Genomic DNA, 144,179 nt, shown 5'->3' on the forward strand with positions numbered 1-144,179 from the left:
ACACTTTGGCATTTGGAGGTCTAGGGGGTTGAATGCTTTACCTCTGTTTATGACAATCTTATTTTCGTTTTAATTTTCATTTTATTATTCACTTTAGTATTCTTTTGTCTGCAGATCCATTTATTCATCAATAGCAGTATCTTTTATCTTTATGTTTGATATGATCATTCGTTTTGATTTCAATCCCTTTTTAGTTTAATTTTAATTGGTAGTAATTTCTATTAAGTATTTGATTACTATTTGATTTTACTTCGGCTAGTGTTAGGCTTTAATATGACTTTATTTTTCTATGCAAACTTTCTTTTTGGAAAAAATTTCTTTTTTTATTAGTTGTAGTTCGATTTCGTATGACGTAGCTATTGTATTCGTTAATATTAGGAGTTTTTTTTTAAAGTAGATTTCAGTTTTTTTACTTAAGAATTAAGTTGTTGTATTATAACTGAAATGTTGGACAAAATTTGAATATTTATATTTTTCGAACAGGAATAGTTTTTTTTTACAATAAATGTTTAAAAAAAAATTTGCTATATAATTTTAGGTGAATGGGCAAATGGATTGTTATTAATGGGGATAACATAACCCCTTACAACTCTTGGAGAGAGGACTGTAAGTCATAAAGTTTGCCCATTGCTTACGTATAGCATTTGCTATTGAGAAGTATACAGACACTTTTCAAGGGGGCGGGTGAATTTTCCCCTGTGGGAATTTCCCACGGGGAGAATTTTCCGTGGGGAGGGAATTTTCCGGGAGCTGAACTTTCCAGGAGAAATTTTACACTCAGGGAATTTGCTAGAATTCCTATACAAAACTACTTTTATTTGTCTTACCGACTCAATTTTAGATGTGGAGATGTTAAGGTGACTCATACAGGGGAAGTTTTGGTACTAAAGCATTATGCGGGCCCACCGCAATATATTGTATAAGGAACTACTAATGGATACCCATCAAACAGGTATTTGCAATAGAGAAATGGAATGCAAAGCGTGGTTTTCATTGCGTTTATAATATTTAAACTGTTGTTTTTTGGGGTTTAGGGGGGGAAGGTACCTAGGTAGGGTTAGGTTACGTATTTAATATATGCTATGCTTTAACGAGTCAAACTCGGTTATTTAGAACATAATTTGCACTTAATTCAGAACATAAATTCCACTTAACTGAAAACAAAATACATTTTAAATGTTTTCACTTTTTTGACTTATAATAAATAAAGAAGTATTAAGACTTTAAGGAATAACTATAAGAATTTGTATATTAAACTAACAATCCACTTTTTTTTAAATTGCAAATTATGTTCTAGTCTTAAGAAGACGTGGACAAGGCCGTACCCAGGATTTTTTTTCGGAGGGGATTTTACTAAAAAAAAATATCGGGGGGGGGTACACAAAAAAACCTAAAAAAAACGCATACAAAATTGGTTTATATCCATTTTTGTTACGTTTTTATGAGTCAAACAAACATTTCAGGGGGTGGGGTTCAAATCCCCCCCCCCTCTGGGTACGGTCTTGGACATGGGGGTTGTTAGCCCAATATTTTTTAATTTTTGCACGTTCTGAGTTTGAATTGCATATCTATTGTAATTTCTGTTCGTTTTGGGTTTCATTTATTTATTAACGATGATTTGTGGTAGTTTTACACTTGGAATGTAAGAAAAACTAACTCGTAGAATTTGACAGCGCTTTCGTCTGTAAAAATTTAAACAATAAGAATGTGTTGGTTCCCAAAGCCAACTATGCTTTCAAAGAAAAACTAAACCTTCTTAAACTTATGGTGCCATGTATTTTTAGCTCGATTTTGATGACTTTTCACCTACATTTTTTTTTCTTCTTTTTTTTGAATTTGGCGTTTGCTACTGCCAAATATCACATAAGTTCATATGGAAGTCCTTTCAACAAAAATGGATTTACGATTTTTTTTTTTTAATATACTTATGGTGTGTAAATTACACTTTTTCCGCGGGGGAGGGGGGGGGGTAAAGCCTAGAATCCAACTGGTTTTCATATCAATTTTTATTCTTCCCGTAGACACCCTTTAATATACACGTTCCTTAGTTCACCGTTTTATTAAAGGAATTTTTTCGTGTTACATTTCATTACAACCAAAATAATAAAATTTCGATAACTACGCAATAGGATGTTATGAACCAATACAACCACATTAGTTTCTCAGCTTGTTATGGCATTAAATCAATGAACAATGTTGAAACTCTCCAGATCTCTTCAGCCTTCACGGACTGGGAGCTTAGTTTAAGAAAACTTCTACCGGATTTTGACAGCATACTCCGAACCACAGTATATATAATAGCGCTCCGAGTGCTCCTAATTATATAAACTGTGCTCCGAACTCTGCAATCACTCCAGATACTGTGTTGATTTGCGCAACAAATCTTTGTTTCCCTTTAAAAACATGAGTCCGAAATAGGGGCCCGAGTGACACTAACTGAATTCTTCATTACTCTCTTGTTCGATAATTTTCGTCTCGTGTTACTTTGCATATAAACCAGACATATATAATTGCAATATACACGGTTCTTCAAAATATATGTTGACAAAAGTATCGTCTTTATGAAATTAAATAAAAAAAAACAAGTTTTTTTTAACTAAAAGTAAGGAGCGACATTAAAACTTAAAACGAACAGCAATTATTCCGTATATGAAAGGGGCTGTCCCCTCCTCAACGCCTCGCTCTTTACGCTAAACAAACTTTAGCGTAAAGAGCGAGGCCTTGAGGAGGGAACAGCCCCTTTCATATACGGAATAATTTCTGTTCGTTTTAAGTTTTAATGTCGTTCCTTACTTTCAGTTACAAAAACTTGTTTTTTATTTAATTTCTGAACGTTTTTCCACTAATGCAGGTTCGATTTTGGCTCACCCTGCATGAAAAATTAAAACACAATTTGGGTATTAATTTTGGCAGATTTATTCCGGATATGAAAGGTTTTTAATAAACAGTCAAACTTAAGCGTAAATATAAGGTATTGAGGAGGGGACAACTCTTCATATATGGCATAATTTCTGTTCGTTTCTCAAATAATGCCGGTAAATCTGACTCACCCTCTATGAAATATACCCCTCACCCTCACGTAAAACTTCTCCGTGGAAATGTTATCCCACGTAAAGTGCCCTCCCCCACCGTCAAATTCCCTCCAGAAAGTTCCTTCTTCGCTGAGATTCCACCCCCCCTTCTCTGTAAAATTACTTGTGGACGATTCACCCTGAAAAATTTTCCTTAGCTTTTTCATATATAATCGGTTTCTTGATCACTCCAGAAATGCCCCATTCTGTGAAAATTACTTTCCGGAAATCAAACCACGCGGAAAGAAGCCCCTGGATAATTCCCCAGAACATCTCCATATGAAAAATTTGGCAAAGAAAATGTAGGACAATTAAAAAGAATTTTGTATAGTAATTCTGTCAAAACCCTCAAGTGTAACATTTCCCCTAGAATATTCACTAATCAGAAATTTCACTCCCAAAGGAAGATTCTCCCCTTAGAAATCTACCCCAATAACAACCCCCCCCCCCCAAAAAAATGGCTGTACGCTTCCCAACAACAAATACTATATATAAACAATGGGCAAAGTTCACAGCTTGCAGCCCTTCCCCCAGGGACTGTGACGGGTCATTTTATACCTAATTCATGGTTATTATATTTTTCAACTATGCTGAACAAAATGGCTATATAAAAAATTCGATCCGGTGACTTTGAGGAAAAAATAGCGTGGGAGGGGATCTAGTTGCCCTCCATTTTTTGGTAACTCAAAAAGGGCACTAGAACTTTTGATTTTCGTTTGAATGAGCCCTCTCGCAATATTTTAGGACCACTGGGTCTATACGATCAACCCTGGTAATAAAAAAAAAAGAACACACACATCCAGGATCTTTCTTCTGGCAGAAAAAAAATACGAAAAAAAATATACATTTTTGCATATGGCAGCTTTAATCTCTACAATAGTTTTATCTGATACACTGAATCTGATGGTGTGACTTGCATTAAGATTCTATAACTTTAGGGGGTGTTTTCTCACTTTTTCCAAAATAAGACAAATATTCTCAGACTCGTAACTTTTGAAGGGTAACACTAAACTTATATATCTGAAAACTTATATATATAAAATTTATATATCTGAAATCTGCATAAAAATCCAATTCTTTTGATGCAACTATTGGTATCAAAATTGGTATCTGTTTTTAAGAGTTTTGGTTACTATTGAGCCGGGTCACTCCTTACTTACAGTTTGTTACCACTAACTGTTTGATGAGATTAAATCATTTCGAATGCAGTTTCCCAATTGCTATAAGATTCTTACATCAATCGTAGTCAAGAATTTTATTTTAAGTTGAAGGGAACGCATACACTACACAGGTTCTGTTGGATTTTGAAACTGATAGTCAACAGATTATTGCGAGAACTGAATAGTAAGTTTGTAGAATTTAGTTTTTTTGCTATTTTTAGATACATTTTCTTAACGTTTAATATACAATTATTGAACGCCTGATAGATTAAAGATAATACAATCTTTTCTTTTTGAACAATTTGTACCCCCCCCCCCACCCCCAAAAAAACAACCTTCTATTGAGACAAAATAGCTATAGTCTATGTACAAGGTTGGGGAATTGAAGATTGAAACGGAAGTGACCCCAAAAATATGATCTATAAGAAAATTGTATGTTATTGCCTATAGAGGGAAGGGGGATAGGGGACTATCATTTCTAAATTATAGTACCTCATTTTTTTATTATTATTGAAAGCAGCGATGCCAAAAAGCTAATTATTTTTTTATTTAAAGCGGAGACGGAAAAAAATGATATCAAATTCCCTAGGAAACCATACAAATATTTTGATAGAACCAGGGCCCCCCATTGGGACTTTTTGATTGTCTTGGGTATTTTTGATTTCTCATAGGCTACTGGCCTAATTTGGCTTTTGTGTGTGGTCCCTTTTAATAAGATTCCTTAGATCTTATTGAATGCCACGGCGAATCTATCATTTCAACTATTATGCAAGGGTTCTGACACGCCACAGCCATTTTGTTTCTGCCAGATTTCTACTTCTCTTGATCAATAACGAAGAAGACCAGCGTCCAGCCAGGGAATTGCGAAGTTTGTAACTCGTGAATAGGCCCGAATCTTTTGTAAATTCAAGCTGGGATTTGCGAAAGACTGATGAAAACATTAATGTTTGTCGTTAACATTGATCGCACCGCCTACTACTCTCACGGGCGGCGGCGCGAAAAAATCACTGGCGTTGCGCCGATGGCGCGCCGCCGCTGCTTTTTTTTGCCCCGCCGCCACTGGTCTTCCCTTATCGGCGCGGCAACGAGGTCTAGTAAATATTATAATAATAGATTAGGTGGACTAAAGATACACAGTGGAGCCTCCCTGCGTCACAACAACCTAGATCTACTCTAGGTACTAGCACTTAAACACCCACATTCTCCTAATTTGCTAAAATGCAATGCCCACACGGCAAATTACACCGATAAAGACAGCTTTATCTCACCTTTCAAACCAAATAATGGACAAATTTTGTCCAAGATAATCGTTTAATCTCCGATATTCAAATATTATATTCCATAATCCGCTAAATCCACTTGAAAAATAATCTTAACTTTTATTTTCTTAAATGCTTTATTAAAGCCCTATAGCGCTCACTTTAACATGGGGAGATTCTATTTCTGTAACACCGATTCAGCCGTGAACTAGATTCTGGATCGTTTCTATTATATTACCTTTTTAGCTTGGGTAATTTCTTCTGTGAAATATCTCCGCTACTCAACAATTAATATTTTCACCGCTCCTCAATAATTAATATTGCGTAATCTCACGAACTTTGTTGTGTACATATGTACATATTGTAACTGCTGGTTATTTACACGAAGCTCCTATGGGTACAAACACCCTGAAACATTGTTTTAATTAATAGTGGTTATGCCACTAATGTCAAAAACAAAACAAGTTTTAAATTCACGTGTAATTTAGGTTTCGAAAGAGAGCTTTAGGTGAATTCAGTTAGGGTGCCTAATAATATTAATGTTAGGGGATCTTCCTTCCCTTAAATCGCCCCTCAACCACATAACACTTAATCTCATTTTAAATGTCTTAATAGGTAGTAACACCTTGATGAAAATGAAAGAGAATTGGCTTAATATTAGATCGGAGTACAAAGGGAATCAAAACTCAGGAGTATAGGAAACAAAATAATTCCTTTTTCTCTCAAGTCAATTTCAAAGGTAATTTTCAGACAAACGTTATTAAGCTTTAAAGATTATTTAAAACTAAATAATTACAGATTGCGATAAAAAATAACTGAAATGCACATACCTGAATTAGTTTTAGAATCCTCACGACCCAAGATTACAAGATTCAGGTATGATTTGATATATACCATCAATAGCTGCGTTCGTTTTCGCCGTTCGTCGTTCTTAGTTCTAAGAAGATGTTCTCGGTTTTACTCTTAAATTGCGTTTTATTTCGCCGTTCTAAGAACGTTGTTTTAACTGAAAAAACGGCTTATAAGAGCTTTCCTTAGCTAGATAAAATTTCAAAGCCACAGATAAAATTTTAATCAACCAGTACAATAAAAATGGAAAATATAATTGTGAATGTAGCAAAACAAGCTATAGAGTTACTAGAGGAAAGTGACTCTGACAATGAGCTCCTACTGGTAGCTGTGGCAGAAGATATTTTTATATCAGGAAGCTCACAGATATGTTTTGCACTTGCTAATGGTGACTTAGAGAAAGGAAAAGTAAGTCTGGACGCATTTTATTCCCTTGTCCATTGATTTTTTTTTTTTTTTTAAGAAGGCAGTTATTCAGTGTTTTTTTATTACACAAGGTCTATTGGACACAAGGAAAATGGAAATTTTTGGTAAAAGTCTAGTTCACCAACTTTTTTCCTATTTCGTAAAGGGGTTAGGTTAGGAAAAAAAAACTTTACGGGATGGGTCTATATGCTAAAGTAGGCTCCGGTAAAGTGTTTTCAAGTATCTATCTCCACTCTTTTTCCTCTATAGGGCAGTGACTTTTGCTGACCTTTAAAGATTTTTGTGTTATAAAAGTGGAACCGTGCAAAACAAGTCTTTTGCTTAAATAAAGTACAAAAATCCTGTTTTCAGCTTCATAACTTTGCTCAATCCTAATTTATTAGGTTTTAAAGATCTGCAAATACATTTCCTGAGTTTTGAAAAGAAAATATTGATATGGCTTGAAATTTTAATCAAATAATAGGAGCTGCATCTTAAGAACTAAAACCAGAGAAAAAGAAAATGAAAAACTGAAAATTCCTATAAAATTTTCCTTTGTCAAAATTTCAATAGGTTAGGAAAGAGACTTGTCAAGTAAGCAAACTTTTAACACTTAGAAATCAGAAGAGGGTCAACTTAACGAAAAACATATACGAAAAACAAATCACTACCATTTTTTAAATGAAAGACCCCGTCAACGAAATCTACAAAATTAAATAAATCAATAAACTTGTTTTCTGTCATGTTTTTTTTATTTTAAAACTTGGCGCCCAAAAGTAAAACTAAAGTATGAGGCTCAGTTCGTCGTTCAAAGAACGACGGTACTAAGAACGAAGAACGGCATTTCAAAGAACGGCTTATAAGCAAAATATTTCATAGAACGGCGAAAACGAACGGTTTAATTGTAAAACCGAGGATTTGATTTCCATAGAACGACGAAAACGAACGCAGCTAATATATGTAAAAACCATTCTATAAGCTCTACCTGAATGTAAGCTAGATGTTCGCTACGCAGCTACAGTAAGCATAGCCGTTGCGTGGTCACAATCACGCAGCGTCTACTTTCGCTTAAAATCTAAATTGTCCAAAAATATACAATAAAGAAAGAGAATACACAAAATAATGAAAGAAGAAGAAGGCAATCGGGAATTCCTGTATAGCCAAATAAATTTCTTATACATGCTACTATTCACATTTCATTATGTGTTTTGTTTTTCTGATGCCAGCAGAATTTGATAAGATTTATAATTTAATACAAAACGAAAATTTTTTCAAATGTTTAACAATTTTCCGCAAAGCCATTTTTTTCATTCTTCGAAGTTAAAAAAAAAATATGGGAGAGCGTAGAAAAACTTCTGATGAACCAGAGAGCTGAAAGTTTTACTTATCATGTCTGAAACCCAGTGTCACCTTCACGAACGATATAAAACAAGGCCTTAGAAAACTAAGACCAAGAGACATCCCCCTTACATCAGAACAAAGGGGTATATACCAATGAATATAATCGTTAACCGTATAAATGCTCAATTTAATCAGTTAAAATTTTGCATTTTACATGCATTTGATACAAATGGTTTTAGAGAATAAAATTGCTAACTACTTAAAAACGAAAATAAGCACAAGGCTCAATCAGATCCACATGCTCTAAGCCTAGAGCTGCACCTCTGTGGGCTGCACCTGTCTCCCTAGGGCTGCACCCAGAGTTTCTTCTTCTTACGGTCGTGATATATAGCAGCATAATATTCATTCCTAACTATCAGTATTTCTGTATAGTTCCTCATAGACACCAGGTCGCAGATACTCTGCAACTGCAAGCACTATCAAAAAGTCAGAATGAGTAAGCCCTACTTTCACCATAAGCAGGTCGCGCAATCCTTCTCGCTTGATCACTGCATCTTGGACGTTTAATTCATTTTTTTCGAGGCTATCTTTGGCACTTAGGAGATGAGACGCTTTCAAAAAGAGTGACCTCTTAAAACGCTTGATTACATCTTCCCACTGCGAAGAGCTATTAGATGCCAATTTTTCCAAGAGCGCAGATACAAGACGGCTGGGCTGATTCTGAACTCGTTTATTTTTTCCTGTTTTCATTGTTAAGGTTTGTACCAAATTCTTTGATTGGTTTTTTGTTGACTTCATACGTCTTTGATTATGGTCTACGTATGAACTCGATTGTAGGGTGACTACAGGGGAAACAGAAAGATCAATTTGTGTAATGGGGTAGACATTCATAAGAATTTCTCGAACAGAGGGCTTCTTTTTCAGTCTTGAGAAGACATATCCCTGAAAAATTATAAATATAATTACACTTAACTCATGCTTATTATGAATCATCAGCAAAACTGCAAATTCTTCAACAAAATTTTGCAGGATAATGTACCTCTTTTTGGTCAACAGTATTTCACATGGTTTTGCATACACCACACAGGTATAGGCTATATCCGGGTTGCAGCGGTAGATAGCAACCTAGTAAGAGACGATCACGTCCAATGTTAAGAAATATAAAAACCCCTAACTCCTAAAAAAAAGAGTCAGGTCAAAACAACAAGTACACCATTAGAACCGCCTTGTCCGAGACCCCTGTATAGGAAACTTTCTGTCCCTTGGCTTGAACAGCAAGGGAAATATATTGGCTTGAAAATCAAGAAAAGTGGCAGCTACTACAACATTCTGCCTAAACGAGATATTTTTTTTCTTTCTTCCTTTCCATAGATAGCTTTGCACTGGAACATCGTAGAAAGTTGTTCAATGGCTCATTTTAAAGGAAATAATTGGGTTAAAAATCTTTTGTAACTAAAATAAATTATTTCCAAGAGAGAATAAATTTTTCAGTTAAAAACTGCATTTTTGATGTCTTTTCATCCTGCAGTCTTTTCAAAGATATTTGATTTTTGTATACAGTAAAGAACGAACTTCTAGCCCATAGTAACTAAAATAAGATTATAATTTCATCCGGGTTGCAGCGGTAGCTAGCAACCTAGTAAGAGACGATCACGTCCAATGTTATAAAATATAAAAACCCATAGCTCCTAAAAAAGGAGTCAGATCAAAACAAAAAGAACACTATTAGAACCACCTTATCCGAAACCACTGTATAATAGAATTTTTGTCCCTTGGCTTGAACAGCAAGGGAAATATATTGGCTTGAAAATCAAAAAAAGTGGCAGCTACTACAACATTCTGCCTAAACGGGATATTTTTCCCTTTTTTCTTTCTTGTTTTCCACAGATAGCTTGGCACTGGAACATCGTAGAAAGTTTTTCAATGTTAAGAAATATAAAAACCCAAAGCTTCTAAAAAAGGAGTCAGATCAAAACAAAAAGTACACCATTGGAACCGTCTTATCCGAAACCCCTGTATAGTAAACTTTCTGTCCCTTAGCTTGAACAGCAAGGGAAATATATTGGCTTGAAAATCAAGAAAAGTGGCAGCTACTACAAAATTCTACCTAAACGGGATATTTTTTTTTCTTTCTTCTTTTCCACAGATAGCTCGGCACTGGAACATCGTAGAGAGTTGTTCAATGGCTCATTTTAAAGGAAATTAATTGGGTTAAAAGTCTTTTGTAACTAAAATAAATTACTTCTAAGAGAGAATAAATTTTTCAGTTAAAAACTGCATTTTTGATGTCTTTTCATACTGCAGTCTTTTCAAAGATATTTGATTTTTGTATACAGTAAAGAACGAACTTCTAGCCCATAGTAACTAAAATAAGATTATAATTTCATCCGGGTTGCAGCGGTAGCTAGCAACCTAGTAAGAGACGATCACGTCCAATGTTAAGAAATATAAAAACCCATAGCTCCTAAAAAAGGAGTCAGATCAAAACAAAAAGTACACCATTAGAACCGCCTTATCCGAAACCCCTGTATAGTAAACTTTCTGTCCCTTGCCTTGAACAGCAAGGGAAATTATATTGGCTTGAAAATCAAGAAAAGTGGCAGCTACTACAACATTCTGCCTAAACGGGATATTTTTTTTTTCTTTCTTCTTTTCCACAGATAGCTTGGCACTGGAACACCGTAGAAAGTTGTTCAATGGCTCATTTTAAAGGAAATAATTGGGTTAAAAATCTTTTGTAACTAAAATAAATTATTTCCAAGAGAGAATAAATTTTTCAATTAAAAACTGCATTTTTGATGTCTTTTCATACTGCAGTCTTTTCAAAGATATTTGATTTTTGTATACAGTAAAGAACGAACTTCTAGCCCATAGTAACTAAAATAAGATTATAATTTCATCCGGGTTGCAGCGGTAGCTAGCAACCTAGTAAGAGACGATCACGTCCAATGTTATAAAATATAAAAACCCATAGCTCCTAAAAAAGGAGTCAGATCAAAACAAAAAGTACACCATTAGAACCGCCTTATCCGAAACCCCTGTATAGTAAACTTTCTGTCCCTTGGCTTGAACAGCAAGGGAAATATATTGGCTTGAAAATCAAGAAAAGTGGCAGCTACTACAACATTCTGCCTAAACGGGATATTTTTTTTCTTCTTCTTTCTTTTCCAGAGAGAGCTTGGCACTGGAACATCGTAGAGAGTTGTTCAATAGCTCATTTTAAAGAAAATTAATTGGGTTACGAATCTATAGAAACTAAAATAAATTATTTCTAAAAGAGAATAAATTTTTCCACCAAAAACTGCATTTTTGATGTCTTTTCACACTGCAATCTTTCAAACATAATCGTATACCAGCGGTAAGATTTGAACCCACACCTCCGAAGAGACTGGTGGCTAACACCAGTGCCTTGGACCACTCGGCCAGGCTGCCTCTCATAAATATATATGTGAATTTGGGTTGCAGCAGTAGCTAGCAACCTAGTAAGAGACGATCAGTCCAATGCTAAGAAATATAAAAACCCAAAACTCCTAAAAATAGAGTCAGATCAAATATAATAAAGAACAACTTCTTGCCTATACTAAATTTTATACGCCACTTATTTATAATATTGGTTAGTAATTCCACAGATAGCTTGGCTCTGTAACATCGTAGAGAGTTGTTCAATGGCTCATTTTAAAGGAAATTAATGGGGTTAAAATTTATAATAAAGAACAACCTCTTGCCTAAACTAAATTTCATAGTTCACTTAACTATAGTGTAGGCTAGTAAAGAGTACATAAAGGACCGATATTGTTCATCATAAATGGTGTTTGTCAATACTGTTTTATTTTATATGATTATCCATTATTATGTAAAATTTAGTGATGTTTCAAGAATTAAAAAAAAAAATTATTAGTTAACTAAAACTAGAATTATTCCTGAAAATTTTACAGTAAAGATCCGGGTTGCAGCGGTAGCTAGCAACCTAGTAAGAGACGATCACGTCCAATGTTATGAAATATAAAAACCCATAGCTCCTAAAAAAGGAGTCAGATCAAAACAAAAAGTACACCATTAGAACCACCTTATCCGAAACCCCTGTATAGTAAACTTTTTGTCCCTTGGTTTGAACAGCAAGGGAAATATATTGGCTTGAAAATCAAGAAAAGTGGCAGCTACTACAACATTCTGCCTAAACGGGATATTTTTTTTTCTTTCTTCTTTTCCACAGATAGCTTGGCACTGGAACACCGTAGAAAGTTGTTCAATGGCTCATTTTAAAGGAAATAATTGGGTTAAAAATCTTTTGTAACTAAAATAAATTATTTCCAAGAGAGAATAAATTTTTCAGTTAAAAACTGCATTTTTGATGTCTTTTCATACTGCAGTCTTTTCAAAGATATTTGATTTTTGTATACAGTAAAGAACGAACTTCTAGCCCATAGTAACTAAAATAAGATTATAATTTCATCCGGGTTGCAGCGGTAGCTAGCAACCTAGTAAGAGACGATCACGTCCAATGTTAAGAAATATAAAAACCCATAGCTCCTAAAAAAGGAGTCAGATCAAAACAAAAAGTACACTATTAGAACCGCCTTATCCGAAACCCCTGTATAGTAAACTTTCTGTCCCTTGTCTTGAACAGCAAGGGAAATATATTGGCTTGAAAATCAACAAAAGTGGCAGCTACTACAACATTCTGCCTAAACGGGATATTTTTTTTCTTCTTCTTTCTTTTCCAGAGAGAGCTTGGCACTGGAACATCGTAGAGAGTTGTTCAATAGCTCATTTTAAAGAAAATTAATTGGGTTACGAATCTATAGAAACTAAAATAAATTATTTCTAAAAGAGAATAAATTTTTCCACCAAAAACTGCATTTTTGATGTCTTTTCACACTGCAATCTTTCAAACATAATCGTATACCAGCGGTAAGATTTGAACCCACACCTCCGAAGAGACTGGTGGCTAACACCAGTGCCTTGGACCACTCGGCCAGGCTGCCTCTCATAAATATATATGTGAATTTGGGTTGCAGCAGTAGCTAGCAACCTAGTAAGAGACGATCAGTCCAATGCTAAGAAATATAAAAACCCAAAACTCCTAAAAATAGAGTCAGATCAAAACATATAATAAAGAACGACCTCTTGCCTATACTAAATTTTATACGCCACTTATTTATAATATAGGTTAGTAATTCAACAGATAGCATGGCACTGGAACATCGTAGAAAGTTGTTCAATGGCTCATTTTAAAGGAAATTAATGGGGTTAAAATTTATAATAAAGAACAACCTCTTGCCTATACTAAATTTCATAGTTCACTTAACTATAGTGTAGGCTAGTAAAGAGTACATAAAGGACCGATATTGTTCATCATAAATGGTGTTTGTCAATACTGTTTTATTTTATATGATTATCCATTATTATGTAAAATTTAGTGATGTTTCAAGAATTAAAAAAAAAAATTATTAGTTAACTAAAACTAGAATTATTCCTGAAAATTTTACAGTAAAGATCCGGGTTGCAGCGGTAGCTAGCAACCTAGTAAGAGACGATCACGTCCAATGTTAAGAAATATAAAAACCCATAGCTCCTAAAAAAGGAGTCAGATCAAAACAAAAAGTACACCATTAGAACCGCCTTGTCCGAAACCCCTGTATAGGAAACTTTCTGTCCCTTGGCTTGAACAGTAAGGGAAATGTATTGGCTTGAAAATAAAGAAAATTGACTTTAACCACGTTATTCTCCACAAACGGGATGTTTTTTTCTTTTTTTCTTTTTTTTGTATCCAGAGATAGCTTGGCACTGGAACATCGTAGAGGGTTGTTCAATAGCTCATTTTAAAGGAAATTAATTGGGTTAAAAATCTATAGTAACTAAAATAAATTATTTCTAAAAGAGAATAAATTTTTCCACCAAAAACTGCATTTTTGATGTCTTTTCACACTGCAGTCTTTCAAACATAATCGTATACCAGCGGTAAGATTTGAACCCACGCCTCCGAAGAGACTGGTGGCTAACACCAGTGCCTAGGACCACTCGGCCAGGCTGCCTCTCATAAATAAATATATATGTGAATTTGGGTTGCAGCAGTAGCTAGCAACCTAGTAAGAGACGATCAGTCCAATGCTAAGAAATATAAAAACCCAAAACTCCTAAAAATAGAGTCAGATCAAAACAAAAGTACATCATTAGAATTACCTTGTCTGAAACCCTACTAGATAAATAATGAATGTCATCATAGTTTTTTATTAGAGCTATGACGTGAATAGAAAAACACGAAATTATATTGTTGTTTCTGAAGACGTTATGAAATAATACCATTGCGCCATGACATCATGAAATAAAATCATTACGCCGTGACGTCATAATTAGTATATAAGAAAAGTCAAAACTATAAATTCTCTCATTCTGGATTAGATAATGATTAGATCAAACCAAGCTATACGCAAGTTGAAAAAACAGTACTACACAGACAACAGAGATACTAACTTGAAAAGAAAAAAGCAAAGGTATTCAACCGACCAGGCCTATCGAGAAGTAATAATTGAGAGAGCAAAACAAAGGTATTCAACCGACCAGGTGTATCGAGAAGTAATTACTACTTAAGAACGACAAAGATGTAAATGGTCTCATTCGTTAATTACATAATGGTTAGATCAAAGCAAGCTGCACGCAAGTTAAAAAAACAGTACTACACAGACAACAGAGATAGTATCTTGAAAAGAGAAAAGCAAATTACATTAAAAGACGATCATTGAAATAAAAAGTTATTGCATGCATTGGACTTAGTTAGCTACTTGATCGTTTGAGTTTCGTCTCTTACTATTTCAAAGAAGAAAAAGCCGTAGGCTTTTTCCTTTTTGTAATATTTTCCTGTTTGTTATCAGGGTTACAGCGGTATCCGGGTTGTAGCGGTAGCTAGCAACCTAGTAAGAGACGTTCACGTCCAATGTTAAGAAATAAAAAAACCCATAGCTCCTAAAAAAGGAGTCAGATCAAAACAAAAAGTACACCATTAGAACCGCCTTGTCCGAAACCCCTGTATAGGAAACTCTCTGTCATTTGGTTTGAACAGCAAGGGAAATATATCCGGGTTGCAGCGGTAGCTAGCAACCTAGTAAGAGACGATCACGTCCAATGTTAAGAAATATAAAAACCCATAGTTCCTAATCCGGGTTGCAGCGGTAGCTAGCAACCTAGTAAGAGACGATCCCGTCCAATGTTAAGAAATATAAAAACCCATAGTTCCTAAAAATTTACATTAAAGAACGAACTTTAGTCCATAGTAATCAAACAGTTCGTGGTAACAAACTGTATAGTAAGAGCGACCCGTCTCAATAGTAACTGAAACTCTAAAAAAAGAAATTTTGATAAAGTATAAAGTGTCTAATTTTGAAAGTATAAAGTGTCTAAATAATTTTCAAATGGCAAAGATTCGATTTTTAATGCCTTGTTTTACGATCGTCAGATTACGGCAAGTGACTGCACTGAAGAGACCTAGAACAGAACTTGTTGACGCTCTTAAGGGTAGAATAGTATATTTACCAGTTGATGTGCAAGCAAATGCAGATATTCAGCCTGAAAAACTTTTTAACATTGATAGTTTTGTAGTCATTGTCAATGGTCAACCTACTTATCCGGGTTGCAGCGGTAGCTAGCAACCTAGTAAGAGACGATCACGTCCAATGTTAAGAAATATAAAAACCCATAGTTCCTAACAAAGGAGTCAGATCAAAACAAAAAGCACACCATTAGAACCGCCTTGTCCGAAACCGCTGTATAGGAAACTTTCTGTCCCTTGGCTTGAACAGCAAGGGAAATATATTGGCTTGAAAATAAAAAAAAATGACTTTAACCACGTTATTCTCCACAAACGGGTTATTTTTTTTATTTTTTTCTTTTTTTTTGTATCCAGAGATAGCTTGGCACTGGAACATCGTAGAGGGTTGTTCAATAGCTCATTTTAAAGGAAATTAATTGGGTTAAAAATCTATAGTAACTAAAATAAATTATTTCTAAAAGAGAATACATTTTTCCACCAAAAACTGCATTTTTGATGTTTTATTCCGGGTTGCAGCGGTAGCTAGCAACCTAGTAAGAGACGATTACAGTAAAGAACGATCTCTGGCCCATAGTAACTGATATATGGTGGTTGCAGGGGTAGCTGCAAGCTATCCGGATTGCAGCGATACCCGGGTTTAGAAAATAACTGATTGCAGCGATACAAAATTATAACAAGGAACGTATGTACCCGACGCCAGATTTAATCTGTATTTCCATACAAAACAAATTCAATTTTTCATTTTTATAGTAAAGAACGATAACTAGCCTTTGGTTACGTAAAGGAATATAAATGGGGACAGCAGTGTTATGGATAAAGAGATATTTGAAACATAGTAAAGAACAAACGAAGGGATATAGCAACTGAAAGCGAATTTAAAACAAGTCTTTTGAAAAGCTTGATAGTAAACAACAAACTCTTGCCCATGGTAATCTGGGTTGCAGAGGTATTTAGCAACCTGGTAAGAGACGATCACGTCCTGTACTAATCAGGGCTGCAGCGGTAGCTAGCAATCAGGGTAGCAGCGGTAGCTAGCAACCTAGTAAGAGACGACCACGCCCCATAGTTAATATCACAGGTATATGCTATATACATTCTAAAAGCAGATAGAAGCTAGTCAGGTCCTAGAAGAAAGCAGTCATTATGACATTGACCATCTTGAGTCAACATTCATTATAAAACACTATTTTTCCTTTTTTGGGGTTACTTCCACAAACAAGGCGATGCTTGTCATTTCTCTGTAAAGCAAGATTATTTTAATGATCTTGCTATCTTTGGATACACGGAGCCTTGAAGATCATAAGTACATCAACTTTCCTAAAAAATTTGACACAATAGTAGACAGTTACTCAGAAGTCTATTTTGAAGATTGAGGAAAAGTGACATCTTATCACCACCGTACAAAAACGGCCCAATTACATGACCTTATAGGAATATGTCAAAGTCATAACATTTCTACCTCCCCCCTTCTCCTGAGTGAGTGTAGCAGAGCATATTTTACACCTCTAAGGAGCTTATTATCCATGAACAAGATTTGAAACCCCTAATGGACCAGCTTCACACCATTCGATGAATTTATTCACCCTAGAATGAACTTCGAGAAATGTTGTCAATTCGAACAATTTTGTCTTATAGGAAACCCAAAAAATCATTTTATCCCCCCCCTGAAGCTAGCGCTGAATTTAAACCCACTAAAGAACTAAGATTATTATCCACAAATAGGAGTTCTTCATCTTCTCTACCTGCTATACTAACAATGTTACCTAGCTTTCCATTCGGGCAGTTTTATTGATGGCTAACCTCATCCCTCAATCCACATTTATGTCAAGTTGAAGTAACTTTGTATACTCAACATTAATTTCTGAAACTACTCTATCCCCCTAAACATCCAAAACCTCCAAACATTACATTTCACTAAACTTTACATAGGCGCTTAAATCTTCTGCATATTCTAAACCAAACAGTCTGTTTTTTTTCATTTAATGCCACGTTCATGTAAAGCAGTTTTTTTCTTAAGACAAAATCCACCAAATGGATCTATATATATTATACGGGGATGCTACAAAATATTGTCAACCCTGACTTCCTGCCAAGCCACTTCCTATCTTGACCAAAGTAACATTATTTGGGTGCCTAGTACCTATCCCTTTAAAATCACTAATCTGAATTATTATCCAGGCTGCAGCGGTAGCTAGCAACCTAGTAAGAGACGATCACGTCCAATGTTAAGAAATATGAAAACACATAACTCCTAAAAGAAAGAGTCAGATCAAAACAAAAATTACACCCTTAGAACCGCCTTGTCCAAAAGCCCTATATAGAAAACTTTCTGTCCCTTGGCTTGACCAGCCAGGGAAATATAATGGCTTGAAAATCAAGAAAAGGGGCAGCTACTACAGCATTCTGCCAAAACGGCATCTTTTTTTCTTTCTCTTTTCTTTTCCGCAGATAACTTGGCACTGGAACATCGTAGAGAGTTGTTCAATGGCTCATTTTAAGGAAAATTAATTGGGTTAAAACTTTTTGTAACTAAAACAAATTATTTTTAATACGGAATAAATTGTTCCACTGAAAACTGCATTTTTGATGTCTTTTTATACTGCAGTCTTTACAAAGATATTTGATTTTTGAAGCAATCAAACAGTTCTTGGTAAAGTTTTATTAAAAGATGATCATTAGATCCAGGTTGCAGCGGTAGCTAGCAACCTAGTAAGAGACGATCACTTCCAAAGTTAAGAAATATAAAAACCCATAACTCCTAAAAAAAAGAGATCAAAACAAAAAGTACACCATTATCCAGGTTGTAGCGATAGCTAGCAACCTAGTAAGAGATGATCATGTCCAATGTTAAGAAATATAAAAACCCATAGCTCCTAAAAAAAGAGTCAGATCAAAACAAAAAGTTTATAGTAAAGAACGAACTATAGCCTATAGTAATTGAACTAGAAAGCACTCCATGAGACTAATATGAAAGATGGGTCTAGTTAATTATAGTCTTACTAAAGATTGACCAATGATGTCATAATCGTAGGTTGTAGCCAGGTCGTCTCTTACTATTCCAATTAAGAAAAAGCCAAGGGCTTTTTCCTGTTTGTAATCAATACGGGATGCAGCGGTAACTAGCAACATAGTAAGAGACGATCACGTCCAATGTTAAGAAATATAAAAACTCATAACTCCTAAAAAAAAGTAAGATCGAAACAAAAAGTACACCATTAGAACCGCCTTATCCGAAACCCCTGTATAGGAAACTTTCTGTCGCTTGGCTTGAACATGGGAGAGAAAGTTTTCCATACAGGGGTTTCGGACAAGGCGGTTCTAAAGGTGTTCTTTTTGTTTTGATCTTACTTTTTTTTAGGAGTTATGGGTTTTTGTATTTTTTAACATTGGACGTGATCGTCTCTTACTAGGTTGCTAGCTACCGCTGCAACCCGGATTCTAACACTTCTATTACTATTTCTACCCAGACCAAGGGTTTTGAGGTGAAACGTCCGGTGAACGTTTATGGGCATGATGAACTGAATCAAAACGCACTTCGTACATAAAGGTTGTCAAAGGGGCGTGTCAGCAGTTTCATATCAGCAGAATCTGTCTGGGTTAGTTGAGGGGATATTACTGCTACAACTAAAAACTTACCACAGCACCAAGCCGCCTGAGGCCAACACAGCTACGCAGGCTCATCCTCCATCCTAATCTATTCAAAGTCTCCCTCTTTACATCCTCTCAGAAAGTTCCCTTTTCCCTTAAATATTTCTTTACAAATTCATTCCATCCCAACCGTGGAGGACCTGCTTTTCGTTTAGCCCTAAACGTTGGCCGAAAAGGACAATCTTTGGCAATTCAACCTCTTAAGTTCAAACTTTCAGGATATGTTGAAAAAAGGACCTATTCTCCCTATTCTTCCAAACTTTTTTTCAACTGTGAAAAAACACCCTCAGCCTTGGCAATTCTACATTTAGTATCTTAACTGCTCCCACCATCTTTACTAATAATATGATGTTCTAGTGACCGCTTTGTTAGAGACTACGATATAGAAATAACAGTAGCTGCAAGTCTAGCTTTTTCTTTAAACAGTTTTCGGGCTACATCTTTGCTAGAAAATTGAACAATGAGCAGAGCAACTCTAGAACTTTCTTCAGTCTGTGGGGTCTGATTATTCCGGCGGAGACGGTACACATTGATTAGATCAGAAGGTGAGAGTTTGGTAAGAGACAATTTGCTGTTCAGAATTTGAAGTATTGCCGTGCGACTTTCCATACAGGGTAACTGTTTGGCCTCATGAATTACAAGGCTGTCGAGTAGAGACTCCTGATCAAAAATCATCCAGCTTTGTTTCAATTCGAATGACTCTGTCCTTGAGGTTCTCAAATTGAGTTCTAATTTTACACTAAAATAGTCCTTCGAAATAAGATAATCCAATCAAATACAGTCAATAATAACCCAAAAATCCAAGATATCAGCTATCTATACAATAAACAGCTTATCCAAATGATTTATCGTGATGCACTCAATCGCAATTGCGCAATATAACAAAGCATAAAAGTTAATCCGATTGGCTTCAAAAACTAGTTCTTTCCAGTTTGGAGACTGAATTGAACTGAATTGAACAGCTGCGTGTAAAACTAAGCCAGCAGCTGTAGTTATAACTACGTCGATAACTCCTGGGACAACTAAAACTAAGCCAGCAGCTAATCAATGATTATTTGTTGGTAGATCTATTTCGTCTATATTAGGATAGGAAAGCAAATAAGACTGGTATGTGCTGTCAGACTCAGCAGACCCCGTGGTATTTGAGGCCATATGGCTTTGTGCCCATTTCCCATCTTTTTCGTAAAATTTATTCCCTCAAGGCTACCTCATGCTTCTTCTGCCTTATGGGATTGCTACAATTAAGAAGTGTTTCTAAGACTTTTCCTCGATAAGTTACAAAAACACAATTTAAAATTTGATTGTGAGTCAGGAATTCTAATTCTGAATTCCTGACTGATTTTGAGTCAGGAATTGGCAAAAAGCACATTTTTTAATCCCTTAAACTTAACTGATCCTGAAACAAGTCTTCACTTTCTTCACTCTTTTAATGAAATACTTTAAGATAAACCCGGTTACAGTGTAGAGCGACTAAATCCCAGAAGGATGGCAAAGGGGGGACTAGTAATGTATATATCTGATATTTCTTCCTATACTGTTGGTGCCAACCATTACACTATGAAACTTGGTTAGTGACCTGCTAGCTTAGAAAGAAAAACGGAAAAAGATGTCTTTGATGCAGAATATCGTAGTTCAAGCAAATTTTCTTGTTCTTCAAGCCAGTAGATTTTCCTCGTTATTCAAACCAATGGACTGTAAGTTTCCTATATAGGGATTTCGAACAAGGCGGTTCTAATAGTATATTTCTTGTTCTGATCTAACCCTTTTTGTAGGAGTTATGGGCTATTGCAGATCTTAGCATTGGACGTGATCGTCTCTTACTAGGTTGCTAGCTACCGCTGCAACCCGGATTCAATTACTATGAGTACCGTCCCCCTCCCAACCTCTTATTCCCCTAAAGATATCCCATGAAAATTGAGATAGCCATTTTGTCCAGCGTAGCTGAAATCCTTTTGCATACAGGTTGTCAAAACAGCGTATCTCAGGAACGGCCTAGGGTATTAAGTCGAAATTTTCAGGTAATGATGAGAAGGATGACCAATTGACCACAAGGTGAAATGTGCACCCTACTACTAGTACTACTATTACTACTACTGTTACTACTACTACTACTACTACTACTACTACTACTACTAGTACTACTACTACTACTACCAAAAATACAGGATATTCAGATGAAAATCTTAGGGAATATCGAGGGGACGTTGAACTAAATCAAATTTTTGCACGAAAACTTTCAAAATGACGTATTAGTGGTGTCCCAAGAGCTGCTACCCTAAGCAGGTCTTAAGTTCAAACTTTCAGGATATGTTGAAAAAAGGGCCTATTCATCCTATTCTTCCAATTTTTTTTTTTTCAATTATGAAAAAAACACCCACAGCCATGGCAATTCTACTTTTAGTATCTTCACTGCTCCCACCGTCTTTACTGATAATATGATGTTCCAGTGCCCTGCTAGCTGAGAAGGAAAAACGGAAAAAAGATTTATTTGATGCAGAATATCGTAGTTCAAGCAAATTTTATTGTTTTTCAAGCCAGTTGATTTTCCTCGTTATTCAAAATAGTGGACTGTAAGTTTCCTATATAGGGATTTCGGACAGGGCGGTTCTAATATTGTACTTTTTGTTTAGATCTAACACTTTTTTGTAGGAGTTATGGGCTATTGCAGATCTTAGTACTGGACGTGATCATCTCTTACTAGGTTGCTAGCTACCGCTGCAACCCGGATTCAGTTACTATGAGCTAGCGTTCGGGTGTTTTGGGCTATTGTATCAGCTTGTGTAGGCATGAGTTCTTTCTTTATTATTTTCAAGCCAAAATTTATGGGTTGCTGTTCAAGCCAAGAGACACAAGGTTTCTTATATAGGGGTTTCCGACAAGGCAGTTCTAAGGATGTAATTTTGTTTTGATTTGAATTTAGTTTTAGGAGTTATGGGTTATTATACTTCTTAACATTGGACGTGATCGTCTCTTACTAGATTTATTATAACCTGATTACAAACAGGAAAAAACCTACGGCTTTTTCTTCTTTGAAATAGTAAGAGACGAACCTCAAACAATCAATTAGCTAACTAAGTCCAATGTTTCCAATGGTTTGTTATTCCAATGATCTTATTTTAATGTAATAATTGACAAATAATATTTATGATGAACTATATCGGTCCTTTATGCAATCATTGATCAATCTTTAATATGAAATATGTTTAAAATGAGCCATTGAACAACAATCTACGATGTTCCAGTGCCAAGCTATGTGTGGAATTACTAACCGACACTATCATTAAGTGGCGTATAAAATTTAGTATAGGCAAGAGGCCATTCTTTATTATAAATAATAATTCAAAAATCAAATATCTTTGAAAAGACTGCAGCATGAAAAGACATAAAAAATGCAGCTTTTAGTTGAAAAATACAATCTGTTTAAAAAAAATAATTTGTTTAAGTTACAAAAGGTTTTTAACCCCATTAATTTCCTTTAAAATGAACCATTGAACAACTCTCTACGATGTTCCAGTGCCAAGCTATCTGTGGAAAAGAAAAAAAAGAAAAAAATATACCGTTTAGGCAGAATGCTGTAGTAGCTGCCACTTTTCTTGATTTTCAAGCCAATATATTTCCCTTGCTGTTCAAGCCAAGGGACAGAAAGTTTCCTATACAGGTATTTCGGACAAGGCAGTTCTAATGGTGTACTTTTTGTTCTGATCTGACTCTTTTTTTTCTAGGAGGTATGGGTTTTTATATTTCTTAACATTGGACGTGATCGTCTCTTACTAGGTTGCTAGCAACCGCTGCAACCCGGATCAAAAAAGAAACAATGTTCATTTCTATTGGGCTTGAGTTCGCTGTTTACTATAAATATGTCCCATATTGAACTGTATCGATCTTTTACGTAATTATTCTTTCCTATAATAAATTGTTTGAAAGCAGCCTGGAAAAATCACTAACAGGAAAAAGCCTAAGGCTTTTTCTTATTTGGAATAGTAAGAGACGAAATTCGTTGTCAGGCATCAAACTAAGTCTAATATTTCCCATGGTTTGTTCTTTATTAGGTTTATGATACCGATGAAAATTACATAATCCCCATTTATTTTCCAGTTAACATTGGCTAGATGTCGTTCTTTATTATAATTCTTCTAATGATCGTCTTTTAATACAACTTTACCACGAACTGTTTGATTACTTCAAAAATCAAATATCTTTGAAAAGACTGCAGTAGGAAAAGACATCAAAAATGCAGTTTTTAGTGGGAAAATTTATTATGTTTTAAAAATAATTTGTTTAAGTTACAAAATGTATTTAACTCCATTAATTTCCTTTAAAACGAGGCTTTGAACAACTCTTTACGATGTTCCAATGCCAATTTATCCGTGGAAAAGAAAAAAAAAGAGAAAAATATGCCGTTTAGGCAGAATGCTGTAGTAGCTGCCACTTTTCTTGATTTTCAAGGCAATATATTTCCCTTGCTGTTCAAGCCAAGGGACAGAACGTTTCCTATACAGGTATTTCGGACAAGGCGGTTCTAATGGTGTACTTTTTGTTTTGATCTGAGTCTTTTTTCAGGAGTTATGGGTTATTATATATCTTAACATTGGACGTGATCATATCTTACTAGGTTGCTAGCTACCGCTGCAACCCGGATCAAGGCCATCCGGGGTCGACTTCTTTTAGTTAGTAATTCGGATATCATTAAAAACATAATACCGATGATACGTACAAAACAACCATTAACAGTATCGACCCTTTATGTAACGAACCTCAAATAATCAAGTAGCTAAGTAGGTCCAATGTATGCAATGGTTTGTTATTTCAATGATCGTCTTTTGATGTAAACAGTTAAAATAAAAATCTATATAATCATTCATTTTATTATTTCAGTTACTGTGGGATACAGTTTGTTCTTTAATGAAATGTAACCCGGATAAAAATAATATAAAAATATAACTTCTTTATGTAATGACGACATAACTGGGGTTCGTTATATGTTATAGACGAACTTAAAACAATCAAGTATTAGTTATTCCAATGATCGTCTTTTAATGTACATTAATTAAAACAAACTTTTTCCACGAAATAAGTGTTCAAAGAAAAGTAAAGAAATCCATTAAACGAAAAATGAGCAAAAATAAAATCAAATAATCTACTAGGCGTGAAAATACCACAAATCAGCATTGATAAATAAATGAAACCCAAAACGAACAGAAATTACAGTAATTAACCGACTCAAACTCAAAACGAGCAGTAATTAACATAAGTTGGGCGCAATGCCTTCTTAAGGCCAGAACAAAATTTGCATTTTACTGAAAAAATAATTTTTTTTTTACTTTTATAACTTTAATAAATCAAATAACATTAACATTTTGATTACTAAATATCAGTATATGTATATTAAACTGACAAAGCACATTTATTTGTATTTTTTCAGTAAAGTGCAAATTTTGTTCTGGCCTTGGGAAGGCATACGGGTTTTGCGCCCAACTTATGTTAATTACTGCTCGTTTTGAGTTTTACTCGGTTAATTACTGTAATTTCTGTTCGTTTTTGGGTTTCATTTATTTATCGATGCTGATTTGTGGTATTTTCACGCCTGGTAGATTAGTTCATTTTATTTTTGCTCATTTTTCGTTTAATGGAGTTCTCTACTTTTCTTTGAAAGACTTATTTTGTGGAAAAAGTTTTTTTTAATTAATTTCTGTTAGTTTTATATTGACATAGTCTTTTCAGGGAAAAAGAAAATAATAATTTTAATATTTTCGTTTTTTAAGACTTTATAGTTTGGCCTGTTATTTGTATAATGGAGAAAAATTTTCAGCAATTTTTAACAACATACAGCCTTTTTAAAATCTGGACAAAAATAGAGCTGTTTAATTTAGTTTCATACCTCCTCTAGTTGACCTGAAATGGAAAAATTGATACCATTCGCAAAAAAATCTGTTTAATTTCTTTGATCGCTTGGATACACTTACGCTATTTTGATTTGGTTAAATTTTAAGAGCAGAAAAGGGAGGGTTGGCGTGGAAATTTTCAATCGAATGAGCCCTTTTCGAAGTTCCCACGACAAATCCTTCGATACGAAGTGCCCTGGTCTAAACAACAACAACAAAAAATAATACATTATACCCAATGTCAAGCCCAAATGTCAAAGCCCCAAAATGTCAAGCCTTCCAATCCCTTTCGACTATTAAAAAGGGCACTAAGCCTTTCGATTTCCAATCAAATGAGCCCCTTTGGAAACGACAACGCTTTCTATAAACACCTTATATACCCCCAGGGAATAAATTACAACCCTTACCCTAATGGTCTTTTAGGGTGGTTGTCATTCTCTCTAAAATCGAATTTCCAGAGCTTTGAACTACGTTAAACAACATGGTTATCTCAAAACTTTGATCGGATGTGTTTGGGGAAATGGTGGGCGTGAGAGGGGCGGTAGACACTCTCCAATCACTTTCAACTATTAAAAATGGCCAAAGCCCTTTCAATTTCAAATCAAATGATCCTTTTTGAAGTTTCTACGACAAAACTTTCAATAAAAATTTTATATGCCCCCAAGCCTTAGCTTACAACCCTTGCCCTGAGTACTGGGGGGGGGTGTCATTCTCAAAGACCTAATTTCCAGAACTTTCTACTACGTTGAACAAAATGGCTATCTGAAAATTTTGATTGGATGTGTTTGGAGGAATGGTGGGCGTGAGAGGGGGGTTAGTTACCCTCCAATCACTTTCGACTATTACAAAGGGCACTAGCCCTCTCAATTTCGAATTGAATGAACCCCTTTTGAAGCTTTACGACAACTCAATCTATAAAAACCTTAAAAACCTCAAAGACCTTATTTTCAGAACTTTTTACTACGTTGAACAAAATGGCCATCTGCAAATTTTGATTGGATATGTTTGGAGGAAGGGGAGTGAGAGGGGGGTTAGTTACCCTCCAGTCACTTTCAACTGTTAAAAAGGGCACTAGCCGTCTCAATTTCTAATTTAATGAGTCCCTATTGAAGTTTTACGACAACTCTATCTATAAAAACCTTATATGCCCCCGGGCAGAACTTACAACCTTCGGCCTCGGGACTCTGGGGGGTTTGTCATCCTCAAATACATAATTTCCAGAACTTTTAACAGCGTTTAATAAAATGGCTATCTCTAAACTTTAATTAAAGGTTTTTTGGGGAAATGGTGGGCGTAAGAAGGGGGTTCGTAGCTCTCCCATCACTTTCGACCATTAAATAGGGCAATTTCGTTTTTCCATCAAATAAGTCCTTGTGAGATTTCTATAGCAACTTTCTATGTAAACTTTATATTCTCCAAGGGCATAACTTACAACCCTTGCACTGACGGCTCTGAGGGGATTATCATCCTAAAAGACCTAATTTCATGAACTTTCAACTACGTTGAACCAAATGGATATCTCAAAATTTTGATTGGATATGTTTGGGAAAATGGTGGAGGTGAGAGGGGCGTTAGTTACTGTCCAACCACTTTCAACTATTAATAAAAAAGGCACTAGCCCTTTCAATTTCCAATTGAATGAGCCCTTTCTAGGCTTTCAATAAAAACCTTATACCAACCCAGGGCAAACTTACAACCCTTGTACTGAGGGCTCTGAGGGGGTTATCATCCTAAAAGACCTAATTTCCAGAACTTTCAACTACGTTGAACAAAATGGATATCTCAAAATTTTGATATAAAAAGCTTATATGCCCCCAGGGCATAAATTAAAACCCTTGCCCTGAGGGTTGTGGGGGAGTGTCGTCCTCAAAAACATATTTTCTACCTGGAAATCAACTACGCTGAACAAAATGGCTATCATATATATATATATATATATATATATATATATATATTATATATATATATATATATATATATATATATATATATATATATATATATATATATATATATATATATATATATATATATATATATATATATATATATATATATATATATATATATATATTGTAGCTCATTTGTAGCGATTGACGTACAATATTGTACGTCAAATTGAGACGGCTAGTGCCCTTTTTAACAGTTGAAAGTGACTGGAGGGTAACTAACCCCCCTCTCACTCCCCTTCCTCCAAACATATCCAATCAAAGTTTTCAGATGGCCATTTTGTTCAACATAGTAAAAAGTTCTGAAAATAAGGTCTTTGAGGTTTTTAAGGTTTTTATAGATTGAGTTGTCGTAAAGCTTCAAAAGGGGTTCATTCAATTCGAAATTTAGAGGGCTAGTGCCCTTTGTAATAGTCGAAAGTGATTAGAGGGTAACTAACCCTCCTCTCACGCCCACCATTCCTCCAAACACATCCAATCAAATTGTTCAGATAGCCATTTTTTTCAACGTAGTAGAAAGTTCTAGAAATTAGGTCTTTGAGAATGACACCCCCCCCCAGTACTCAGGGCAAGGGTTGTAAGCTAAGGCTTGGGGGCATATAAAATTTTTATTGAAAGTTTTGTCGTAGAAACTTCAAAAAGGATCATTTGATTTGAAATTGAAAGGGCTTTAGCCATTTTTAATAGTTGAAAGTGATTGGAGAGTGTCTACCGCCCCTCTCACGCCCACCATTTCCCCAAACACATCCGATCAAAGTTTTGAGATAACCATGTTGTTTAACGTAGTTCAAAGCTCTGGAAATTCGATTTTAGAGAGAATGACAACCACCCTAAAAGACCATTAGGGTAAGGGTTGTAATTTATTCCCTGGGGGTATATAAGGTGTTTATAGAAAGCATTGTCGTTTCCAAAGGGGCTCATTTGATTGGAAATCGAAAGGCTTAGTGCCCTTTTTAATAGTCGAAAGGGATTGGAAGGCTTGACATTTTCATAGTGAAGATCGAAGTGGGTATAATGTATTATTTTTTGTTGTTGTTGTTTAGACCAGGGCACTTCGTATCGAAGGAGTTGTCGTGGGAACTTCGAAAAGGGCTCATTCGATTGAAAATTTCCACGCCAACCCTCCCATTCCTGCTCTTAAAATTTAACCAAATCACAATAGCGTAAGTGTATCCAAGCTATCAAAGAAATTAAACAGATTTTTTTGCGAATGGTATCAATTTTTCCATTTCAGGTCAACTAGAGGAGGTATGAAACTAAATTAAACAGCTCTATTTTTGTCCAGATTTTAAAAAGGCTGTATGTTGTTAAAAATTGCTGAAAATTTTTCTCCATTATACAAATAGCAGGCCAAACTATAAAGTCTTAAGAAACGAAAAGGTTTAAAGTATTATTTTCCTTTTCCCTGAAAAGACTATGTCAATATAAAACGAACAGAAATTAATTAAAAAAAACTTTTTCCACAAAATAAGTCTTTCAAAGAAAAGTAAAGAATTCCATTAAACGAAAAATGAGCAAAAATAAAATCAATTAATCTACCAGGCGTGAAAATACCACAAATCAGCATCGATAAATAAATGAAACCCAAAAACGAACAGAAATTACAGTAATTAACCGAGTAAAACTCAAAACGAGCAGTAATTAACATGAGTTGTGCTCAAAACCCCTATGCCTTCCCAAGGCCAGAACAAAATTTGCACTTTACTGAAAAATTACAAATAAATGTGCATTGTCAGTTTAATATACATATACTGATATTTAGTAATCAAAATGTTAATTTTATTTGATTTATTAAAGTTATAAAAGTAAAAACATTTATATTTTTTCAGCAAAATGCAAATTTTGTTCTGGCCTTAAGAAGGCATTGCGCCCAACTTATGTTAATTACTGCTCGTTTTGAGTTTGACTCGGTTAATTACTGTAATTTCTGTTCGTTTTGGGTTTCATTTATTTATCAATGCTGATTTGTGGTATTTTCACGCCTGGTAGATTATTTGATTTTATTTTGCTCATTTTTCGTTTAATGGAGTTCTTTACTTTTCTTTGAAAAGCTTATTTTGTGGAAAAAGTTTGTTTTAATTAATGTACATTAAAAGACGATCATTGGAATAACTAATACTTGATTGTTTTAAGTTCGTCTATAACATATAACGAACCCCAGTTATGTCGTCATTACATAAAGAAGTTATATTTTTATATTATTTTTATCCGGGTTACATTTCATTAAAGAACAAACTATATCCCACAGTAACTGAAATAATAAAATGAATGATTATATAGATTTTTATTTTAACTGTTTACATCAAAAGACGATCATTGAAATAACAAACCATTGCATACATTGGACCTACTTAGCTACTTGATTATTTGAGGTTCGTTACATAAAGGGTCGATACTGTTAATGGTTGTTTTGTACGTATCATCGGTATTATGTTTTTAATGATATCCGAATTACTAACTAAAAGAAGTCGACCCCGGATGGCCTTGATCCGGGTTGCAGCGGTAGCTAGCAACCTAGTAAGAGATGATCACGTCCAATGTTAAGATATATAATAACCCATAACTCCTGAAAAAAGACTCAGATCAAAACAAAAAGTACACCATTAGAACCGCCTTGTCCGAAATACCTGTATAGGAAACGTTCTGTCCCTTGGCTTGAACAGCAAGGGAAATATATTGCCTTGAAAATCAAGAAAAGTGGCAGCTTCTACAGCATTCTGCCTAAACGGCATATTTTTTTCTTTTTTTTTCTTTTCCACGGATAACTTGGCACTGGAACATCGTAGAGAGTTTTTCAATGGCTCGTTTTAAAGGAAATTAATGGAGTTAAATACATTTTGTAACTTAAACAAATTATTTTTAAAACATAATAAATTTTCCCACTAAAAACTGCATTTTTGATGTCTTTTCCTACTGCAGTCTTTTCAAAGATATTTGATTTTTGAAGTAATCAAACAGTTCGTGGTAAAGTTGTATTAAAAGACGATCATTAGAAGAATTATACTAAAGAACGACATCTAGCCAATGTTAACTGGAAAATAAATGGGGATTATGTAATTTTCATCGGTATCATAAACCTAATAAAGAACAAACCATGGGACATATTAGACTTAGTTTGATGCCTGACAACGAATTTCGTCTCTTACTATTCCAAATAAGAAAAAGCCTTAGGCTTTTTCCTGTTAGTGATTTTTCCAGGCTGCTTTCAAACAATTTATTATAGGAAAGAATAATTACGTAAAAGATCGATACAGTTCAATATGGGACATATTTATAGTAAACAGCGAACTCAAGCCCAATAGAAATGAACATTGTTTCTTTTTTAATCCGGGTTGCAGTGGTAGCTAGCAACCTAGTAAGAGACGATCACGTCCAATGTTAAGAAATATAAAAACCCATACCTCCTAGAAAAAAAAGAGTCAGATCAGAACAAAAAGTACACCATTAGAACTGCCTTGTCCAAAATACCTGTCTAGGAAACTTTCTGTCCCTTGGCTTGAACAGCAAGGGAAATATATTGGCTTGAAAATCAAGAAAAGTGGCAGCTACTACAGCATTCTCCCTAAACGGTATATTTTTTTCTTTTTTTTCTTTTCCACAGATAGCTTGGCACTGGAACATCGTAGAGAGTTGTTCAATGGTTCATTTTAAAGGAAATTAATGGGGTTAAAAACCTTTTGTAACTTAAACAAATTATTTTTTTTAAACAGATTGTATTTTTCAACTAAAAGCTGCATTTTTATGTCTTTTCATGCTGCAGTCTTTTCAAAGATATTTGATTTTTGAATTATTATTTATAATAAAGAATGACCTCTTGCCTATACTAAATTTTATACGCCACTTAATTATAGTATCGGTTAGTAATTCCACACATAGCTTGGCACTGGAACATCGTAGAGTGTTGTTCAATGGCTCATTTTAAACATATTTCATATTAAAGATTGATCAATGATTGCATAAAGGACCGATATAGTTCATCATAAATATTATTTGTCAATTATTACATTAAAATAAGATCATTGGAATAACAAACCATTGGAAACATTGGACTTAGTTAGCTAATTGATTGTTTGAGGTTCGTCTCTTACTATTTCAAAGAAGAAAAAGCCGTAGGTTTTTTCCTGTTTGTAATCAGGTTATAATAAACCTAGTAAGAGACGATCACGTCCAATGTTAAGAAGTATAATAAACCATAACTCCTAAAACTAAATTCAAATCAAAACAAAAGTACATCCTTAGAACTGCCTTGTCGGAAACCCCTATATAAGAAACCTTGTGTCTCTTGGCTTGAACAGCAACCCATAAATTTTGGCTTGAAAATAATAAAGAAAGAACTCATGCCTACACAAGCTGATACAATAGCCCGAAACACCCGAACGCTAGCTCATAGTAACTGAATCCGGGTTGCAGCGGTAGCTAGCAACCTAGTAAGAGATGATCACGTCCAGTACTAAGATCTGCAATAGCCCATAACTCCTACAAAAAAGTGTTAGATCTAAACAAAAAGTACACTATTAGAACCGCCCTGTCCGAAATCCCTATATAGGAAACTTACAGTCCACTGGTTTGAATAACGAGGAAAATCAACTGGCTTGAAAAACAATAAAATTTGCTTGAACTACGATATTCTGCATCAAATAAATCTTTTTTCCGTTTTTCCTTCTCAGCTAGCAGGGCACTGGAACATCATATTATCAGTAAAGACGGTGGGAGCAGTGAAGATACTAAAAGTAGAATTGCCATGGCTGTGGGTGTTTTTTTCATAATTGAAAAAAAAAAATTGGAAGAATAGGAAGAATAGGCCCTTTTTTCAACATATCCTGAAAGTTTTAACTTAAGACCTGCTTAGGGTAGCAGCTCTTGGGACACCACTAATACGTCATTTTGAAAGCTTTCGTGCAAAAATTTGATTTAGTTCAACGTCCCCTCGATATTCCCTAAGATTTTCATCTGAATATCCTGTATTTTTGGTAGTAGTAGTAGTAGTACTAGTAGTAGTAGTAGTAGTAGTAGTAGCAGTAGTAGTAATAGTAGTACTAGTAGTAGGGTGCACATTTCACCTTGTGGTCAATTGGTCATCCTTCTCATCATTACCTGAAAATTTCGACTTAATACCCTAGGCCGTTCCTGAGATACGCTGTTTTGACAACCTGTATGCAAAAGGGTTTCAGCTACGCTGGACAAAATGGCTATCTCAATTTTCATGGGATATCTTTAGGGGAATAAGGATAATATCTTTATATTATAATATCTTTTTTTATATATCTTTATAATAGGGGAATATCTTTAGGAGGGGGACGGTACTCATAGTAATTGAATCCGGGTTGCAGCGGTAGCTAGCAACCTAGTAAGAGACGATCACGTCCAATGCTAAGATCTGCAATAGCCCATAACTCCTACAAAAAGGGTTAGATCAGAACAAGAAATATACTATTAGAACCGCCTTGTTCGAAATCCCTATATAGGAAACTTACAGTCCATTGGTTTGAATAACGAGGAAAATCTACTGGCTTGAAGAACAAGAAAATTTGATTGAACTACGATATTCTGCATCAAAGACATCTTTTTCCGTTTTTCCTTCTAAGCTAGCAGGTCACTAACCAAGTTTCATAGTGTAATGGTTGGCACCAACAGTATAGGAAGAAATATCAGATATATACATTACTAGTCCCCCCCCTTTGCCATCCTTCTGGGATTTAGTCGCTCTACACTGTAATCGGGTTTATCTAAAAGTATTTCATTACTAGAGTGAAGAAAGTGAAGACTTGTTTCAGGATAAGTTAAGTTTAAGGGATTAAAAAATGTGCTTTTTGCCAATTCCTGACTCAAAATCAGTCAGGAATTCAGAATTAGAATTCCTGACTCACAATCAAATTTTAAATTGTGTTTTTGTAACTTATCGAGGAAAAGTCTTAGAAACACTTCTTAATTGTAGCGATCCCAAAAGGCAGAAGAAGCATGAGGTAGCCTTGAGGGAATAAATTTTACGAAAAAGATGGGAAATGGGCACAAAGCCATATGGCCACAAATACCACGGGGTCTGCTGAGTCTGACAGCACATGCCAGTCTTATTTGCTTTCCTATCCTAATATAGACGAAATAGATCTACCAACAAATAATCATTGATTAGCTGCTGGCTTAGTTTTAGTTGTCCCAGGAGTTATCGACGTAGTTATAACTACAGCTGCTGGCTTAGTTTTACACGCAGCTGTTCAATTCAGTTCAATTCAGTCTCCAAACTGGAAAGAACTAGTTTTTGAAGCCAATTGGATTAACTTTTATGCTTTGTTATATTGCGCAATTGCGATTGAGTGCATCACGATAAATCATTTGGATAAGCTGTTTATTGTATAGATAGCTGATAACTTGGATTTTCGGATTATTATTGACTGTATTTGATTGGATTATCTTATTTCGAAGGACTATTTTAGTGTAAAATTAGAACTCAATTTGAGAACCTCAAGGACAGAGTCATTCGAATTGAAACAAAGCTGGATGATTTTGATCAGGAGTCTCTACTCGACAGCCTTGTATTTCATGACGCCAAACAGTTACCCAGTGTGGAAAGTCGCACGGCAATACTTCAAATTCTGAACAGCAAAATGTCTCTTACCGAACTCTCAGCTTCTGATCTAATCAATGTGTACCGTCTCCGCCTGAATAATCAGACCCCACAGACTGAAGAAAGTTCTACTACAGTTACTCTGCTCATTGTTAAAATTTCTAGCAAAGATGTAGCCCGAAAACTGTTTAAAGAAAAAGCTAGACTTGCAGCTACTGTTATTTCTATATCGGAGTCTAACAAAGCGTCGCTGGGACATTTTGAATGCGGGTAAAGATATTTACGGTCCACGTAATGCTTGGTCAAATCAGGGTCAGATATTGGTAAAGCCTTGTGTAGGGTCAGCAATAAAAAAATAAGGTCTATTGCTGATTGCATTTAGTATTAGAAGCTATGATTTATTTGTTTGTTTGTATTCATTTTTTTTCTTTGTTTTTTAAAATGAGCTGTTTTTTGTGCGTTTTTTTTTCAAGGTATGTTTAGTATCTTGCAGTATTGCAGTATTTGTATGATTGTTGTGATTTTATTTTTTTTTTTTTTATTTATTTATTTTTATTTCTTAGTTATTTTTTATTTATTTTATTTTGTGGGTGTAGGTCTGATACATAGTCTTCTTAAGTTATATGAATTTTTCTAACTCAAGCTCTGGGGATTATTACTCCCTTGATGGGCGTTTACTTCAATTACAAAGAAACCCCTTAGATGTTTATAGTATTAATAATTCTATTGGTCAATTTAAAAGAAATTCCCTAAATATTTCCCAATCAATTACTAATAAGTAGTTTTCTGATACTGACCAAAAAACTGTTAACTGCAAAAATATTTTTAAATGTTCTGATATAGAATTAAAACAATTCAAAGAACATAAAAAGAAAAATCCAAAGTTTGCAGATTAGTAAAATCAAGAGTCTTGCAACAAATTGCAACTGGATACGATAGCAGAATTTATATTCGTCAGAAAATTAATCAAAAAATGTTTTCTAATCATTTCGTCAAAGATCACAAAATGTACATATTATTTATTACACTAATATTTTTTCTGAAAATAATAGAGGCAGTTGAGCCTAATGAAAGCTGTATGAAGGGTGAAAAGGATGACTGCTGCACAAAGATTTGGAGAGACGGGAACATAACAGGTTTGAAGTGTGACAGTCTTGAGGCAACTCTGAGGGAAAAATGTAGCGGAGTGGATGAAGACACTAAAAAGGAGATGTATGAATCTTGTAAAAAACAGATATCCCCTCATTGTGAAGTAGCTAAAAAGAACTGTTGGAAAGAACAGTGTGAGGCTTTTCAGCCAAGTAAGCCGGATAATTTTTTCTGTAAGGCCTTAAATCTAGAAATTGCAGCAGTTTTATTAAAGGGATTGTGTTTTCTCCTTAAGAAAATGTTAGAAGGTATGGGAACCTTAGAAACTGTGGTCAGGAACTGTGGTCTTGCAGTTAGTGTTGTAATGTGCCTAATTCTATGGCATATCATACAAAGAATTTTAAGACCCATGCTAGATATTTACAACTACAAATACTAATAAAACTAATAGCAAATTGAACAAGGTGCTTGATATTGACCAAAAATTGTATACCCTGGTCCTACCTCGAACAAACTTCATAATGAGAGGTTTTGTTTATGTACTCAAAGACAAAATAGACTTGTTTCAGGATCAGTTAAGTTTAAGGGATTACAAAATGTGCTTATTGCCAATTCTTAACTCAGTATCAGACTTTATCGCAATGGCAATTTTAATTATACTTCAAATTTTAAATTGTGTTTTTGCTACTTATCGAGGAAAAGTCATAGAAGCATTTCTTAATTGTTGTGATACAAAAAGGAAGGGAGCATGAGCAAGCCTTGAGGGAAGAAGTTTTAGGAGAAAAACAAAGGAATTTGGCACAAAGGCATATGGCAACAAATACTACGGGGTCTGTTGAGTCTGACAGGATATACCAATCTTATTTGTATTCTTATAATAATACAGACGAAAAAGATCTACCAACAAATAATCATTTTCAGTAGCTGTTGGCTTGTTTTAGTTGTCATAGGAGTTATCGACGTAGTTGCACCTAAAGCTGTTGGATTAGTTTTTCACGCAGCTATTGGGTTACTTGTACTTGTAGCTGTTCGGTTAATTGTACCTGCAGCTGTTGGACCGTTTCCCTTTGTTCAAAGAAAGAGGGCAGGATCTATTGAAAGGAAGAATTGTCAACCTCTGACAATTCAGATGAAAAATGTCGTTTATCCGATGCCAGACTAGCAAGTAAATCAACTGGGCACTTATAATTAACCTTCGCAAAAATATCATCTACCCCTATGTCAAAATCCCTGTGAAGTACCCCTAATCCTAAATCCGAAACACTCAATGGATTATTCTCAATCCAATTCAAATGATCATTACGAACAATTACCATTTTTATAAACATATATATATATATATATATATATATATATATATATATATATATATATATATATATATATATATATATATATATATATATATATATATATATATATATATATATATATAAAAGAAAAGGAGGGTAGTTACAACCAAATCTAACCCACTGAATAACTTACTGTAATTCGGCGGGTCCGTGGTCCCGCATCTAACGTAAGTGAAGCTCCGGAAAAAAACAGGATATAGCCTGTGTCTGACAGCATATACCAATCTTATTTGTATTCTTATGATAATACAGACGAAAAAGATCTACCAACGAATAATCATTTTCAGTAGCTGTTGGCTTGGTTTTAGTTGTCAAGGTCTAGTAGAACACTGCCTTCAGGAGTGATTTCCCAATAGGTTTCAAATTGATTTAGCGAGATTAGTGCAATACTCTCAGGTAGCGGGTCGGCAAATGCACACTATAAACGCACACTCCCCATTCGTACTATACTCATATCCTAGGTGCCAGACAGGTCCAGTACAATAATACCATGTTTTTTAGCGAACATTTCTTCGGTTACACCATCTTCAAATGCTTGTGAATCATGATCTAGGGATTGCATTGTCAACTCATACAATGTCCTATAGGATTTATGAAAAAATAGATCGTAGAGTGGGATTCCATTTACTTTCAGACAAGAGATAAAAGCCCAAACAGCTCGAATTTATGTGGGCAGCCAGTCCACAATCCAATTACACTAGTGCTTTTTACAAATGCCAATGCTAATTTTGACGGAATTTTGCCATTGATGAAGGATGAGTCGGTGAAGGTATGCGAGCCTGTGGAAATATGACGTTGATTGATGATTGTATGAGGAACAAGTAGTTTGATATTATTTCAACTGGCTCTCAGTTTTTTTTACTGCCAAAGCAACAGAAGTCATTGCTTGTTGTTTTCGTACATGTAGTATTGCCGATTTTAGGGAGAGAGTTACATCTGGATTGGCAGGAAGTTCCTTTCGTAAAATAAAATTAGATGGATCAAGCGTCAATTTTATATCCCCTTTAATATTGGGTGGTAGCTATTGGGGTATATTAAATATTTCATGATATATTTTTCCAACTAGATTTAATTCACTAGTTGTATCATTTTTAAGTGCATCTGTACTATTAGCATCAGTAATATATTCATATCCATTGGAGGTGCCTCTCAATTCCTTGTACGACTTAGGTGTCATCAACATGAACTGCATATAGCTTGTATAATTCGAGAAATTGTTGCTTGTGCTCACCAAAGTACCATTTATGTAGACACTGATTGGACGAAATAAATTAAGTAATATACAATTTTCATAGAATATTCCATGAGCACGAACTGGCAATGTATTGTCGGATATCCGTACTTTCAATCGTAAATCTATAAATGTCAAAGACATGTTAGTAAAGTAGTCTTCATTGGAAAAATTTGAAAGTGGATATTATTGGAGAGGGGTTGTTGTGGATAAATTTACTCATATTATCCATGTTTTACACTCACATCAACATTTTCTGCATTGAATAAATTTAAAGATGAAGTGACTGTAGGTTGGGAAACTTTATGTGGTAGATATGCCATTGTTTAGTCTCTGAAAAGATATCCAGTTTCGATCTAACATTTCTCCTACTGGGGCTTCTTCTTCTGTTTACTGTGCTTGTCATCTTTTTCGTTCTTTTCTTTGACAGGGGTAATGTCTTTCGTTTCTGACTTGATTAGAGACTGACGAGTGGTGTACTGTTTCTCGACCTTTTTAAACCTTTTCTATTTTGGTGAGATTTCAATTGTTTGCAAAGAAATTGCGCACTGGACCTAAGATTTTTTGAAGCACTTGTTTAAAATCCTTGCCAGAGCTCCAATCGTATAGTGTAGAAGATGCAAAATGTGTCGCATCCAGTACAATGTATTTTCTAGCCAGAGATAGTGCAGAGCAAAACAGCATAGTAAACCAACCGCCAAGACCATAGCCAGATATTGATGTACGACCTTTGTGATAGTCCATTCCATTGCCCTGCTTTCTTGGGCCAAGAATATTGACATAGCAGTGAATTATCAGGACAAATGAATACCACTTTTTTATTAGACATTTTGTTTGTTTTGAACACCGAAAACAATGGGTCGAAAATGGCATGTAATAACAGCCAAACCTTTAGATATGGCTAGGGGATCACCTAATTCAGTTCTTAGTGTTAACTGACAGAGTTCCAAATAGGAAGTTTTTACGGTGATATACAGAATAGGCTTTATATTGTAGTGATGAATATGTTTTTGATTGGTTTTTCGTTCAAGAGCTCTTTGGAGGGGGACATTGCTATAACCAACTCTGGATGTTTCAATAAATGAAGCGTAGAGAAATATACAAGTGTCCATGGAGAAGGCAGCCGGGTAGTCAGCAAAAATAAAATTAGTGTTTCTAGCACTTTTGCCATTGATTATATTTAGCTTAAAGCCAAGAAAATCTTTTAGATTATCATTGAGAATAACCTTTTCATCGGCAATGGGTGAACTAATGTAGATCTTACACTCTTCATTTGAATATTTGAAATGAAAGGCTGTTTTTACGAGCGGAAATTCTTCTATTGATAGAACGGCATAAATCATTCATACAGGTTAGTTCTTCGTAAGGTAATTCAACATAGGGATAATCCATCTGCTTGATCGTTTGAATTTAATGTTGTTCGCTATCAGGTGGAGGTGGCCAATCATAGGGTCTAATTTTTATATCAAATTTGCAATCTTTTCTCAGGATATCATATGTATTTTTGAGAATACAGTCAACAAGAGCCACTTCATACAAACCGTCAAATTTCATCGTGGGGGAGTGTTCGGTCCCATAATCACTTGTTTTATTCAAATTATTGTAGAGAAGATCGGAAACACTAGACCAAGAGTATCACATAGAATTGTTGATGTGTTCAACTGCAACCCGAGAATCAAAATCAGAGTTATATCCTAGCCAGCGAAAAAGCAACTGTCTCTTGTCCCTGCGAGTACGACTCTTTAATATCTTTTCAATTTGATAAATTTCACTACTGTTTCTAACTTTTTATAGTTCGTATTCATAAAAATCGCCGAGGATCTCATCACCTTTGATGCCTCGCAGCCGATATGTCGTGGGTGTGGTGTCTAGGATTTTGGACACTTTAAATAGTTCAGTGCTCCATAAATAATTCCCCTTTTCAAAAATATTGGTGGTTCTATTAATCAAACAGTTCATGGTAATGAACTCTATAGTAATAATAGCCACTTGTCTCAATAGTAACCGAAACTCCTGGAACCAAATTTTTCTTTTTTGGCTTAATTGCTAAAATTATTATGTAAACTGCAAAAATATCTATGATGCCTAATCAGTAATAGTAATTTCTTAATTTAAACGACAAAAATACATGAAAATTTTATAATTAGTTTTACTTTTTGTCTCCTGGAAGAAAATTTAACCCAATTAATTTCCTTTAAAATGAGCTATTGAACAACCCTCTACGATGTTCCAGCGCCAAGCTATCTCTGGATACAAAAAAAAAGAAAAGAGAAAAAAATATCCCGTTTGGGGAGAATAACGTGGTTAAAGTCAATTTTCTTGATTTTCAAGCCAATATATTTCCCTTGCTGTTCAAGCCAAGGGACAGAAAGTTTCCTATACAGGGGTTTCGGACAAGGCGGTTCTAATGGTGTACTTTTTGTTTTGATCTGACTCCTTTGTTAGGAACTATGGGTTTTTATATTTCTTAACATTGGACGTGATCGTCTCTTACTAGGTTGCTAGCTACCGCTGCAACAGGGGACTAATGTATTTTTTCCACTGTAATTCAACAAAAGTATTGATAAAATTCAGCTAAACTAAAAAAAAATCCCAATGAAAACCTCTTTCATAATTTTTTTTAGGTCCCAATACTTTGCCCCACCCCTCCCTGTCCTCCAGTATTCTAAGTAATAAAATAACATTTGGTGGATTTTTATACTACAGTCTGAGGCATAACTCTTCCAGTGAATCTTTTGGATCTATTACTGTATGATACACTAGTGTTTTCATTGAGCGGAATACTTCGGAAATCGAGTTGGATGTACCCATCCCTCGAACTGTTAGGAGACAGAGTGACATTTCACAGCAAAATTTGTAAACAAAGACAATTTTTAATATTCCTCTTTACACCACAATCCACCCCTGCAAAAATCCCCCCTCCCGTTGCAGACCTACAGGATAATCTAACTAACTGAGAAGCTAATCTTTAGGCAAAGGAAGAAGGAGTACATTCGAATTGGGGCGCTAAAATGTCAAATTACAGTCAATGGAATGTTTGCGAAGAGATAAGTATTTTTGGGAGTTCTTTCGTTCTTTAATGTAATCAATTTTTACTTCTCGATACGCCTGGTCAGTTGAATACATTTGCTTTTCTCTTTTCAAGATGTTGTCTCTGTTTTTTATGTAGTACTGTTTTTTTAACTTGTGTGTAGCTTGCTTCGATTTAACCATTATGTAACCATGAATGAGACCATTGTTTCTTTGTGGCCTTTTATATGGTAATCATGACGTCATGGCGTAATAATTTTATTTCATGACGTCATGGCGTAATGATATTATTTCATGACGTCTTCAGAAATAACAACATAATGTCGTTTTTTTATATTCACGTCATAGCTCTAATAAAACTATGACGACATTCATTATTTATCTATTAGGGTTCCAGACAAGGTGGTTCTAATGATGTACTTTTGTTTTGATATACTCTATTTTTAGGAGTTCTGGGTTTTTATTTTTCTTAGCATTGGCCTGATCGTCTCTTACATGGTTGCTAGCTACCGCTGCAACCCGGATTTACTATGGGGCGTGATCGTCTCTTACTAGGTTGCTAGCTACCGCTGCAACCCAGATTGACAACCCAGATTATGTAAACCCTGATTACAAACAGGAAAAAGCCTACGGCTTTTTCTTCTTCGGAGTAGTAAGAGACGACTCTCAAAGAATCAGGCAGCAAACTAAGTTCAATGTATGCATTGGTTTGTTCTTCTAATGATCGTCTTTTAATATAATAGCTTGCAGCTACCCCTGGAACCACCATATATCAGTTACTATGCAAAAAGATTTGTTACTATGCAAAAAGTCTTGCAAAAAGATTTCCCTATTGTTCTTCGTGCTTTTGTTGTTTATTATGGAAAGGCAGTGTGGTCTTCATCGCTATTTTTATCGGTCCTTTATGTAAGAAAAAAGAAAAAAAAGAGAAAAAAAAAAAGAAAAAAATATACCGTTTAGGCAGAATGTTGTAGTAGCTGCCACGTTTCTTTCTTTTAAAGCCAATATATTTCCAGTGCTGTTAAAGCCAAGGGCCCGAAATTTTAATAGGCCGGGGGTTCGGACACGGCGGTTCTAATGGTGTACTTTTTGTTTTGATCTGACTCTTTTTTTAACAACTATGGGTTTTTATATTTCTTAACATTGGACGTGATCGTCTCTTACTAGGTTGCTAGCTACCGCTGCAACCCGGATTCTATTCACGTCATAGCTCTAATATAAAACTATGACGACATTCGTTATTTATCTAGTAGGGTTTCAGATAAGGTGGTTCTAATGACCTACTTTTGTTTTGATCTGACTCTATTTTTAGGAGCAAGGTGCTGATGTTAGCCACCAGTCTCTTCGGAGGCGTGGGTTCAAATCTTACCGCTGGTATACGATTATAATTTATGTACAAAAATCAAATATCTTTGAAAAGACTGCAGTATGAAAAGACATCAAAAATGCCGTTTTTAATGGAAAAATTTATTCTCTCTTACAAATAATTTATTTTAGTTGCCAAAGATTTTTAACCCAATTAATTTCATTTAAAATGAGCCATTGAACAACTCTCTACGATGTTCCAGTGCCAAGCTATCTGTGGAAAAGAAGAAAGAAAAAAGAAAAAAATATGCCGTCTAGGCAGAATGTTGTAGTAGCTGCCACTTTTCTTGATTTTCAAGCCAATATATTTCCCTTGCTGTTCAAGCCAAGGGACAGAAAGTTATCTGTACAGGGGATTCAGACAAGGCAGTTCTAATGGTGTACTTTTAGTTTACATCTGACTCCTTTTTTAGGAGCTATGGGTTTTTATATTTCTTAACATTGGACGTGATCGTCTCTTACTAGGTTGCTAGCTACCGCTGCAACCCGGAAAGCTATGGGCTACAGTTTGTTCTTTAATGCAACTACTGCTGCAACCCGTTTTCACATATATAGTTATGAGAGGCAGCGTGGCCGAGTGGTCCAAGGTGCTGGTGTTAGCCACCAGTCTCTTCGGAGGCGTGGGTTCAAATCTTACCGCTGGCATACGATTATGATTTATGTACAAAAATCAAATATCTTTGAAAAGACTGCAGTATGAAAAGATCAAAAATGCAGTTTTTAGTGGAAAAATTCATTATCTTTTAGAAATAATTTATTTTAGTTACAAAAGCTTTTTAAACCAATTAATTTCCTTTAAAATGAGCCATTGAAAAACTCTCTACGATGTTCCAGGTGCCAAGCTATCTATGGAAAACAAAAAAAGAAAAAAAATATGCCGTTTAGGCAGAAGTTTGTAGTAGCTGCCACTTTTCTTGATTTTCAAGCCAATATATTTCCCTTGCTGTTCAAGCCAAGGCACAGAAAGTTTCCTATACAGGGGTTCGGACAAGACGGTTCTATTGGTATATTTTTGTTTTGATCTGACTCTTTTTTTAGGAGTTATGGTTTTTTATATTTCTTAACATTGGACGTGATCGTCTCTTACTACGTTGCTAGCTACCGCTGCAACCCGATTCGTTTTCGCCATAATTGAAAAACATTGCTTTTCCTTTGCTGTTGATAGGTATGCTTGCATATATATTTCTATTACTGCTACATAAACTTGAATTACTCCTTCCAAAATTAATGTACGAATCTTCTAAGAAGTACGCCTCTGTATATTCACTGTGTTGTCGAATATTTTCCATTGCATCTATAAACTGTTCCGCAGTTGCCAATCCATACTTTGGAAGCTTTTCATTAAACAGACAACATTTCTTTTGAATATTACTATGAAGTTTAGCCAGAGCATTTCTAGCCGACTTTTCAACAGCATCCGCTCTTTCAAACAGAATTTTAATCTGTAATTTTGAATACTTTTCGTGATCCTGGTTAAACATACGTAAAATATTTCTCAATTTACGAAGATCAGCCTACATTTTTGCCATCTTCTTGTATATCTGAATGTAATTTTTCCCTTTGTCCTTATGCGTTCTTCGGTACAACCTCGCAGAAAATTTAATTGTTTCATTATAGCTTTTGTCACCCCAGTATCTACCCATTATTCTGGTAGCAACTTTTTTTCTTATATATTTTTCGGTAATCTTCATCATTGTGATAACGCTCCTTGATCTTTTGTCTAGCTTGCTCAATTGTTGCTTTTCTATAATCTTCATCATTGTGATAACGCTCCTTGATCTTTTGTCTAGCCTACTAAATTGTCGCATCTCTGTAATCTTCATCATTATCATACCGTTCCTTCCCTTTTTTGTTTGGCTGTCTCAATTTTTGCATGTCTATAGACTTCATCATTATAATAACGCTGTTTGTCACTATAAATTTTTACTTCTCGAAACGCCTGGTCGGTTGAATACCTTTGCTTTTCTCTTTTCAAGATACTATCTCTGTTTTTTGTGTAGTACTGTTTTTTTTAACTTGCGTGTAGCTTGCTTCGATTTAACCATTATGTAACCATGAATTGAGACCATTTACATCTTTGTCGCCTTTTATATAGTAATCATGCCGTCATGGCGTGATGATTTTATTTCATGACGTCATGGCGTAATGATATTATTTCATGATGTCTTCAGAAATAATAACATAATGTCGTGTTTTTCTATTCACATCATAGCTCTAATAAAACTATGACGACATTCATTATTTATCTAGTAGGGTTTCAGACAAGGTGGTTCTAATGATGTACTTTTGTTTCGAGCTGATTCCATTTTTAGGAGTTCTGGATTATTATATTTCTTAGCATTGGACTGATCGTCTCTTACTAGGTTGCTAGCTACTGCTGCAACCCAGATTCACATATATAGTTATGAGAGGCAGCGTGGCCGAATGGTGCAAGGCGCTGGTGTTAGCCACCAGTCTCTTCGGAGGCGTGGGTTCAAATCTTACCGCTGATGTACGATTATGATTTATGTACAAAAATCAAATATCTTTGAAAAGACTGCAGTATGAAAAGACATCAGAAATGCAGTTTTTAGTGGAAAAATTTATTCTCTACTAGAAATTTTTTTTATATTTTAGTTACAAAAGATTTTTAACCCAATTAATTTCCTTTAAAATGAGCCATGGAACAACTCTCTACGATGTTCCAGTGCCAAGCTATCTGTGGAAAAGAAGAAAGAAAGAAAAATATGCCGTTTAGGCAGAATGTTATAGTAGCCACCACTTTTCTTGATTTTCAAGCCAATATATTTCCCTTGCTATTCAAGCCAAGGGACAGAAAGTTTCCTACGCAGGGGTTTCGGACAAGGCGGTTCAAATGGTGTACTTTTTGTTTTGATCTGATTTTTTTTTTTTTAGGAGGTATGGGTTTTTATATTTCTTAACATTGGACGTGATCGTCTCTTACTAGGTTGCTAGCTACAGCTGCAACCCGGATTAGTTACCCTTTATATAAAATACCTTAGAGAAGCAACTTCCAAAAGCTATTCGTTTCAAGTTATCTTGTCAATAGATCATTTCAGTTAACATGGGCTACAGGTCATTCTTTACTATAAACTAGATTACAGTTACAGCTGCAACCATGATATTATAACCACTCCATATACCCATAGACACCTTTCAGTTAGTATAGGTTAGAATTCGCTCTTTATTGTAATTAATTAAAAAAAAAGTTTTTCCACAAAATAAGTTTTTCAAAGAAAAGTAAAGAACTCCATTAAACAAAAACGAGCAAAAATAAAATCAATTAATCTACCAAGCGTGAAGCTACCACAAATCAGCATCGATAAATAAATGAAACCAAAAACGAACAGAAATTACAATAATTAACCGATTCAAACTCAAAACGAGCAGAAATTAACATAGGTTGGGCGCAAATTCACTATGCCTTCCAAGGCCTGAGCAAAATTTGCAATTTAGTAAAAAAATATAAATGTTTTTACTTTTATGACTTTAATAAATCAAATAATATTAACATTTTGATTACTAAATATCAGTATGTGTATATTAAACTGACAATGCACATTCATTTGTATTTTTTCAGTAAAGTATAAATTTTGTTCTGGCCTTGGGAAGGCACAGGGGATTTGCGCCCAACTTCTGTTAATTTCTGCTCGTTTTGAGTTTGACTCGGTTAATTATTGTAATTCTTGTTCATTTTGGGTTTCATTTATTTATCGATGCTGATTTGTGGTAGTTTCACGCTTGGTAGATTATTCAATTTTATTTTTACTCATTTTTTATTGAATGGAGTTCTTTATTTTTCTTTGAAAAACTTATTTTGTGGAAAAAAAATTTTAATTAATTTCTGTTCGTTTTATATTGAAATAGTCTTTTCAGGGAAAAAGAAAATAATATTTTAAATCTTTTCGTTTTTTAAGACTTTATAATTTGGCTTGCTATTTGTATGCTGGAGAAAAATTTACAGCAATTTTTAACAAACACCCTTTTAAAAATCTGGACACAAATAGTACTGTTTAATCTAGTTTCATACCACTTCTAGTTGACCTGAAATACAAAACTTGATACCATTCGCAAAAAAAATCTGTTTACTTTCTTTAATAGCTTGGATACACATACACTATTTTGATTTGGTTAAATTTTAAGAGCAGAAATGGAAGGGTGGGCGTGGGAGGGTGGGAGTGGAAGGGGGATTAGATGCCCTCAAATCACTTTTGACTATTAAAAAGGGCATCAACCCTTTCTATTTTCAATCGAATGAGCCCTTTTCGAAGTTCCCACGGCAACTCCTTCGATACGAAGTGCCCTGGTCTAAACAACAACAACAACAAAAAATAACACATTATACCCACTTCGATCTTTACAACAAAAATGTCAAGCCTTCCAATCACTTTCGACTATTAAAAAGGGCACTAGGCCTTTCGAATTCGAATCGAATGAGCCCTTTGGAAACGACAACGCTTTCTATAAACACCTTATATGCCCCCAGAGCATAAATTACAACACTTACCATAAGGTCTGTTAGGTTGGTTGTCATCCTTAAAAACTGATTTTCCAGAACTTTAAATTACGTTCAACAACATGGTTATCTCAAAATTTTGATTGGATGCGTTTGGGGAAATGGTGGGCGTGAGAGGGGCGAAAGTCACTCTCCAATCACTTTCAACTATAAAAATGGCCCTAGCCCTTTCAATTTCCAATCAAATGAGTCCTGTTGAAGTTTCTACGACAAAATTTTCAAAAAAAATCTTATATGCCCTAGGACATAACTTACAACCCTCGCCCAGAGTGCTGGGAGGAGGGTGTCATTCTCAAAGACCTAATTTCCAGAACTTTCTACAATGTTGGATAAAATAGCTGTCTGACAATTTTGATTGGATATGTTGGAAGGAATGGTGAGCGTGAGAGGGAGGTTAGTTACCCTCCAATCACTTTTAACTATTAGAAAGGGCACTAGCCCTCTCAATTTCGAATTTAATGAGCCCCTTTTGAAGTTTTACGACAACTCTATCTATAAAAACCTTATATGCCCTCAGGGCAGGACTTATAAGCTTTGCCCTTGGGGCTCTGGGGGGTTTGTCACCCTTAAATACATAATTTCCAGAACTTTCAACTACGTTGAACATAATGGCTATCTCTAAACTTTGATTGAATGTTTTTGGGGAAATGGTGGGTGGAACAGGGGGCTTAATTAATCTCCACTCACTTTCGACTATTCAAAAGGGCAGTATTAGTTTCCAATCAAATGAGCCCTTTTTGAAATTTCTATTACAACTTTCTATGTAAACTTTATATGCCCCCCAAGGCATAACTTACAACCCTTGCACTGAGGGCTCTGAGGGGGTTATCATCCTAAAAGACCTAATTTCAAGAACGTTCAACTAAGTTGAACAACATGTATATCTCAAAATTTTGATTGGATGTGTTTGGGAAAAAGGTGGGCGTCACTCTACAATCACTTTCAACTATTAAAAAAGGCACTAGCCCTTTCAATTTCCAATTGAATGAGCCCTTTTTTAGTTCCTACGCTTTCAATAAAAACCTTATACGCCCCCAGGGCATAACTTACAACCCTTGCCCTGAGGGATGTGGGGGGGAGGGGTTGTCATCCTTAAAGACCTAATTTCCAAAACTTTCAACTAGGTTGAATAAAATGGCCATCTAAAATATTGATTGGATGTGTTTCGAGAAAAGATGGGCGTGAAAGGGGGGCTAGTTGCCTTCAAATCATTTTTGACTATTAAAAAGGGCACTAGCCCTTTGAATTTCCAATCGAATGAGCCCTTTTTTAAGTTTCTACGACAAATATTTCTATAAAAACCTTATATGCCCTGAAGACTGTGGGGAGAGTGTCCTGCTCAAAAGTATAATTTCCTGAACTTTGAACAACGTGGAACAAAATGGTTATTTCAAAATCTTTATTGGATGTGTTTGGGGAAATGGTAGACGGGGAAGGGGTATTAGTTGCTTTCCAATCACTTTTGACTATTAAAAAGGGCACTAGCCATTTCAATTTCCAATCGAATGAGCCCTTTTTGAAGTTTCTACGACAATGCGTTACGTGAAAACCTTATATGCCCCCCTGGGCATAATTTACAACCCTTGTCCTGAGGGCTGTGGGGGGGGGGGGTGTCATCCTCAAAGACCTAATTTACAGAACTTAAAACTACACTGAATAAAATGACTATCTCAAAGTTTCGATTAGATGAGTTTGGAGAAAAGGTGGGCGTGAGAGGCGGGATATTTGCCCTCTAATCACTTTCGACTATTAAAAAGGGCACTAGCCCTTTGAATTTCCAATCGAATGAGCCTTTTTTTAAAGTTTCTAGGACAGCGTCTTCTAAAAAAAAACTTATATGCCCTCAGGGCATAACTTACAACCCCTGCTCTGAGGGCTGTGTCCTCCTCAAAAACATAATTTCTATGTGGAAATCAACTACGCTGAACAAAATGGCTATCTCAAACTTTTGATTGGATGTGTTTCGGGAAATGCTTGGTGTGGAAGGGGTGTTAGTTGCCTTTCGATCATTGTCGACTATTAAAAAGGGCAAAAGTCACTCCAATTTCCAATCGAATGAGCGCTTTTCGAAGTTTCTACGACAACTTCTTCGATACGAAGTGCCCTGCTCAAAAAGGAAAAAATTTATAAATTGTGCCAATATCGTTCTTATATGCCCCAGGGCATAACTTACAACCTTGCACTGAGGGCTCTGAGGGGGTTATCATCCTAAAAGACCTAATTTCCAGAACGTTCAACTACGTTGAACAAAATGGATATCTCAAAATTTTGATTGGATGTGTTTTGGAAAATGATGGGCGTGAGAGGGGCGTTTGTCAATATCCAATCACTTGCAACTATTGAAAAAGGCACTAGCACTTTCAATTTCCAATTGAATGAGCCCTTTTAAGATTTATACGACAGTGCTTTAAATAAAAACTTTATATGCCCCAGGGCATAGCATATCACTCGTGAACTGAGGGCTCAAAGGGGGTTAGTAGTCTTAGACGTCTTGTGTATAACAGGAACTACTATGTTAACCACAATGCGTATCTAGACAACTAAAGTCAGAGTGTTTGGGGTAAGAGTCCGTATGGTAAAGACATTAGTCGCTATCCAATCATTTTCGGGTATTAAAAAAGGCACTAGCCCTTTCAATTTCCAATTGAATGAGACCTTTTGAAGTTTCTACGACAGCGCTTTCAATAAAAACTTTATATGCCCCCAGGGCATAACTTACAACCCTTGCCCTGAGGGCCGTGGGGTTGTCATAAAGACCTAATTTCCAAAGCTTTCAATTACGTTGAATAAAATCTAAAAACTTTGATTGGATGTGTTTGGGGAAAAGATGGGCGTGAGAGGGGGGTTAGTTGCCCTCAAATTACTTTCGAGTATTAAAAAGGGTACTAGCCCTTTGAATTTCAAATCGAATGAGCCCTTTTTCAAGTTTCTACAACAAAGATTTCAATAAAAACTTATATGCCTCCTGGGCATAACTTATAATCCTTGCCCTGAGGGTTGTGGGGGAGTGTCCTCCTCAAAAATATATTTTCCATCTGAAAATCAACTACGCTGAACAAAATGGCTATCTCAAAAATTTTATTGGATGTGTTTGGGGGAATGATGGTCGTAGGGGGAGGGGGGTCTAGTTGACCTCCAATCACTTTCGACTATTAAAAAGGGCACTAGCCCTTTGAATTTCCAATCGAATGAGCTTTTTTAAAGTTTCTACGACAACGCCTTCTTTAAAAACCTTATATGCCCCCAGGGCATAACTTAAAACCCTTGCCCTGAGGGTTGTGGGGGAGTGTCCTCCTCAGAAACATATTTTCTATCTGGAAATCAATTACGCTGAACCAAATGGTTATCTCAAAATTATGATTGGATGTGTTTGGGGGAACGATGGGCTTGGGGGGGGGGGGGGGGCTAGCTGCTCTTCAATCACTTTCGACTATTAAAAAGAGTACTAGCCCTTCGAATTTCCAATCGAATGAGCCTGTTTTGAACCTTCTATGACAACGCCTTCTATAAAAACTTTATATGCCCCCAGGGCATAACTTAAAACCCTTGCCCTGAGGGTTGTTGGAGAGTGTCCTCCTCAAAAAAATATTTTCTATCTGGAAATCAAATGCGCTGAACAATATGGCTATCTCAAAATGTTGATTGCATGTGTTTGGGGGAATGATGGACGTGGGGGGGGGCTAGTTGCCCTCCATTTACTTTCGACTATTAAAAATGGCTCTAGCCACTCCGATTTCCAATCGAATGAGCCCTTTTCGAAGTTTCTACGACAACTCCTTCGATACGAAGTGCCCGGGTATGGAGAAAAAAGAAACACGTTGTGCCCACATCGTTCTTTACTTAGGCAGCGCGCTAGCGCGCTGCCTATGAAAAATACCAAATTTAACATGTTTGCAGATAGGAACTGGAAAATTCTACAATAAGGTTCTCTGATACGCTGAAACGGATGTTGTGATTTTCATTAAGATTCTATGACTTTTGAGGGGTGTTTTCCCCTTTTTTCGAAAATAGGGCAAATTTTCTCAGGCTTTTAACTTTTCATGTGTAAAAGTAAACTTTATGAAACTTATATAATTAAAATCAGCATAAAAATCCAATTCTTTTGATGTATCTATTGATATTAAAATTCCATTTTTTAGAGTTTCGCTTACTATTGAGACGAGTCGCTCTTACTTTACAGTTCATTACCACGAACTGTTTGATCCTTAAAAAACCACGATTTGTTTGAAACGAAATAAACCTGATTACAAACAGGAAAACGCCTACGGCCTTTTCTTCTTTGAAATAGTAAGAGACGAACCTCAAACAATCAAGTAGCTAACTAAGTCCAATGCATGCAATGGTTTGCTATTTCAATGATCGTCTTGTAATGTAAATTCCTACACCAGTATAGTTTCCTGTATAAGTTTCCTACAACTTACACCTACACCTTAGTTCGATTTCCGGTATGGGAGATTTTTACCTATGATGACTTCTTAAGGAAACTAATTAATATTAATTTACGATATACTATCGTATCTAAAGACAAGTATGTGTTGCATCATCCTCGATATAATTATTCCTTTTAATACTTCAGTTACCATGGGCTACAGTCCGTTCTTTAATGTAAATATTAAAAAAAAACATAACTGACAAATACAATTTATAATGAACTATATTGGTCCTTTATGTAAAATTCTTTCTTATATGAACATTTCTTAGCATAGTGGTTAGCACTTAAAAAACTTTGAATCCTGCGATCTGAGTTAAAATCTCGGTGGACGGTTTTTACTAAATGTAGCTTACTTATACTACCATTTAGGTTTCTGCTTTAATTCTTTCTTTTCAAAATTAAATTGTTTCCTATGGCCTAGACTTAATACTTTACCATATCCTAAAAGTTTATTTCATAATAATCATTATAGTGGTCGTTTACAAAAGGCTCCTACACACAGTAGTTTCCCATAAAATGAGCCATTAGACAGCTCTTTATTATGACCACGAACTCTTTGATTTAATACGTCAGTTACTATGAGTTACAGTTCGTTCCTTATTGTAAATTTTAACAAAATTGATTCTACTTAAAAACTATTTTATTTTTAATTACAAAAGTGACTAGATGTAGCAATATCCATTAAAATGAGCTATTATACAGCTTTCTATGATTTTCCAGTGCCCAGCTAGCTGAGGAAAAAAAAGCGGAAAGAAAAAAAGATGCCGTTTGTGGAGAATATCGTGGTTAAAGTCAATTTTCTTGATTTTCAAGCCAATATATTTTCTTTGTAATTCAAGCCAAAGGACGGTAAGTTTGCTATATAGAAGTTTTGGACAAGGCGGTTCTAATAGTGTACTTCTTGTTTTGATCTGAATCTTTTTTCAGGAGTTATGGGTTACTTTAGTTTTCACTATGGGGCGTGATCGTCTCTTACTAGGTTGCTAGCTACCGCTGCTACCCGGATGATTACAAACAGGAAAAAGCCTAAGGATTTTTCGTCTTTGAAATAGAAAGAGATTAATTTCAAACAATCAAGTAGATAACTAAATCGAATGTATACAATGATTTGTTATTCCAATGATCGTCTTTTAATGTAAACTTCTCGATACGCCTGGTCGGTTGAATACCTTTGCTTTTTTCTTTTCAAGTTACTATCTCTGTTGTTTGTGTAGTACTGTTTTTTCAACTTGCGTATAGCTTGCTTTGATCTAACCATTATCTAATCCACAATGAGAGAATTTACAGCTTTGTCGTTCTTAAGTAGTAATTATGACGTCATGGCGTAATGATTTTATTGACGTCATGGCGCAATGATATTATTTCATGACGTCATCAGAAACAACAATATAATTTCGTGTTTTTCTATTCACATCATAGCTCTAATATAAAACTATGATGACATTCATTATTTATCTAGTAGGGTTTCAGACAAGGTAATTCCAATGATGTACTTTTGTTTTGATCTGACTCTATTTTTAGGAGTTTTGTTATATTTCTTAGCATTGGACTGATCGTCTCGTACTAGGTTGCTAGCTACTGCTGCAACCCAAAGTCACATATATATTTATTTATGAGAGGCAGCCTGGCCGAGTGGTCCAAGGCACTGGTGTTAGCCATCAGTCCCTTCGGAGGTGTGGGTTCAAATCTTACCGCTGGTATTATGTTTGAAAAACTGCAGTGTGAAAAGACATCGAAAATGCAGTTTTTGGTGGAAAATTTTTTTCTCTTTTAGAAATAATTTATTTTAGTTACTATAGATTTTTAACCCAATTAATTTCCTTTAAAATGAGCTATTGAACAACCCTCTACGATGTTCCAGTGCCAAGCTATCTCTGGATACAAAAAAAAAAGAAAAGAGAAAAAATATCCCGTTTGGGGAGAATAACGTGGTAAAAGTCAATTTTCTTTATTTTCAAGCCAATATATTTCCCTTGCTGTTCAAGCCAAGGGACTGAAAGTTTCCTACACAGGGGTTTCGGACAAGGCGGTTCTAATGGTGTACTTTTTGTTTTGATCTGACTCCTTTGTTAGGAACTATGGGTTTTTATATTTCTTAACATTGGACGTGATCGTCTCTTACTAGGTTGCTAGCTACCGCTGCAACCCGGATTTCTAACTACCGCTGCAATTCGGTACGTTGTAATTACAAGCAGGAAAAAGCCTACGGCTTTTTCTTAATTTGAGTAGTAAGAGACGAATCTCAGAGAATAAAGCAGCTAAGTAAGTCAAATATTGCACCACACTCTAGAAATGTTTACCGATGATAGTACTACCACTAAAGCTAAGGCTGCAACTACTAGTTGATATTTCAGTTACTATGAGCAAGTTTCAGTTCTTTTCTATAATTTCTTACTAGGTGTCTAGCTACCGCTGACACCCGGATAACTACAGTTAAGTTGCCTTTACAAGTTAGCAAAGGCAAGAGTTCGTTCTTTATTAAAAAACTTATAATTAACAAGACCAACTCCTTATAGCTTTTTTTAATGTACCTACAAACTTATTATCATGTCTTATATGTAACTTATATCTCGTAAGTTAAAGTTTAAAAAAGAAAATTTAGTAATTTAAGTTACTATAGGCAAGAGTTCGTTCTATATTATGCTTCAAAAATCAAATATCTTTGAAAAGACCGCAGTATGAAAATACATCAAAATGCAGTTTTTTTGGCAAAATTGATTATATTTTAAAAATAATGTGTTTTAGTTACAAAAGGTTATTAACCCCATTAATTTCCTTTAAAATGAGCCATTGAACAACTCTCTATGATATTCCAGTGCCAAGCTATCTGTGGAAAAGAAAAAAAAAAAAGAAAAAAAAGATGCCGTTTTCTGATACGCTGAATCTCATGGTTTGATTTTCATTAAGATTCTAAGATTCTTAGGGGGTGTTATCCCCTTTTTTTGAAAATAAGGCAAATTTCCTCAGGTTCGTAACTTTATATATTTAAAATCAGCATAAAAATCTGATTCTTTTGATGTATCTATTGGTATCAAAATTCCGCTTCTTAGAGTTTCAGTTACTATTGGGACGATACGCTCTTACTATACAGTTCGTTACCACCAACTGTTTGACTAGCTACCGCTGCCACCCTGATATTATGCGAAATAAAATAATGCTTGACGTCATAACCAGAAGTCACAACCATCATGGTTGCAGGGGTACCTGCAGCCTAGTAAAGGGTGAACCACAACCCTTAGTAAAATTTCAAGTTACTATGCCATGGTTTGTTCTTTGCTAGGTTTCAGCTATCTCTACAACCATGATACCGCTGAAACTTATATAATCCCCAGTGTTAATGAACTAGATCGAGTTTTTATGTAATGATCTGACTCCTTTTTTAGGAGCTATGGGTTTTTATATTTCTTAACATTGGACGTGATCGTCTCTTACTAGGTTGCTAGCTACCACTGCAGCCCGGATAAATACAACTCCACTAGCCTATGCTATAGTTAAGTGGCCTATAAGTTAGTATAGACAAGAGGTCGTGTTTTATAATAGCTTTTTTTGAAAACAAGGCAAATTTTCTCAGGCTTGTAACTGTTGATGGATCAGAGTAAACTTGATGAAACTTAAATATTTAAATTAAGCATAAAAACACAATTTTTTTGATGTATCTATTGATGTTAAAATTCCGTTTTTTAGAGCTTTGGTTACTATTGAGACGGGTCACTCTTACAATACAGTTCGCTTACTATACGGGTCGCTCTTACGTCAAGTCACTCATTACGTCATATACGGTTATTAGTACACAATCGCTGTTAGATATTACGTCACGTCACTTATTACGTCATGGTTTTTCTAGTGCCTACATAGCTGAGAAGGAAAAAACCAAAACCAAAAAAGATGCCGTGAATGCAGAATATCATAATAGCTGTCACTTTTCTTGATTTTCAAGCCAATATATTTTCCTTGTTGTTGAAACGAAGGGACGGTAAGTTTCCTATATAGGGGTTTCCGACAGGGCGGTTCTAATAATGTACTTCATTTTTTTTTTTATCCAATTCTAGTTTTAGGAGTTTAGGACTATTTCATTTTTTACTATGGGGCGTGATCGTCTTACTCGGTTGTTAGCTACCGCTGCAACCCAGATTGCTAGCTACCACTGCATCCCGGAATGCTAGCACCGCTGCAACCCGGATAGCATAATCCCCATTTATAATTAACCAGACTGATTCCTTATATAATTTTTTAGTGTATTAACGAATTTAGTATAATGTCTTACATGTAACATATTTTTCATAAGTCTCTGATTGTACAATGGTAATCACACCCGGTGGTCACGCGGGTAACCGGGGTTAATTACCTGTTGGGGGCAATTTTTATTATATTGACTTTATCAAGCCCATACTACAGTTAAGTGGCCTATAAAAGTTAGTATAGGCAAGAATTCGTTCTTTACAATAAAAACAAATTACTTGTTTGAGTCTTAAATTATAATCTTATTTTAGTTACTATGGGCTGGAAGTTTGTTCTTTACTGTAACCAATATATTTCCCTTGCTGTTCAAGCCAAGGGACAGAAAGTTTACTATACAGGGGTTTCGGACAAGGCGGTTGTAATGGTGTACTTTTGAATTTGATCTGACTCCTTTTTTAGGAACTATGGTTTTGTATATTTCTTAACATTGGACGTGATCGTCTCTTACTAGGTTGCTAGCTACCGCTGCAACAGGGGACTAAGGTTTGTTCTTTACTGCAAAACTAGCAAAACAGTTTTTAAGTCTGATGAAGATTTAACTGATGTGTCAAAAGTGACGTTGCAAGTCGAAGATTTTGTTTTGGCCTTATTATAATTGGTATGGTGAAATAATATTATGCATATGGTTCTTAAATCATAGTTCTTTGTAGTTCAATTTGGTCTAGTGGCTAGGGTAGTTAATATTTTCTTTAAGAGGACCGGGTTCAATTCCCGGTGTGGGAAAATTTTTAACTCTATAATCTTCGAACATTCGAACCATTTATAATTTATAATGATATATAATATAAATAATGTAATCTTCACTATAGTGAAGTTGCCTTTGCAAGTTTTTTAGTATAGGGAAGAGTTCGATCTTTATTATAACCTATACTATAATTAAGTGGCGTATAAAATTTAGTATAGGTAAGAGGTTGTTCTTTATTATAACTCTCTACGATGTTCCAGTGCCATGCTATCTGTTGAATTACTAACCTATACTATAATTAAGTGGCGTATAAAATTTAGTATAGGCAAGAGGTCGTTCTTTATTATATGAAGTCTTTTGGAACCGCTGAATTGAGAGGCTGGACAGAAAAATGTTCAACCAATGTAGATGTTGCACTTTCTGTCAGTTTCTGAAGGATTGCAGCTTCCGGTATTTCAGGTAAATTATCAACACCAACCGCTTTTTCAGCAAGACGTGCTTCAAGTATTTTATTTAAATCTTCTAGGGTGTATGCACGTATTGTTTTATAGAGAAGGTTGTTCTCTCTTAACCACAACAGTGCTCCATGGACTTTTCTCAGATCTATTAGTGCAGTCCAAACATTCTTGTTGTAAGTAGGCTGACCATTGACAATGACTACAAAACTATCAATGGTAAGAAGTTTTTCAGGCTGAATATCTGCATTTGCTTGCACATCAACAGGTAGATATACTATTCTCCCCTTATAAGCGTCAACAAGTTCTGTTCTAGGTCTCTTCAATGCAGTTACCTGCCCTAATCTGACGATCGTAAGACAAGGCATTACAAATCGAATCATTGCCATTTCAAAATTATTTAAACACTTTATACATTCCGGTGTACAGTCTATATGAAGGTTATTTAAGACTGATCGGACATTCTCCTGACTTTTCAACATTTTCCCAGCACCGAAATCACAGACAGAAAATAAATCGATAACATCCTCTTTCCAACCTGTACAATGAATTAGCTGTTCTCTGTCATCTTTGGATATGTCCTGTTGTAGGTGTTCTCAAATAGCGGCCATCATTACATCAAAACCTTTCTTATTTGAAAGGGATTTTAGACTCTTCAATTGGTATTTTTTCTTTATCTGCTCGCAACTGTCACAATGCATTGTGGGGTATACATCCCTGATGTTAGCTACCTTATCAAGGCTCTCACCAAATAATTTTATTATTGTATTTCCATCCACAGAAACTCTAATATTGCTATCACCGTAGATGAAGTCTTGACTATTATTGCGACAGAGTCTACTTGACACTTCTTATATATAATGACTTAGTTTCTTGTACGAGCCCTCGACTTTTAGTACATTAATATGTTGTATAATCTTACATTTTAATACTGCATTATATACGCTATTAATGAAACAGGTCAAGACAGGAAAATGTGGAGCTAGTGCCTTTAGAGAACGCAAATACCTCTGATATCCCTCATTTGGGCTACAGTATAACGAATGCCCATGCTTTCTTGTGTCCCTTTAATTGATTTCACAATAATCCAAGCCGCCAAGGTAGAAATTAACCACTTTGTCAGTTGAATATTTTAATGCTATATTATTTTCAAGGATATCAAAAAGAATTTGACATAATTCAATATCCGTCGGATAGAGCTTGCAGATATCAGGGTGACATTGCCAAGTAACCTGCTGCCCAATTTTTGGTTTTGAATGTTTACTCAGATTGTTATAGGTGACTTCAGCCATCATAATTTCCTTGTCAGATCTAGATTCAGAGCATTTTTCAATAGTTGTCTCGTACTTTTCAGGACAGTTTGTTCTACTACACAGAGAATTTTTTGCCAAATATTCAGTAGAACTAAAAGAACTGTTTAAAACACAGTTAGAAATGCTTTTTTCTTGAGTCGGTGTTCCAGGAATTTGTTCTAAATCATTAGTCTTACAAACACATATACTAATAACCCTAACAGGCTCGTTTTCGCCATAATTGAAAAACATTGCTTTTCCGTCGCTGTTGATAGGTATGCTTGTATATATTTTTTTATTGCTGCTACATAAACTGCAATTGCTCCTTCCAAAATTAATATACGAATTTTCAAAGAAGTACGCCTCCGTATATTCACTGTGTTGTCGAACATTTTCCATTGCATCTATAAACTGTTCCGCAGTTGCCAATCCATACCTTGGAAGCTTTTCATTAAACTGACAACATTTCTTTTGTATATTACTATGAAGCTTTGCCAAAGCATTTCTAGCCGACTTTTCAACAGCATCCGCTCTTTCAAAGAGAATTTTAATCTGTAATTTTGAATACTTTTCGTGATCCTGGTAAAACATGCGTAAAATGTTTCTCAATTTACGAAGATCAGCCTGCATTTTTGCCATCTTCTTGTATTTCTGAATGTAATTTTTCCCTTTGTCCTTATGCGTTCTTCCGTACAACCTCGCAGAGAATTTAATTTTTTCATTATAGCTTTTGTCACCACAGTATCTACCCATTATTCTGGTAGCAACTTTTTTCTTATGTTTGTTTCGGTAATCTTCATCATTACCATACCGTTCCTTGATCTTTTGTTTGGCTGTCTCAATTTTTGCATGTCTATAATCTTCATCATTGTGATAACACATCTTGCTGTTTTCTTTTGCTCTCTCAATTATTACTTCTCGATACGCCTGGTCGGTTGAATACCTTTGTTTTGCTCTCTCAATTATTACTTCTCGATCCACCTGGTCGGTTGAATACCTTTGCTTTTTTCTTTTCAAGTTACTATCTCTGTTGTTTGTGTAGTACTCTTTTTTCAACTTGCGTATAGCCTGCTTTGATCTAACCATTATTCTAATCAAGAATGAGAGAATTTTCAGTTTTGACTTTCCTTATATACTAATTATGACGTCACGGTGTCTGACGTTATGTATTCATGAATGAGACCATTTACAGTTTTGACGTTTCTTATATAGTAATTATGACGTCACTGCATCAAAAATACAGTTTTTATTGGAAAAATTTATTCTCTTTTAGAAATAATTTATTTTAGTTACTATAGATTTTTAACCCAATTAATTTCCTTTAAAATGAGCTATTGAACAACCCTCTACGATGTTCCAGTGCCAAGCTATCTCTGGATACAAAAAAAAGAAAAAAAAATATCCCGTTTGGGGAGACTAACGTGGTTAAAGTCAATTTTCTTGATTTTCAAGCCAATATATTTCCCTTGCTGTTCAAGCCAAGGGACAGAAAGTTTCCTATACAGGGGTTTCGGACAAGGCGGTTCTAATGGTGTACTTTTTGTTTTGATCTGACTCCTATTTTAGGAGCTATGGGTTTTTATATTTCTTATTAACATTGGACGTGATCGTCTCTTACTAGGTTCCTAGCTACCGCTGCAACCCGGATTACAAACAGGAAAAAGCCTACGGCTTTTCTTCTTTGAAATAGTAAGAGACTAGCCTCAAACAATCAAGTAGCTAACTAAATCAAATGTATGTATTGGGTTTTTATACCAATAACCGTCTTTTAGTTAAAAAATTGACCTTAAATATAAATGTACTAGCCTATACTATAGTTAAGTGGCCTATAAAATTTAGTATAGGCAAGAGGTCGTTCTTTATTATATCTTCTACGATGTTCCAGTACCAATCTATCTGTTGAATTACTAACATATACTATAAATAAGTGGCGTATAAAATTTAGTATAGGCAAGAGGTCGTTCTTTATTATAATAAACTTTACTAGCCTGTAGCATAGTTAAGTGGCCTATAAAATTTAGTAAAGGCAAGAGGTCGTTCCTTATTATAAACTATACTATAATTAAGTGGCGTATAAAATTTAGTATAGGCAAGAGGTCGTTCTTTATTATAATGTACTAACTACATCCAAAGACTATGACGTCATTGATTAATATTGTATATAAAAAATTAAGTTTTTCGTAAAAAAAATTAATTAAAAAAAAATTAAGTACAAATAGCGCTAGATCTAGAGATTTCCTTTAAAATGAGCCATTGAACAACTCTCTACGATGTTCCAGTGCCAAGCTATCCGTGGAACAGAAAGAAAGAAAAAAATATCCCGTTTGGGGAGAATAACGTGGTGAAAGTCAATTTTCTTGATTTTCAAGCCAATATATTTTGTTTGTTATTCAAGCCAAAGGGCGGTAAGTTTCCTTTATAGAGGATTCGGACAAGGCGGTTCTAATGGTGTACTTTTTGTTTTGATCTGACTCTTTTTTTAGGAGTTGGGGGGTTTTATATTTCTTAACATTGGAGGTGATCGTCTCTTACTAGGTTGCTAGCTACCGCTGCAACCCGGATTCTTAAAATTGGACGTAATGTCTCTTACTAGGTTGCTAGCTACCGCTGCAACCAGGATTATTATAATATAAATTACAAACAGGAAAAAGCCTATGGCTTTTTCTTCTTTGGAATAGTAAGAGACGATCCTCAAATAATCAGGCAGCTAACTAGGCTTATAATTTGTTATTTAAAATAAACTTCATTAATCGGATATTTTAATATATCCTATATGGTCAAGAGGTTGGGATAGCTCTCACCCAGTAGGCTTCAGTTCAATTTCTGTATGGGAAATTTTTTACTTATGATGATTTCTTAAGGAACATAATTAAAATGTCTTAATGTAATAAAAATAATTTGTTTTAATTACAAAAGGTTTTTAACCCCATTAATTTCCTTTACAATGAGCCATTGAACAACTCTCTACGATGTTCCAGTGCCATGCTATCTGTTGAATTACTAACCTATACTATAATTAAGTGGCGTATAAAATTTAGTATAGGCAAGAGGTCGTTCTTTATTATATACTACTGTGTTTTGATCTGTTTTTTTAGGATTCTGGGTTTTTATATTTCTTAACATTGGATGTCATCGTCTCTTACTAGGTTGCTAGCTACCGCTGCAACCCGGATAATTGAAAAACACCATTTATGATGAGCTATATTGGTCCTTTATGTAATCATAAAAAAATTAATTCTATTTTAAAAATTATTTGTTTTAATTACATAAGGTTTTGAACCCCATTAATTTCCTTTAAAATGAGCAATTGAACCACTCTTTACGATGTTCCAGTTAAGCTATCTGTTGAGAAAAATATAGGAAAAAAATTTCGTTTAGGCAGAATGCTTTAGTAGCCACTTTTGTTGATTTTCAAGCAAATATATTTCCCTTGCTGTTCAAGCCAAATGACAGAAAGTTTTCTATAAAGGAGCTTAGGACAAGACGGTTCTAAGGGTGTACTTTTTGTTTTGATCGAACTCTTTTTTTAGGAGCTATGGGTTCTTATGTTTCTCAACATTGGACGTGATCGTCTCTTACTAGGTTGCTAGCTACCACTGCAACCCGGATTACAAACAAACGATCAAGTAGCTAACTAAGCCCAATGTATGCAATAATTTTTTGTTCCAATGACCGTCTTTTAATGTAAATTGTTTCTTAATTATATTAAAACATCCTAAATATTTTTGTAGTTTACCAAGTTTTGCAGGTTTTCTCATACATTTTGCTTTGTCACAATATAAATACTGTAATCTTAACTGTAATTAATTTTCCTATGCAAGTTAGCATAGGCAAGTGTTCATTCTTTATTATAACCTTTTTAGGAACTATGGGTTTTTATATTTCTTAACATTGGACGTGATCGTCTCTTACTAGGTTGCTAGCTACCGCTGCAACCCGGATAAATCAAATCTTACCACTGGTATACGATTATGATTTATGTACAAAAATCAAATATCTTTGAAAAGACTGCAGTATGAAAAGACATCAAAAATGCAGTTTTTAGTTGAAAAATTTATTCTCTTTTAGAAATAATTTATTTTAGTTACAAAAGATTTTTCAAAGATTTTTCACTTTTCTTGATTTTCAAGCCAATATATTTCCCTTGCTGTTCAAGCCAAAGGACAGAAAGTTTCCTATATAGGGGTTTCGAACAAGGCAGTTCTATTGGTGTACTTTTTGTTTTGATCTGACTCCTTTTTTAGGAGTTATGGGTTTTTATATTTCTTAACATTGGACGTGATCGTCTCACTAGGTTGGTAGCTACCGCTGCAACCCAGATTCCTTGCTATTCAAGCAAAGGGCCGGTAAGTTTACTATATAGCGGTTTTCGAACAAGGCGATTCTAATAGTATACTTCTTGTTTTGATCTTAATCAATTTTCAGGAGTTTTTGGTTACTTTAGTTTTTACTATGGGGCTTGATCATCTCTTACTGGGTTGCTAGCTACCGCTGCAACCTGGATTCTTAACATTGGACGTTATCGTCGCTTACTAGGCTGCTAGCTACCGCTGCGACCGGAAAATATTTATCATAAACATTTCAGTTAGTATAGGCTAAAGTTCGTTCTTTATAATAATCTTCTCTGGAGTAGTAAGAGACGACTCTTAAAGAATCAGGCAGCTAACTAAGTCCAATTTATGCAATAGTTTGTTCTTCCAACGATTGTCTTTTAATGTGACTACCATTGCAACCCGGAATATATTAAAGATTTGAATTAGTATAAGCGAGGGTTCGTTCTTTATTATAACTTTTCTTGATTTTCAAGCCAATATATTTCCCTTGCTGTTCAAGCCAAGGGACAGAAAGTTTACTATACAGGGGTTTCGGACAAGGCGGTTCTAATGGTGTACTTTTGAATTTGATCTGACTCCTTATTTAGGAACTATTGGTTTTTATATTTCTTAACATTGGACGTGATCGTCTCTTACTAGGTTGCTTGCTACCGCTGCAACCCGGATTTCTACGATGTTCCAGTGCAAAGCTGTCTCTGGAAAACAAGAAAGAAAAAAAAATATCCCGTTTAGGCAGAATGTTGTAGTAGCTGCCACTTTTCCTGATTTTCAAGCGAATATATTTCCCTTGCTGTTCAAGCCAAGGGACAGAAAGTTTCCTATACAGGGGTTTCGGACAAAGCGGTCCTACTGGTGTACTTTTTGTTTTGATCTGACTCCTTTTTTAGGAACTATGGTTTTTTATATTTCTTAACATTGGACATGATCGTCTCTTACTAGGCTGCTAGCTACCGCTGCAACCCGGATCTTTACTATACAGCTACTGCTGCAACCCAAATTCACATATATATTTATTTATGAGAGGCAGCCTGGCCGAGTGGTCCAATTTACTGGTGTTAGCCACCAGTCTCTTCGGAGGCGTGGGTTCAAATCTTACCGCTGGTATACGATTATGTTTGAAAGACTGCAGTGTGAAAAGACATCGAAAATGCAGTTTTTGGTGGAAAAATTTATTCTCTTTTAGAAATAATTTATTTTAGTTACTATAGATTTTTAACCCAATTAATTTCCTTTAAAATGAGCTATTGAACAACCCTCTACGATGTTCCAGTGCCAAGCTATCTCTGGATACAAAAAAAAAGAAAAGAGAAAAAAATATCCCGTTTGGGGAGAATAACGTGGTTAAAGTCAATTTTCTTGATTTTCAAGCCAATATATTTCCCTTGCTGTTCAAGCCAAGGGACAGAAAGTTTCCTATACAGGGGTTTCGGACAAGGTGGTTCTAATGGCGTACTTTTTGTTTTGATCTGACTCCTTTGTTAGGAACTATGGGTTTTTATATTTCTTAACATTGGACGTGATCGTCTCTTACTAGGTTGCTAGCTACCGCTGCAACCCGAACTTCATAATTATCATACCGATCCTTGACCTTTTGTTTGGCTCCCTCAATTTTTTCATGTCTATAGACGTCATCATTGTGATAACTGTACTTGCTGTCTTGTATGGCTCTCTCAATTTTTGCATGTCTATAAACTTCATCACTGTGATAAAATTCTTTGCTGTTTTGTTGGGCTCTCTCAATTTTTAATTCTCTATACTCTTGGTTGGTTAAATTTGCTTCTCTCTTTCCAAGAGGCTATCTCTGTTTTTTGTGTAGTGTTGTTTTTTTTAACTTGCTTGTAGAATTTTTCGATGTAACCATTATGTAACCATTAGTTGAATGAGACCACTGTTTTTTGTGGCCTTTTATTATATATATAATGATTCCTTATAACACTTCTGTTAATATAGACAACAGATCGTGTGTGGAGAATATCCTGGTTAGAGTTAATTTTCTTGTTTTTGAAGCCAATGTATTTTCTTTGTTATTCAAGCCAAAGGACGGTAAGTTTGCTATCAATCCCTTATGTGTGATCTCTTAATGATCGTCTTTTAATGTAATCAAGCCAATATATTTCCCTTGCTGTTCAAGCCAAGGGACAGAATGTTTCGTATACAGGGGTTTAGGACAAGGCGGTTCTAATGGTGTACTTTTTGTTTTGATCTGACTCCTCTGTTAGGAACTATGGGTTTTTATATTTCTTAACATTGGACGTGATCGTCTCTTACTAGGTTGCTAGCTACCGCTGCAACCCGGATAACATAAACTTCATTAATAAGATATTTAATACATTTTATATGGTCTACTGGTTAGGGTAGCTGACTCTTACCTAGTTTGCCTGAGTTCGATTCCCAGTATGGGAAATTTTTACCTATGATGATTTCTTAAGGAAAATTTCTCATCTATATGATGATTCCTTATAATACTTCAGTTTTTATGGACTAATGTTCGTTCTTAAATGTAAATTTTCAAAGAAGTACGCCTCCGTATATTCACTGTGTTGTCGAACATTTTCCATTGCATCTATAAACTGTTCCGCAGTTGCCAATCCATACCTTGGAAGCTTTTCATTAAACTGACAAAATTTCTTTTAGATATTACTATGAAGCTTTGCCAAAGCATTTCTAGCCGACTTTTCAACAGCATCCGCTCTTTCAAAGAGAATTTTAATCTGTAATTTTGAATACTTTTCGTGATCCTGGTAAAACATGCGTAAAATGTTTCTCAATTTACGAAGATCAGCCTGCATTTTTGATATCTTCTTGTATTTCTGAATGTAATTTTTCCCTTTGTCCTTATGCGTTCTTCGGTACAACCTCGCAGAGAATTTAATTTTTTCATTATAGCTTTTGTCACCCCACTATCTACCCATTATTCTGGTAGCAACTTTTTTCTTATGTTTGTTTCGGTAATCTTCATCATTATCATACCGTTCCTTGCTCTTTTGTCTAGCCTGCTCAATTGTTGCTTCTCTATAAAGTTTATCATTATGATAACGCTCCTTGATCTTTTGTCTAGCCTGCTCAATTCTTGCTTCTCTATAATCTTCATCATTTTGATAACGCTCCTTGATCTTTTGTTTGGCTGTCTCAATTTTTACTTGTCGATACACCTGGACGGTTGAATACCTTTGCTTTCCTTTTTTATTATATTTGATTCGGTAATTTTCATCATTACCATACCGTTCCTTGATCTTTTGTTTGGCTGTCTCAGTTTTTGCATGTCTATAATCTTCAACATTGTGATAACACATCTTGCTGTTTTGTTTTGCTCTCTCAATTATTACTTCTCGATACGCCTGGTCGGTTGAATACCTTTGCTTTTTTCTTTTCGAGATACTATCTCTGTTGTTTGTCTAGTACTGTTTTTTTAACTTGCGTATACCTTGCTTTGATCTAACCATTATCTAATTATGAATGAGAACATTTACAGTTCTGACGCTTCTTATATAGTAAGGAGAATAACGTGGTTAAAGTCAATTTTCTTGATTTTCAAGCCAATATATTTTCTTTGTTATTCACGCCAAAGGACGGTAAGTTTGCTATATAGAAGTTTTGGACAAGGCGGTTCTAATAGTGTACTTCTTGTTTTGATCTGAATTTTTTTTTAAGAGTTATGAGTTTTTATATTTCTTAACATTGGACGTGATCGTCTCTTACTAGAATGCTAGCTACCGCTGCAACCCGGATTAATGTAAAAATTGAATCCCTGTGTATCTTCACAACTTTATATTCGTTCTTTATTATAATGCCAAGCTATATGTGGAAAAGAAAGAAAAACAAGATGGTGTTTAGGCCGAATGCTGTAGTCCTATTTATAGTATCGATCTTCTATGTAAATTGTACGTGATCGTCTCTTACTAGGTTGCTAGCTACCGTTCCAACCCGGAATCAATCCTTAATATAACAAACAGGAAAAAGCCTATGGCTTTTTTTAATTGGAATAGTAAGAGACGACCTGGCTACAACCTACGTATATGACATCATTGATCAATCTTTGACATTATGAAATTATAATCTGATTTTAGTTACCATGGGCTGGAAGTTCGTTCTTTACTGTAATTATTTATGAGAGGCAGCCTGGCCGAGTGGTCCAAGGCACTGGTGTTAGCCACCAGTCTCTTCGGAGGTGTGGGTTCAAATCTTACCGCTGGTATACGATTATGTTTGAAAGACTGCAGTGTGAAAAGACATCAAAATGCAGTTTTTGGTGGAAAAATTTATTCTCTTTTAGAAATAATTTATTTTAGTTACCATAGATTTTTAACCCAATTAATTTCCTTTAAAATGAGCTATTGAACAACCCTCTACGATGTTCCAGTGCCAAGCTATCTCTGGATACAAAAAAAGAAAAAAAAAGAAAAAAATATCCCGTTTAGGCAGAATGTTGTAGTAGCTCCCACTTTTCTTGATTTTCAAGCCAATATATTTCCCTTTCTGTTCAAGCCAAGGGACAGAAATTTTACTATACAGGGGTTTCGGACAAGGCGGTTCTAATGGTGTACTTTTTGATTTGATCTGACTCTTTTTTTTAAGAACTATGGGTTTTTATATTTCTTAACATTGGACGTGATCGTCTCTTACTAGGTTGCTAGCTACCGCTGCAACCCGGAGGTTGCTAGCTACCGCTGCAACCCGGATATTTCATGACGTCTTCAGAAACCACAACATAATTTCGTGTTTTTCTATTCACGTCATAGCTCTAATATAAAGCTATGACGACATTCATTATTTATCTAGTAGGGTTTCAGACAAGTTAGTTCTAATGATGTACTTTTGTGTTGATCTTACTCTATTTTTAGGAGTTTTGGGTTTTTATATTTCTTAGCATGGGACTGATCGTCTCTTACTAGGTTGCTAGCTACTGCTGCAATCCAAATTATAAGAGGCAGCCTGGCCGAGTGGTCCAAGACACTGGTGTTAGCCACCAGTCTCTTCGGAGGCGTGGGTTCAAATCTTACCGCTGGTATACAATTATGTTTGAAAGACTGCAGTGTGAAAAGACATCAAAAATGCAGTTTTTGGTGGAAAAATTTATTCTCTTTTATAAATAATTTAATTTAGTTACTATAGATTTATAACCCAATTAATTTCCTTTAAAATGAGCTATTGAACAACTCTCTACGATGTTCTAGTGCCAAACTATCTGTGGAAAAGAAAAAAGAAAAAAAGAAATAAATATCTCGTTTAGGCAGAATGTTGTAGTAGCTGCCACTTTTCTTGATTTTCAAGCCAATATATTTTCCTTACTGTTCAAGCCAAGGGACAAAAAGTTTCCTATACAGGGGTTTTGGACAAGGCGGTTCTAATGGTGTTCTTTTTGTTTTGATCTGACTCCTCTGTTAGGAACTATGGGTTTTTATATTTCTTAACATTGGACGTGATCGTCTCTTACTAGGTTGCTAGCTACCGCTGCAACCCGGATAAACTATACAGGTATTTTGGACAAGGCGGTTCTAATGGTATACTTTTTGTTCTGATCTGGCTCTTTTTTTGTTTTTCAAGCCAATATATTTCCCTTGCTGATCAAGCCAAGGGACAGAAATTTTACTATACTGGGGTTTCGGACAAGGCGGTTCTAATGGTGTACTTTTTGTTTTGATCTGACTCTTTTTTTTAGGAGTTAGGGGTTTTTATATTTCTTAGCATTGGACGTGATCGTCTCTTACTAGGTTGCTAGCTACCGCTGCAACCCGGATAGGATGCAAGTTACCGCTGCAACCCGGATTATTACGATGCATCAAAAGTCGTTCTTTACTATAAAAAATTATTACATATATGAAAAAGGGTTGCCTCCTTCTAAAAACCTAGCTCTTCTTCTCTTCTTCTTCTTCTATTTCAAAGCAGACTGGCTGTGAATGTCGCTCTTTACGTTAGAAAGTCTAAACAAAACTTCTATTAATAACTACTGCATGAAATCCTCTTGACTGATACATTTTATGATGAACTATGTCGATCCTTTATGTATGATTACATACAGGAAAAAGCCTAAGGCTTTTTCTTCTTTGGAGTAGTAAGAGACGAATCTCAAGATATCAGGCAGCTAACTAAGTTCAATGTATAACAATGGTTTGTTTTTCTAATGATCGTCTTTTAATATAACTTCACCAAGAACTGTTTGATTGCTTCAAAAATCAAATATCTTGGAAAAGACTGCAGTATGGAAAGACATCAAAAATGCAGTTTTTAGTGGAAAAATGTATTCTGTTCTAAAAATAATTTGTTTTAGTTACAAAAGGTTTTTGACCCTATCAATTTCTTTTAAAATAAGCCATTGAAAAGCTTTTTAAGATGTTCCAGTGCCATGCTATCTGGGGAAAAAAAGAAATGAAGGTGCCGTCTAGACAGAATACTGTAGTGGCTGCCACTTTTCTTAATTTTCAAGCCAATATATTTCCCTTGCTGTTCAAGCCAAGGGACAGAAAGTTACCTATACATGGGTTTCGGACAAGGCGGTTCGGTTCTATTGGTGTACTTTTTGTTTTGATTTGAATCTTTTTTAAGGAGTTATGGGTTTTTATATTTCTTAACATTGGACGTGATCGTCTCTTATGGGGTTGCTAGCTACCGCTGCAACCCGGTCTAGTATGATCATTAAGGAAAATACATTTAATGTAAAATTACTAACCTATACTATAATTAAGTGGCATATAAAATTTAGTATAGGCAAGAGGTCGTTCTTTATTATAAAATAACGTGGTTAAAGTCAATTTTCTTGATTTTCAAGCCAATATATTTCCCTTGCTGTTCAAGCCAAGGGACAGAAAGTTTCCTATACAGGGGTTTCGGACAAGGCGGTTCTAATGGTGTACTTTTTGTTTTGATCTGACTCCTTTTTTAGGAACTATGAGTTTTTATATTTCTTAACATTGGACGTGATCGTCTCTTACTAGGTTGCTAGCTACCGCTGCAACCCGGATTGATCTAACCATTATGTATTCATGAATGAGACCATTTGCAGTTTTGACGTTTCTTATATAGTAATTATGACGTCACTGCATCAAAAATACAGTTTTTATTGGAAAAATTTATTCTCTTTTAGAAATAATTTATTTTAGTTACTATAGATTTTTAACCCAATTAATTTCCTTTAAAATGAGCTATTGAACAACCCTCTACGATGTTCCAGTGCCAAGCTATCTGTGGAAAAGAAAAAGAAAAAAAAAGAAAAATATCCCGTTTGGGGAGAATAACGTGGTAAAAGTCTATTTTCTTGATTTTCAAGCCAATATATTTTCTTTGTTATTCAAGCCAAAGGGCGGTAAGTTTCCTTTATGGAGGATTTGGACAAGGCGGTTCTAATGGTGTACTTTTTGTTTTGATCTGACTCTTTTTTTAGGAGCTACGGGTTTTTATATTTCTTAACATTGGAGGTGATCGTCTCTTACTAGGTTGCTAGCTACCGCTGCAACCCGGATTATATTCAGAAGTCCAAAAACATGGCAACAATGCTGGCTGATCTTAGTAAATTTAGAAAAATTTTACGAATTTTTTACCGGGATTACGAAAAATATTCAAAATTAAAGATTAAAATTATCTCTGAAAGAATGGATTTTGTTGAAAAGTCAGCTAGAGATGCTTTCGCAAAACTTCATAGTAATATCCAAAAGAAATGTTGCATGTTTAGTGAAAAGCTTCCAAGGTATGAACCGGCAACTGTGGAACAGTTTATAGATGTAATGGGAAATTTTATAGATCACTGTGAATATATGGAGGCATAATTGTTCTTTACTTAGTTTCAGCTTTAATTCGATGATCCAGACTTTATGTACTAACTACATCCAAAGACTATGACGTCATTGATTAATATTGTATATAAAAAATTAAGTTTTTCGTAAAAAAAATTAATTAAAAAAAAATTAAGTACAAATAGCGCTAGATCTAGAGATTTCCTTTAAAATGAGCCATTGAACAACTCTCTACGATGTTCCAGTGCCAAGCTATCTGTGGAACAGAAAGAAAGAAAAAAATATCCCGTTTGGGGAGAATAACGTGGTAAAAGTCAATTTTCTTGATTTTCAAGCCAATATATTTTCTTTGTTATTCAAGCCAAAGGGCGGTAAGTTTCCTTTATAGAGGATTCGGACAAGGCGGTTCTAATGGTGTACTTTTTGTTTTGATCTGACTCTTTTTTTAGGAGTTGGGGGGTTTTATATTTCTTAACATTGGAGGTGATCGTCTCTTACTAGGTTGCTAGCTACCGCTGCAACCCGGATTACTATAGGTTATAGCTCGTTGTTTAATGCAATACTTGTCGAAAGAACGTGCATAAATATTGCATTCACTTATTACGTCACTTATGGTTATCTTTTAATGTATTATTACAAACAGGAAAAAGCCTACGGCTTTTTCTTCTTTGGAATAGTAAGAGACGAACCTCAAAGAATCAGGCAGCTAAGTCCAATATAAGCAATGGTTTGTTCTTCTAATGATCATCTTTTAATTTGGCGCTTCTTACTAGGTTGCTAGCTACCACTGCAACCCGGATCATGTAATTAATAGGTTGCTAGCTACCGCTGCAACCTAGATATTCTTATTTCTGCTACTATGGGCTAAGGTTCGTTCTTTACTGTACTGTGTTGTCGAACATTTTCCATTGCATCTATAAACTGTTCCGCAGTTGCCAATCCATACCTTGGAAGCTTTTCGTTAAACTGACAACATTTCTTTTGGATATTACTATGAAGCTTTGCCAAAGAATTTCTAGCCGACTTTTCAACAGCATCCGCTCTTTCAAAGAGAATTTTAATCTGTAATTTTGAATACTTTTCGTGATCCCGATAAAACATGCGTAAAATGTTTCTCAATTTACAAAGATCAGCCTGCATTTTTGCCATCTTCTTGTATTTCTGAATGTAATTTTTCCCTTTGTCCTTATGCGTTCTTCGGTACAACCTCGCAGAGAATTTAATTTTTTCATTATAGATTTTGTCACCCCAGTAACGCTCCTTGATCTTTTGTTTGGCTGTCTCAATTTTTACTTCTCGATACACCTGGACGGTTGAATACCATTGCTTTTGGTTTTTCTTATATTTGATGCGGTAATCTTCATCATTGTGATAACTCTCCTTGAACTTTTGTTTGGCTGTCTCAATTTTTGCATGTCTATAATCTTCATCATTGTGATAACACATCTTGCTGTTTTGTTTTGCTCTCTCAATTATTACTTCTAGATACGCCTGGTCGGTTGAATAACTTTGTTTTGCTCTCTCAATTTTTACTTCTCGATACGCCTGGTCGGTTGAATACCTTTGCTTTTTTCTTTTCAAGATACTATCTCTGTTGTTTGTGTAGTACTGTTTTTTCAACTTGCGTATAGATTGCTTCGATCTAACCATTATTCTAATCAAGAATGAGAGAATTTACATCTTTGTCGTTCTTAAGTAGTAATTATGACGTCACGGCTTAATGATTTTACTGACGTCATGGCGCAATGATATTGTTTCATGACGTCATCAGAAACAACAATATAATTTCGTGTTTTTCTATTCACGTCATAGCTCTAATATAAAGCTATGACGACATTCATTATTTATCTAGTAGGGTTTCAGACAAGGTAGTTCTAATGATGTACTTTTGTTTTGATCTTACTCTATTTTTAGGAGTTTTTTGGTTTTTATATTTCTTAGCATGGGACTGATCGTCTTACTAGGTTGCTAGCTACTGCTGCAACCCAAATTATAAGAGGCAGCCTGGCCGAGTGGTCCAAGACACTGGTGTTAGCCACCAGTCTCTTCGGAGGCGTGGGTTCAAATATTACCGCTGGTATACGATTATGTTTGAAAGACTGCAGTGTGAAAAGACATCAAAAATGCAGTTTTTGGTGGAAAAATTTATTCTCTTTTAGAAATAATTTATTTTAGTTACTATAGATTTTTAACCCAATCAATTTCCTTTAAAATCAGCTATTGAACAACCCTCTACGATATTCCAGTGCCAAGCTCTCTGTGGAAAAGAAAAAAGAAAAGAGAAAAAAATATCCCGTTTGGGGAGAATAACGTGGTTAAAGTCAATTTTCTTGATTTTCAAGCCAATATATTTCCCTTGCTGTTCAAGCCAAGGGACAGAAAGTTTCCTATACAGGGGTTTCGGACAAGGCGGTTCTAATGGTGTACTTTTTGTTTTGATCTGACTCCTTTGTTAGGAACTATGGGTTTTTATATTTCTTAACATTGGACGTGATCGTCTCTTACTAGGTTGCTAGCTACCGCTGCAACCCGGATTATCACGACAGAGTCTACTTGACACTTCTTCTATATAATGACTTAGTTCCTTGTACGAGCCCTCGACTTTTAGTAAATTAATATGTTGTATAATCTTACATTTTGATACTGCCTTATATACGCTATTAATGAAACAGTTCAAGACAGGAAAATGTGGAGCTAGTGCCCTTAGAGAACGCAAATAGCTCTGACATCCTTCATTTGGGCTACAGTATAACGAATGCCCATGCTTTCTTGTGTCCCTGTAATTGATTTCACAATAATCCAAGGCGCCAAGGTAGAAATTAACCACTTTGTCAGTTGAAAATTTTAATGCTATATTATTTTCAAGGATATCAAAAAGAATTTGACATAATTCAATATCCGTCGGATAGAGCTTGCAGATATCAGGGTGACATTCCCAAGTAACCTGCTGCCCAATTTTTGGTTTTGAATGTTTACTCAGATTGTTATAGGTGACTTCAGCCGTCATAATTTCCTTGTCAGATCTAGATTCAGAGCATTTTTCAATAATTGTCTCGTACTTTTCAGGACGGTTTGTTCTACTAAACAGAGAATTTTTTGCCAAATATTCAGTAGAACTAAAAGAACTGTTTAAAACACAGTTAGAAATGCTTTTTTCTTGAGTCGGTGTTCCAGGAATTTGTTCTAAATCATTAGTCTTACAAACACATATACTAATAACCCTAACAGGCTTGTTTTCGCCATAATTGAAAAACATTGCTTTTCCTTCGCTGTTGATAGGTATGCTTCTACATATATTTTTATTGCTGCTACATAAACTGCAATTGCTCCTTCCAAAATTAATATACGAATTTTCTAAGAAGTACGCCTCCGTATATTCACTGTGTTGTCGAACATTTTCCATTGCATCTATAAACTGTTCCGCAGTTGCCAATCCATACCTTGGAAGCTTTTCATTAAACTGACAACATTTCTTTTGGATATTACTATGAAGCTTTGCCAAAGCATTTCTAGCCGACTTTTCAACAGCATCTGCTCTTTCAAAGAGAATTTTAATCTGTAATTTCGAATACTTTTCGTGATCCTGGTAAAACATGCGCTAAATGTTTCTCAATTTACGAAGATCAGCCTGCATTTTTGCCATCTTGTTGTATTTCTGAATGTAATTTTTCCCTTTGTCCTTATGAGTTCTTCGGTACAACCTCGCAGCGAATTTCATTTTTTCATTATATCTTTTGTCACCCCAGTATTTACCCATTATTCTGTTATAAACTTTTTTCATATATATTTTTCGGTAATCTTCATCATTGTGATAACGTTCCTTGATCTTTTGTCTGGCCTCATCAGTTGTTGCTTCTCTATAAATTTTATCATTTTTATAACGCTCCTTGATCTTTTGTTTGGCTGTCTCAATTTTTACTTCTCGATACACCTGGACGGTTTAATACCTTTGCTTTTGGTTTTCCTTATATTTGATGCGGTAATCTTCATCATTGTGATAAATCTCCTTGAACTTTTGTTTGACTGTCTCAAATTTCGCAAGTCTATAAACTACATCATTATAATAACGCTGTTTGTCACTATCAATTTCTGCATCTCGATACGCGTGGTCGGTTGAATACCTGTGCTTGTCTCTTTTCAAAATACAATCTCTCTTATTTGTGTAGTACTGTTTTTTTAACTTACGTATAGCTTGCTTTGATCTAACCATTATCTAATTATGAATGAGAACATTTACAGTTCTGACGCTTCTTATATAGTAATTATGACGTCACGAAGTAATGATTTTATTTCATGACGTCATGGCGCAATGGTATTATTTCATGACGTCTTCAGAAACCATAATATAAGGTCATGTTTTTCTATTCACGTCATAGCTCTAATATAAAACTATGACGACATTCATTATTTATCTACTAGGGTTTCAGACAAGGTAGTTCTAATGATGTACTTTTGTTTTGATCTGACTCTATTTTTAGGAGTTTTGGGTTTTTATATTTCTTAGCATTGGACTGATCTCTTACTAGGCTGCTAGCTACTGCTGTAACCCAGATTCACATATATATTATTTATGAGAGGCAGCCTGGCCGAGTGGTCCAAGGCACTGGTGTTAGCCACCAGTCTCTTCGGAGGCGTGGGTTCAAATCTTACCGCTGGTATACGATTATGTTTGAAAGACTGCAGTGTGAAAAGACATCAAAAATGCAGTTTTTGGTGGAAAAATTTATTCTCTTTTTGAAATAATTTATTTTAGTTACTATAGATTTTTAACCCAATTAATTTCCTTTAAAATGAGCCATTGAACAACTCTCTACGATGTTCCAGTGCCAAGCTATCTCTGGAAAAGAAGAAAGAGAAAAAAAAATATCCCGTTTAGGCAGAATGTTGTAATAGCTGCCACTTTTCTTGATATTCAAGCCAATATATTTCCCTTGCTGTTTCAAGCCAAGGGACAGAAAGTTTCCTATACAGGGGTTTCGGACAAGGCGGTTCTCATGGTGTACTTTTGAATTTGATCTGACTCCTTTTTTAGGAACTATAGGTTTTTATATTTCTTAACATTGGACTTGATCGTCTCTTACTAGGTTGCTAGCTACCGCTGCAACCCGGATTTTATATTTCTTAACATTGGAAGTGATCGTCTCTTACTAGGTTGCTAGCTACCGCTGCAACCCGGATTCATTCAAAGTCTCCTTTTTTTCTTTGTCTTCCTTTTGACGTGGTTGGTTTTCCTGCGGTTTAAATTGGTTTTCCTTAGGCACAGTTTAATCAGCCACGGGATTGGCGGGCATCACAAGGTTAACGTCTGATTGCTTCAGATTAACAATTTCAATGAAAGCTTCCTTTTTTCTTGGTCTTCCTTTTGATGTGGTTGATTTTTCCTGTTGATTAGTTTCTTTGTTATATCCAATTTCCTTTTTTCTTTGTTCTTTCTCTTGCTGTTCACTTTCAATCAAAGCATCTTTTTTTTCTTGGTATTCCTTTTGACGTGGTTGGTTTTCCTGCGGTTTAAATTGGTTTTCGATAGGCACAGTTAAATCCGCAACGGGATTGACGGGCATCACCAGATTAATGTCTGATTGCTTCAGATTAACAATTTCAATGAAAGCTTCCTTTTTTTCTTGGTCTTCCTTTTGATGTTGTTGGTTTTCCTGTGGATTAGTTTCTTTGTTATCCCCAATTTCCTTTTTCCTTTGTTATTCCTCTCGCTGTTCACTTTCAATCAAAGCCTCCTTTTTTCTTGGTCTTCCTTTTGATGTGGCTAACGAGCATCACATTTAGCTCGAGAAATCATTGCTCTAACACGGTCAATAATATTTTTTATTCCTACTGCTGCCTTTCTCTGAATTATATAAAAAAAACTAATTGCTAAACACCATTTATGAAGAGCTATATCGGTCCTTTATGTATTCTCTTACTAGATTGCTAGCTACCGCTGCAACCTGGATCCGTTGAAACTTACATCATTTATAATGAACTATATCGATCCAATATGTATGTCTTATATTATCTTGTCGAAATATAAGTGCGTATAAATATCGCATTCACTTATTACTTCATATATGGTTACTACTTACGATTATTACAACATTCATCAAGATTAGCCATAAAAATACAGTTTTTTAGTGAAAAAATTTATTTGATTTAAAATTAAAAAAAATTAAATTACATTTGGAACTAGATCTAGTAATTTCCTTTAAAATGAGCCATTGAACAACTCCACGACTTTCCAGTGCCAAGCTATCTGTGGAAAAGAAGAACAGAGAGAAAAAAAATGCCGTTTGGGCAGAAAGCTGCAGTGGCTGCCACTTTTCTTGATTTTCAAGCCAATATATTCTCCTTGCTGTTAAAGCCAAACGTCAGAAAGTTTCTACATAGGGGTTTTGCACAGGGCGGTTCTAATGGTGCACTTTTTGTTTTGATATGACCCTATTTTTTTAGGAGTTAAGGGTTATTAAATTTCTTAACATTGGACGTGATCGTCTTTTACTAGGTCGCTAGCTACTGCTACAACCCGGAAAACTATTTAAAAGTTGGGTCCTTTAAAACCTGCATGTCAAATTGGATAACGTTTTGAAATTCTACTTCGAAGGTCAAAGGATCAATTCCCGGCGCAGGCTATTTTTACACATTTGCCAATTTAAAGTCTAAACAAAACTGGGATCCATGGGATATGGACCCTCTTGACTGAAACCATTTATGACCGATCCTTTATGTAGTACAAACAGCAAAAAGCCTATGGCTTTTTCTTAATAGTTCGAATAGTAAGAGATGGCCTGGCTACAACCTACGATTATGGCATGATTGACCAATCTTTAACATGAGTTAATGAAACTCGCACCATTAGTTTCAGCGTATCAGAAAACCTTACTGTAGAGGTTTCAAGCTTCTATCTGCAAAGATGTGGAGTCTGGTAGTTTTTAGCAAAATTGCTTAAGAAATCAAATATCTTTGAAAAGTCTGCAATATGAAAAGACAACTGATAAAAGTGAAGACAAGTGATAAAAGTTATAAAAATGCAGTTGTTTTTGTAAAAAGTGATTCTATTTTTTTTTTTTTTTTTATTTAAAAAAGCACTAGAACTTTTAATTCCGTTTGAATGAGCCTTCTTGCAAAATTCTAGGACCACTAGGTCGGCTACTGTAGAGGTTTTAAGTTCCTATCTGCAAAAATGTGGAGTCTGGTAGTTTTTAGCAAAATTGCTTAAGAAATCAAATATCTTTGAAAAGTCTGCAATATGAAAAGACAACTGATAAAAGTGAAGACAAGTGATAAAAGTTATAAAAATGCAGTTGTTTTTGTAAAAAGTGATTCTATTTTTTTTTTTTTTTTTTGATTAAAAAAGCACTAGAACTTTGAATTCCGTTTGAATGAGCCTTCTTGCAACATTCTAGGACCACTAGGTCGATACAATCACCCCTGGTAAAAAAAAGGCAAATAAACAAGAATCCGTGATCTTTCTTCTGACAAAAAGTACAAAATTCCACGTTTTTGCAAATAGGAGATTCCAACCTATATAATAAGGTTCTCTGATACGCTGAATCTGATGTTGTGATTTTGATTAAGATTCCATGACTTTTAGGGGGTGTTTTCCCTTTTTTTGAAAATAAGGCAAATTTTCTCAGGTTCTTAACTTTTGATGGATATGAGTAAACTTGATGAAACTTATATATTTAAAATCAACATAAAAATCCGATTCTTTTGATGTATCTATTGGTATCAAAATTCCGGTTTTTAGAGTGTTGGTTACTATTGAGCCGGGTCTCTCTTACTATACAGTTTGTCACCAAGAACTGTTTGATATTGCTCACAAGAAATTTGTTGATATGTATACCTTTGTTATAAGTTTATTTTTCGGAAAAGGCATAAAATTCTCAAGGTGGAATTTTACTTTCTTATAATCTACTAGGTTTGTATTGATGTGTATAATTTTTGTGGTAGGGAGATATTTGAAAATGATAATTCTCCATAAAAGAAATGGGTGTTAGTAACTATTACCACTTTCTTATGTTAAACCATCCTGAGGTATTTCAGAAATTAGATGAATCCGATCTTTCCGATTATCTCTACTTGAACATTAACATCATTATTCATGAATATATACCAGGGAGTTCGATGTCAACATAAATAAACATCAAACTAACATTCGATAAACACAAAAAGTATTTCCTTGGCGATGAATTCAATTTTACGTAGCCACATAAAATAAAATATTCATTAGCAAAAAATAATGTAAGGGCTCTCTAAGGTCTGCCATAGATAATGTATGGCTTGTTTACAATGCAAAATTAGACCATATAATTATGCTCAATAATACTCTTTCACCAAAATTGTCTGAATCTGAGACGACAATCTTTATCATTATAAAGGCATGATTTGCCAATTAAATTTCACGTGTCTAATATTGCTATTAGCCTTTACTTCGTCTTTGCAAAATGTAATACCTCCGTTAGAATGGATACTTCCACCCCTTTCTGTTCTAAGTTGCTTCTATTGGATCATTCTGTACTTATATAAGTCCAAATTCATCAACATTGGCAAGATTAGACTTTGGAGTCTAATCATACTTTGGATAATCTATATTCTTTGTAAAAAATTCATACTCAAAGATTTTTATTTTGGTTATTTACAGTTCATAGGAATTTTAGCTGGTATTGAATTGTTTCATATAGTTGCAACAATTTGGTTATTTGCAACAGTCACATATGTTGCTGTTGTTTCAATGGACCCGAAGCCGAGTATCGAACCTGAAGATGTAAAATTCTTTTTGAATGAAGAATTGTTTTCCTCGTCACAGATACCGTACCTAGAAAATCCAATTGTAGTAAACACTAATAGTTCGAGCGTCAAGTGAAGCCATATTTACCAATTTCCAAAAGTATGGGCCGAGTACAACTTTTATGAGCATACAGCATTATAAAATCAGCATCAGTGATAACAGTTTGCTTGGGTTCACATTTCAAAAGGGGTGGCATATCTTAGAAAGAAACGTGCTTATAAATATTGGTACTTGTGCATTATTTGGTATGCACTCAAGAAATGAAGTTTGCTTAATCATAATGAAATATACCGAATTATGATGGAAATACAACACTCTAGCAACAAAATTTTGCATAAAGGATCGATAACGTTCATGATAAATGGGGCCTAGGCTACTTTCAGAGGATATAACTAAAACCGGGTAAAGAGTAGAAAGGGGTAAAAAGGTACGGATGTTACATAGTTTATTCATGGTTTATTGATCCACTAACAGGTCAATGACACCTCTTTCAAGGTCAATCAGGGATGTTTCTAAGCCTAATGGATACAGACGGGAGTGACGCAATATCTTCACGGATGTTACATAATTTATTCATGGTTTATTGATCCACGAAGGGGTCCGATTTCTGAGAACTTGATTTACATAAACGAAGGTGACTAGATTTCTGAGAAATTGATTACATACTCGACGGTAAATCATCGATTCATCTACGAAGGGGAATTAAGAAACAATATGGCTTCTCTGGTCTTTAGGTCTGAGAGATAAATTAATATTCTATTTTTAAATATGGCTTCTCTGGTGTTTAGATCTGAGAGATAAATTAATATTCTATTTTTAAATATGGCTTTTCTGGTCTTTAGGTCAGAGAGATAAATTAATATTCTATTTTTAAATATGGGTTCTCTGGTCTTTAGGTCTGAGAGATAAATTAATATTCTTTCGAAACCGTAATAGTGTAACTAGGAACACCTTAGATTCTTACAGAAATTCAAACGAGATCAAGACAGATTGAATATATTTAACGCGGGAAATGGCTTTCCCGTGTGTGCTGAGGCACTTAGAAATAATTAATATTTAACTCTTACTTTATTAAAGTGTAACCATTAAATTAAACTCTCTTGGCTTTATTGATCCCTTTGTCTTTTGTTGTTTTTATCTAAAAATTGAGCTCAACTGAAAATAATGAACAGAGAACAATAATTGTGTCGTCTGACTTGCATGAATTTGAAATGATCAATCAAAACTAACCTGAACATACAAGAATGGAATGAAGCATTCATGTTCCATATCACTTATAATTCGACATCTCTGCTTTTGTGAATCATCCCATAAAAAGTGTCGAAGAAAAATCACAATCTGAAAATATAGTACTTAAGTCATTAATCAACTACTATTCTAAAATTTTTAAAAACTCGCTATAAAAATCAGAAAACTAAGTACACTGAATTCATTTTTAATAACCTCAAAATTCGTGTAACTTATAATAACTTAGTATTTCTGTATAGTAATGTCCGTGCAAATTTTCAAATATAACAAACCTATTTGGTTTTTTGAAATCTATTAAAAACTGGCTTTGACTTTATAAAGAAAGAAGGAGTGTAGCTTTGAAATACATAGTCTTGTAATTGTTGTGACAAGTTTTGGTTCAACAAATCTGGATTGCAGTATAGCTCTTTTTTAAATTTTGTAATAGAATTTTTAGATATTATTTGTTATTTTCACATCCTTTACTCAATTCAAGCATACAAAATGATGAATAATCCACCCAAGAAGTAGAGCTTTTTCTAATAAAAAAAAAAAGAGAAAAAAGAGCAGGAGCTTCTTGTTACAGTCTAGACACAAAAGTTAATCTTTATTAAAATAACAAACAAACATCCTCAAAGCCCAACATTTCTAAAATCCATAATTAGAATATAATATTTATCTCATGTTTTTGTTTTTAATAAATGAAATTATAACAATTTTTTGTTTCATCATCTTGATTATTCCATGGCCTAGCCCCCAAAAACAAAACTTTGATCTGGTTGTGATAGCGAAAGGAGCGTGAAATAGGCGGGTTGCACGCGTTTGGGAATTGGAACTAACCAGAAATCTACCCCCCCCCCAAAAAAAAAAATTAAGCAACTGATTTCTTAAGCATTTGAACATAAATGTGAATAAAAACATATAAGGCTAGCAATTGGTTAAATTTTAATTTATACACAAATATTTCTTACTGAATAGTTTAACCAACTTCCTAGACAATACGCGAATTGCACAATGTTGGAAAAATCAAATAGATTTTAAACATATCATAAATATTCATGTATATATAGATATACGACCCAAAATATAAGGATGAACATTAAATTCAAACGAAGTAGAAAAGTAGGAAAGAAAATTTAAAGTTTATGCAATAAGCCAAAGAGTTTCAGTAACTTAGAAGAGTGAGAACTGGCACTAGTGTCGAAGAAAAAACTTCAAGGTCATCTAGCTTTTGGTAAGACTTGTTTTTTTGTTTGTTTTTTTTTCAGTGTAATAATAACAATAATTAATTTTGTTTGTGTAGATGGTATAATTAGTGCAGTAATTACTGCCTGATATTATTTATTCTCTTCTTTTTAACACCTATGTAATCCCTCGACTTGCTCAGCTATTCTAAAGTCGTGCTAGCAGACACCACAAATCCGTCGGAAAATAATAGTGTAGATGGCATTAAAGACACCAAATGGATGTTATCAATGATTACATTTTATAACAATGCCGTGTAATACTTCAAAAGAGAAATATAAAACATTCATACGCGATTCCCATTCAAAAAATCTTAAACTGAAAATCTTATTGTCTAAAACGAATACAACTAAATCTAAATATATGTTTAAACTCATTCTCGAAGCATGGTAAAAAAAAACCGCAAACTTTCACCTAAAGAGCGCGGGGATAATAGAAGCGGCAACTCCTCAAATCTGGGTTATTATTTTCGTTTAACGATGTTCTTAAGCTTCAACGTTGCTTTTTACTTCAATTTATAAAATAAAATGCTTGTATATTTAATTAATGTTCGTCTTAGAGTTTTGCATACCATTGCTATGAGAGTAAAAGATATCATCTAGATATACTTTCTACACGCAATTGATTATTCCAAATAAGAGATGGAATGCCTCCCTCTTCGTCTCTTTCTAAACATTCTATTCTTTACATTGAAGTTTCTCCGCTTCTTTTTAATACAATGATTTAGTTCAACCTACTATTTTCCATAATAAGGGGAGTGTTGACACTACTTTAAACCTATAGTGAATGCTTAGTCCAAGTACATTACTCCAAAACGAAACATCAAGAAGTAGATTCCTCCACGTACATATTGATCTTAAGGACAAGTCACAGAAAGGTTTAAAATTAGAGCCTAACCCTGCACTTAATGTACCGCAGAAACGTGCTATAATAGATGTCCATTCTATATTGTCTGCATATATTTACACGTATGAATGAGTCACTGTGTGCATGGCTTCTGAAGCAAGGAGGCTATATAATTAGCTTTTTGATAGTCCTAAGTAGATTAGGTCAAATTTTCGCACTATCAGCCCAATTTGAGTAAAAACTGTTGTTTTACAGCCTAAAACGTCAAAAATCGTTTCTCTGTAGTGACACCATCTTTTTTATTGCACAAAAGGGGCGCTGAATTTTTTAAATTATGTTTGGTGACTCCTAGATTGGTATTCTTTGACCACTGAATCAAAAAAATCAGCATTGTGGAAAAAAACAAAAATTATGCACGCATCTATGACCAGCTTTCTGCGGAAAAATACGAAATTTTGTATTTTTGTAGGAAAGGACTAGAAACACCAGTTCTGAAGTTATCAGTCAACTTGAATTTGATAGTATTATGTTCATATTAGCCTTCTTCTTTATTGGGATGCCTCCCCCCTCCCCATTTTTTTCTCAAACTCCACTGATTTTACACAAAGGATATGACGTATGTATTATTACAAAAGTTTCATTTTCTGTTGACAAGGATTGCTTTCCCCTTACCCTTAATTACAACAAACAGTTTGACAATCTTTAATCAATTATTATCATAGAGTACTTTTTCATCGTCCAAAATCATATGAGCAATCGAGCATTGTTGTCATTCCAGCAAAAAATTACCATTCGGGCGAAATTTCAAGAAACAGTAAATTATTTTGCTGCATCATTACTTATGCAATGCATATATAGTAAGCCCTATAGGCTACATACTATGTACGTTCTAAGTGGCATTATGGTGAATAAATACAAAATTGTCAGTCGATTTCTTTTATAACGAGCAAAAGAAGTTTGTGAGGAAGCCTGTTCTCAGTTGCCACTTTTTGGAAGCCTGTCATCAGCCACTTTTGGTGCAAAATCTTAAAAATTGGACGTTTTCTTTCTCAAGAATGAATTATTCAATTGAACACTCATTGGCGTGCAAACGCCATAAATTATTTTCTTTGTTCAAAACTTACGCCTGTTAATCACAACCTAGCCTATCTTTAGTGAATCTACAGGTACCACGTTACCTTTTAGCTGTTTTCCCTGATACTGGCCATTCACATAAAGTTATACGGTCCTTCAAGTACATGGTTGTTGAAGAATCATTAAAGGAAACAGTTATTTTTTCTTACTTATTTTACATCAAATTCTAAATTCCCTCTTAAGGATACTCCCCATTCATCCCACTTTCAGAGCTGTAGTAAAATATGAGAGAAAAGGAATGCATTGCTGCTCGTCTTTTTTTTATACAGGCTATATATTAGTTAGACTTTTGAGAAAAAACATATAAAAGCACTGTGGATAGATCTCTACTTGGTAAAGCAGGCTCGGTGATCCAACCCCAGCTGTCGTGGGGCATGTAAATGGATTGAGATTGGGCAAGCTTTTTCTTGTTAAGCTTTTTTAGCATTCCAATAAATTCCTGAATGTTTAGTTAAAGTAATACCTGTTCTACTAAGGGATATTTGTCTCCGCAGACATAAGAATTTCCAAAAGTCTGCAAATGAGACGTCAGAATGCAATCAAAATCTGCTTGAATCAGAAGATTCCTCAGTAGTTCCGCTTTAACAAGCGATGGAAATGACTGTTTCATTAAACTCCGAACATGATACAGCACCTTGTTGACTCGTGAGTCCAACCTAATATCGTCAACTAGATTATCCTGAAAAAAGTAGAATGATCTAAACCGATCAGCACAAAATGTACACAAAAAAGGAACGTTTGAATTTTAGAATTAAGCCAAAGATGGTCATCAAGAACAATGAAACTTTAAGAGCCTTTATATTAGAGACCGTTTTTATTAATATATCCTAATGATAGTAACTAAACTTCATGGAACTTGAAAAATCTTGAAAGCCTCATATACCTTGAGACTCTTTTCCCTGAAGTCGAATTCAAATCGCCTTTAGCCTACCTGAATTCAAACCACATATAGACCCAAAACTCCTCTGCAACAGCCATACCTGCTAGAGGTAGTTATCTCTTCTGGTACAAATTGGCACGAAAATGCAACTGATTGAAAAAAGGCAAACGATGCTATCTAAATGCTGAAAACTAAAACAATTTCGTGTTCCAAAGGATAAACTAAATTTGATTTCCTACATATTCATCCACCCACTATTACAATATGCATTTCCTGTTTGGTATTTTCCTCTGATAAAAAGAGAAAGTGATAGAAATTGAACGGCTTCGGAAGAGGTCACAACAAATTATCTAAAGAGGTTCCCTGTTTCCTTACTCTTTTTATCAAAAACCATTTGAACTTGACCCCCTTTTTGTCCATCATGAGAAACCTTCACTCAAGTTTGGCTCAGCCCTCCTCCTCCATCCCATCAACAAGAATTTTCTCTTGGCTCTCTTTGTCCCTCTAGATCTGACTCCACACATAATTGGTTGTAAAGGTTTCAAAACTGAGACCAGTTTGCTGCCGGTAACAACGTTATTCTCAAAGCTTCGTGTCGAGTTTTATCTGTGCTTTAGTAATACGTAAATTGCACATTTTGATAAATATACCTGCGTACTTGTTGACAAATTTTTCTAGCGGTAACCGTATTTAAATTATCATACTATTTTTCATTTTGCAACAACTTGATTGATTAAAAGATATCATGTTTGGATCATGCTTATGAGAGCGCATGCTCTTTACAATAAATGATTTCACCTTAAAATATCACTTTAAAATATATTAATATTTTCAAAAGTAAACTAGCAGTACCAAACATATCAGAGAAGATATTGTTTCTCCAGGTTTACTTCCTTCGATTTACAAGTTCAAGCATTAATTTTCTTCTCACAAAAAAAACATAGAAGCAACTATATTGGAAATTAAATAATCAATGTGTTTCATTTGTGTTAGGCTAGTGAATTTTATTTAAATTCAAGCTAAAACTGCAGCTGAATCTTTCCAACATAGTTTTGATAACAATTATTAATTTTGTTCTTTTGAATCTGTTCATACAATACATCATAGACTACCGTACTATTAATCTTATTAATATTGAAATAAAAGTTTACTAATAGCCTAATAATACTATATTTTACTAATAATAATACTGCAAGTTTTATATAGAGTGTTTTACAAGGAGCAAGATATTACAAATGGATTCTGACTACATACTTGCTAGGTCAGACGAAATTTATTCCGAAAATATAGATACGTTAGTCAGAGCTATATATCAATGGCCTGACTGTACACAAAACTGTTCGGTGCATGTAAACATGGCCTCATAATATAGCAACTAATGATTTGGGTAGAAGCCCAAATTATGGCTGTTTAGTTGCTACAAATAAGGCAACAAAAAACATTCCCTGTCTAAATGAACTCCTATGCAGCATATTACGAAATGACAGCGAAGGAAGAAACAGCTAATGGAAAAGTCAAAAGGCTGTAATGTTATCTAACAACTAGTAATCGAAAAAGGTGTTATGGTTGGAATCTCATACTCACACGTTTTGAAGTTTTATCATCTCTGATGGTGTTTTTTAATCCAAAACAGCGAGTTGGAGCTGTAAACCCGAAATCAGTGCAAAGATGTAGCGGCTTGATCTAAAAGCACTAGCAAGTACATTGTGTGCAACAGGAATCATGGACTTTTTGGATAAAACTTGTCTGTATGGCAGTGAATCTTTATCATAGATCATGCACCACTAATATAAAACGCACGCAGATGAGTAATTGCCGTCTTGTCAAATATGGTACAACCAGTCTACTTGAAAAAAGAAAAAATCAAGGTGTTGGGGGAATTCAAGCCCCTAACATTTCAGAATGATGTCCGGGAAAGCAGCTTGAACAATGTTCAGACCCAAATTGCAACCCGAGTCACCTAATTCCTACCGATGGATGAAAAATCAAGGCCAACTGTAAATACAATTCTGAATCTACAAGGCACTTGTCATTTCAGTGATCCAACATCTCTGCGAGTTACAAACATTTAAAGCATCTCGCCATCTGAAGCATGGTAATTGATATGAATGTATTTAAGCCGTCTTGCATCCCAAGGAAATTTTGGCAACAAGCTAAATGATATAATGAGATCCCTGTCAATCATGCAAATAACATTGGATCAGCACAATAAAGATGAAATGCTAACTACACTGGTATGAACACATCTAATGCTGACCAGCAGAGATACTGACTGAAAAATCCCTTGACTGCCAGCCTCCTCCTAGTTAGAAAAAGCGACAAAGAGTACAATGGTAGCCTTGGATCACACCTATCAGAGCTCACCTCAAACCAAACAACGTATTTGAGTAAATTAATCAACAATGGAACAATATGGTACTGTCTCAAAATTACAATTGGTCCTAGAAGAATTATTCTGTAGAGTTGCTTTTAGCTCCCGCCCTGACCCAAGTACTATACTTAAATGGTACACAGATCAGCAACTTAAGTTCTAATTAGTCTGCACATAAACTGGGTTTTATTCTGTCAGTTTGATCTGACAAAATGCTATGTCCCTCGGAATGGCAGCAGAAGCAGCCATTATCTTCTTAGGCATTTTTCAACAATTTACATTTCATTTTAATGTCCAAACTTTACTAACTATACTTTATTTCTGTCAATCCTAAATACAGGTTGAATTCCATAGACAAATTTTTAAGACTTAAAAATGTTTGACATTATGAGTATATTAATGACTCTTCCACATTTTTTATTCCTAAATCTACGCAACTGGGTACTTTTAAGTATCTGATTGCTCTCTACTCTTTTATATCACTCCATTGCATATTTTTAAATCGTTGTTGAATTTTCTATAGAAGGAGTCGACACAGCATATTTTTGAGAAAACATCCCCAGGAAAATCGTTTTCAAATCAAAGTGCAACAACAAACAAACTTTAATTCAAGTACTCTGTTCGTGATGTGTCAGCCTTAAAATAATTGGACCAATCTGAGTGTCTCCATGTCTGTCAGTTCAGGGGAGGGGGCATAATTCTAAAAAAGCTCTACAGGAGGAGGAGAATTTATATAAAAAAAAAGGTCATTAAAAGACTGGGGAGATTCATAGGTAACCAGTGAGCCTGCCCCATTTTGGATCTTTTAAAGTTAGGCCAACAGCGTTTTCGGAACATTACCATACAGTACACATTTATATGAAGAGATAGATATGATGCAAGACTTGCTAAGTGAGACTTAATCAAGGCGGTAAAGGGTTTTTACAGCAAAGAGTGGTCTCCAGATTCCTTGCATGGGAGGTTCTCACCGAATCGAGGTGGGATTTTCAAAGACTGATCTGTGGAGAAGTAAATTCTTATGAGATGATGATTGTCGACTTTCTTTATAGTTTCTTTAATAAAGATGGAGTTGAGGTGTATAGGTGGCACCTTCGATCAGAATATGAGCAGTTCCTTTGTTTGCAACACCTCTAAACTGACAATCTATTCATCGGGTCACTTTTCACTTTTGAAAGATCCGTCTTTAGGGGTAAAAAGACTTGGGTTTGGTCTTCGTGTTTTGGGAAGGTTTCGTGTGTTGTGGTGTTGTCGGACAAGTTATGCAGAGGGCTTGCAAGGTTGTCTCATATGTCATTTATGTAAAGAAGGAAAACCAAAGCCGCAAGATGCTACACAGGGCATACCTGCCTTTACTGGGTATTTATGGGAAGTTAATCCGTCGTGAACAATCTGCAGTAAACGATCAGAAAAGCTAATCAAGATCAGCTCTTGATCACTGTTAAAAGGCATTTGCTGACACCTTACACATAAAGTTTCTTTAGTGATCCCAAACTTTAGTAATCCCAAATGACTAGCGGTAACCGACTGACTAGCGACCAAATGACTAGCGGTTTAATTTCTGATCGTTTTTTAAATAATGCCAGGAAATTTGGCCCCACCCCCAAGGAGAAACCCCCCTCCCCACGGAAATATCCTCTAGACAATTCGATCCCAGTGAAAATTTACCCCGGCCAATTACTCTCAACCACTCCGCACTGTAGCACCAAGCCGCTTGAAACCAACACAGCTACGCACACTCCTCCATCCTGTTCTATTCAAAGCCCTCTTTATGCCCTCCAAGAAGTCCCAGTTTCCTCTGTCCTATTACCCCATTCGGGGACGACCTGCTTTTTGTTTGACCCTAGATGAATGGCCGACAAGGACGGTGTTTGTCAATTGGTCAATCTTTGACTATATCTCATTTCTAACCAAAATTATGCTTTCAAGGAGCAATGCAAGGTATTATGTTAGTTCAAAAGATCACAGGATTTTTAGGAGGAATAGTGCAGACACGTCCCCAGGATGGCGGCCTTTTGGCCAAACTGTCAAATTTGTTTCTGCTTCTTCTTATAGCATGCATATAATTGTCGCATTCTGGCAACCTTATTAAATCCCTGACCTCCCTCGTAATGTTTGTGCCCCCTCTAAAATATATCCGAAATTTCGCTTATTTTAACACAAGTTTGAACATTAACATAAGATTTGATCAACAAATACAAATATTATTTAACTTATGAATATATAAAAATTATATATATATTATATATTATATAATTATATTAAATCATATATAAAAATTGATCCAATATAATATTTTAAATTGATTGATTAATAATATTTTAAATAGCACTAAATGATTTAATAGTTAAATCGATCAAATTTAACTAATCGGTTGCACTTATTTATTTTCGTCGTTCAACATAGCATCACTACGTTGTGTTGCTACGGTGTTTTAGCATCCACACTTTCCAAGTCTAGAATTGTACTTGTGCCCTTTTACTAATCATGAAATAGCGTCCAGGCACTAACAGCAGCCTTTTTATCATTTGTCGTAGTTTTTTTCAATTCCTGGCGAAATTTTCTAGCAAATTTCTAATCCCGTTACTGATTTTCTTAAAAATCCACTAGGAATGACCTATACATTTATGAAAAGATGTTTCGGCAAGGCCGACTTTGAAAATTTCGGTCGCCAAATAATTGGCCCAATCGGTTGATACATTCGGTTGAGATGTACAACGAATAAAACTTTTCTTTTGTCATCAATACGATATAACCCTAAAAAGATTCACTTTAGGTATGAGGCAAGAAAATATATATGAAAAATCAGTATATGAAAAAAATCAGAAAATATATATGAAAAATCAGAAAATATATATGAAAAAAAGTCAGGCTTATCTGATCTTTAAACTGCCTTAAAAACCCTTATATAAAAACCGTATTCGCCCCCAGGGTATAATATTCAGCACCTGCCCCCGGGTTCTGGGGTTTTTTGTTGACCCTTGAGTTTTTGTTTTCTGATCTTTGGACTTATTTTAACAAAATGGCTATCTGAAAAGTTTGATCAAATTGATTGGGGGTAAAGAGGGTAGGGGGGCTAGTTGCCCTCCAGTCTCTTTTTACTCTGAAAAGCCTGATGTTATATAAATTTGATAGAAGTTTGAGTCACTCCTGGTGCTGGGCCACTAGGCAGTCAAGCATTGAACGTTTCTAGAACGTTTCGAAAAAGGCATAAATGAGCATAAAAACATTTCGAAGACACGAATGAAGCAGCCAATCAAAGCCCAGGAGTTAGCCAGTCTAATGATAAAAAAGAAGAAGAAAAAGTAGAAGCAACTACTCAAATGCAAGTATTTTTTTTGGTTTTCCATCATTATTTTTTAATATCCTTTCTCTAAGAAAAACATTTTATGTCTCAAGTTATGACAAATTTATTGAATCGCTACTCAGTTGATAAAAGGCATAAAAATATAGGCATTCTGATTCTAATATAGTATGTTCTGGTTTGTACCACTGCAAGCATTGGGTGGTGTTTTATTTTCTTATTTTGTTTTGTTTTTCTCTTCCTAAATAAATGCCTGTTCTTTGCTATATCAACAACTTTTTTTCAGAAATATACTCTGCTACAAAATAAAACAAAAGAAGATGTCATTTGGAAAGAAGTTTTCTAGCCTTACAAAAACTGACAGAGCTTGTTACAAGGGGCTTCGAAAAAGGGCCTAGTGAAATAACGTTTTCTGAATACATTGATGTATCTATGAAAATGAGCACAGAACTCAGTCTGTCACAGAAAAGGGGCAGATAGGTATTTTTGCAGGCTTATGGGATCTGGGTCTTATGTTTCAGTCCTTAGACCTGGTTTTCTCAGTCCCTGAAAATATTACTAGAGGTTTCCAAGATAGAAAAAGCTGAAAAATGAAACACTATAGTTAAGAAACCACAGATTTTATTTAAAAAAGAACTGTTTGCTTTCAGGTGCTCTGTTTTATTCTTGTTTGGTTCTCCATAAATACACCCTTCTTTTGTCTTTTGTTCAGTTTAGAGAGACATTAATTTAATGCTAATATTTGTACTTTCTTTTCTCCTATTATATGAAAAAAAAGGCTTTTGCACTAAAAAGAGAAAAAGAGCCATTCCTAATTTTTTCTCTGCAGGTAATTTTAGCCTAGAACTGATCCTCTTACTTGTTGCAAGAAACTACACTTATCTGACATACCTCAGATAACTATTGACATGTTTTTGGCAAATCAAACTACTAAAATCTTATATTCACTTATAAAAGAAAAATATAGTAGCTCAAAGAACTGAGGGTCTTTTAAATTTGAGTAACAACTGCCCTCCTTGGATCTTAAACCTAGAGAGAGCAATGAGAATATCAACAACTGGTGGAAGGAATAGTTGCATGACTAGTTGCACTAGTAATCCTAGGTAGGTTGTTGGCATTACAAGGATGAAAATTCTTAATTTCGCTCCAAGCTGCGATTTAAGGTAATTCAAGGTAATTAAAGTATATCTTTGATGTTTTCCTATTCATACATGAGAGCCAGAGATGCAGTATCTAGATAGACACCAGATAATTTAAAAAAGCATCAAAATATGCAAGCCGGTAAGCAGCCACCACGGATCTCACAAGGAAGATGGAATCCAGGATTTACTCCTTTCCTTTCTTGGCTCAATATATTTATATTTCAACCTATAAATAATTATACCCTAATTCTTTTTTCTTTTGAATGAAAAACTAAACAGACATAGAAATTATTTCCCATAAGAAAGGAGGAAAAGGCAAAAACGTAATGATTAGCCTGCAGAAATTAAACCATATGTCCTGCAATTTCAAAGTTTATGAGGTCTGGTTCAACAGAAGAAATTAAAGATCTTCTAAGCATTAACTACTTAAAATTAGATGGCAACAAAGCTACTCGAATTTAAATTAAAAACACGAGATAATCGAGGAGGCACACTTGTGCCTCTTTAAAGAGGCGACCCACCACAATGTTAAGCGATTTCCGGTCCTAGCGGTCGCAGAGAGACAGCGGTGATCGCATTTTGTAGCCAAAGCTCCAACTAAGAAACGTGCAAAATTTCACCCCCCTCCGACTTTATCTTCATGGGTAAAAGTGGGCCGGAAGTTTCGACCCTCCGACCACAGCCCCCCCTTTAACGTTGTCCGATTGGGCTGATCTAGGGCCCGGGCCGATTGGGCTGATCTTTCCTAGGGCCCGGGAGCTTATCCTCGAAATTTCAGCTCAATCCGATCACTCCTTCTCTGTTTTCCAAAAAAACAAATATAGCCACTTAAAGTTCATTTCTCTTTTTTTTTTATCAGCCACGCCTACAGGCCACAGTTGGCAACGGATCCGGGTGAATTAGGACTGATTTAAACCGGAATTCAACCCAGAAGGGCCTTTTGATCTTTTAAGACCGAAAAAATTATCCCCCGAGTTTACATTTACGAAAAACCTCGTTTTCCTATAAGAGCCCATGTTAATTTTTCCCACCACAGCCCCCCTTTAGCGTTGTCTGATCGGGCTGAAATTTAGAGGATAACTTTCCTGGGGCCTGGGAGCTTATCCTCAAAATTTCAGCTCAACCCGAGCACTCCTTCCCTGTTTTCCAAGAACCAAATATCATGTTTTGTGGGTATTTGCTTGCGTCAAAAATACATCGCACAGAATAAAAATAATGTAACGTGTCTCTGTGGTACAGTGGTCGCTATTCCTGACTGTCAGGCGGAAGACCCGAGTTTGATTCCCCGTCAGAGAAATTTTTTTTTATATTGAATTTAAAGTTTAAAAAAGAAACTGAGTTTCTTTTTTAAATCCAATCTATTAAGTCCTTCGGCTCAACAGGCGTCTCCAGAAGAATATCACAGTCGGCCTTCAGGTTACAGGTAAGTCTCCACTGCTTTGATAACATGTCGTACAACCAAATGCTCGAAGAAAAGTTGAAAAAAGAAAATCTTACTGTGCATTTGATTTGATTATTCAGGAATTAAAAGCCTTAACACAAGTATCTTCAAGAGCGGAGGATTTGGGGGGTGGCAGCCCCCCAACTTTAACTCCTGACACGACCAGCTAACAGTTAGTCAAGCAATAATAAGTAATAAACTGTACAAAAACGTGCAGAAATTATTCGAAAAAAACTACGTTTTCTAAAGAGTTAAAGAGGCTGAGTCACAAGTTCGAACCTTAAAACGTACAGGGATTAGGAGGTACAGTTGGGGGGCTGCCGCCCCCCAAACCCCTGCTTCCGTATATAAAAGGGGCTGTGCCCTCCTCAACGCCTCGCTCTTTACGCTAAAGTTTTTATTGTTTAAAAAAAAAGAGTTGTGAGAAAGTCAAACTTTAGAGTAAAGAGCAAGGCATTGAGGAGGGAAGAGCCCCTTTTATATACAGAAGCGGGGTTTGGGGGGCGGTAGCCCCCCAACTCTATCTCCTAATCCCTGTACGTTTTAAGGTTCGAACTTGTGACTCAGCCTCTTTAACTCTTTAGAAAACGTAGTTTTTTTCAAATAATTTTAACAAAGCATCCACAAGGTGTTTGAATAGAAATAAACATGTATTACCATGAGAAATAACGGTTGGACTCATTTAACCATGTTATACTTACTATTTCAGGTAAGGCTCTGATGAACATGGCAATTTCCTTAAGATTACACTCAATATACTCTCGTAAAAGCATAAACATGTTCTCGTCTTCAATGTCCCCAACAACTGACATAGAGTACGAAGTCTCTAATGTCCCACAATCAGTAACATACTCATCAACATAAAATGTTGAACAAATCATAACTGAGTAAAAATCAGGAACAACAAAATAAGATGATTTAATGAGATTCAACTCCTCAATACCTGGTTTACTTAGGCAAGCTATCACTGTGTGTTCAGTTACATATTTCACAGTATCACAAAGGAACACTTTCATCCTACCTTCCTCTTCTGGTAGATTCAAGTTAAAAAGATTATGAGATAAATCATCTTCAAGAACTGCATATTGACTAGACTCCATTTGTCCTGAATCAAATGCTCCACTAACTGAATCACTATTATTAGTTCGCTCTGATGCTCCACTAGAGACAACAACAATACTACTTGAAGAGCTTCTCTCACTAACACATACTATTTCAGGAGATTCTTCTCTGTCAAATTCAAAGTTTTCTGCTTCCCAAGCTTCGTCTAATTCATCTGCATCATCATTCCCAGCTTCTCCTGCCCATGAAAATTTCAAGCCAGTTGTACAAGAAAATTCATCACTTGATTTTGGTCCCCATACTTTCAGCGTTCTAGGACCAACTACATTGTCCCATTTGGCAAGGACTACAGCTGCAATCATGATCTTTGGATCTGGAATAAGCAACAACAACAAAAATAATGCAATAAAGGCATAGAGTTCAATATTGGCAACAGCAAAAAAATATATCCGGCTCTGATCACAAATTCAAACTTGGAAAGTTCAGACTTGTTCAATTCTAATATTTAATTGAAAAATGTCTATAATGGGAGTCAGAGAAATGTCTCTTCGAAATTTTGGAAAAATTGCATTTTATAGCTTAACCATTTTTTTTATAGAAAGAAACCTCTCATACAGCAAGGAAGATAGTTTGCTATTGACTAGATATCCACTACTATAGACCAATTTTAAAGAATGGCTTTTCTAGCCAATGATCAGTAACAGTTCAATAAGAACGAAGAATGCAAAATTTTGGTTGAATCAAAACTGACAAACTGTTGTTCCTTATGACATAAATTACTTTCTCTTTGAATTTCTGACAATTCCATAGCTTTTGATTTTCATTTTTTTTTTTTTTTTTTTTTTTTAGAATAAAAATGTGTCAACACTACTTTTGCATATATTTACGAATTTCCATTTCAATTTGAAATTCTAACACAGGGAATAGGTTCATAGCACTTTAGGAACTTAAATGCAATATTAATTAGCTTAATCAGCAATTGGAGGTGAAATGCTGGGAGAAAATCTACCAAAATTAAAGTTTTCAATATGGAGAAGGTGTTCACCACCAGCAGTGTATTAAAGAAATGAAAATAGCCTATAGAAAATATTTGAGTCTTAGAAATTATTTGTGTCTTAAAGAGTATGCCAACTAGGTATGCCCCCCCCCCTCTAGGTTCCCCATCTTTGTAATTTATTGTTTGCCAAATAGCCTATGTTTTTGGGGACAAAATTGAAGGGACTCACATCAACAAAAACTATCTTCATTACAAATTCTTGTTTCCTATTACTATTATTTGTCTTCTGGGTTCTTTTAAATATATTTATTTGTTATATCTATCTCACTCAATTAACCAGGAGGTGTCATTTTCTTGGTCACTTAATAATCAAGACTACCGACACTCTTTTTGATAGTATTCTCACTTTGTAGGATTTATCCTGACATTAAGGATTTTTGGACTTTGATAAGATTTCCTACAGGATTTTTGGAGAATTTAAGATTTCAGATTTGTTCTGAACTTATTGCTGACATTAGCAAGAATTCAAGAATAATCTTCCTCCCAAATAGAGTCGTGAGGCTCTAGAATTCCCTAAGCGAAGGAGCGGTCTCAGCCCCTAGTGTAGAGGCCTTCAAGGAAGCTGTGGGCAAAGATTAGTTGTCCAAGCCATGGCTTCGAAAATGGGATGCAGCCAACACATTGGCTCAACATCTTGACTAACCAGCACCTAAAGGATTATTTGCTGGATAATGCGACTTAAGGTGACATGGCAAAATTACAATAATAGAAAACCAACATATGAGCTGACTTCCTTTGTGCCTGATCTGCACTTCTTCTTGTACATTTTGTGATATTAGAGCTTCTAAAGGCCGCCAAAGTTGGAAGCAAAAACGGGTTCTATCACATTTAGCCCTTCTTAAATAGTCAGAAGGAAAACACAGCAGCTTAAGACTAATGTACATCAATATTAATGCTAGAATTTCGAGTAGACCAAGAGATAGATCCGATAGATTGAACATGAAACTTGAATCAAGCTTGCAGAACAAAAGACACATGTCCTTTCATACTGGTATTGGCAATATAAGTATGTTTAATACAATATTTAAATCATTGCCCAATCAATAAATATCATGGAAAAAAAGTTTTTTTTGTAAAGGAAGCAAGAAGCAGCATTAAAACTTATAGCAAACAGAAATTATTCTGTATATATGGGGGGGGGGGCTGCGCCTTCCTAAACCCTTGTTCCTTACTCTAAAGCCTTAAAATACTTGTTCTTCAAATTCAACAAGCCTTGTTTTTGAGCAGACTTTCTTAAAGAATTGCAACAAAAAGTCAAACTTTGGTATAATCAATAATTATTGAGGAAGGGGTAGGGCTCCTTAGATACAAAACAATTCCTATCTATTCTAAGTTTTAATGTTACTCCTTCCTTTTAGTTGAAAAAACTTGTTCTTTTTTATTTGTTTTCAGACGGTTTTTGAAATCATGCCAGGAAATCCCTTTCACCCTAATCCCTTTCTAAAATTTTCCCTCGAAAATTCCCTCCAGAAACTATCTTCCCACACACAATTCTGTCCATTGAAAACGTACCCTTTTGAAAATGCCCCCCCCCCCCACAAAAAAAAAATAAATGCATATATTTCCCCTCCAATCACTTTTGACTCTTAAAAAGGGAACCAGACTCTTTGACTAGTTTGAAAAAAATAGCAATCCCAAAACTTCAATAAGTATTGAGCTGAGGAGGAACCTAAGAAGAGCTAGTCAAAAGGAATGCACCACCCCAAAGGCCTGGGGCTATGGGTTAGTTGATTCTAGATATCATAGGCAGCGCAATCGTGCTGCCTAGGTAAAGAACGATGTTGACACAATGTTTTATGTTATTTTTTTCTGTTAGACCAGGGCACTTCGTATCGAAGGAGTTGTCATAGAAACTTCGAAAAGGGCTCATTCGATTGGAAATTGGAGTGCCCTTTTTTTAGTGCCCATTTTAATAGTCAAAAGGGACTGGAGGGCAACTAGCCACCCCCCCCCCCCACGCCCATCATTCCCCCAAACACATCCAATCAAAATTTTGAGATAGCCATTTTGTTCAGCATAGTTGATTTCCAGATAGAAAATATGTTTTGAGGAGGACACTCCCCCGCAACCCTCAGGGAAAAGATTTTAAGTTATACCCTGGGGGTATATAAGAACAATGTTGGCACAATGTATTATGTATTATTTTTTTTCCTTTAGAGTAGGGCACTTTGTAACAAAGAAGTCGTCGTAGAAACTTCGAAAAGGGCTCATTCAATTGGAAATTGGAGTGGTTTCAAGTGATTGGAAGGCAACTAACACCCCTTCCATGCCCACCATTTCCCAACACATCCAATCAAAATTTTGAGATAGCCATTTTATTCAACGTAGTTTTAAGTTCTGGAAACTAGGCCCTTGAGGATGACAGCCCCCCACAGCTCTCAGGGCAATGGTTGTAAGTTATGCCCTGGGGGCTAGAAGGTTTTTATAGAACGCGTTGTCATAGAAACTTCTAAAAGGACTCATTTGATTGGAAATTGAAATGACTAGTGCCCTTTTTAACAGTCAAAAGTGTTTGGAAGGCAACTAACACCCCTTCCACGCCCACCGTTTCTCCAAACACATCCAATCAAAATTTTGATATAGCCATTTTTTTCCACGCAGTTTAAAGTTCAGGAAATTATACTTTTGAGCAGGAAACTCCCCCAACAGTCTTCAGGGCAAGGGTTATAAGTTATGCCATGGGGGCATGTGGGGTTTTTATTGAAATCTTTGTCGTAGAAACTTGAAAAAGGTCTCATTCGATTGGAAATTCAAAGGGCTAGTGCCCTTTTTAATATTCGAAAGTGATTTGAGGGCAACTAACCCCCCTCTCACGCCCACCTTTTCCCAAAACACATCCAATAGAAAATTTTAGATAGCCATTTTATTCAACGTAGTTGAAAGTTTTGGAAATTAGGTAAGAATGACCTCCCCTCCCCTCCCCCCCACAGCCCTCAGGGCAAGGGTTGTAAGTTATGGCCTGGGGGCATATAAGGTTTGTATAGAAAACATTGTCAAAGAAACTTCAAAAGGGTTCATTCAATTGAAAATTGAAAGTGCTAGTTCCTTTTTTAATAGTTGAAAGTGATTGGAGAGCGACTAACACCCCTCTCACGCCCATTATTTTCTCAAACACATCCAATCAAAATTTTGAGATAACTCTTTTGTTCAACGTAGTTTAAAGTTCTGGAAATTGGGTCTTTTAGGATGATAACCCACTTCCGAGCCCTCAGTGCAAGGGTTGTAAGTTATGTCCTGGGGGCATATCAACTTTACATAGAAAGTTGTTATAGAAATTTCAAAAAGGGCTCATTTGATTGGAAATTGAAATCGCCCTTTTTAATAGTCGAAAGTGAGTGGAGAGTAATTAACCCCCCTCTCACGGCCACCATTCCTCTAAAAACATTCGATCGAAGTTTAGAGATATCCATTTTGTTCAACGTAGTTTAAAGTCCTGGAAATTATGTATTTAAGGATGACAAATCCCCCAGAGCCCCCAGGCCAAAGGTTGTAAGTTATGCCCGGGGGCATATAAGGTTTTTATAGATAGAGTTGTCGTAAGACTTAAAAAGGGACTCATTAAATTAGAAATTGAGACGGCTAGTGCCCTTTTTAATAGTTGAAAGTGACTGGAGGGTAACTAACCCCCCTCTCACTCCCCTTCCTCCAAACATATCCAATCAAAATTTTCAGATGGCCATTTTGTTCAACGTAGTAAAAAGTTCTGAAAATAAGGTCTTTGAGAATGTCACCCCCCAGGCCTCAGGGCAAGGGTTGTAAGTTATGGGCTGGGGGCATATAAGGCTTTTTATTGAAAGTGTTGTAGAAACTTCAAAAGGGCTCATTTGATTGGAAATTGAAGGGGCTCATTTGATTGGAAATTGAAAGGGCTAGTGCCGTTTTAATAGTTGAAAGTGATTGGAGAGCGACCTCACGCCCACCATTTCTCCAAACACATTCAATCAAAATTTTGAGATAGCCATTTTGTTTAATATAGTTAAAAGTTCTGGAAATTAGGTCTTAGAGAATGAGAACCACCCTAACAGCCCTTAGGGCAAGGGTTGTAATTTATGCCCTGGGGGCATATAACGTGTTTATAGAAAGTGTTGTCGTTTCAAATAGGGCTCATTCGATTGGAAATCGAAACGCCTAGTGCCCTTTTTAATAGTGATTGGAAGGTTTGACATTTTTATAGTAAAGATTGATGTGGGTATAATGTATTATTTTTCTTTGTTGTTGTTGTTTAGACCAGGGCACTTCATATCAAAGGAGTTGTCGTGGGAACTTCGAAAAGGGCTCATTCGATTGAAAATAGAAAGGGCGGATGCCCTTTTGATTTTCTATTTTTCAAGGGCAACTAATCCCCCTCCCATGCCCACCATTTTGCCCATTATGTTTAAAAACTAAATATTGCCTTAAGATTAAATCAAAACACACTGTGTTAATGCTAATTCCCAATATGGCATCTCAGCAGTATCCCAAGAACGACTGAAGATATTATGTTCAAAGGCTACTTATGCTCTTAAAATTTAACCAAATCAAAATAGTGCAAGTGTATCCAAACTATCAAGAAAGTAAACAGATTTTTTTGCGAATGGTATCAAGTTTTCCATTTCAGGTCAACTAGAGGAGGTATGAAACTAAAGTAGTTGCAACTACTTGTGTCCAGATTTGTAAAAGAGTGTATTTTGTTAAAAATTGCTGAAAAATTTTCTCCAGCATACAAATAGCAGGCCGAACTATAAAGTCTTAAAAAACGAAAAGATTTAAAGTATTATTTCTTTTTCCCTGAAAGTGCAAATTTTGTTCTGGGATTGGGAAGGCATAAGGGTTTTGAGCTCAACTTATGTTAATTTCCGCTCGCTTTGAGTTTGAATCAGTTATTTATTGTAAAAATGGTTCGTTTCAGGTTTCATTTATTTATCAATGCTGAATTGTGGTAGTTACATGCTTGGTAGATTATTTGATTTGATTTTTGCTCTTTTTTTTAAGGAGTCCTTTACTTTTCTTTGAAAAACTTATTTTGTGGAAAAAGTTTTTTTAGTTAATATCTGAAAAGGCTAAAAAAAACTAAGATAAACCCTTGTAGAATTTTGAGGGGTATGTTATACTAAATCAAAAGACACCGTATGCATCCAGTTTATCAAAAAGAACGATCTGAAATATTTTAAGAATGGCTGAGGGCATTGAGTAAAAACTTTCAGGGAGTGTTGGGGGGATGTTGTAAAGCGATTAAAAGGCCACCAGTCCCTTCCAATGTCTTTAATTGTAATGCCTCCAAAAACATTTGATCAAAATTTCGAAGAAGATATTTTATTCAAAATATTCCAAAGCTCAAATAACTAGGTCTATGGGATGACATATCCCCCCCCCACAGCTTTGGTGAGGTATGCTGAACACAATAAAACACACTGTGTGCATGCTTATTGTCAGAAGGATGTACTATCAATACCTAAGGAATTACTAAGGGTATTAAGTTGAAAATTTCAGGAGATGTTTAAGAGCTACTGAATGGTAGCCAGCCCCCCTTGTCCATTTTAGATGCTCCCTCCTATCATTATTGATCAGAATTTTTAAGAAGTGATTTTGTTCAAAACAGTCAAAAAGTCTAGTAACTTCGCCTCCAGGGATACAATGCCCCCAAAAACCCTAGGTTAAGGATTAAACTTTATGCAATTTGCCAATTTTTATGTGCAGAAAGTTAGTATTACAAAAAAAAAGATGAGATTTTGATTGTAGGCGTATTCAAAACCACTAAGGGTATAAAGATAAAACGGGGGACAAAATTGAAGGACATGTTAAACTAAATCTAAAGATACAATGGCCATCCTGTTTATCCAAAAAGGTGCATCTGCAATGTCACATAAACAGCTGAGGGAATTAAGTTTAATGTTTATATGACCCCCTCTCCTTCCATAAAAACCTTATATGTTAACAATAAGCAAATTGCATAACTTAAAGCCATGGGGACTGGGAGGGGGGTCAACCCAAGCATAAAATGCTGGAAAGAAGCAATTGAGGTAATGCCAAAAAGAAAAATGGAAAAAAGTATTGATGATCCTTGATACTATTCCTTTTAATGCACAATTTTCATCATAACACTTAAAAATAAAATAACTTAGTTTAACTTGGAACTTTTAAATTTGATTTTAATATTTAATTTAGTAAAAAAAAATTAATCCATAAAGGATTTAATAACTAGTACACGAAACTACATGACAAAACAAATAATCTGAAAATTCTCTAGATTTTGTAATGAATAATTTTGACACATAGCATTCCCTTTCACCTTGTTTGATTCATTCTCAGGTGGCGAAATCTCAGAAGAGTAATTCCTTACCACAATAGACACAAATACATATTTAAATTTGCCACTTTCAAAATTTGCAGCAAAACTGCTCAAAAAATGAATTATAACTTATATAGAAATGTTTCTTTAGAAGGGCAGTATAGCTTTGCTGCCCCCCTGAAAGAAACACTATAAAATGCTGAAAGGTACTTTAAATTTTCTTTAAATACTTACATAGTATTAACGTTCAGTTAAGCCTACTCAAAAGAAAACACTAGCCAATAAAATTCTGAATAGAAAACTAAAAAAATATCCTGAAGAATATACTTATATTATTCATAAAAGCATTCAACTGTACTTTATCCCTGCCCACCTTATGTGAATATATACAGCCCCAATGTGGTGTTAATTTTCATAATTACTCGACTAGAGCATCAACACTAGTTCAGCGACCTCAGGTCATTACAAAGTGATCTGTTTTTTCCATAAGACATGTTGGCCCTTGGGTGTGGGAACCATTACCTCAGGCAATTTCAACTATTGATGAGCTAAATGAACTTCACGGTAAACTAAAAGGACAGTGTTTGTCTACATATGAGTTTTAATCCTTGCTGAACGAATTTTCTCTTGAGTGATTGTGACACTTTTTTTTGGATGGTGATGAGGAGGTAGAATAAAAGAATGATTTTTAATTTTGTGTCTTTGGTATCCAATTAGGTCGTGAAATTTTTAGAAATTAATTTATTTCGTTTATTTTTATTTATTTATTATATTATTATTTTTTTTGCCCTTTTTTGTGGGGGGGGCTAAGGATGGTTCTTTTATCTTCTTTAGAAAAATGATTATTTTTCCAATGATTCCTTCATTTTCCTCACCCTTGTCAAATCTGCCAAGTGCATGGTATAAATAAGGTTGCAATATTTTCCTATTAAAAAAAAAGTCAATGACTTCGCATTGCTTGCTTTGAATTTTTGGGCACTTCAGCATCTAATACTCTATACTTTCAGGATCATTGCAATATGGACATTCTTCCTCTTTACCCTAAAACCTTGCTTTACAGTATCCTACTGTGGCGTGATTTGATTGGAGTCTGGATATTCCTTTTACTTCTTGCCTTGTTAAATTTTTGTAGATGTTTCTTTCTTGTTTCCAGTTGGTTTTACTAGAGACAAAAATGTTTTTCAACGTATCTCTCAATGATCCAAAGCTTTGCAGTAGAATTATTTTTGTCACCTTGCCAAACATCATGGTTGTACCTCAATCATATACTGGTGTTCCAGTCTCCAAGGCATCTTTGGTGTTTCTGCTTGCTAACTCATTACCTTTTATTCCACTGTGCACAGGAATACATTGCAATACAATTTTCTTCTTCTTATTAACCCTATAAAGGATGTGGGAATAGTTAAAAACTTCTGTTCTTTGTTTTTATCATTTCTTAGTGGATTTGCTACTGATTGAATTGAACTCTTTGAATCTAAGCAAATGATCATATTCTGTTCATTTATGTTTCTCAAGGAGATTTAATGGTTTTTGTGATTGCATATAGGGTAAAGGTACCAATGATTTGACAGTATTTGCAAAAAAAAAAAAACTTTTTTTACTCCAGAAGGCTTACTTTAAAGACTTTTGATTTGAAAAAGGTTTCAGTATGTAGAAAAAGTATCTACAAATCTAACTATTTGATTAGAAGTTTGAAGTTTTATCAGAAAAGGGTACAAAACTCCAATTTTCTTAAATTGGAGCATTTTCACCTACAAATTTGACAGAACAAAAAAGTTACCTGTTTTGACGTAAGTTAGAACCCAATTTGACATGTGTCGAAATACCTGTGGGCGGTTCCTGGTGGATTTGACATGCCTATCTTTTTACTTTATTTCTCTTCAACTTTTTTAAATGTGTAAATACATAAAATACTATTCAGATAGTGGAAGCAAAAAACTGAGAAAATTGCCTCAAGTATAGGGACGAAATTGGATAATCATGTGGAGTTTAATTGTGTGACCTAGGTCTCTATAAAATATTGTGTGATATAGGTCTCTTTATAAACACTATCTGGAATGGCCCACTTTGTCTTAGCTTTAACAGCCCAGCAAAGATTTCTTTGTTGTTCACAGTTAAAGGGTTGTCAACACTTGGCCATTTCAAACTTAATCTACCAGTTTAATCCAAATTAAGAAATTTTAATTTTGACTATCCTCTGTCTGGAAATTCCAGAATTCTTGAAATTTCCATGTCCTACTTATGGTTATTAGAGGTTTGTGACACCAAGGAGTTTAACTTGTTTCATTAGCATTTTGGGTGGGATAGGAATTCCACGCTAATTAGGGAAGGGTTCAGAGAAAATATTTTGTATTTTACAGCTTGGGATCTATTTGAAAGAAATCATGTATAAAATTTACTAAAACAGGGTGTACTTCAAATTCAGTGATAAATGAATTATGGTCTTGTGATCAACCAAGTCAAATGCTTAAAAATATGAACATATCATGAGGCCAAGCAGCAGTTCCTCAGATGATGGAAAAATCTAGCATCTAGCATTTAGCTTCTTCGTAATAGAAGCTAATATCTACATTTGAATTCGGCCAAATGAACATTTTTAGGCAGTCTGGTATTCCAATACATCACACAAGCATTTTCGACACTTGGAACATAGTTTTGTCAATATAATATTAGCTGCCATTTTAGCTTAATTGTATCAAGAAAAAGCCAATATGGCTACATTTTAGAGAATATCAGATGTATCTTGATGCATTGGTGCTGATCCTAACTATTTTTTGCCAAAAAATAACCAAGTAATTAAAGTTGGAATATTGCACAGTTAAAAAATAGTCCGAAGCTCATTTTGTGTCGAAAAGAGGAAACTGATTGAATTGAATATTCTTTTCTTATCTGGATGTATCAGATATAGTTTCCATATTTTGCTTTGTCAAAATATACTGAATGCTTCAAGAGATGGTGTTCCAAGACATGACTAAACAGAGTTATCCTGTTTTGAAGGAAAATTTTGACAGTGGTTCCAAAATTGCACTGTCATATCATTGGTGCCTTTACCCTACTTCAGCTTGGAATAGCCTACACTGCATTCTGGATTTAGCTTAAATTTCTTTGAAGTCTTCTTTTCAGGCCACCATAAAGCTGTCTCTATATTCATCTCATCTGTTTTAGATGCATCAGTAAATGTTGCAACATGACCTTCACTATATTGGTTTAACATAATTTGGAAAGATATATTTGCATTCAAAAGCATGTTCTTGGGAAATTCTTAATTGTAAACTATTTTGTTAGCTGTCCGTGGTGGAGGTTCCCTCTTTTCTTCAACCCTGACAATTTCTGAAAATTTCATCTCAATTCCTAGGTTTTTGCAAATTTCTATTCCCGCTTCAAAACAATTTAGCTGGTTGATTGGTTCCTCAGATTTAAATTGTTTTTGGTGATATTACAGTCAGGTTTTACTATCTTTGACTCTTTAGGGTGGCTTTTTTCATCAGTTAAGATTTTTGATATGTCCAACTGCTTATACCTTTCTTCTTGTATCCAGACGAGCCAATCCACTCTCTGTTAATAGAAATGAAATGGGCATTGTGTATCTCGCTCTGTATTCAATCCTTATTGCAGTGTTTTGAATAACATGCAACTTAGCAAGTGGTATACTGGCAGGCCATATACATTGAAGCAGGAATTCTGGAAGTAGGCCACCACCAGACACATAGGCTAAACTGCTCATGATGTTGATCCTTTTCAAACATGCTGAACAAAGATTTGTAATATGAAATTTCCAGTTTAATTTATCATCACCAATACATCCCAAAAATTTTGATTCCTTGACATACTCAATTGGATTTCCGTTCAGCATCAGCCATGGTAGGTTTTCTAGCCTTTTCCTTGTAAATATAATTGCCCTTTTTACAGAAGTACAAAAAAAATCAGAGGTGGTATCCTTTGCCCATTCTTCAATCTCCTTATCATGCATTCAGCATTCTCCTTAAGATGGGATGTATCCCTTGCCATAAGCCAAGGATTAAAATCATCAGCAAAACTCATACCACTGTCTTCATTTACATTTATGAAAATGTCATGTAGACCAAAACTGAACATTCCAGGACCTAATGCTGACCCCTGGGGAGCCCCTCCTTTGAGTAATACAGTTGTGTTGAACAACAAACCTCCCATCCTGACTTCAACTTCTCTTTCATGTAAATAATCCCTCGGGAATGCAAACATCTGACCTTTTATATTTGCATCCATAATTCCTGAAATCATCTTTCTATACAACATATTAGGGCCATTTTTTAGCACTAAGATAATACATCTAAGGTTTTGCATCTTTCTACAAAGATTATTGTTTTTAACTCATCTTTGTTCCAAGATCTTACAGCTCACTGATATTAGCGAAAAGTGTGAAGAATGCCATTTTTCTGCCATATCAAACAATGATGAGAGAACTTTAATGATATACTCATCACTGTTCTCAGACTGCTGGTCAGAACAGAATGATGAAACACTTTTGCATAAAAACAACAAAAGATGTAAGATCTTAATTCAAAGATTCCATTTTTAAGCGTTTTCTGACAAAAGATGTGAGATCTTAGCACATTGATGAGTGAAAAAATGGAATACTCCAAAAGTGCCTTCAATGTCCAATAATTATGTCAACATAATCCACCCATTTTGAATGGAAAATAAGCCTCTTGTATCTAACAAATTAGGTGCTCCTATTTTTTCTTTTTTTAATCCACATTGTATATCTTTATAGAATTTATCATATTCCAAAACCTATTTCACATGCTTCTTCACTATTGTTTCCATAATAATTCCAAGGACTGGTAAAAGTATAATATATCTGTAACTCTCTATTTTAGATGCATCTTTATCCATGCATCCATGCTTCATTTGTTTGTTTGTCATTTTCATTTGTTTGTTAGGTTTTGGAAAGGCATGCCTGCCTAGAGGCATGCTGGCATGCTGACCAAGAATTTAAATTTGACATAAGACTGTTAGATTGCGTGCAATGAGAGGCAAACAAGTTTGCTTGAAATAAGAGTATTTTTCCAGTAGAATATTTTTCTATCTGTCAGGTAGAGCTTTCATAAATTGTGTCAAAGCTTTGTCTGGTCCAGGGGAAGTGTTTGGTAAACACTTAGTAGTTTCTTCCAATTATTGTTTAGTGAATACTTTATTGTATTGTTCTTCAACTCCAAGTTTTCCTAGTTCTGTTGTTGTCCACTCTGTCTCTAGATTCCTCAACACATTAGGGTCTTTTCATCAATAACTGCCAGCATTTATTTAGCAGCTGCTTCTGCCTTTTTGTCCTCTTCAATAATTGTCTCATTTCTAAATACAATAAAAAGGGAGGGGTGTTGTTTCTAGGATTTGTATGGATATTATTAATTTTTTTAAATAGATCTGTTACTTTTGATGTGGGTTTCTGAAAATTCAGACTATTTATAAATGTCTTCCATGTTTCCCTCTTTTGCCTCTAGAACAGATCTTCCGAACACAGCATATACACTTTTGTATTCTATATGATTATCTAGATTCCATACCAGGTTAAAGCTTCTTTGTGCAACTTTCTACTCATGTTTAGCTGTTGAACAGTTTTCATTCGACTAGATACTTCCTTTCTGGTACTTCACTTCTTTATAGAGAATTCTTGTTTTGGCTAACTCCACTATTTTTACTTGAAAGAGCTCAATTTTTCTACTTAGATCTATCTCTTCTTCCATGATTGACTGCATGTCAAAATCTTAATATGTTCTTGAAAGTTTATTCCGATTTACATTTTTTTTTCTGAAATATTTTCTGTGGCTGGTCTGCTGGAGGGATTGATCTTGTGAAATACATAGTATTGGGTAATGGTCACAGATAAGTAAACTCTCTCTTTCATGCTCTGCATTTAGTTTAGGATACATCCTGGAATTTAAAAATACTAAATCAATAGTGGTTGTTTTTTCTGTAATAATATTTTCTCCTTTTTTTCTGTAATAATTTTGTATACTAGTTCCAGAATTATTTTGAACATTACATTTACACCACTGATTTTGAAGAATGCAAATTTTTGGCAGTTCAAATTATTGACTTAGGAATAAATTGCTTCTATCAGAAATTTAAATTTACCCACCCCCACCCCCCCCTAATGTGCAAATATATACCCTGAATTGTAACCACACAAAGATGTTATCAACACTAGTTAAGTTTTTGAAAAGGGGTTAAAAAAATATAACTACTTTATAAATAAGTTGTTCAAGAGTAACATATTCCAAAAAAACTTATTTATAATAATTCAAACCTCATTTATTAGGCAACTCAAATATAAAACGTTTTCCTAACATTTCAAATTTTTTGAATGCTGTCAACAAATATAGCACTGAATTTTGCAGTTCAAAACTTTGCCATCAACAATTCATAGTATATTCCAATTCAGGGTATATATTCCCACATTAGAGGGGTGGGATGGGTAAATTTGAATTTCCAATAAAAGCAATTATTATTTTCATATAGCATAAAAAAAGGCATCAAGTGGTATGTTCACTTTATTTGTAAGGCAATAATATGAACTGCCAAAAATTTACCAAATTTTTATCTTTTAACTGTACCTAACCTTGTTTGGTAAACATTTCCTCTACCTGTGATTGAATATGGCTGCTACTAGATACTTCTGGGTTCATGTCTATTTTTGCTTTTTGAACTGGCTGACATCAAGAAGAGTCTGAAACATTTGGCTTTCTCTTTCAGTTCAGAAATACCTTCTATAATAAAGGGTTTAACCATATGCATTTTTAGTTCACTTTTATCTATTTCTGGAAATGACAGTAGTTGTTCAACAGATAATTGACTATGCTTATAACTAGTTGCATTGGAGATTGAATTCTTGGGATTATACACTGCTGGGTACTTAGAAATGGAGTTTGACTTCTTGAGGCAGCAAAACATCCACCTCTGGGATCAACTTTACATGATGACATTGGATATTACAGTTCTTCAACCCTAAAGCACTTTGATCACCATTGTAGGCTCCTGGGCCCCAGGGGTGTAATTTTGTCAAAATCCTGGTATAGGCAAACTGGTGTCTGGAGGGGGCAATTTCCCTTTCCTTGACATTTAACAGAAACAGCCAGGATAGATGCCATTAATAAAACAATGGCAATTGTTTCACCATGATTTTAAAACTTTAAAATGCTTATTGAATCTATGCTCATTTTAAGAAATTTGATATTACAAAATGTAAAACACTGAAAGAAGTGAGGATAAAGGTTTTGGTGAGAAATAATTAGATGGGACTGATGGTGTTTAAATAGATATATAGAGCATTTGAAATGGAAAAATGTGGTTGAATTCATGTTTATTTTTCAGAAATTCATAAAAGAAAATTTAAAACAGTGAAAGAAGTGAAGATATAGGTTCTCCTCTCCAAAATGTGTTAACTGGGATTATTCTGCATATCATGAAGTAAGAATTATTTTCTTAACATGTTTGCTTATGGTATAGCTGGGGTCCTAGGATAATACCATCTAGTTATGCTGTTACCATGGTTTTTTTAGTAGCCTAAGGTTAATTGTACACCAGATCTAGGATAGCCTACTACTTATTTATATTATTCATTAAGGTATACCAATAAACTTTATCCCACTACACCCACTCTTCAGGGTCAAATATATACTCCAACTTATGTATGGACCCAGGTTTTAACACATCAAAAGTGGGGCTATTGAGAAGCAAATATGTTAACATTTCACTTCACAGTAGGCCTATTCAGAAAAACTATAATTAATTTTAGTGACGTATTATCTTCTCATCCAGCAATCTAATTAAAATTCTTCTTCTATTTAACAGCAGGCGGGCTTTTCAGTAACACTATTTAGCCCTTTTCCTTTTGCTTCACTCTGTGGGCTACAGAGCTACTGGCTTGATTGCCTCATATTTATTGATATATTCAGATATCTTTCAGCAGATCTTTCGACTCTAGGAGTTCAAATATAAGATGATAGATGTCGATTTCTATACTCTGTGTGCAGGTATAGTTGGCTAGGCTCTTGGCTGATAGTGGGATTTTGTGGTGTTTGAAGTATTTTAACAGTTTAGAAAGCAAGGTATGTTGTGCAGACGTCAGCATATTACATTCAGCATATTACGTCAGCATATTAAAATTCTTCTTCTTCTTCTATTTTACAGCAGGCGGGCTTTTCAGTAACACTATTTAGCCCTTTTCCTTTTGCTTCACTCTGTGGGCTACAGAGCTACTGGCTTGATTGCCTCATATTTATTAGATATATTCAGATATCTTTCAGCAGATCTTTCGACTCTAGGAGTTCAAATATAAGATGATAGATGTCGATTTCTATACTCTGTGTGCAGGTATAGTTGGCTAGGCTCTTGGCTGATAGTGGGATTTTGTGGTGTTTGAAGTATTTTAACAGTTTAGAAAGCAAGGTATGTTGTGCAGACGTCAGCATATTACATTCAGCATATTACGTCAGCATATTAAAAAAAACTGTAATATTACCCATTCTTCTTCTTCTTCTTCTAATTCACAGCAGGCGGGCTATTCAGTTAGTACAATTTAGCCCTTTTCTTTTTGCTTCACTCTGTGAGCTACAGAGCTACTGGCTTGGTTGTCTCTTATTTATTAGATATTCTCAGATATCTTTCAGTAGATCTTTTGACTCAAGGAGTTCAAATATAAGATGATAGATATAAATTTCTGTGCTCTGTGTGCAGGTATAGTTGGCTAGGCTCTTGGCTGATAGTGAGATTTTGTTGAGATTTTACAAAGCAAGGTATGTTGTGCAGACGTCAGCATATTACATTCAAATAGGCAATGGTCAATTGTTTCATTTTTCATATTACAATGCCTGCAAAGAGGGGACAGGGGAATTGAACCACTTGAATTAGAAAACTTATATGAGAATGCAAGGAAATTTAGTCCATTTGTTCCAGAACAAATTCTATGATAAATTTTAGAAAGATACTTATTGGGAAAGGGGGGTGGTCACTTGGCTGGTCAACATTTATAGCATTTTTTACTATTTCATCAACCTGATGATTACCACTTACGCCAGAGTGGCTAGGAATGTACTGAAAATAAGTTTTTATGCCACTTGAAGCAAGATTATCTATAATACTGAGACAATGATAAGTGTCAATGTCCAACTTATATTGAGGAGCTGAGGCCAGCAACTCAAGGCTTGATAGAGAGTCAGAATATATGATAATATTATTTGAATTTGCAATCAAAGGTTGGTTTTCCTTAAGGTGTTCTAATGCCATGATTATGGTATTTAACTCAGCAGACATTATAGATAAATTATTATATAATCTCTCGCCCATTACAATTTTGAGGTGAGGAAGGAAAACACCACTTGCAACCTTCTCATTCATTTTTGACCCATCAAAAAATATTTGGAAGTGATTTTTATAGGTAATTGTATTAAGTTCTGCAAATTTTTTCTGGACAAAAGCAATGGGGGTTAAATCTTTATTCCACTTTGAGAAGTCATTATTTATTATGGGACTTGACCAATTCCATTAGGGGGATCGGGGGAAAGTGGGTGCAATAGACTTTGCTGGTATGGGGAACTTCTTCTGAATATTGGCATACTCATCTGCAATGCCTCTATACATGGCTGGATTTCTTAACCAATTATGTAATGTGTGTGAGCTATTTGATTCAATTTTTTCGAAGATGTTTTGTCAAGAGAAAGCTACGTCTCTCCCTTATTGTTGTTAATCCACTCTCCATAAGCAGAAATTTGGTGCTTGTGGGTTTCCTAAGACCAAATATGAGACGTCTTATATCATTTTGAGTTGTTTCAATTTTTTGCATCTGGGTCTTTGCACATGCACCATAGACGACGAGCCCATAGTCAATATGGGGTCTTATATTTAATTTATAAAACTGGAGTAAGGTTTTCTCCTTACAGCCCCAGGGTGTGGAAAGAAGTCTTTCCAGTATACTTATTTTTGTATAGCATTCTTTATTGTGTTTGAAATGTGGAGGTGGAAATTAAGTTTTGGTCAAGCATGAGACCTAGATAATTAATATGATTATCTTCTGGAATAGTTTTTTTATTTAGAGTTTGTTTTGCATTAACATGGTTTTGCTTCCAGTGAAATTGGATTATTTTTGACTTGGTGGGTGCAATGGGTAAATCTGAATGTTGAGAGAATTTTTCAAACTGAAAAAGTGACTTTTGCAGATTTGACTGTGCTATCTGAAAGGTGTTGCCAGATGACCATAGCACCAGATCATCAGCATATTGTAGATTCGTGTGGGGTAGGTTCATGTCCCAAAGATATAGACCAAATAGGAGGCAACTGAGGACTGCTCCCTGAGGTAGGCCTTTGGTTCTTGTCTTTTGGGGTACCCATTTTTTTACTTACTGATACCTTGGAAACTTTCTTCTATAATATTTTTCTATACATTTTTTTCTCCTCTATTTAGCACATTGCGGGGGTTTAAAATATTTTGCCAAATATGCCAGTTAAATCAAATCAGTGAATCAAAGAATTGTGTTTTCAGGCACTGGACTTGAAGCGTCTTTCCAGCGGATTTGAAAAAATTGTTTTCAGGTTCTCCGTGTCAACCCAGCAAAAATTTCAAGCTTTTCAAACAGTTCGTGGTAACGAACTGTAAGTAAGGAGCGACCTGGCTCAATGGTAACCGAAACTCTAAAAAATGGAATTTCGGTACCAATAGATACATCAAAAGAATCAGATTTTAATTCTAACTTAAAAAATACAAGTTTCATCAAGTTTAATTATACTTTTTAAGAGTTACGTAACTGACAAAATTTGGCTGATTTTCGAAAAAGGGGAGAAAGGCTCTCTAAAAATTATAGGACCTTATTGAAATTCACACCATCATATTCAAAATATCAAAGAACCCTACTACAGAGTTTTCAAGCTTCTATTTCAAAAAAAATGGACTATTCCATTCTTTGCCCGAAGAAAGATCAAAGATGCGGTGTTTTTTGTTTTTTTTTTCCAGGGGTAGTCGTATTGACCCAGTGGTCCAAGAATATTGTGGGAGGGCTCAATGGAACGAAAATTAAAAGTTCTTGTGCCCTTTTTAAGTGACAAAGAAAATGGAGGGCAACTAGGCCCCCTCCCACGCTCATTTTTTTCTCAAAGTCACCCAATTAAAATTTTTAGATAGCCATTGTGTTTAGCATAGTCGAAAATCTAATAAATATGTCTTTTAAGATGACTTAATCCCCCACAGTTCCCAGGGGAAGGGCTGCAAGTTATGAACTTTGCCCATTGCTTACATATTGTATTGGTTATTGGGAAGTATACATACATTTTCAGGAAGAATTTTTTCTGTTGGGGGGGAGGGGGGCTGGAGGAGGGGGTTACTCGGGAGAATCTTTCCGTGGAGGATGTTTCTTTGGGGTAAGGGACATTTCTATGAAGGGGGCGCCTGATTTCCAAGCATTATTTAAAAAACGATCAGAAATTAAATTAAAAAAAACAATTACTTTCAACTGAAAGTAAGAAGCAACATTAGAACTTAAAATGAACAGAAATTATTAGGTATATGAGGGGGTTCTCCCCCAGGTCAATGCCTCGCTATTTACGCTGCAGTTTTTTTTTTGTGCTTTCAAAAGGGCTCTGTGATGTCTTTAACCCGCCGGGGTGATTCTGTGGGTTTCGGATTAAAAATTTTTTAACTTTTAACGAAAACAACGTGGTATTGACTAAGGAGAGAACCCTATAATATACCTAATAAAATATACGTAATAAAAAAAAACAATAAAAAAAAAAAAGCGATACGGCTCAATAGTTATCGAAACTTTTAAAAACGGAACTTTGATGTCAATAAATGTATCAAAAGAATGGGCTTATAATGCTGATTCTAAATATAGAAATTTTATTAAGTTTAGTATTACTCATCAAAGGCTACGAGCCTCAGAAAACTCACCTGATTTTTTAAAGAGGGGGAAACATCCCCTAAAAGTGAAAATTTTTTAATGAAAATCACACCGTCAGATTCAGCGTATCAGAAAACCCTATTACATAGATTTCATGCTCATATCTGCAAAAATCTGCAACTTTGTATTTTTTGCCAGAAGAAAAATATATGAATATAGAAGTTCGTTACGTAAGTTAATTTGTAAATTACGTCAGAACCAAATTTAGAGACAGCCATTTAGAAAAAGAAAAGTAAAATTTTTATGCAAATTTTTTTTACTTATTCAAAGACGATGAGCCAAAATAAAAGCCACATTAACTAAAAAACGATCAGAAATTAAATAAAAAAAAACAAGCTTTTTTAACTGAAAGTAAGGAGCGACATTAAAACTCAAAACGAACAGAAATTATTCTGTATATGAAAGGGGATGTCCCCTCCTCAACGCCTCGCTCTTTAGGCTAAAGTTTGACTCTGTCTCACAACTTTCTTTTTTAAAACAATAAAAAACTTTAGCGTAAAGAGCGAGGCGTTGAGGAGGGGACAGCCCCTTTCATATACGGAATAATTTCTGTTCGTTTTAAGTTTAATGTCGCTCCTTACTTTCAGTTTAAAAAACTTGTTTTTTTTTATTTAATTCATCTTAAGGGCTTCTCAAAATCGTAGCACGCCAGAATAGCACGGTTGAATACGGGTTCTCATACAACAATTGCCCGTGATGAACATGGTAAATGAAACGATAATCTGCACAACCTGTTTCAAACTCCGTGTTGAATGTGGGTGGTTAAAAAAAATGCTAAGATAAATTGCATGGCATAATCAGAAACGGTTGCTACTCCTATTGGCTAATCATCATTTCTTGTATTTTCCTTAATTGCCTATTAATTTTTGCAAGTATATTTTTCTAAAACCAGGTTATTTTCATAAATCTAACAAATCTTATGATATGGTGCATAAATAACATTGAATATATAATCCAGGAAATTAACTATTGAAAGCAAAAGGAATGCTTTAGTGAAAATTTTTCTGAAAGTCAAAGAAAACCAAAAACAATTTTATTCTGTCTCAGAAACCATACTTAATCAAACATATATTGATCAGATATTGCAGAGATTGTGATATTGAAATTTATCCATAGTGATTGTTGGTAAGACGGGATAACAAGGTAAATATTTAGCCGCTGTTATGGAGCATTAAAGTTTAATTTCTGAAATTAACTATTTATTAAACCTTTAAACCTTTATTTGAAATTAACCTTTATTAACTGTCTTTTATTGTTAATGACTATTTATTTTTGTCTTCAGGAAACGGGCCCGAACTAAAATTTTTACAATCCTCAAGGAGCTACTTACTGAATTTATAAAAGAAATTCTGCTTACGTACCTGATCGTGGCTATTAATTTTGTGCAAGGTCAATCTTATTGAACATGAGGCTACTCCTCTATTGTTAGAGGTTTTTCTTTTCACTGAAGAGTTGAATTCTATGTGTCTACTTTAGTAGTGGTAGCATCTATTTAGAACATGTTCTAAAATTGTCAGTATATGTGTGACTTTACATTACAGTTATTTGGATTAACTTCTTTTTTTTTCGACCGAAACATTTCTTATCGGGGTTGTTCTTTCTGTACTTTGATTATGAGTATGTTGAACACGAATTGTGCATGTCAGATTTAAATTTCCGTATATATATGTGCTTCAGGTTTTAGAGCGTTTGAACATGGAGTTTCGTTTAAACAAGGAGTTCAAAATTTTGGCGTGTGGGGTTATATTTTTATGCATTATGACACAAATTTTACTGGATGGTTAAGTTTTTTTCTTTTACATGGGATTCACTTTTTGCATTTGGGTTTTTCTCTTTCGAGGCTACGCTTTTGTAATTGGATTCAAATTTCTAAGGACAAGGCCTGAGTTTTATTGTCTTGAGTAAAACTGTTTGCATTTAAAGTTTAGACTGTAAACTCTTTGACTTAAATTTTGTGTGCTTTAGGTCTTTTTAAAAACGGTAAGATTTTAACGCACAAAGTTACGCTAAAGTTTCTTATTTTTGTAAAAAGACTACTTATTCTAATTAAATGACCCCTGTGCTTCCACAGTCGATCGTAAAGAATTGCGACAAAAAGTCAAACTTTAGCTTAAAGGGCGACAGGTTAAGGAAAGAAAATCCCTTATCAAAGGAATAATTTCTGTTTATTTTAAGTTTGAACATTTTGCCTTGCTTTCAGTCAAAAAAGTGTCTATCTGTTGGATTGAATTATGTTGGATTGTGTGTTAGATTAAAAATTATTCTGTAGGGTTCATCTTTTGTTTGTTAGGCATAGATTATGTGTTCAGTCAAGTAGACATAGTTTGTCGTGAGTCAACCCTAAGAACTTGGTCATCCCCATTGCAATTCTAGGGGGCTTTCCCAGTAGGCAAAGCTCATATAATAGGTACAATCTCAATCGCCCACTTGCCTGCAAGTCCTGTGAAGATCGGTCATAAATCTTTGAATTGTATTTGGGATCTCTAATTTTCTGAAAATGGCTCATAGAACTGATAAATTATTGGAACTACCCTTACTCTATGCCTATTTACCTTAGTTGTAACCTAAGATGGATAATAGACTATCATCAAAAAGTGGGAATGATTATTTTTGTGCAATTCTGAAATAGTTAAGCCATATTTGCCTCTTTCAGAAACTACCTGTCTTGCCTTTACTCTAATTAAATAAAAAAAAAGCTTTTTGGAACTAAGGAGCAACATCAAAACTTAGAACGTACAGAAATTATTACGTATATGAAGCGGATTGCTCTCTCCTCAATACCTCACTCTCCACGCTAAAGTTTTTTAGTACTTTTAAAAAAGCGTCTTATTGTTCTTATTGAACGATCCTTGTGTTTCAGGAGTCGTTATTAAGGAATTGGGACAATATTAAAACTTTAGCGTAAAGAGCGAGGTGTTGAGGAGGTTCAAATCCCCTTCATATACGTAACAATTTATGTTCGTTTTAATTTTTAATGTTGCTCCTTGCTTTCAATTGAGACAACTAGTTTGTTTTATCTAATTTCTGTTCGTCTTTAAATCATGCCAGAATATCTGGCCCTTCTTCCGCGGTGAAATCCCCCATCCTACGGAAATATCCTCTAGACAGTTCTATCTCAGTAAAAATTTACCCTGGACAGTTACCTACAACAACTTCACGTGTAAAATTGAGACGAAAAACAGAAAGCAAGACATATAAATAGAATTTTGTATATGTAATTCTGGAAGATTTGTACAGTTTCACCTGACAATTTCACCCATTGGAAACTTCCCTCCCTATGGAAAATTTCCCCATGGAAAGACCCCCAGTAGAAAATGCATCCCCATCCCCCAGCTGAAAATGTATATGCTTCCCAATAGCAAACACTATGCGTAAACAGTGAGCAATTTTTTTTATTTAAATACTTTTCCCTGGGGCTGTAGGGGGTCATGTTATATCCAAAGGCATAGTCATCTGACATTTCATTGCTTTCAACTATGATGAACAAAAAGGCTATCTCAAAATTTTGATCGGGCGATTTTTGGAAAAAAGGAAGGGGCGAGGGCCTAGTTGTCCTCCAATCTTTTTGGTCACTTAAAAATGACATTAGAACTCTTTATTTATGTTTAAATGAGACATCTAACAATATTCTAGGACCACTGGGTCGATACAATCAGCCCTGGGAACACACATCCGTGATCTTTCTTCTGGTATAAAAAATACAAATTCCACATTTTTGCAGATCGGAGCTTAAATCCTCTACAGTAAGGTTTTGTGATACGCTGAATCTTATTATGTGATTTTCAATAAGATTATTTTCATGACTTTTAAGGGGTGTTTCCCCCTTTTTTTCAAAACTCAGACAAATTTTCTCATGTTTTTAGCCTTTAATGGGTGAGACTAAACATAATGAAACTTATATATTTGAAATGAGCATTATAACCCAAATCTTTTGATATATCCGAAAGCCAAAAAATTGGGGGGCCCTCCCCCCCTCGGGATGCCCCTGCCCATATCTTCTGATTTGTACAGCTCAAATAATGAATGCTGTTAGTTTCTATTTATGCAAATGTGCTTCTGATGATGCAAAGGGCTAGAGTATTTCTGCTTTAATATAATGAATTGAGTATTGTATTTTTGTGTCCCATGGGAGTATTTTTTTTTAGCGTTTGGGTTGATCATATCGAAGCAGTTTTTGTCATATATCTGGAGAGGGGTCATTCAAACTATAACTAAAAGTCGTTCTGCAATTTTCAAGCATGGGCTACGTGGAAGGCTACATGGCAGTAATTGTTTGTAAATCTTCTTTGATTTGCAAAGCAAGTTAAATTTGCAATGTTCTTTTAAAAGGCGTAAATCGATACAGATTACACTATGCATATCAAGAAGTTTCTACCTGAGAACTGCTAAACAAAGACAAACCTGATGAAAATTAATGTATGTATGTCGTCATAACCTTGAATTCACTGTATTCGTTTTTAATTAGACACTATTGCTTAAATTTTGCTCTATTCATTATTACTTTTAAAATATATAAAATTTCCCTTTTTGAGACTGCTTAAATGAACTTGAATCTAAATTTTTCTCCATATCTCCTCACTTTGTCTAGTTACGTTGAAAATTTTCGATTTTTAACAGTATTTTTTACTGTTTGGAATAGGCTAGTCACCCTCCTTCAAACTATTGTTGTTTTTTTCTTAAGAGCTACCTACTCTTTTTTGGCCTCTGAGTGACTTAAGGTAAAGGGGGGGGGGTCATTAATTATGTTAATTCAAAAACTTTAAAATCGGTGTATTCACACATTCATCTACCTATGGAAATTAAAAAACAACTACACCAAAAAATTTTAAAGGAAAATAAATAGTGACCTTAAAACTCGAAATGAGCAGCAGAAATATTTTCTATTTATGGGGAGGTTAGCCCATCCTTCAACCCCCTCCTCATAATTTTACCCCAGAGTTGAACCAGTGCTTTACAGATGTAATTTCAGAGTGCATAAAATATATCAAGTTGGTAATTGTAGGTGTTTCATTTGCTAATTGAAATACTTCAATCAGAAGTTTTATTGTTTAAATAAAAATGCCAATAAATAAGCCTTTCATTCCCGATGTATCGTATAAAACAAAATACAAAACACAGCTCTCACTCTTCTATTACAATACTCACTTTTAAATAAATAATTTCTAAGACTGGGTATACCGGCTATTCATTACAAAAGAAAAAAAAATGTGAATAAGAAAAACGATGATAATTTCATCCAGTCAAGAAAAAAAGGAAGGTTAAATGTTTTACGTTCTTGTCAAAATGTATCAGTGGCACTGGTATTTTATGCACAATCGGCTAGCAGCCCCTGTACATGTCTCCTCTATTAAATCAGAGCCTTTCAAGGTGAAAGGTGTAATCATACGTTTTCAACAAGTTCTTTGCAGATGAGATCACTTGGGATCAACCTCATCCATGTAAAACAGTGTACTTCTGACTTCTTCATTCTAGTTTTTAGTGTTGTCAGTCCCAGTTCACAATATATTACAGGTAGGGGGATTGATTTTAGTCATCCAAAAATTTTACTAAGTATGCAATGGCGGCAGCCATTGAATACTTATTTCAGATGTCTTATTTCTGTGTTCAATTGTTTCAGATGTTGGGCTGGTGCCTCCCCGTAAAAGAGGCTGTCATAACTTGTTTATTACAATTGCTCTCACGAACGGCGTGGCAACAGAGGCAAGGACTCCTCTCATTGATAATCAAATAGCATTGACGAAGTTGGTACTACTCTTGAGGTTTCCAATTAAATAATTCATATGGTGATTCTATTGCTAAGATAGAGGTATCTTTGGTTGAGAGCGTTGGTGCTCTGTGGATCTTTGTCCTTATTAAGAGGAGCATGACTGACATAGTTGGAAAGAATTCCATGTTGTTGACGGTTGCCCATACACTCAGATAATCAGAACCTCAAAACAGGATCAAGCTTGCAAAACAGGATTATATCTTGATGTTGTGACAAGTGTGATATCGTCAGCTTACATATTCAGCTTGCATCCCAAGATATGTTCAAAAGATATGTAATATCAATGCAATAAACAAGGAGAAGAGGTTGGCTTTTTATCCTTCCCCTTGAAGTATTCCAACATCTGGCTTAGTTCTTTATGGAGATCTACTCTATCTTATGGCGTATTTCCAATTCTCCGTTTTTCAGGCAATCTTCTACCCACATATTTAGTTCTAGACATTCTCTGAAAGAAAGTAGCTTTTCAATCAGGTTGCCTGCAATAACCTTATCACATAGACCCCTCATATCTAGGAAGTCTGCTAACGTCTCTTTCTGTTGCTTAAAACCATGTTTTTATCCTTTTTTTAGAAGAGCATCTGTGGTCCCTCTATTAGGGTGAAAACGGAATTGCTCATGTTGTTGTAAATTCTGCAGTTACGGAAGAATTTTGACCCAAACAAGGTGTTCCATAAATTTGCAAAGGCATTATGTGAGTGTGAGACCTGTAGGTCTGTAAGAGGCCATAAGTTTTGGATCTACTCCTGTTTTTAATATAGGGATTACTGTGGGTCTTTTTCAGTGCTTTAGAACTGTCGATTTGATAGTAGACTAGTTGAACAGAACTCTTCTACTGCTTTGAGGTTCATTTTCCTTAACATTTGATAGCTTTCTTTTTAGATATTAAGTGTGTTTTTAGTATTTACCTTTGCGTAGTTATCGCTCCATATGTCAGCGTTTTGGCCAAAAATTTGAATTTTTCAAAATTTGAGCGATGAGTGGCACGGCTACGGCACGGGATAGTTGCTTACGGCCATACCAATAAAAAAACATGTCGAAATTGGAAACTATCCAGAACATGGCACTCCGACTGGCTCTTGGCTTGCACCCACACACTTCTAGTGATCCTACCAGGAAACTGGCAGGAGTTATCTCTATAAGCGAGAAAGAAGCCAAAGCCACTGTTAAATATTATACCAGGATCCAAGCCTATGGGTAGCGGCACCCCATTTTCACTCTTTGTCATGGGAGCACTAGGCAGCAGAATAAAATTGGGATCGCATCATGGCAATCTTTTTCAGCACTCTATCCAAACTGGTCATTAGATAAAATTCAGGTTGATTCTTTTAAGTTCCATCCTCCATGGAAATTTTGCCAACCAAATGTCAAGACATTTATACAAGACATTTATGTCCAGACATTATACAAGACAAAAAGTAGAATATCCCACATCAACTAATAATGGCTGAATTTTTAAGAAAAAGGCTACAGAGTTTAAAGATTATCTGTACATTTATACTGGTGGATCCCTAGTAGGGAATAAATCTGCCGCAGCAGCAATAATTCCACACACCTCTCTCCATTCAAAAGCCTCTGCCACTGAACTCTTCAGTTTTGATGGCTGAACTGGCAGCAATAGTTGAATCACTAAAGGCGGTCAAAAATATATCTCCCTATTTCCGCAAAGTAGCAATCTTCTCGGATTCTCAGACTGCTCTTAAACTGATGAAAACCTTAACCTGGAACGCAAAGGACACTGCTTTGCAGGATATAAGAGAACAGCTTGATTCTCTATATAAGATTGACATAGCAATGGCTTTCCAGCATATTCCTAGCCATGTAGGCATCCACTATGACGAAAAAGTGAACATTCTTGCTGCAGAGACTGCAAAGTCTATGAACCCACAGCTTGCTCAAAATTATTCAATCGCACTTAGAGATACAATTAGGAATCGCCATCCTTGTAGAAAGCCTCCTCCTGCTTTGGCTCCAATTTTCAAAGAGCCTGAAATAAATCGGGCGTACTTTAAAACAAAAATCTTAGCAGTAATACTGAGAAGAGAAGAATTCAGATGGAAGCAGTATAGTGACCCAAATTGTGAACCCTGCAACTTGACTGAAGAGACTTTGCAACACCTTCTCTTTGAATGCACTGCAAGAACTCATGGAATTTATAAACTGCATACCCTATCTCAAAATTTTAAACTTCTACTAGATATTAACCTGATTGTGGATATTCCTTTACCAGCTTCCATTGAAAAGTAGTTTTACAGAGAGGCAATTGATGTGTTAATGAATTTAGATGTTCTTTGAGTGAGTAAATTCTTCTGAAGTATTGTAAATTTAAAGAAGAGGGGTAGACAAGCAGAAGAAGGGGAGGGTCCTGTCACAAGAGCTGAAGAGGTACCTGCCAAGTTTACTCTTAAATTGCGGGGAAATGGTAGCAGGCCCCTACGCTTCCCTTGTTTGGCCCTTATGAAAAAGCCAAATTAGTTTTCTCTCCCCCCCCCCCTCACTTGGAAGAACATAACTCCAATGCTATGGAGGAGAATCCACCAAATTGGAAGCCAGAAAGACACCAAATGATGAAGTCCAAGTGATTTCTAACGAAAAAGAAAAAAAGTGCAACTAGAAGCCGAAAGGAGTCCGTTTAGGATTCCAGGTGTTTTCTTTAAGAAGAAGAAGACGACTTACCGTCATTGAATTGAACTAAAATGTCAACTATCTCAGTGTCTAAAAAGTGGAATTATCTTTTGGGGTCCAGACAAACAAAATCCTGACATGAACTTTTCTGTAATTTTAATGTACGTACAGCATAAATATTATGTATCTTGCATCGGCAAGGTTTCTGATCAAGGTGGTTACCACAACACGGAACTCTCAAAGCTGTCAAATTACTCAAAGGATACTTATTTCAAGTCAATTTTTAATATTTTATCATCAGATTAACTGCTGCAAGTATCCTATAACATTTTCTTGGACTGCTCTGTCCTAAACGTTAAAAAAAAATTCAACTCTGTTCAATAAAAAAAAATCCACCCTTTCAATTAATGTTATTTTCCTGAAATCTGAATATCTCTATCCCCGGTCCAAAACAGGGGAAGATTTTCAAATTAAAATCAAGCTGCCATCAATCCATCGCTAATTGGAGAAGAAGCGAAGACAGTTGATTGTCTGAGTGAGAGGCACAGCTGGAATAAGCCTTTTTCGGGAATGTATAAAAATGATGTCATTTTCCCTTGTTGATAGATAGTCTATAATCCATCCATCAATCTTGGAGCAGAACTAAAGTAGATAGTGATAGAACTTTATGGTTGATCGAGATTTCTGGGTTGACTCATGAAGGACAATGTTGACAATGAAAGTATGTCTCTTCTTCAATTACCTTAAACCTCACTTATCAGCAATGGGATGATCCTATAGTCACCGGTCAGTGAAAATTGTTCACTGACTGATTAGGCAAGTCCCAAACTAATCTGTCTTTTATTGGGATTAATTAAAAAAAAAAACTTTCCGAAAAATAAGTTTTTCAAGAAAAATAAAGGCCATTTTAAATTTAAGCTCAGCAGATACGAATACCTTTTAAAATTCAAACCAAAACGACCAGAAATTACTATTAGAGAATAAATGAAACCAAAACCAAACAGAAATTAAATAAACAATCATAGCAAAAACATACAACAAGTAATAATGTAAAATGAACAAATAGATCTTAAAGCGAGTAATGCTTAGATTGAATATGAAAATCGAGCTTAAAACGAAAAAAAAATATTTTGCAATTGAAGTATAATTGAAACTTAAAACGAACAGAAATGAAATAAGCAATCAATGCAAACAAACATACAATAGATATTAATGTAAATTAATAAATAAATCTTAAAACGAGTGAGACTTAAATTGAGTATGCAAATCAAGCCTGAAACGAACAAAAATCACTACAAACAAAAGTTTGGGTATGACCTCCTTCTCTCACTGTAAAAGTCTAGAACCTACTGCGTCATTGGCGCTTTACTAAAAACCAATTTTATGACAAATATTTTCTTTTGTACCAAATATTGAAAATAAACATTAAAATTCTAGTGACATTTTGACGTGATGAGGTTTCAGCAATTAATATCATTATACATCAAATATTCAGTTTAATTTATTAGCTCTTTTTAAAGTTGTTAAAGACGAATATAGTTTTACTACAAACAAGTGTTTGGACACTGCCTCCTTTTCTAATTGTAAATAAAAACCAAATGCCTACTGTGTCATTGGCACTTATCTGAAAACGAATTTTATTACAAATATTTTCTTTTCCAGTTCTTACAGCATTGAAAATAAAAGTGAAATAAATTCTTAAACTGATGGATCTTTCAACAATTAATATCATTATACATCAAATATTCAATTTGATGTTGTTTATAGTTTCCAAGATTGTTCAAGACGCATATAGTTTTCAGTAAAGCACCAATGACGCTGTAGATTTCATATTTTTACAGTAAGAGAAGGAGGTGATACCCAAACTCTTGTCCGTAGTGGTTTTTTTTTTGTTTCAATCTTGATGTACATATTCAATTAAAGCTTCACTCGTTTTAAGATTTATTTATTAATTTACATGATTATCTATTGTATGTTTGTTTCCATTGATTGTTTATTTAATTTCTGTTCGTTTTAAGTTTCATTTATACTTCAATAGGAAAATAGTTTTTTTTCGTTTTAAGCTTGATATTCATATTCATTCTAAGTATTACTCGCTTTAAGATCTCTTTGTTCATTTTATATTATTACTTGTTCTATGTTTTTGCTATGATTATTTATTTAATTTATATTCGTTTTGGGTTTCATTTATTCTCTAATAGTTATTTCTGGTCGTTTGGAGTTTGAATTTTAAAAGGTATTTGTATCGGCTGAGTTTAAATTTAAAATGGCCTTTACTTTTCTTTGAAAACTTATTTATTGGAAATTTTTTTAATTAATTTTTCTTTCGTTTTTGATTGCAAAAAGTTTCAAGTTTTTAAAAATTTCTTATTTCAAAATCAAACTTTAAAAAAAATCAAATATTCATCAAAGTACCCAAACTGGTATCAAAGTAACAATATCAAAGGTAAAAAAGGGTTGGTGTCAACCTCAGAGTTTTATTATCTGATGTTTAAACTTTTTTCTCAAAGTTGCTATCTCAAATTTTTTATCGGATGGGTTTGGGGAAAAAGGGCATGGGGGGACTAGATTAAGCTTTGGTCTCTTTTGACTCTTTAAAAGTGAACTAGAACTTTCTATTTTCAATCAAATGAGCCCTCTCTGAAGTTTATACAAGTATCCCTTCTATAAGAATCATATATATCCCGAGAGTATCTTTTTCACTTTGAGAAAAGGAACTGCAACTTTCAGTTTCCATTCAAATGAACCCTCTCTGAAGTTCATACGAGCATACCTTTCACAAGAAACACATACGGCCCCAGGACATAGCTTGCAATGCCTGCCCCAGGACCCTGGGGAATGTGTCGACACCGGAGTTTCGTTATATGACCTTTGAACTTTTTTGAAAAAATTGCTCTCTCAAAGTTCTTATCAGATGGGTTTGAGGAAAATAGGTCGTGGAGAGGGGGGCTAGTTGCCCTCCGATCTCATTTGACTCTTAAAGAGTGAAAGAGAAATTTCAATTTCCAATCATATGAGCCCTCCGAAGTTTATACGAGCATACCTTACACAAGAACCATATATACGCCAAGAGAAATATTTACAACGTCTTCCCCGGGCCCTGGGGGAGGTTGTGTTGACACAGGAGTTTTTTTCTGACCTTTGAACTATATTTAACGAAATGTTCATACTTAAAGGAGTTTTGTTATTTGATCTTTGAACTATTTTTAACAAAATGTCTACTCAAATTTTTTATTAGATATATTTGGGGAAAAAGAGCTAGTGGGAGGGGTAGTTGCCCTCCGATCACTTTTGACTCTTAAAAAGAGCACTAGAAATCTCGATTTCCAATCGAATGAGCCCCCTTTGAAGTTTACACAACGACCCCTTCTACATGAAGTGCCTCTGGAAAAAAATAAAAGGAGTTTGGGGGGAGGCTAGCTGCCCTCCAATCATTTTTGACTCAATCATTCATTCATTTCAATCAATCATTCAATCAATCACTCAATCATTTTTAAAAAGTGAATTACAACTTTCAATTTCCAATCAAATGAGCTCTCTAGGAGGTTTATACTAGCATCCCTTCCATAACAACCATATATGCCCCCAGGGCACAACTTACAACGCCTACCACCAGGCCCTGGGGGCTGGGTTGACACCGGAGTTCTTTGCTATCAGAACTTTGAACTATTTTTAACAAAATGTCTATCTCAATTTTTTTGTCTGATGCATTTAGGGCGTGGAGGAGGGGGGGGGGGCTAGTTGCCCTCCGATCTCTTTTGACTCTTGAAAATTAAAATTGAACAAGAACTTTCAATTTCCAATCAAATGAGCCCTCTCCGAAGTTTATACGAGCATCCCTTCCATAAAAACTATATATGCCTCTAGAGCATTACTCATAACCCCTGCCTCCGGGCCCTGGCGGGTTCCGTCAACAAAGGAATTTTCTTATCTGACCTTTGAACTATTTTTAATGAAATGGCTATTATAAAAATTTTATCGGATGGGCTTGGGGAAAAAAAGGTGTGTGTGTGAGGGGGGGGGCTATTTGCCCTCGGATATCTTTTGACTCTTAAAAATTGAACTAGAACTTTGAATTTCCAATCAAATGAGCTTCCCCTGAAGTTTATACGATCATCCCTTTCATGAGAACCATATACGCCCCCAGGACAACACTTGCAACTCCTATCCCCGGGCCCTGGGGGGAGTTTTTGTTATCTAATTTTTGAACAACTTCCAAAAAACCGGCTATCTCAAAATTTGTAGCGAATGGGTTTGGGGGTAAAAGAGTGTGGGGGGGGATAGTTGTCTTTAACTCTCTTGACTCTTAAAAAGTGAACTAGAACTTTCAATTTCGAATCAAATGAGCCCTCTATGAAATTTATACGAGCATCCCTTTCATAAGAACCATACATGCCCTTAGGGCATGACTAAGAACGCCTTCCCCTGGGCCCCCGGGGGGGGGGTTGTATTGACACCAGAATTTTTCTTATCCGACCTTTGAACAATTTTTAACAAAATGTCTATCTCAAAATTTCGATCAGATGGGTTTGGAAAAAGAAGGTGTGGGAGGGGGCTAGCTACCCTCAAATCTCTTTTGACTATTAAAAAGTGAGCTCGAACTTTCAATTTCCAATCAACTGAGCGTTCTCTGAAGTTTATACGAGCATCCCTATCATATGATCCATATATGCCCCAGGACATAACTTACAACGCCTGCCCCCGGGCCCTCGGGGGTTGTGACGACACCTGAGTTTTTGTTATCTGACTTTTGAGCAATTTTTAACTTAATGGCTATCTCAAAATTTTTATTGAATGCATATGGGGAAAAAGGGGTATGGACGAGGGCTAGATGCTCTCCAATCTCGTTTGACTCTAAAAACCTGAACCCAAACTTACGCTGTCCACTTAAATTGAGCCCTTTCTGGATTTCTTATGAGCATTCCTTCAATAAGAACCACATGATCCCCCAGGGCATAACTTACACAACCTACCCACAGGCCCTGAGGGGCTGTGTTGACTCCGTAGTTTTCACTATGTGGTCTTTGAACTATTTTTAAAAAAGCTATTTCAAACTTCTTATCGAATGGGTTTGACGAAAAATAGGTGTGGAAGGGGGAGGGGGCTAGGTACCACCCAGTCTCTTTTGACTCTTAAAGAGTGAACAAGAACTTTCAATTTCCAATCAAATGAGCCCTCTTTCAAGTTAGCACAAGCATCACTTCCATAAGACCCATTTATGCCCCTAGGGCATAACTTACAACGCCTGCTCTCGGGCCCTGGGGGGTTGTGTCGACACCAGAATTTTCTTATATGATCTTTGAACTATTTTTAACAAAATAGCCATATTAAAATTTTTGTTGGATGCATTTGGGAAAAAGAGGTTTGGGGGGGGGTGGAAGCTGGCTACCCTCCAATATCTTTCGACGCTTAAAAATGGAACTAGAACTTTCAATTTCCGATCAAATGAGACCTCTCTGAAGTTTATATGAGCATTGCCTCCATAAAAACCATATATACCCCCAGGGCATAACTTAATACCCTTGACCCTGAAGACTGTGGGGGGAGTGTCCTGCTCAAAAATAATTTCCAGAACTTTCAACTACGTTGAACAAAATGGCTATATAAAAATTTTGATTGGATCTGTTTGGGGAAATTGTGGGCGTGGAAGGGGTGTCAGTTGCCTTAGAATCACTTTCGACTATTAAAAGAGGAACTAGCCGTTTAAATTTCTAATCGAATGAGTCCTTTCTGAAGTTTCTACAACAACACTGTCTATACAAAACCTTATATGCCCCAGGGCATAACTTACAACCCTTGCCCTGAGGGCTGGAGGGGGGTTGTCATTCTCAAAGACCTAAATTACAGAACTTAAAACTACGTTGAATAAAATGGCTATATCAAAATTTTGATTGGATTTGTTTGGGGGAAAGGTGGGCGTGAGAGGCGGGTTAGTTGCCCTCCAATCACTTTCGACTATTAAAAAGGGCACTAGCTCTTTTAATTTCCAATTTAATGATCCTTTTTTGAAGTTTCTACGACAACACCTTCTATAAAAACCTTATATGCCCCCAAGGGAAAACTTACAACCCTTGCCTTGAAGGCTGTGGGAGAGTGTCCTCCTCAAAACCATAATTTCTATCTGGAAATCAACTACGCTGAACATCATGGTTATCTCAAAATTTTGATTGGATGTGTTTCGGGAAATGGTGGGCGTGGAAGGGGTGTTAGTTGCCTTCCAATCACTTTCGACTATTAAAAAGGGCACAAGCCACTCCAATTTCCCATTGAAAGAGCCTTTTTCGAAGTTTCTACGACAATTTCTTCGGTACGAAGTGCCCTGCTCTAAAGGAAAAAATAATAAATAATACATTGTGCCAATATTGTTCTTATATGGCCCCCGGGCATAACTTAAAACCCTTGCCCTGAGTTTCGTGGGGGAGTGTCCTCCTCAAAAACATATTTTCTATCTAGAAATCAACTACGCTGAACAAAATGGCTATCTCAAAATTTTGATTGGATGTGTTTGGGGGAATGATGGGCGTGGGGGTGGGGAGCTAGTTGCCCTCCAATCACCTTTGACCCTTAAAAGGGCACTAGAACTCTCGATTTCCATTTGAATGAGCCCCTTTTGAAGTTTCTACGACGACCCCTTTCATATCAAGTGCCTCTGGGAAAAAACAATTAATAATAATAATAATAATAAAACATTGGAGCCGTATGGCCTTTGCTATAGGCAATGCTATAGCGTTGCCTCTGATTATTCTATCGTTTGTTTATATCTCTTGTCTGAACTTCATAAGATACGGCAAGACTTTTGAGTCAACTGTAAATACTTTGAACATAGAAACTATTAATTTAAAAAGAAAAAAAAAGTTTTTCCTAGGAAAGTAAAGACCGAAGTTGAAACTTAAACCGGACAAAAATTATTCCTTCACAGTATATGTATTATATTAATAGAACTAGTACAAATAAACCAACTAATTATGTTTCACTATGCTTTTATGATTATACAAAACTAGCATTTCACTGAAAACACAAAAGTCAAGTATAAAAAACAGGATTATTGATTTAAGAGTCAAAAGTGAGCATGTAGCCTGACAACACTCTACGAATCTATAAAGCTTTTCATAGTCTTACACCAGTTGTGACATTAGGAACTTTCAGTATACAATTAAAATTATCTTAAAAACATAAGCGTGAAACTAAATATTTTTTAATGACCGTGAAGTAATTAAACAGCACACAGAAATATTGGATTGATCTATCAAGCAACATTTTGCTCTCACCAGCTATAACACCCCTACTGGGTAATATACAGTCTTAAATTGTAAGAGATATGCGTTAGTATTACTTGAAATGAAGATCAAATAAGACATAATATGAACTCTGGAAATCGGATTATTCCTCTCTATACAAGAGTGAATTTCAAGCTATGATACAAATTCTAAAGCTAGTCTATAGTCCTAATTATATCAAGATTGCCTTACTTCGAACTTTTGTACAAATTAATCATAACATGTCCTTTTAAGAACCAAAAGAAGAGCCAGTCATTGAACTGAGCCATTGTGCAGAAGTGATACCAAATTAAATTTTAAAGAAAACCCTAAAATGGATTGTTGCTTTATCTTAAAAAGGATTGATTCTTAAATGGATTGATAATATTTTTATTCTATAAAAATTGTCCTCAATTGGTTTGCTTTTACTGTACCAAAACTCCTATATCATTTTGTGTTTTCAGTAAAGCGCTAGTTTTGTATAATCCTAAAAGCATAGGGAAACATAATTAGTTTGTTAATTTGTAATAGTTATATTAATATTTATGATAAATAGGTTGTGAAGTAATAATTTTTGTCCGTTTTAAGTTTCAACATCACTCTTTACTTCCCTCGGAAAAACTTTTTTTTAATTAATCTTTGTTCGTTTTTGATTAAAATTTAATGCAGAAAAAACATCGCATTGATCTTTTTTATTTATACGGAATAATGTATGCTCGTATTAAGTTTTAGTGTCACTTCTTAGTTTCAGTTGAAAACTTATTTTTAATATAATTTCTAATTATCACCGATCTATGGGAGATAAGACAGCTTTAAAAGAATACTGCAAACAACCTTAACAGCTAAGAAAAACTTTTAGTCTATAACATAAATTTTATTATCCATGCTTCACAAAACAATACATTTTTTCAGGAACATTTGTTTTCCAATGAGCAAAAAGCTGTTTTTACTCGGCCGACTTTGCCTGAAAAAGCCTTAATGAAGACAGGGCTTTATAAACCACCGATTGACTATCAGAAACTAGAAGGCTGCTGTAACAAAAGAAAGCTGTTTAAGGGCTCATTTAGACAGATAGATAGATAGATAGATAGATAGATAGATAGATAGATAGATAGATAGATAGATAGATTTATTTTCCATATACCAGTAAAATAATTACATAGCAATCTACAAATCCCCACAAAGGCTCCATGGCCTGTAGGAGGGGGATTATGAAAAGATCAAATAAACATTAAACATTTCAACACTTAAGATTTCAGCACTATAAACATAACATTAATACTTAAACATATAAACATAAGCATTTGAACTTTTAACATGTAAAGCAATTGCTTAATAAAACGAGAAAAAAAAAAGAATTAAATGAAAAAAACTATTGGCAGCAGGCAAAAGTAAAGAAAATTAATCACATGAAAACAAATATTTTTTTACTAGTCTTTTGAAGGTGCCAAACGAGTGGCATTCTCGAACCGAATCGGGAAGGGTGTTCCATGTCAAATGACACGCAACAAGAGGATTAAAATCGGATCTTATTGTTGGTGTATGGGGAATTTGGATATTTAGAGAACTACGGAGTTGATAATTTGACCGATCAGATACAAAAGAAGACGTAAATCTAAGGGATCTAGGAATATCACCATGGATTTGAAGAAAAGCGAAAGACGCACAGGAAAGAATATAAAGTTTTTTAATATCAAGTAACGGTTTAGTTGCCGAACGATTTACATCCTGGATAAGATTTATAGCTTTATCATAAGTATTCGAAAGCGGTTTGAGAAAAGAAGGGAAAGTAGACATCCATATGACTGAACAATAGGAAACATAAGAATGAATTAAGCTATGAAATAGGATTCTTAGAATTGGCCCTGGAAAGATATGTTTTAGTTTTCTTAGAGTACCGAGGTTTCTGCATACCTTCATTTTAATCAAATCAATATGGTGTTTAAAAGATAAATTTTCATCTAGGAGGATACCTAGGAAACGGACATGGCCATCCTTTTGTATACTAATAAAGCCTTTGGACATATGAATTTCAGATAATTGAGGACAAGCCTGGGATATACGAGAAAAAACTAAAAAATTAGTTTTAGAAACATTTAAGGCAAGAGAGTTAGCATCAAACCAAATTGAAACTCTCTCAAAGAGGTCCACTAACTTTGTACGAACCTCATCCTCAGTTCTCCCAGAAGTAATAAGGGTGGTATCATTGGCAAAATTAACAAGAGATTCGAAGGTATGCAAACTATAGTTGTGAGTAAGGGAGACTGTTGGATGACATAGACGACAGCAATAAAGAGGATTTTTATTTCCAACTGCAAAAATTAGGTCATTTATATAAATTAAAAACAGTGCCGGCCCTAAAACTGACCTTTGAGGGACCCCCTGGTCAACACTTAATGGTGAGCGAAAAAGTGGATCAACAGAAATCATTCTACCAGACAAGAAAGACTTGAACCAATAAAACGCACTACCTCTTACGCCAAAATGAGAAAGTTTAAATAGAAGAACACTGTGTGTTAAAGAATCAAAGGCTTTACGAACATCTAGAAACAAAGCAGCAGGAATCAAATGGGAGTATATGGCAGAGTGAAGATAATTCAGTAAAACTGCACAAGCATGCTTAGTCGAATGATTTGCTTAAAAACCAAATTGAAAATTGTGAAAAAAATCTTTAGAAGTAAGAAAATTATTAAGACGAAAAAGCATCGCCTTCTCAAATATTTTGCTAAACACAGACAATAAAGAAATTGGCCGATAGTTGGCTGGATCATTTCGTGTCCCCCTCATATAATATGATGCCTCGAGCACGCTTGAGACTACTCGGGATAATACCATGCTGAAAGGAGAGGTTAATAAGTTTTGTTAAGGGATAAATAATGGAAGGAAGTATGAACTTAATTACTTTAGTAGGAATATTATCAGGGCCAGACGACGAAGAATTTTTCAATCCCATAACAATTTTAGCTATTTCTTTCTCCGTCGCTGGTTCCAAAAACATTGACTTCATACAAGGTGGCCCAAGATAAGACCTGAAGTTGGATCCTGAAGGAGAAGAACCAACAACCGAAGCGGTCCTTCTACCAATATTCGCAAAAAATGAAGTAAATGCATCTTGAACATTCAGTTCACCTTCGATGATTTTGCCATCGAGATCCAAAAAAGAAGGGGTTGATGGAGACTGAAAAGAGGGCCTAAGCACAGAATTTATAACCTGCCATGTTTTTCGTATATCTTTACCACAATCTGAAAAACAATTAAAATAAAACTGGGAATTGGCCTTTTGACACACAGAATTATAAATATTCCTATAAATTTTATATCGCTGAAAGCAAATAGCTTTCATTGAAGGGCTAGCAGACTTAAAGGCCCTCCAGAGATTATTTTTTCTCCTACAACTCCTAAGGAGACCAGGGGTCATCCAAGGATTTAGAGGAAAAGCATTCTTAGACTTTCGATTAGAAGGTGAAACAGAACAAATATCAAGAACAGTGTCTTTAATAGACTCATAAAAATTATCAAATAAATTACAAAACTCAGAATCACTCTCAAAACCATCCCAAGAAATTTCTGCCAATCTTGACCTAAGAAGCATCAAGTCCACTTCACCAAACCTAACAGGCCTCTTACCAGACTCACTAGTCCTCTCAATGGACATTCGATCAAAAGAGTATCTAGAGTAAACAGCGAAATGATCAGAAATGTCGCTCAACAAAATAAAATTTTGGATCAAGGTGGCCATACAGGAAATATTGTCGATCAGAGATGAGGTACTCTCTGTTATGCGAGATGGGATGTATAAAGAAGGTGAAGTACCTGCAGCAAGCATGGACGACAGAAAATCCAAAGATACAGAAGACTTTATATCCATCAAGTTTATATTAAAATCTCCCATAATAATTAATTCAGTCCACTGTTTTAGGATGGTATCCAGTAGATCATTAAGGGTGTGTAGAAACAATGGAATAGAGCCACTAGGAGATCGATAAATAATACCAACAATTAAATCCTTACCTCCACATTTAATATCAACGAAAAGTGACTCAAAGACACCTTCGATATTTCTGGATAAATCCATTCTAAGAGAATATGGGAGATTATTAGAAATATACAAAGCAAGACCACCCTTGGCCATCTTTTGTCGATTCAGTCGTTCCATTTTATTACCTTGCAAATCCAAAAGCTTATCATTTTTAGAATCTAAAAAAAGTCTCGCATAAACCAACAGCGTCAGGTAGCCCATCAGAAACAATCTGTTTTAGATGGTCAATTGAAGAACAAAGACCCTGGATATTCAACTGGAGCACTGAAAAATATCCATCCCGCTTGACAGCCTCCCTCAGACTAGAAACATATTTACTTATTACTGTGTGGTTCACTGTGGTCAAATCACTGTTGACATGTCCGATAGAATTATTGATAATGCTTAAAACATCTAACGGGTTATTTTCAAGCTCAAAAAGTCGTCCTACAACTGGGGGCGTTTATAATTTGCCAGTAAAAAAAGACAATCGATTTTAGATATGGCATTAAATAATAAAATATACATGCACAAAAAAAAAAAAAAAATAAAAAAATATCTAAGCACAATCCGCGAATGATAGAAAATTTCGTATAATTGTTTGACCCGGTGGTTCGGTCAAAATTTGCCCGCGGTCAGTCCATACATTAAATTTACCAAAGCAATCTCTTGCCGCATTTAAAATTTCACGACGCTTTTTTGTTAGCGATTCTGATAAAAATATTCCACTCTTTGCTAGTTTAGTCTTTTCTTTGAAAACAACTCGAGCTAATTTCACATTTTTGAAGCGTATTTGCACTGGAGACACTTCGGATTGATCATTAGAGTCATTCAAACTAAATCGATAAACATTTACAATATTATTGACTTCAAAACCAGGGACCAGCATCTTGTCTTTAACGATAACTGATATTTCTTTCTTAAGATCATTTCCAGGCCTCTGCTTTACTCCATCATCACTAAGCAATCCAACATCTTTTCTTGTTCAAAATCATCCACTTTCGATTTCAATGACAAAATTCTACTTTCCAAGCTTTTAACCATTGCAAATAGTCCTTTGAGTGATTTTTCTATTTCTTGGAATTTTGGGTTGTAATCAATGGATATAGCATCATGAATTTTTTTGACTATAATATCAATTTCTTGATTTGCTGTTTCAGGGTCTGATAGTTTAGCCATAACTTGACGGGAAATCTCAGCTGTAAGATTCACTTGCGTCCGATTTAATTCATCATGGGTAAAAGCTATTTTTTGCAGGATTGGGCTAGGTGCCAGTGAGGCTTCTACAATAACGCTCGCTGGGTTTAATGATAGATAAGTAGGTGATGACGATTTATAAATGTCTGGAAACGAATCTAATTCGGTAAATGCTTTACCAACATCTTTTTCCGTTCTTTTGCGAACACTAGCGTTATCCGAAAGTAATTTCAAGTTAGACTCTGTCACTTGGTGCTCAGAATGATTGCCATAGCAAAAAACTATATCGCTATAATCCTTAAGCACCAGTTTTTGACTGCAAAACAATTGCCGGCCAAGGGGGGTAACTATTGAAACTAGCAAGAACAACATCAAAAGTCTTGAATTTCGACATGAGCGTAGCACTGAAAATAAATAATTACTTATCTTTGAGTGGGCCAATTAATTCAGTAATTTGCAAATATTTTCAAGTAATTGCAAGTAGTCCAAGTATTTCAATGCACAAGCTTATATTTATATAAGCTTACTATATATAGTAGATATTATATAATTTATATTATATAATTTACTATATATAGTAGTCCAAGCTTATATTTATACTTAATCACTTTTTATAAATTTGACTTGATAGTACCTACCCACAAAGTGCACTTTCGGTTCTTTCCTCAACTTTTTTAAATGAAACAAGTGCCTTTTCCAATGAAAAAGCAATATTATATTCTAATATTATACATTTGTAGGTAGTTGAAGGAGATGATTTTTTTTTTTTTTTTGTCAAATTGATCTCAAATCATAACTTTCGAAAACAAAATAATAGATACATTGGGTATTGGGAGGAGGTTTAGTTGCCCTCCAATATTTACGGTCTCTTAAAAAGGACACTAGAACAAAAAAAAAAACAAATAGAAACGCATCCGTAATCAGTCTTCTGGCAAAAACATAAATTCCACGTTTGTGCAGAAAGGAGATCATAACCCCCACAATAACATTTTCTGATACGCTGAATCTGGAGGTCTAATTTACATTAAGATTTTTTTACTTTTTGGGGGGTGTTTCTCCCTTCTTAGAAAATAAGGCTCCCTGTTCTCAAAATCCCTTAATCCATCAAAATCCCTTTTTCTACTGAGGCCTGGAGCCTTTGGTGGGTAGATATTAAACATAATGAAATGTATATATTTGTAATCTGCATAAAAACCCTATTCCTATCAATTGTTATCAAAATTCCATTTTTGAGTTTCGGTTACAATTGAGCTGAGTCGCTCCTTAATTACAGTTTAACACTATGAACTGTTTGATAAAACTTATTGGGCTAACGTCCTATTGTTTAATTAATCCTATAGCAAACTGGAGTTTTTGAATCACGATTCATGCTATTAAAGTGTAGTATTTCTGAGTCCAGTTGAAATGTGCACCATTTTAGAAAATTATCTTTTTTGGGGAAGCTTTTGGTTACTTTACTTGTACGTAAAGGACTGAAATACCCTTAAAGACGTCTTCAATATATTTGCTTACTCGGTTATTCACCATAAGCAGCAAATTTATGCCAAATCCTGGGAAGAATTTTTTTGGAAACGCTTTTTGGGTCTCATTACAAAAATGACGTTCATCGCCAAAACATAAGTTGTTCCCACAAATGGATTTTCGTTCTTAATTAGAAAAAATTGAATTCAGAAAGTAATATATTTTCACCGTTAGTACTGTTAAGGTTAGGTAGCATCTAAAGAAATTTTCTACCTACAGAAACTCGCAAAAAATGTATTTAAAAAAGCGATTGTAAAAGTTAAATAATAATTTTTGTACATAAATTTCTGCGTGTTCATTTTGCAGACAAGAAAGCTCAACTTATTTCAAAGTAAAAATATATTTCCTTATTTTTATAATTATCTTTTTATACTCAAAATTCAATTAGAATTCCCCTTTTTCTGCTATAATCAAGTATTTTAATTGAGCTTATACTGAACATATTACTTTCAATGGTCCTATAGTCAAATTTAAAATGATATTCAAGAAACCTCAAACTACTGTTGAAGTTCAAACCGTGTTCATTGAATATAGCCTATTTGGAGTGAAAATTACATTTTTTTTCTACTGAAAAGTATATAAATCTTAATAATTTCAATAATTTGTTGGAATTCAATAAGCAAGTCACACTTCCAACAGAAAAATTGGATTTTTTTTTACTGGTTTCAATTCGAGCAAAACATTTTGTTGGAAATCAAATTTTTTTTCCCTGAAGCTTTTCCACTTGAGACGCGACATCAAAAGTGCCGCTTTTAGTGCCATTTGAACTTTATGATGTTGGAATTTATATGAAAGACATAGATATGTGCAATATCTTTTATACGAGCTACAAAAGATCTGTCAATGATATTCTGGTAGCCTGCTAGTGCCACCCTTTGAGAAATAGCACAAAAGTGCCATTTTAGTGCCATATGGCGCTTGCAGATGGTAGAATTTATAAAAAATACGTAGATAAGAGAAATAGCTTTTGAATTAGCCATTAAGAACTTCCCTATGATGTTCTGGTAGCCCGCTAGACCTGTTGAAAAAAAGAGAAAAAAAAAACCAGAAAACGGGAGACATATCAGTGCTACCGATTCAAAAAAGTGATTTTCCTTGTTGTTCAGGGAGGGGGACTGTAACTTCTCTGTACAAGGTTTTGACCATGTTGATTCCAGTGGTGCACTTTTCATTTTGATATGACGCCGTTTTCGAGGGGTGTGAGGCTTTTTTTCGAAATCAACATAAATTTCTTTTCGCAATAAACTTTTACTTTTGTCAGATTTTGTCAGTGTCAGATGGGAATTTTTTTTCACTAGGCAGTTTTTTTTCAAAACTCGTTTTTTAAATTTTGGTTACTATGGGCTGTGGTTCGCTCTTTACTAGGTTGCAGCTGCCGCTGCAGTGATATCTTGCCGGGACATGCTTTAAAAAAATGAGCCTAGAAAATGACTAAAAAAAACAGCGGATACCGATATTCCCGATACGATACATGCGATACCAATACGCACGATACCGATACGTGCGATATCGATACGCCAGATACCACATACAGCCCTTCCCCAATGACTATGGAGGGTCATATCATCATCAGAACCATATATATTGGACCTTTGAACTATGTTAAACAAAATGGCTATCACAAAATTGTTTTAGGACTAGTTGGGGGGAGGGGGCCTGTAGGGACGGGGGGGGGGGGGTATTTGCCCTCCAATCTTTTTGGTCACTCAAAAAGGACACTTACAAATTTAATTCCCTTTCGAATGAGCTATTACACACCTCTCTATGATGCTCTGGCCACCCCCTAGCCCTTCTAGAAAAAAAAAGGGAGACACATCAGTGCTACCCATGCAAAACAGTCATTTTCCTTGGTGTTCAAGGTGGAGATCTGTATTTATCCTACAATAGGTTTTCTACCATGCTGATTCCAATGGTGCAATTTTTTTTATTTGACGCCATTTTCAATGGGTTTCAGGCTCTGTTTCGAAATCACGATAAATTTCTTTTCGCAATAAACTTTTACTTCTAAGATTAACCAAAACACTAGTTACCGTTCCTGATTCAGTGTCAAATGGAAATTTTTTTTCACAAGACAGTTTTTTGGAAAACACGTTTTTGAACTTTTGATTACTATGGGCTTTGGTTCGCTCTTTACTAGGTTGCAGCTGCCGCTGCAACCATGAAAAGGGTTTACCGTGGACGAGATATGGTGATCTTTTTCACCATCAAGTCCTCTTAATTGACAATCCAGAAAATGTGAATAATTTGACTGGAAAGTACTATCAATTTTTTATGTTCTAGTCTTGATCGAGAGTTCATACTGTAAACACCTCCATTGGATATAATCTGGATATAATCTCATTATGCAGTAAGATTCAATTGTAATTCCTTATGAGCTTCTCATAATCAACCTTGAAAATATTGTGAATTTGGATTATTTAGTTATTTGATTTCGCTACGGACTTTTATTGGAAAAATATTTTCAGAATCGGAACTTGAAATATTTGACAGCTAATTATTTCAGTGTAATTTCACTTGAATGGACATATTGAACTCAAGACTAGGTTGAAGATCCTACCTCCAATCGTGTTGTTTCCCGTTTAAACAGGCTAAAAAAAATCTGCTGTTGGCGCCATTACGTCGAAATCTATGAAATACAAATGCCCGGAGTGTAGGCTACGTTCCACTAGCGGCACGGTTTGGTGCAGTCAGTGTAAGCAGTTGCTACATACCAACTGCGTAGGAATAACAATTGAGGAGAGAAAAAAACATGGTGAGGGGTACTGTTTAAACTGCCAGTCTTCCCTTCCTCTGAATGACGCTTCTGAATCACCGATAACACCACACTCGCCATCTTCTGGTACTAAAGTACCACGGAGCACCCCCAAGTCCGCCCTGAAAGTAACTACCCCAAAGACAATTTCAAGAAATGAAGCTTCCCAAGCCCTCTTGTGTGCTGACTGTGATTAATTTCAAATCTTGTTCATGGAGTTGGTCGTTTCTCTTCCTTGGGTCATTTACAAACACGTCCACGTGTTTTGTAAATCAATTTTGGCCAATTCACAATTTGACTGATTTTTTAACACCATACCGTATGAGGACATTTCTGAAACCGAGTCAATATTCCTTACGATTCGAAATGAAATGAAGGTTAGTGAGCCGTCACAGAGTCCAAAAACACCTGATGTTACCATGGCAACGGATCAAGCTCAACTGGACCAAACGAATGCTGCAGTGAGTGCCGAGCTCGTAGATAAAATTCAAGTAAATAATGACGAGAATGTCGCAGTGATTACCGAGTTTTTTTTATAAATCATCGGCAGATGATGATGTGTATAGTAATTTTGAGAAAATTGCGAAAGATAAAAAGAAAGAAAACGTGAGACAAAGCGGAAAAGCAAATTTTATTTCGGGTATTTCTAGGACTGACAGGAACAGTTTTGATCATGTTGACCTTTGTTCTTTTTTATCGTGTTTTGACAAATCGTGTAATTTCGTTCATGTATCGGTTATGATGGAGGATATGCTTGTGATCCAACCTTTCTTAGGGCGACGTAGAAAGCCCCCACGATGCGCACCCCCTCCTCCCTCCGATTCGGTAACATTTTACCGCCAGGTACCTCCCCCTACTATTTCCAATCCCAACTGGTTTCTTTACCCCCCCCCCATCTAGAAAGAAAGGTTATCAGCTCACCCATTCCCCCTAGCAACTATCTAGATACTGTTGTTTAGAGCAAAGGTGGTGGTTTGCTAGAACTGGTGGGTCTTGTGGTCGTGATCTGGAAGACTCATTTCACTCTTCTTCTCTTGAAATTTTCTCAACTTGCCACGAGTCTAATAACACCGGCCTCACGAAGGGGATAAAGATTTAAGAGCACCTGTCATCTGAATTTTTACTGCCAAAGTTTTTCTATGCTAAGCTGAAAGTCTCGACCCGGATAAGGTAGTTGAAATAGAAACCCTAGCACGCATCCTTAAGTCCATTGCACTGGTGGCAACAGAGGTCCACCGCCAAAATATCGATCTTCTGAATATCAATGGTTTTTATAAATATTTTAAATTTAGACCAGGTGATCATTCTTTGGGGAAAAAGGCGGTGGCGTTGGAATCTATGACCATGAAAAGTTAGCTACAAGTGTTATTGATGTTCCATGTCTTGAATCCCATGACGAAATAATGTGGCTGAGTATCCAACCTAAAAGACTTCCAAGGAGAATCAATGGTTTGACTGTGTGTGCTTTCTTTTACTCGCCTAGCCAGCCCTACCAACAGAAGAAAAGGTTTCTTGAAAATCTCCACCTGAGTGCCAACTACGTTTCAGGTAGTGGTCCGGATGTGCTATGTTTTAACTCGGTGATAGTAATGAGCTCAAACTGGAAAATTTTTACAGGGCGTTTGAGTTAAGTAATACTGTAAATTCCCTTACTACAAAATGAGGTACATCACTTGACATAATTGCTACAAATATGACCAAATACTACAGAAGTCCCACAGACAGCCTGACCCTGGGTGGCAATTACTATTTCTCAATTGAGCTAAACCCATTGAACAGCATGAAAATAACGTACACAACAAAAGAGACAACCAACCGACCAATCACTGATACCGGTTTTTTCAAGTTTGGGCACTGTACAACTAGAGAAAATTGGATAGATGTATCGAATACCAGCACTGCCGATTCATAAGAAGAAAATTCTTTAAAATACTCCACTAGAAAAATGTGGCAGTTACTTCCCCGAGAGAAAAATCATGTCCTTCTCCGCCGACCGTCCGTACATTTCGAAGGATGTTGAAAATCTGATAGCTGAGAAAACAAAGATTGTTCAAAGAAGGGAAACGCCAGCAAGCTATTCTTTTGAACAACAACATTCACAAACTGAAAGGCCAGGTGGCAAAAGACTACTATCAAAGTAAAGTAAATGATTTGTTCTAATCCAAACCCTAACAGTGGTACAAAGAAGTTAAAAACTCGTAGGAAACGAAAATAAGTGGGTCGATTTCAACTTGGATTATACAGATACCGAATTGGCCAACCAACTTAACGCCCACCTGACTAGTATTGTACAAATCCTACCTCCCTTGCGCCCAGATGAGACACCACAGCCACATCCAGACTATCAGGACTTTCCAACAATAACAGCCAGAATGGTGACCAAAAAAATTAGAATTCTAAAACAAATAAGCGTGACGCCAATTCATATCCCAATCCAAATCATAAGAGCATTCCCAGGTGAACTTAGTCAACCACTTTCAATTCATTCAACCACATCACCATTTCTGGCAACTTCCCGTCTTTATGGAAGAAGGATATGTGTCACAGATGCCTAAAACAGACGCACCTAATGACTTCAATGGAGTTTGGCGATCACTCTTACACCGGTTTTTAGCAAAGTCTACGAGCAATTCCTCTCATCCTGGCTAAAGGAAAAAAGTCATCAGTATGGTGGATCCCAAGCAATTTGGTAGTCTTCCCAAGACCTCAACAGCTCATATTTGGTTAGCCTCCTGGACAAAATCCTCAAGAACCCAGACAACCCAGGCTACTGGATAAACCTCATAGCAATAGCTCTGAAAAAAGCTTACGACCTCATCAACCACAGTAAACTCATCTTACTTACAAGGTATAGTATCACTTCTGCCTTAGTTCGAATCGTTGCCAGATTTATTCTCGGATCGAAAGCAAAAACACTAAATATAAGAGCACATACTCCGCCGAGATTCAAATCTACTATGGAGTGCCACAAGAAACAATCCTTGGTCCTCTTTTGTTTCTTGTCATGGTTAACAAGCTGGCAGAAGCCTATCCAGTAAGCTAGAATTACGTCGATAATCTGTCATTAACTGAAATTTGCCAAAAGGACTCCCCAAGCAACGCGTACAGTACCATCGAAGACATAAAGAACCAGGCTGCCAGTAACGACATGGTAGTGAATATGGACAAATCCGTTATAATTCCAATACATATTATCCCGAATCATATTATCCTTAAGAATCGAACCAACATATTATCCTCCGCTACACCAACAGCAGATGGTAACCGTAATTAAGCTGCTAGGCGTCCATTTTTCATCAGATTTGAAGTGGGACAAAGAAGTAGGCTGCAGAGTTAAACGTGGAAATATGGGTATCTCTGCTATGAAGTTGCTATCTCGTTATGGTGTTCCTGTCGAGCATCTTCTGAGGTTCTATCTTTCTTTCATTAGACCTATCTTCGAATATTGTTGTCAAGTATGGCATTTCTCCCTTACTCATGGCCAGTCGGAGACATTTTAGCGAGTTCAGTACCGTGCCCTGCTTGTGGCGTCTAAATCTCCTAAAGTCCCCTATTTATCGCTCCTCTAAGAATTTAAACTTGTTACCCTTGAAAAAAGAAGGCAACAACGTAGTCTCAAGTTGGAAAAGGGTATCTTGAAAAATCCCAAACTCTGTGATATACTTCCTTCGGAGTTTTCCCCTTGTAGACAAAGGTTGCAAAGGTCTATTGCTGAACCTATACCAAAAATACAACCAGTATGTACAACCCATGCAAGATATGAAAAAGTTTTGTGCCTGGGTTTGTTTCCCTTTATAACTTAGATGCTTGATTTTATATATAGATGCTTGTTTTTTTAATTGTGAAAATTGTATTTGTTGACCGTGTCTTGTATTATTGTCTTGACGAAAAAAATAAGAATCGGCCCGACCGTGTAGGCGATTTGAAATAAAGGACATTTTGATGATTTTTAGTTTTATTTAGTAAAACTTCAAAAGGGCCTTGAAGGGAGGATTTTATACTCAAAATCTTTGCAAGAGTGTGCTCAACTACTTCTTAGAGTTTATCCTTCAAAGAATCATGCATTTTATAGGATTTTTTATTATTCAAGGATTTAATGTGATTCTGGCTGTTGCTTCTCTTCCAATTGCAGATTCCGTTTTTGATTCGATATGAACCTTGCTGTCACTTGTCTTCTAACCGTAGATTTCAGTTTTTGTTCATCATTTCCTCAGATATTTCTTTTTAGCCTTTTGCCTCGGCTGCTCCAACTTATTCGTCATCTTATAAAATTTAGCATGACATCAAAGCTGCTGCCATTGTAATTATACTAACCAAAACTAAAGTAAATGAGAAAACGGATTCTAATTTGTAAGGGTTTAAAATGAATAAAGATAAAAATGTTTAAAAGGAAAAGTAAACAAATCGATAGAATCTCCATTTTTTAGACCACTAACATTGGACCATATTGGTGTAAATGAGCCAATGAATCCAATCCAGAACATTATTTTTATTATGTAAGGGGCTATTTTCATTAACCAGAGGAAATTTCGGTTAGAAAAAAGTAAATAGGAAAATAATGTTATTTTTCGGAGTCCAGGAAGGGACTAGTTAATAATACAAGACCATATTACCTCTCGAAACAGCTAAATTATAAATTTAGAATTTTTCTGATTTAGTGCTATTTTATCAAAAATCGAGCATTTTTAATGGCTCAGTATCTTGTGTTTTCAAGAATTAGCGTTTTTTTATCGAGTTGCAAATGAGTGACCTTAATGTAATGCTTGACAATGTTTGATGTTTACATAAAGAACAATTTTTTAAAGTTAAAAATCGTGCCCTTAAATTTTCTTGAAAATGACATCAATAAAAACTGCAAAAATGGTAGGCTAACGTAATTTTTCTTATATGATCTATATTAGCCCCAATATCCCAAATAAAATTACTGACTTTGGTTTATCTGCTGTCTTTGAAAGTAGGCTAGTCTAGGTTGAGTCAGGGAAATGAATCTTTCAGGGGTGAATTCATAGTCCAAACTAGGATAAAATTGCAGGGGCTGCCTTAAAGAAGCCCCAAAAGTATTTATTTTTGTAACCACCCAAAGAAGTTATCAACCATAGGCTAGTTAAGCTATTGAAAAGTTGTTAAAAAATATCTCTGGCTTATATATAGGTTGTTCAAGAGTAATGTATTAAAAAAATACTTATTTATAACAATTCAAACCCCATTTATTGGGCAACACAAATATAAGTTGTTTTCCTAACATTTCATGTTTTCAAATGCTGTCAACAAAAATAGCACTGAATTTTGCAGTTTGAAACTTTGCTGTTGACAATTCAGGGTATATATTTGCACATTAGGGGGATGGGGTAGGTAAATTTGTAGTGGACCATATAATTTAGCTAGGATAAAAGTGAAAACATCATTTGATGCTTTTTTATGCTGTTTCATAATTTATATAAAATGCCATCACACCCCTTTAAGGGCTCAAGATGCAATTTGACACAGAAGCAATTATTGAATTAAAAAAGGCATCAAACAATGTATTCAATTTCATCCTAGCTAAATTATTGTGCCACCTGCAAACTTACCCAAATTAGTCCTTTGGCTTAGGAAGGCACTTTTGATAGAAGCTTAGTATAGAGCAGAAATCAGATAGGGAAAAACTCATGAGAATCCTGTTGCTTGTTGCCATGAACATTGATTGTGTCATTAGATTAATTTGAAGAATAGAGCCAGGTATAAAAATAGGGTAAAAAACCAGTATCCAATTGAGCAAAACTATGTAAAACTAAAACCCTCACACCTTGTTACCAAAGAGGAATTGAGAAGAATTGTGTATATCAATGAATAGCCTAGCTAAAAATCTTAGTTAGTCTATGCATCAATATGTGGTTTACCTACATATGACAATATACAAATTTTTGTCTTTATATCTGAGTGATAGAATATTGTCATTTACTTGTATATAGAATGCAGTATACAGTCAAACTGAAGAAAATATCATACTTTCTCCTATTATGTAGAATGAAAAAGACATACAGATGACTTTATGCCTCATTCTTTTATAGAGCAAACATAAATAGTCATACAGATGACTTTTTATACCTCATGCTATTATAGAGCAAGCAAAAATAAAGCCATATATATTACTGTTTATATATCTCACTATTATAGAGAAAATATGAATAAAGTCATACAGATAACTTTATACCTTACACTATTACAGAGCAAACATGTTCTATTTCATACTCTTATGGAGCAAAAATGAATAAAGTCATACAAATGACTTTTCATACCTTGTATGTTTGTAATTATATATTTCTTTTTCTAGAGAAAAGATGGAGAATGATACAAAATTTTCTGTATGAATTGTTAAACATCAAATTATTATAGAGAAGTATGAATAAAGTTATACAGAAGGCTTTTTGGTTTTCTTATTTAATATATGATCCACTAAAATGTCATACAGAAGAAATTATATTACCCCACTGATACATAGAGAAAACAACAAAAAGTCATATGCAAGACTTTATTCATGTTTGCTCTATAATATTATGAGGTATAAAAAGTCATCTGTAAGACTTTATTTTTGTTTGCTCTATAATATCAAGAGGTATAAAAAGTCATCTGTATGACTTTATTTAAGTTTGCTCTATAATAATATGAGATATAAAATGTCATCTGTATGACTTTATTTATGTTTGCTCTGTAATAACCGGAGGCATAAAAAGTCATCAGTATGACTTTATTTAGGCTGCTCTATAAATGAAATCATGTAGGCCTATGCTATAAAAAGCCATCTGTATGACTATTTACATTTGATCTATAAAAGAAAGTCATAAACAGTCATATGTAGGACTTTATTCATGTTTGCTCTATAATAGTATGAGGTATAAAAAGTCATCTGTATGACTTTATTTATGTTTGCTCTATAATAGCAGGAGGCATAAAAAGTTATCTGTATG

General features: G+C 35.2%; 2 protein-coding genes across 3 annotated transcripts in view; one reads left to right on the forward strand and one right to left on the reverse strand.

Moving 5' to 3' along the window:
• Positions 1-6,650: 6,650 nt before the first annotated feature.
• Positions 6,651-110,686, reverse strand: LOC148956774 (uncharacterized). Of its 2 annotated transcripts, none has more exons than XM_089096404.1 (5): positions 110,556-110,686; positions 92,487-93,220; positions 83,114-83,329; positions 79,429-79,536; positions 6,651-9,027 (listed from the first exon to the last, which is right to left on the reverse strand). In XM_089096404.1, exons 2-5 carry the CDS (start codon positions 93,207-93,209, stop codon positions 8,494-8,496), a joined length of 1,581 nt encoding a protein of 526 aa, XP_088952530.1. In that variant the 5' UTR covers positions 93,210-93,220; positions 110,556-110,686; the 3' UTR covers positions 6,651-8,493. The 2 variants fall into 2 exon arrangements, with proteins under 2 accessions (XP_088952530.1, XP_088952537.1); XM_089096411.1 differs by having other exon boundaries at positions 110,550-110,665.
• Positions 110,687-141,965: 31,279 nt separating this feature from the next.
• The window catches only part of ND-13B (NADH dehydrogenase (ubiquinone) subunit ND-13B), a 13,430-nt gene continuing 11,216 nt past the window's right edge, over positions 141,966-144,179 (forward strand). The window contains exon 1 of the mRNA XM_089096418.1: positions 141,966-142,095. Coding sequence (XP_088952544.1) covers positions 142,069-142,095 — 27 coding nt within the window. The 5' untranslated portion in view covers positions 141,966-142,068. The remainder of the gene's footprint in view (positions 142,096-144,179) is intronic.

This window comes from Artemia sp. Qi Xiang Cuo, chromosome 1, assembly GCF_049724085.1.
Source record: "Artemia sp. Qi Xiang Cuo chromosome 1, ASM4972408v1, whole genome shotgun sequence".
Lineage (NCBI taxonomy): Eukaryota > Metazoa > Arthropoda > Branchiopoda > Anostraca > Artemiidae > Artemia > Artemia sp. Qi Xiang Cuo.

What these genes read in the sequence shown, in the direction of transcription:
- LOC148956774 (XM_089096404.1), bottom strand. Translation starts at nt 93,209, where the DNA reads ATGATTGCAGCTGTAGTCCTTGCCAAATGGGACAATGTAGTTGGTCCT. An exon ending in TCAGAGCCTTACCTGAAATA is followed by an intron (nt 83,330 to 92,486) that starts GTAAGTATAACA and finishes TACTTTTTTCAG; the next exon opens with GATAATCTAGTTGACGATAT. An exon ending in AATATCCCTTAGTAGAACAG is followed by an intron (nt 79,537 to 83,113) that starts GTATTACTTTAA and finishes CTATATTTTCAG; the next exon opens with ATTGTGATTTTTCTTCGACA.